We start from the raw sequence: 144,179 nt of genomic DNA, 5'->3' as shown, positions 1-144,179 counted from the left end.
TGAGAGGATGGAAAGAATCTTTTTCTCCGTCCTTGTCCTTGAGGTGGTGAGGATGTGACTTTGGACTGTCAGGGGCCACCTAGTGGACAGAACGTGAAAGAGAGCATAGTGAACACCAGTCAAGGAAAGCTGACTGAAAATGAATGCATAAGAAGGAAGGAGAGAAAAGACCTCATGATATTGTTTGAACGTGGATTAAGCTGTTTCTGAAGACAGCACTACAACTGCACATTCTAGTATAAGTTTTCCCCCCCACTGTCTACTTAGTTTGATGAATCTCTTTGAAATTTATTTCTGCAAATAATAACCAACAGACTGATGATTAATCTTTATCGATACATATTGACATCTATCATCTCTCTATCACTTCCTGAATTAGCCATTGCAACATTAATGCCTGTTAAACTGGGTCACTTTGAAAGAACCCATGCTGCATTTATATCAAAACAAATTTTGTTGTAACTTTTCTCTAAGCTGTAGGAATGTTCATTTTAGTATTCAGTTTAATTTTAGTATTCAGTTTAATTTTAGTATTCATCTGGACTAATGGAGAGGGATAAAACAATACATATGAAACAATATAGGTCTTCTGGGAACTTGCAGTGTCTTTGAGTTAGAGAACACCACAAAATGTCAGAAGAGGACACCTCAGTCCCTACAGCCTCAGCCTCAGTGAACTGTATCACCAGTCAGCCCATTTTTTGAGCATCTGGGATAATGTCAATATACAGTCTCTATCTGATAATAGGGAGTTATTATTAAAACTGTCAGATATAGGAACAGTGTGTCGATTAAGCAGATGATGATCTTGATTCTTAGATGGTGCCTTCTAGAAACAGAGGTGAAATGTCATGAAGTGTGCAAATTATTTTCCATATTTAAATGCTGTTTTGAGAAATTACTCCTCCGCTGTGATCAATGTTTTCTAGCTCCAGGAGAGTTGGAGCCAGGCCTGCCTATGTACCATCATCCTCTTGTTCACAGTTTCAGGATGGGCTTGATCAAGGAGACTATATTCTTTTCTTGTCATACAGTTTGAGTTTATGAGTCAGGAGATGCCAACAGCGGTTTCCTCACTTTACGGTGAGGGCCTCCATGAAAATGAAGTCAAGGCAGAGAAAATGTGATAGAGGCATGAAGAGAAACTGATAACAGATGAAATTGTTTGAATCCCTGGATCCAGCCATGCCTGATATCTGCCCTTTTATACAAGTCGATAAATGCATATTTTTCTTTCATCTAATTTGAGTTGGATTTTGTCATTGCCCCTGGAGAACTTCTTACTAATACACCACATCAATACTCTAGGCCTTGATATTCAGCCTTTAATTTTATAGCCTATTATATTATTCATGAACAACCAATGTGAATTAATCAGTCCTCTGTAATTCAGCCCAAAATGTCCCAGTTCTTTAAGACCATAGACCATCCATGCCTTATACCCCTAAAGTGTCTCCCATTGGACCTTTATATATTATTATATAGCAGACACTAAATAGATAATGGCTGCTGATAAATATGCGTTGATGGATGGGGAGGAACTGTGCATAGTTGCTCTGTGTTAAAGTGCATTTGGTGGACAAACTAGTGATACCAGTGGAGAAAACTGCCCATGGTAGGGGTTTAAATACCTTCTGTCCATACCAGTATTATTCAGAAGGTCAATTTAGCTTCTTTTCTTTTTCCTTTTCTTTTCTTCCTTTCTTGTAGTCAAGAAGCACTCACAATTGCCTAAGAATAATAGTCATTGCTGATAACTCACTGACTGACTAACCTTCAGTGAACACTTTCTCTACGCCAGACATGCTGTGGGCTGCTTCAGCTGCGTCATCTCATTTACTCTTTTAACAACCCTCTGAAGTATATAGCTTATTTATTGCTCTCATTTTACAGATGAGAAACTTGGAGCTGATCATGATAGAAGGCTTGTGCTAATGTCTTACAGTGGTGATACTTCAAACTCAGGTAGATTCCAGAGGCTGTGCTTTGAAGAAAGTCTGTGAGTATCTTCATAAAAGAACAGGAATTCAACCACCAATGGCATACACGTACTTTATCAGGAAGGAAGATGTGCCTTTAACTCAAATAATTTCAAATACTCTTCCACCTTGGGTAAAAATCTACCCAGCACTTTTTGCACAATTTAGTAAATAGATAGATATTTCTAGGGGGAAAAAACATGAAGAAAATGGTATCTTTCAGGATCTGTAATCTGTTTTGGCAGAAATTGGAAAGACGCAGTTTTTCAGAAAGTACTGTCTCAGATAAATTATCCAGAGTGACTCTTCATTTCTTCAAAGCACCGTGTGGGTCTTTCGTCCTTTCTGGAGCACAGACTTGCACAGAGTGAGAGTTCATTAGTTTTCTGATGAATTAGAAACATCTGCAAGGCTGATAGATTGCTCATCTAGAAAGGACAAAATAAAATACTATTAATTCTTTATTAAGAAAAAAGAAGCATCAACATTTCCAGTAAAACGGATATATTTATCCAGACAACTGAAGGTCTATACTCATTAAATGTGTTGAATGTTATTTCTTATGTTGAAATTTAATTCATGCCTCTGTAATTGGTTTTTTTAGAAATAAGTAAACATTTTGTTTCATTTATTAACGTATAAGTATATATTCTTTTAAAAGGGGAGTTTTAAAAGGAAAAATGAACATGTGATAAAATTATACAGAAATCCAAATTACTTTGAAATAACTCAATTGGAAACAGAAAAGAAATGCAAATAAAGCCAGGAAAGTTTATTCTGAGATGTTTTAAGAGTTAAATCTTATTTTCCTTTAAGTTCTTTACAGAACAGTTGGTTCTTGAAACAGATATGTAAAAAGATGGCCTAAAACTTTTGTGAGCCTTAAAAGGTCAGACTTCATTGTACGCAGTTATTTTTAGCTGTGCTTTGTAATATCTTTAGCAATCAAGAAGATAGGAGATTTGTGCTTCTACGCTTATCTCAGACGACACAAAGACCAAAACCTGCTATTAAATTTTTATTATTAATCACAGAGGAATGTGTATTTATAAAATTACTTCTCTAACAAGTATTCATAATTAACGTAATTTTCAAAGCTCAAGTAGGAGTCAAAAGTGATAACCATGTGACGAAAACGATCTATAATCTGTTTAGCTCATTATCATAAATTGACTTTGGTTTTGTAATACCAAAGCAAAGAATTTTTTAACAAAGCTGAGACAGATTATGGATTCTTTAACTACATAATTAAACCTGTTTTATAGTCTAACCTGACTGACAAAGCTAGACTCTGGTACAATGTAAGAGTCAACATTTTAGTAGGGATAAAGGCCATGGAAAATATGATTAAATGATGTTTTCATAACTATAGGGCATGAAGCAAATGCCGAAAGAATATGAGTCTTGTGAGTGCAAACCTTGGATAGAGGATTATGATTTATTTCATCTTTATTTCTGATTTGATAGGTGTTGGTGAATATTAAGAAAAACTATTTTTTATAANCTCCCATTTCCACCCTTCTCAGTTGTTGTCCATGTATCCTTTATATAGGTTCCTCTAAATCCCTCCCTTATTTCCCCTGAAATTCCCTCCCCTCTCCCCTCCGGTCACTGTCAGCCTGTTCTCTATTTCAGTGTCTTTTGGATTCTTTAACTACATAATTAAACCTGTTTTATAGTCTAACCTGACTGACAAAGCTAGACTCTGGTACAATGTAAGAGTCAACATTTTAGTGGGGATAAAGGCCATGGAAAATATGATTAAATGATGTTTTCATAACTATAGGGCATGAAGCAAATGCCGAAAGAACATGAGTCTTGTGAGTGCAAACCTTGGATAGAGGATTATGATTTATTTCATCTTTATTTCTGATTTGATAGGTGTTGGTGAATATTAAGAAAAACTATTTTTTATAAGAAATATGCATTACCAAGAGATCTGTAATCTTTTTCCAAAAAGCCTGTGAGTATCTTGATGAGATAAGTGGGCTCCAGGTCAATATCTCCACTGTGGATATAAGAAAATGTAATTTATACGAAGACTATTGGCAGGAGTGCAGTTCAGATATCCACGCTAAGAATATCTGTATGAGAATAGGCCCAGGAATTGTTCAGAAGTGAAGCAGACACCTCATTGAATCCAACCAGTAGAAATGGTGCCATTTGAATCTTGCAGGGTTCAAATTCTTTAATTCCCTAGATTCACATTCTCTTGTACTTAATAGAGTTGAAACCAAAATAGATTAAAAAAGTGGAAGTGCTTGTTTTAAAGAACTGTTTATTTTTGTTTCATTTAAATAGCTAAATTCTCTAATATTGTATTGGACTCACAAACTCCATTTACACACAAAAAATATACAAATGATCAGAACCAAGTGTATTATTTAATTAATACTGCTAATAGTGAGAAATGCATATGCAAAAGGCTCTATTTCAAGCACATAACATTACATACATTAAGTAATATATTCATTACTATTTGAAGCGGGTATGGCTATTTCTCCAGCTCATCCACGTGAAATTGAGCAACTTGACCAAATGTTCAGCTTGTTAAGGGGCAGAAATGAGCCTTGAACCTGGATTTGTTCCAGAACTTGTGTTTTTAACCAGGATACTGCACTGCCTTGCTCAAAAATGGAGACACTCATTTTTTTTTTAACACTTAATAAGAGAGTTGCCTCTGCCTAGCTGGTGTTTGCTAGGAACAAAAGTATGTCTGAGTGACACTTGTGGAATACAAAGACATTTAGCATCTTCTCAACATGACTGTGAAAGTATCTGCCATTAACAGATTGATTACGAAAACCAAAATTGATTTAGGGAATTCTAGATAGGAGGCAGATGTATACCTAAACTTTCTGGAGAATCTATGATAGATTCTGTGTGTGTGTGTGAGAGTGTGTGTGTGTGTTTTGTAAAACCTTTATTTAGAAACAATATAAGGTGAATTTTCTGCACAGTGTCCGGCTCACAGTGTTCTCTCAGTGACTCCTGCACATACTGTAACTGTTAGTGGTGTAGATTTTGGACAACAATGGGGATTGGGGAAGATGACAGATTTTGAGGACATTTTTTAGAAATGGTGCTCACTTGTGACATTTAGAAGTAAAACATCTTTTGAGAATTTTATTTGAGAAAGAGTTTTATGAACTGGTGAGTAGATGTAGAAATTGGGTTATGTCCAAACTGAGAATACCACTGAGGAAAAAAAGGGTACTGATGAGATATTTAATAATATGGGTGAGTTTCAAAAGCAGGGCATTAAATGAAAGAAGGTATACAGGAAAGACTGCATATTGTATGACTTCATTTATATGAAAGTACAGAAAAGTCAAGGCCATAGTAACAAACGCAGACCAGTGATCGCCAGGTGCCTGAGTTGAGGGGAGAGAACGGATTGTAGACAGGCAGGCAGAGGACTTGAGATTTTCTTGTGTGTGGTACTAGTTATTATGACAGATGATCCATCCATCTATCCATCCATGCACCCATTAATCCATATATCTATGTGTACATAAGTATTACATATACACATACACATATAGATGAATAAAGAATAGATGTATGTATATACATACAATAAACTATTATTCATCCTTTAAAAAGAAGGAATTCCTGACATATATGAAATGGATGGCCCTTGAAGACATCACGCTAGGTAAAATAAGCCAGTCACAGAAAGACAAACACTGCCCAATTCCACTGATAGGCGTGTTATCTAAACTAGTCAAACCCATAGCCATAGAGAGTAAAATGGACAACAAGGGCTAGGGGAGCAGGAAGTGGGCAAAACATTTTAATTATGAAAAATGAAAACTAGAGATTTGCCGTGCAACATTTTGCCTAATACAAACAATATTTTATTGTACACTTAAAAATTTCTTGAGGGTACGTTTCATGTTGAGTATTCTTACTGCAATAAATAAAGTTATAACTAAGATGATAAAGAGATCAATACATAGTCATAACTGAAGATAATTCATTTCTTAGTGACTAGAGAAAAAGAACAAACAGAAAAAATCCAAAATTTAGAGTGCTATAGTAACCTGATGCATAATAAATAGTGTGTTTTAAGATATCAAGAAAATTTACTAAAATATACCATATACTGGGCAATAAAGAATTCTCAAAATACTTTAAAGATTAGTAATTACACAGTGTACATTCTCTACCCACAAATAAATTTAGGTATAAATAAAAATTCATAGTACAGTAAAAGCAATTTACAAAAAATAAAAATTCAAATTTTAACTGAATGAACATCTTTTTCAGGAAATTAGCTGGACTTTAGGGACAAAAATTGGGGGTAATAGCTCAATACTTTAATTTAATAGTGACACTTTTCCATTTCAGCAAATGTTTCACTCCTTACTATCAACATTGACCTTTTAAGATTTAGTAATACACATTTTATTCTTCATGGTCACTCAACTAGTGCATATTAGTAGGAAAGAAACTCCACTCATATAAGAAAAATATATATTTACCTGTTAATCAATTAAATGCTCATTTTGTAAACAAAAAGTCATTGAAAGGCAGAAATCAAATTGTGTATCATAAAAGGCTTCAACGCGCATGGTGAATATAACTAAAGACATTTTTGTACTAAGAACATTGGTTCCTTTGTTTTGTTAAACTTTTAATTATATTTCTTTGGTTATTTGTGTGTCTGTGTGTGTGTGTGTGTGTGAGTAAAGGCAAAAGTCCTTAGAAAATCACAAAGACTTTCCTGGGTTAGAACGACCGGTCTGTATTTTACAAATGTACTATTATTAACTAACATCAAAACCTTGCTCAGACTCTTCCTAAACGTTGTTGTTTAGAATCCCTCTCTTGCTGGAAAATATGCTGTAAGGCTTGATTACGTCACAGTGCCGTCATGGTCAACTGATACAAAGGGAGGAACTTGGCAGTTTTCGGTTTAATAATGCTTAAGAAGTCACTCTGACTTGATTTACCATTAGGAAAGTGATGAAGTTTTAGGCAATATGGATAATAGAGAAAAATATTTTCCCCTTAGAATTGTATTAGCAGGCAGTCATTGCAGCAATTCTTATTTGGAGAATAGCTGTATATCCTAGGAGAAAGAGGTCGTGACATCTTCACGGCGGCCAAAGGAGGCTGGCCTTGCGGGAACCTCAGGTACACACTTCCCAACTGCACTCTGTAGGGTAAACAGCGCACAGAGGGGGCCTCTCTGTGTGTGATGGACCAGAAAAAGCCCCTCTTTACCATCAGCATAATGTCTTTGCAAAATGCATCCATACCATCTCCACTAAGTGAATTCAAACACTTCTGGAAAATTTACCTTAACTTTTTATTTTATTCATGTTATTGGAAAATAGTGAGTGTCTTACAGGCTAAAGACATTTCTCACTGAGGTTAATGTTTATTTATTTGCCGGATTTTGTATTTTTTCCCCTTCAATTAAATCAAGTGATTTCACTCTCGCTTACTTGCTTGGTTCACTTGGACAGGAGTTTTTGATATTCCTAGGCTCAGGAAAGATACCACTTTTTTACACATTTTTCCTGACGTTGCACACGTAGAATCGATGGTTATTTCCCATATGCCCCATAAACGCTTTTCACTCTATTCCACTCTACTTCACTAGGTGCAAAATACCCTCTGTTACAGTCACTTTAGTTGTATTCTCATTGAATCCTCCGACAACCCACATGACAGATTAATTTTCCCAAGGAGGACATGAAGCACATCTGCCTCCTAAATTCCAATATGCAAGAAGTACTATAGAGAAGTGTTCACACCAGGTGGACTGAGTCCAGAACTGATGCTCTTGTCCACCATGTATGCACGATCTACTCATCTGTATGTTATAAAAAAATACAAATGTTTATAGAAATTATATCACAAGGAAAATAAACCAAAATATAAGTGTGTATGTATTATGAAATATATATATGTCCATCTGGAAAAATCCACCCATTGTTAATGTAACAAGAACAGTTTGCATGACATAGATGCAACCTGGCAGCCACGGAGAGTGGACCGGAATGCACATGTGTGAACAATGACAACTTCACTGTACTAGGCACTGGGGATGGTAGATGCCATTGAGTGAGCATGTGTACTGTGTGGTTGTCACATTCAAAATGACTGAGCGAGTAATGAATCTGCATCAAATTTTGCATTAAGCTTGAACATTCCTCCACAGAACCTATCTGGATGATTCAGAAGGCTGCAGCTATGGGCAACGGCTGATTGGCAGCTTCAGCAGGACAATGTGCCTGCTGATGCATCACGTCTCATGCAGAATATTTTGTCTAAACATCAAATCACCCAGCTAACTCAGCCTCCCTACAGCCCAGACTTGGTGCTCTGTGATTTCTGACTTTTCCCCAAACTAAAATCACCATTGAAAGGGGAGAGATTTCAGACTGTCTCTGAGATTCAGGAAAATACAACAGTTGCAGATGATGGTGATTCCAACAAAGGATTTTGCAGATGTTTTGAACTGAGCTGTGGAAGACATTCTGGGAGAACTGTGTGAGGTCCCAAGGTGCCTAGTTTGAAGGAGACTGAGGCGTCATTGTTCTGATTTCTTTGCTTCCAATTATGCTCCCAGGTAATCTATGATACACACGGTAGCAAGAAGGATGCTTTGAAAATGTAAATTAGACTATATCATCCCACCTGTAAAGCTGGCAATGGCTTTCCATGGCACTTTATATAAGTTCCGACTCAGTTTCCTTTTTCCAACATCACCCCATGCCACATCAGCCCTCTTTCAATATTGTCCTGGTTTACTGGCCTCCTTTCTTTGCTCAAGATTCTATGATCTCCGGTCCTCCAACTTCCTGCCATTCTTTCCGTTTAAAACATTATCATATTTAATCACACTCTCCCAAACAATCATATTCAAACCCACCAATGACGACCTTCCTTTACTCTGTCAGATGTAAACTGACATACTATCGCTGCAAAAAGGCCTCCCTCGTTTTTCCCTCCCCCACGGCTATGCTCAATTTCTCAAACACTCTCACTAACCCCGCGGGTGCTTCCTGTGTTCCCCAGGTTCTCAGGGGCCGGCCCACGAGCATCTAACTCTAGCCCGCCCTCCCCACGCAGAGGTTTCCCACGTGAGATTCGCCGGGAGAGGACGTCTTTCCCAAAATGCTTTGCTCCCGTCTCCCTCTGGCTCCGCCGCCGTGGTTGGTCTGCAACCTCCGGCGCCTCCAGGGTGAAACCTGAAACTGGCTCCGTGCTTGGAGGGCAAGGAAAGACCAAACGCAGAAGCAGAGCCCCGTGCACGGTAAGCGGCAGTTGTAACAAGCAAGGGGACTTATGCGTGAGGCTTGTCTTATGCGGTCTAGGCACGCGCCCGCTGGGATCTTAAAGCTTTATATACAGGCCTTAACGGGGTTCAGGCACTTACTCCAACCATATGATCATAAAAACACATTGTGTCTGAAACTAATGCAGAATACTGAATGTAAACTGTAGTTGCAAAAAGAAAAACACGTTGCGGTCTGAAGGCTACGCGCTGGAGACACCCGGGCTCCTAGCGGGAACCGTGAACAGCAGGCTGCTCCAAGGCCTGGCGGGCGGGGAGGAGCCGGCATTTTCCCGGGGCAGATGGTGGGCAGGTGTCTGAGATTATCTCCAGCCCCGTAGCGCTCCTGGGCGTGTATTCCAGACAAGGAAAGCTTAGACGCACTCAGCAACATGTGCGAAATCGTCAGAGTAAAAGTCTGGCAATCACCAGCTCCTTCCAATAGGTGAAAATGGAAACAGACTGTGGTATGGCCAGGACTTGGAATACTACTCATCAGGAAAAATGCGTGCTGAATGAATGCGCGATAGTCTCAAAAGGTCAAATACTCAGATTTCATTTATATAATTTTCTCAAAATTTCAAAATTACAGAGAGGAAAACATATTCGTGGTTACCATAATTTCAGGGTAGTGGAGTAGGAGCCGTACCAGGAATATTTTTGTGGCACTGAAATGGTCCCGTATCTTGATTGCAATGGTGGTTATACAAACTACTCATGTAATAAAATAATACATAACCTAACTGTATACACATCGCAGTAACCAGTAACCAACATTGAAACCAGTCAGATCCTGGTTTCAATGTTGTACTTGAATGAATCCACTAAGAAAAAACTGAATGATAGGTACACAGGACCTTCCTGTGCTGTTTTTCAACTTTATGTGAAACCTATACTTATTGCAAAAATGAAAAGTTAAAAAAATAACAGTTAGGATACATACAGTAAATGCAAAATGCTGAAACATTTAAAATGCAAGTTGACAACACTTAAGAGTACAGGGACATGGTGCTCTGATTCAAGCCATCCTCACAACTATGAAGTCCTCTAATGTTTCCTAGCAGAACTGTCTGGCAAAAGCAACAAAAGATTGCTCTTATCCAAAAAAGAGGTTATGATGGTTTATTTCGATCTAGAGATGTTTGCATGCATTTATCATGTCACATGTACTTCATTTTAATGGGTTCAAAAGGCCTACTTTCCTTTCTGATGTTTAATTTTCTAATACATATCCTAAAGTGAATAATATTTAATTGATGATGTTCAATTACACCACCTCGTTAAATTCAAGTTTAACATCACAAGACAAATTCTTTTTTTAAAATATATTTTATTGATTATACCATTACAGTTGTTCTATTCCCCCCCTTCATTCCCCTCCACCCGCACCCTCCCTCCTCCACCATTCTCCCCCCCTTAGTTTATAACCACGTGTCTCAAGTTCTTTGGATTCTATATTTCCCCCACTATTCTCGCCTTCCCCCCTATCTATTTTCTACCTACCATCTATGCTATTTTCTGTGCCTTCTCCCCCTCCTACCCCCCTGTTTCTAACCCTCCATGTGTTCTTCATTTCTATGGTTCCACTCCTGATCTAGCTGACTTCTTGGTTTGCTTTTGTTTTAGGTGTGGTTGTTAATAACTGTGTGTTTGCTGTCCTTTCACTGTTCATATTTTTCATCTTCTTTTTCTTATATAAGTCCCTTTAGCATTTCATATAATAAGGGCTTGGTGATGATGAACTCCTTGAACTTGACCTTATCTGAGAAGCACTTTATCTGTCCTTCCATTCTAAATGAAAGTTTTGCTGGATAAAGCAATCTTGGCTGTAGGTCTTTGGATTTCATGACTTGGAATACTTCTTTCCAGCCCCTTCTTGCCTGTAAGGTCTCTTTTGAGAAATCCGCTGACAGTCTGATGGGTACTCCTTTGTAGGTGACTGTCCCCTTATCCCTTGCTGCTTCTAGGATTCTCTCCTTCATTTTGGTCTTGGCTAATGTAATTATGATGTGCTTTGGTGTGTTCCTTCTTGGGTCCAACTTCTTTGGGACTCTCTGATCTTCCTGGACTTCCTGGAAGTCTATTTCCTTTGCCAGACTGGGGAAGTTCTCCTTTATTATTTGTTCAAATACATTTTCCACTTGTGGCTGTTCCTCTTCCCCTTCTGGCACTCCTATAATTCAGATGTTGGAACGTTTAAAGATGTCCTGGAGGTTCCTAAGCCTCTCCTCATTTTTTTGAATTCTCATTTCTTCATTCCTTTCTGGTGGGATGTTTTGTTCTTCCTTCTGGTCCAGTCCATTGATTTGAGTCCCAGTTTCCTTTCCATCACTATTGGTTTCCTGTGCATCTCCCTTCATTTCAATTAGTTTAGCCTTCATATGTTCCTCTAATTTGTGACTATAATCTACCAGTTCTGTGAGCATCCTGATAAATAGTGTCTTGAATTGTGCTTCTGAGAGGCTGGCAATTTCTCGGTCGCTTAGAGTTATTGGCTCTGGGACTTTGAGTTCTTCTTGCGCCATCTTTTGGGCTGTTCGTGTCTGTTCCGTAGCACGATCAGAGCCCTAAAGTGTTTACTAGAACAGGGCAACTAAGTCGCTGGGTTGTGACGCTGTATGTGGGGGCGGGGTCAAAGAGGGACTATGGAATCCTGTCCGCCGCCTGCCGCCACGGCCCTCACCGGTGCCGCAGTTGCTGCCCTCACCGGGCCCACGCATTTCGTCGCACTGCACGTGAGTGTGCCACCGTCGTCAGCCCTCGCCCCCTGGGGCCTGCGTGGTCTGTCTCACTGTGCGCGAATATGCGCCCGTGGTCTGCCCCGCACCCCAACTGGTTCCCGTCTGCCTGCGCGCCTGGGTCGGGGGCCCTGTCCTGCCCGACCCTGCTCGCTGCTGGCTCCGCCCCTCTTACCGTCCCCATTGAACGGTTAGATGTAGTCGGACTTCCGTATAATTCAATTTTCTGTCCTTTGGTTGTGTCTTTGTTTCTCCAAACCTTTGTTGTATTCAAACTTGGTTGTGGGAGAAGGCACAGTGTTTCCACCTATGCCTCCATCTTGGCGGAAGACAACAAGACAAATTCTAAGTCACTGAATATGCTGTTATGCTTACCAGGTCGCATGAAATTCTGGTGAAAAAAGATAATAGGACAAATTAACTTATTACCAGACAAGAAAAAAAATCTAATTAAAATATGGTGTACCAGAAAAATAATATTTTTTTAAATACTAACTTAAATAATACTAACTTATCAACTATGTTTTTCACCTCCAAGTAAATTTTCAATGATATGGAACAAATCTGTGTGTGTTTAACTCTATATTCTTTTTTAAAATTATTTTATTCTTGTTCAAGTACAGTTGTTCGTATTTTCTCCTCACCCCTCCCCGCCACCCCCTCCAAATCCACCTCCCTCCCTTGCCTCCCCCCTCCCCCTGGTTTTGCCCGTGTGTCCTTTATAGTAGTTCCTGAAAACCTTTCCCCCAGTGTCCCCTCCCTGCCTCCCTCTGGCTATTGTTAGATTGTTCTTAATTTCAATGGCTCTGGTTATATTTTGTTTGCTTTTTTCTTTTGTTGATTGTGTTCCAATTAAAGTCGAGATCATATAGTATTTGTCCCTCACTGCCTGTCTTATTTCACTTAGCATAATGCTCTCCAGGGAACAAATCTTTTAATACGCTGTTTTTCTATTCCAGTAACTTTTCCATCAGTGTTCAAAGTTATTACATATTTTAACAAGCATCCTCTGGACACTTGAAATTTGGGTTTCCCAGTACTTGATACTCCACAATCTTCAAACTCATATTCATTTACTCACGTAGGCCATTATCAGTTACCTGAAATGGGATTTATGTAGTGCTCCTACTCAGCACAAGGAGCACAGTAGTAAATAAGAAAAACTTGGCCCCCGGGCTGACAGTCTACTAGGAAGGGAGAGAGATCGAAAGGCAGTTATGATGCAGTGTGGTAGGAGGTGTGAGGAGGACACACAGGTACTGCAGGAGCACGCGGAGGGTGGGTCACTTAACAGAGGCGGGCAGTAGCGGAGGAGAGAAAGTGATGACCGGGCTCATATGGAAAGATGAGTAGAGTTTTCCATAGGAAGACATTTGGAGAAAATGTTTCAAGCTGAGAAAAGAGCACCCATGATGTTCCAGAGCCAAAAGCCTGACTGACCCTCAGTGGGGACTTACTGGAGCATTCTTAAAAAAGGGGTGAGGTCTGGCTGACTCTGAGTTTAAAAAGAACAACATCTATGGGGTTTCTCCTGGAGAAACCAAGGCCAGCATTGTGGAGCAGATTTAGAAGGCTCTTGTTGTAACCCAAGTGAGAAATGGTAGCAATGGGAATGGGAAGAATTACGTGGTTTTGTGAGGTTGTTAGGGAAGAATCGACAGATTATACCTGTGTAGAAATGATCAGAGAGACGGAACAAGTTTCAAGGTGATATCCAGGTTTGTGTTACGGCCTGTGGTGCCCACTGGTTCAAGGGTCAAACTAAGATGATTCATGAAAAAAGCCACATTAACCGCAGTTGGAAACAAACAACTTACTAAATGTGTGAGTTTTATTTACACATAACAATAGTCAGAGGGGGCAGTGGAAGAGGTGAAGGGGGCGGAGAGAGAGACAGAAAGAAGGAGGGAATGAGAATGAGTGCATTTTGTTAGTAACCCGGTAGCAAATAGATGGGATGTCTGAAGTGCTAATACAGGCTGTGGAGAGGTGGGTAGAAGAGCAGTTTGTTCTTACTGCTGTTCTCTTTTTGCATGCGCCTGTCTCTCAATCAAACGTAGCATTAAGATACGGTTTCCTTTCTGCGAATGTTCACTAAGGATATTCGTGTGCAGAGTCTGGACACAGGGCAGGCTGGAATCACCAGGAAGGACCCTCCAGCAACGAGGGATGGAGTCGGAGGAAAAATGAAGCAGCTGCCCCCAGGCCTCACCCTGGCAGTTCTAAATTAAGCTGTGCTCCGTCTTCCCAAGGGCGCCCCGTGGAGCTGAGCCCCGTTGCTCACGATAGTGACCGACTCATTAATATTGAGCCCTGTATGTCATTCTTTATATCCTCCCAGCTTTGCCTCATTTTCCCTCTTTTTTTTTTTTTTTGGTCCTCTGCCCTTGAATCGTATCTCTAATAAGTTGCTTGCAACTAAGTCCTTGCATTCTGTTTCCTCTTTAACTTTATATATTTGTTGTCTGATCTTTTCCGTTAATTTTAAAACAATGGATTTTCCTAGATTAGAAGAAAAAGTCAAGCAATGTAGCTTGGATGGAGAGGCTAGAGTAAATCCCTGGGTTTCTTATTTCCGAATGCCCTGACCTGTCAATACCGTGTAGTGACATGCAGTGTGTGTAATAATCGGCATTTCTTTTGGGAGAGAGTATTTAGTCTGTTGTTTAATTTTGTGGTTGGGTTTTGTTCTGTAGGAACCTTGGTTTCCCCCATTGTTTGGTCCCCTTTCCCACTAAGCTTCTAAAACGTGTCTGGAGCTCACTTCAAAATGGTCATTTCTTGTTCTGACCTGTTTCAGGTCCCTAGTGCTGGTTTCCCTGTGCTCAGCGCTCTGATCCCCCAGGGTCTCGGATCTGTTCCTAGGATGTCCTCTCTTAGGTGGGGCTGACTTTCACTGGGGGGAGTGCTTCCCCCTGTTTTCTGCATGGTGCTTGCACTGGAGTGGGCTGCGCAAACCCTGGGCCTTACCTCCCTGCTGACAAGTTGGTCGAAGACACTGAAGTAGGAGCTTCGCATTGTGCTCACGGGGTTTATGTTTTCCTTCTCATACAGAATCTCTTCCTATGGATCCGTCTGCATGGTTATTGAAAAACAGATTTTAATATAATTAGCTGCTATTATCCCATAAACCCTGAAGCCCACTTTTAGGATTTGAAACTGAGCTTTAGGAACCTAAAAATCCACTCATGGCCAACTTGAGATATCAAAGAATGAAACAGTTTCATTGGGAAAAATACATCAGATGCGTCCTTGTATCAGAAATGAAGGTAGTAGTAACAAGCTCAGTGTTCCAGTTTGTCCTTATGTTTTCTCATTTGATTACTGGGGGGAAAAGTGACATGGTAGGAGAGGTCTGAGAATAAATCTTTGTGAACACATTTGAGTAATAAATATCACCCTTTGGTGGCAACCAGATTTCTCCATTTACTACTAGCTATGTGACTTGGGCAACTTACTTCACTTTGTGAGTTTTAGTTACATGACAAATTACTTAGAAATAAAATAGGTGAGTATAGCAGATTCTTAGAATAGTCTCAGTACATGGTAAGAGTCCAAATGATAGTAGTTACTCTTGCTTAATATGAACATCAGATATAGATTATGAAAGTGTATGTGAGTAAGTTGTTCCCTGCTTAATTGGTGTCTCAGGTTTTTCTCACTTCTTTCGTTGTACTGTGATTCAGCCCCTTCCCTAAGTTCTCTAGGTAAACTTAGTTCTTTGTTGGGCCAGTGTACTTACTGGAAGAAGCCCTCTTTGCATGTATCAGCAGAACCAAAGTTGTGTACAGATGCTGAGATGCATATACAAAAATTCACTTGGCTGTGACACAGAACAGAAAATGCATGTGTTCTGGTTTCCAAAGTTCAGTGTGTTTTGTAGCACTGTGAAAGTGACTAGCTAGCTTGCCAACTGAAACCCAATTAGGCCAAATATTGCTAGAGCGCCTCCCAATGGAGACACCTGATAATGGCCGCACCCTCTCAATAGTACATTCTCCTACATCTGGGTAACTAGAAGAACACACCACTTTCTGCTCGCAGTGAGTGGGATGGTTCAGACGAAGACAGACATTGCTTTTGTTTGAGATGACAGTTCCAATTCTCAAGATGAGGAAAACTGTCTGGCTATTCCTCTGTATATAGAACCAGGTGCTTTTAATAGACAGAAAGCTGACATACTTGTATGCTGTCTTAGGGTAGACACAAATATTTTTCTCAACTAAGCCATCTTCTAGCAAGCAAGTCATGCATAAAATATCCCTTTGCAAAGTTAGAAAAAAATCTTTATTCAGAAAGCAAACACATTCAGTTTAAAGTATAAAAGATTGTCCTGTTAAATTTGATGGAAGGCTCATGATAAAATTTCAGGATTTCCTGCAGTACCTCCGGTCAATACAGCATTTACATTCTCTCCGCAGAGGACCAAAGAGTGTGTTACATTGGTGAGCTATTTCTTTTCCAGACAAGCTCTGGGAGTATTATTTACAGTTAGTGAAATGGTGTGTCTAGAATTCCATCTTTGTGGACGATCATTTATCCCCACAATTCGTTCAAATGCTGTTGTGTTTCTCCTTTAGAAAAGACAGAGAGCCATCTCTAAATACTTTCTAAAAAATTGCTTAGAGGAGGAAAAAGGGGTTGATCACAGCCCTACGACATACTCTTAAATGGCTGTTTCTGCTAGATTATTGTGAAAGGAAATACCCCCCCAAAGTGACAGTCATTTACATTGTATGTGAAGGAACACAAACATTTTACACAAAATACCATACTAACTGCTTTTTTGCTTTTTTTGTGTACAAGGCCAAAAAACATTGGTCTCAGGAACACTGTAATTTAGGAGCAAGGACTATATCTGGGGAATTCTATTGAACAGTGTGCAGTGCTGTGGATGTGTTTAGCTGCACTTCACCTTGGAAAGGACTTGTCTGACTCGGGCTAACCAGGAGTAAGATTTTCTTCTTAGGGATAAAACACCTACCTACCCATACAAAAGTGGAGACACTCAGCCCACCTCCTCTTTAACTGAGAGTTATATCAATGGTGGGTAATTGTTCTTGATTCTGGGTCTAAGAAAGGCCAAACTACTGATAGCAAGTTTGTAAATGTCTGCTTGCTAACTTGTTGTCTTCATGAACAAAATGTCAGTAGAATATCTTAATATGTTCCCCTTCCCTTTCAGGGGAAGACAAATACTAGCTAAAAATGGACTTGCCCTGGCTGGTGTAGCTCAGTGGATTGAGCGCAGGCCTGTGAACCATATGATCGCAGTTCGATTCCCAGTCAGGGCACGTGCCTGGGTTGCAGGCCAGTTCCCAGCAGGGGACACACAAGAGGCAACCATACATTGATATTTCTCTCCCTCTCTCCTTCCTTTCTCCTCTAAAGATAAATAAATAAAATATTTTTTTAAAAATGGACTGATAGAAACTAGTAAATACCTTGACTATTATTGATTAAATAGATATCAAGGCCAAGTATTAGCTTAAGTGATGACTCGAATTTTAGGTTCCTTCAGGGCAGGGACCACTTCTTATTGTCCTATGTATGGTTAGTGTCTACCATGCACCTGACACGTTGTGACCTGATGTGGTGCACTCACTTCGTGGAGGAGATTTTTAAAAATGCCTCACAAACAGTAGACGACCAAGAAATAATTTTATAATAAATTAAAAATATGTAAAATAGAAGTTTATGAGATTACAGATTAGCTTAGAGAATACATGGCACTACTATAATGTTATATCATAATGCTATAATGTTATAGTGCTCTAAAGGTGATGTAAAATTCAGCCAAGTGTAATATTTCATTTGCATTGTAAGTAATTCACTTTCTTCCCCATTAAATTTCAGTCAACTTTCCTGTTGCATTTAATTTTTAAGGAGCCATAAAATAAAGAAATCAGTCATAGACATGATATTGTTGAAATCAGCAAATGGCCCATTCACCTTACAGACGATACTATTCTTATTGGGCAAACTGGCTTCTTTCTGAAGGGGCAGCCAGTGTTCTGACAGGGTCAGCAACAGAGGCAAGAAATCTCTTTAGTTTCCCCACTAGTTAAAGCTAATATTTGGACATCCTCAGTCTAAATACCAGTAACAGGCAAAACAAAACATTTAAAATTAATGATTAATTTAATGTTAAAACTACTAATATTCCAGTTGTGCTCTAGAAAGTCACATAATCATTTGCTCCTTTTATTTGGTCAGTTGTGGTTTTATAAAACAAAGTATTTTCCTTTGAACACACATCTATGAACTTCTGTGTGCTCATAATGAATGATTTCAGGGTCTGTTCTTACGAGGAAGCAGTATAAAACAATATAGTAATAGATGACTCTTCCTGGACATTATCCATTGTGCTCTCCTCTGAAATATTTTAGAAGTAGTAACTTCTTTATTCCTAGCAACAACTTTATATGACAGGCATTTTACAACTGACTTTTTTTATAGCTGAAGAAACTAATGCATTAGAAAGCTAAGAAAGTTCTCCAGAGTGACACAGTTAAAAAGCAGTAAATAGGTAGTCGAGTTGTGATATGAGTATCGACAGCCTGACTTCAGAATTTGCAGAGTTGCTCTCCTGCAGGGATAGAACGTAGAAGTTGAGGTATGGTGGAAACACGTTCTGCCCTGGTAATCTCGGACCAGCCTCTGGACTGAGTTCTTCAGTTTCAAATGGAGATGCTCTGTAGTTCCCATGCTGAGAGCATGGATTGTGGAGCTAGACTGGACTTGGAGGCGAGCTCTGCTACTTAGCGGCTCTACCACTTGAGAAAGTTATGTAACACCTGTGTGCGTCAGGTTCCCCACTATACTATGTGGATAATAATACACACACCTCATAGATATGTTGTGGATTAAATTAATTTATCCCCCTCTCTCTTGCTTAGAACAGAGCCTGATAAATGTCCGTGCTTTACAAGTGCTTGTTAAATACAAGAATGAAATTAATTTAACCCAATAATGCCTGTCAGGTGCCAAATAGAAACTAAGTAAGAGGGAGACACTGCTTTTTCAATAATTTAATAGCTCTCTGCTTATGTCTCATCAGGTATATCCTTGGATTCTGTGCTGTATACTAAACTACCTTTCATTTCTGTAAAATTCCATTTTTTTTGTTCTCTCGTTCCCAATATCTGGACAACATTTCTTCTCTGTATCTTTTCCCTTCTTCCTTACAGCTCTGTATTATCATCACAATCATAGTCATTATTATTATCATTGTTACTTTGACTTTAACTTAGTCTTTACTTATCTGTGAGGCCGCCTCTGGCTTGTTCACGATCAGTCCGTAGCCCTCATGCTGTATTTTTGTACCATGTATGCTGACCTTGTTATAACAGTTACCAGCAGTCTGTATTGCAGTTGATTTCCTGGTTGCCTGTGTGTCGTTTCTCCTTGATGAAGCATATCGTATGGAATAGCCTAGCTTCTCTAGCATCTAGCATAGTTCCCAACATACAGTGTTTTTTCCTGTATGTGTATCGAGTAAACAGAAGCTTTCTTTTTTGGTTGACCGCTAACAGGGTTTAGATCAGTGATTTCCAAACATGTGGGAATATTTTCTCAGCCAGTGGGGAAAAAAGACAATGTGATCATTTATCATACAAGTGAAGTTCAATAATTTTTCAAGTTCTGAGATGACATAATTCCCATTTTTAATGATAAAATTATTTTTTTCTTTAAATGAAAGCAATAATAAATTAGTTTGTTTATTTGTATCCTCTTCACTTGGAAAATTAAAAAGCTGGCAATGTGTTAATACTGGGATCTCTATTTTTAAAAATTTAATTCATGAGATCCAAAATTCTGGTGCAAAGAAAATGAAGCATAGAGACAGGAACCTAAGATGATGATGCAGAAAAGAAAGGTGGTGAAGAGGCTCTGAGCAAGATAATGGCATGTGGTGCCATCTTTATTTTTCATCATATTGCTTAGAATTAGTGAACTTTTTTTTTTTTTAAGATTTTACTTATTTATCTTAGAGGGGAAGAGAAGGAGAGAGAGAGAAATATCAATGTATGGTTGCCTCTCGTGAGTCCCCTGCTGGGAACTGGCCCGCAACCCAGGCATGTGCCCTGACTGGGAATCGAACTGCGATCGTGTGGTTCACAGGCCTGCGCTCAATCCACTGAGCTACACCAGCCCGGGCAGAATTAGTGAACTTTTTATTGTTAAGCCATTTGTTGAAGTGAACATTCTATTTGTTGCCCTGTCCCCACGCCTGGGTTTAAAGACTTGAAGTCGTAGTGCTTTTGCATTTATTTTAGGAAGGCATTTGACCGAGTTCCAAGAACTCTTCCTGGACCAGGCATGGAAATATTTCATCACTAATGATGACGAGGGTTAAAATCGCAGCCTGCACTTGGAGGTATGTCAGCATCAGCTTGGGACGTCACGGCACTTTTGTTGGCTCTGGCACATTCGAAGTTGTATTAATGAGACGGGGTGACAGACTTTGAGGTGACAGGTATTACAAAGCAGCTGAAGCGATAATTACACTATCAGATACAGAGATGGCCTTGAGAGTTTGAACTAATTGTTCATTTAAGAAGAAAAAACTTAAGTGACAATACCAATGTATGTGTACTTGCCGAAAGGAAATCCACAAGAACGAAAATTTACTTACTCATTAAAATAAAGGTAGAACAGATGTAGGAATTTTACTTCAAAATAGGCCAATATTAGAAAGTACCTAAATGATAGTTGTGATCTCCTTTTGTATTAATAAATGAAAGACAGGGTCAGCACAAGAGATAAAACAATTCTTTGCTTTTGAGGAGTGGGGAGATACCACATTCCAAGATGGTGTGATAAAGGCAATGAATGTACCTGTAGATGAGCGAGCCACTGTTGAAGGGAATTAACCTGAAAGAAGAGAAGATTTAGGAAAAACTTGGCCTGTATTTTCAAATTTTTATTTTATTTTATTTTTTAAAAGATTTTATTTATTTATTTTTAGAAGTGAAGGAAAGGAGAAAGAGAGAGAGAGAAACATCAATGTGTAGTTGCCTCTTGTGCTCCCCACACTGGGGAACCTGGCCTACAACCCAGGCATGTGCCCTGACTGGGAATCGAACCAGTGACCTGCTTTGCAGTCTGGTGCTCAATCCACTGCGCCACACCAGCCAGGGCCAAATTTTTATTTTATTTAACTTTGCATTCTGGGGACTATGTGCACACATGTATTTTGTCCAAATATAGAGATTATGGAAAGTTATCCATGAAAAAAAATGTTTTTCATTAATTTAAAAAAATATTTCAGATTATGTAACATCAAAGTAAAAGATTATAGAGAGAGTCTATTAAAAACAGAGGAAACTAATAATGAAGTAATTTTCCTACAATTGAAGGTCAGAAAAAAATATACTTTATTTCCTCCTATGAGACTGTTAAGAAATGAAATTACTGTTCAAACTTATGCAAATATTTTGAGCAATAAAATTTATATCTACTGTAATAAACTTGCATTTGATATTTGCAAATAATAAATGTCATAAGTGAAGGCATCAGTCATACTGAGAGATTAGTAAGTCAGAATTGAGTACCTTTTAAACATTTCTACCTCTGAAAAAGGACTTTTATTTATGGTATCTGAAGGGAGCATATAACAGGGAGCTGAAAAAATGGCTCTATAAAATACGTTTGCGTTTGGTTAGCGTTGACTGCAAATTCAGTCTGGAGACAGGGAAGGAAGGAGCCTAAAAATCTGTATGTCACTTCAGACAAGATCGGGCGCGTTCAGGGTGGTCTGGCTGTAGACTGTATGCCACTTAGATGCTTCCTTTACCCCAGATACTCCTCTTCCATCTCATGCCTGCCCATTGTAACAGGTCCGTGGGATGAAACAGATAGACTGGTAAATTTGAAGTTACTATGGTAGATAGAGGAATAATCTTTACGTAGAATGAATGGGCTTTTTTTCTCTCTTTTCTTTCATTATGAATGCCACACCTTATTGGTCTAGCCTACAGGTAATGTGTCCCCATGACGAATGCCACCCACTTCTCTCAGACAATGCGCTCTGGTGAAATGAGGGCTCTGTTACGAGCTGCGGTTCATTTCTGATTCTAACACAGATTGGTTGAGTGACCTTGAGTAAATTGGGTCGTGTCAGCATATTGGAGCTTTTTGGCTGAATCCTTGCCTGCCTTGTATATAATGAATGTACTGCATATGGTAGTGTTTCAAAAGGAATAATCGGATTTATCCATGAGACAGCAGCAACAATATTTTACTCTTTTAAAACTGGCATTCCTAATTTCCCAGCTCCATCTTAATAGCTTGTTTCTTTATCAAGATTCTAGGAATGCTTTTATTTTTATCTGTTATATATCTTTATTTTTTAATTTTAGTTTTCTTTATTGAGGTGGAGTTGACAAATAAAATTCTAAGATATTTAAAGTATATATGATGATTTAATGTACATAGTGACAGAATTCCTCCTACCGAGTTAATTAACATATTCATCAGTCCATCCTAGCACATATTCACTTTGTGCGTGTGTGATGCATTTTTATCAAAAAGTGTTTTATGATGATCCTATTAAGCAAACGTAATTGATCACTATTTCCAATAGGGTGGTTTAAGCAGGCTCGACACCAGGAACAGTTATTTTCTGTTATATTTTACAATGAAGATTGCTTAATTCACCAAAGTTTTGTTTAGGTATTGCGGACTGTAGCGTCTGTGGTTTCGGTAGAGAGAGAGTGCTTTGTATTATATGTTCCAAAATGAAACTGATAGGGAAATAGTCTCATATGGAAACAGTCAACAGAAAGGCCATTTTTTCAAATATGTAAGTTTTGTCAGTAAGAATTACACCCTGGCTGGTGTAGCTCAGTGCATCGAGCATGAATCTACAAACCAAGGGCTCGCTGGTTCGATTCCCAGTCAGGGCACATGCGTGGGTTGTTGGCCAGGTCCCCAATGTGGATGCACAAGAGGCAAGCACACATTGGTGTTTCTCTCCATCTCTCTCTCTTCCCCTTCCCCTCTCTCTAAAGATAAATAAATAAAATCTTTTAAAAATATTTTTTAAACAAAGAATTCTTGTGCCAGTTTTAGGCAGTAAGAATTTTACCAAGTTGTTTTAAACACTGTAAGGTTTGGTCTCCATTGATTATTTCTACAAAGTTAAATTTTTACTGTGTCAGTTAATCTAACTTAAAAATGGTATTGACATTTTTTTTCATTTATATCAAATTTTACTGCCCACAGTGTTAGCTACTTTTAATTTACGTTGGTATTCTTATGTAGTTTTATGGCCTAGGAACTGAATAAAAGATTTATGGTTTTATTTTATATCCTAGCAAATTTGTAAAAATTTCGAGCGAATTAGCTCATGCACTTCAGTATTGAACTATGATTCAAGATGGATAGATGTTATCACAGTAATAGTTTTTCTGTATATTTCCAACCACTTTGTATTCTGTACTTGAAACATCCAGATTGTTTTCAAAACCAAAAGCAAATGAATGATGCGATCAAAATTCCTTCAAAGTAAACTTGTTTTTACAACCAAATTAGTGTAGGTGGAAAGGCAAAGTCAAAACTTGACAGGAAAAATGCATGTTGAAGGGTTCAGAGTGATTTGCCTTGATCTGAGTGGTGCTAATGTAGGTGATTCTATTTTCATCTTTTGATAATCTTTCTATATTTTCTGTAATAAACATGCATTACTTTTAAAATAAGTTGAGGAAATGAAGTAAGAAAGTGAGCACACAAGGAGAGACAGAGAATACATGGCCTTAGAAAAGCCTTTGGTGTGTTTTGTAAGTGGTAGTCAGTATGTCGTAATTGCCGAGTCAGGCTTTGAAAGAATCCGTAGCTAGTGTGCACGCTGTCCCCAGAAATGGAGCATTCGGGAGCATGGGCGCCAGTTAAGGGGCTGTCATGCTGCTGTGGGTGAGGAATGATGACTCTGGACTGAGGAGGGTCCCGGGGTGGAGGAGCATTGGTGACCCACGGACAGCTATGGCAGGAGAGACACTTAACTCAGCAGAGGTACGACACAGTAGCAGTCCAGATGGAATGAGTTCCAGCCCAAGGCTCTGCTGGCTCTCAATGTCGAAAATAAACAAATGAAAGGCATGGAAAACAAAACAAAACAAAACAAAAAAACAAAAACGGTGAAGTAGTAATAATCCTACAGAAAAAAAATGTTTTTAGTGTCTTTAGGTATTTTCCCTGAAGCACTTGAATTCTCTAGAGAAAAGTTTTCTGATCTGCTCCCTGGGGTGGGCTGGAAGTGGGGGTTGAGGGTGCCCCCCAAAAGCATGCCAGCTTTTTGAGAAGGAGGAGGAGGCTGGGGGCAAGGTCAATGTTTTTACTTCTGTGTTATTGTACTACATAATTGTGTTATATACGACCCTGCTGGTAGGTGGATTTCTCTAGACAGGGGGTGAGTTTCCTGGCTTCGGTCCTCACCTCTCACCAATTCCATTAGCCTGACTGGGGAGTGTATCAGAGGTAACCCGGTAGGCTCAGCACCCCGGGTTCTTTGTGCATTACATTCTCCAGTGGAGGAGAGCGGGGGAGCCTGGAAGTGCACAGTTCTGATGTAGACAGAGTAGGTGAGTCCGTGTAGTCCTTGGGAGAAGAATGATCAGGCCTTTGCCGTTGTCGTTTCAGATCTACAGGCAGTCTTACCAAGTTAGTCCAGGCTCATCATAAGGCTTGTAGTTCGCATTTCACCTCTCTGAAGTGCGCCTGTGTCTCGGCTCGTTCCGATCTCAGATAGAGAAGCAGGGTCGGTATTCATTAGGACTTCTCAAATCCCAAAGCCACTGTTGTTAAGATGTTGCCAGTCCTGTTTCTTGGTGCTTTAAGACAGAGCTTTCTGGGTTTGCTTCAGCCAGAGAATGAAACTGCTGCCTGCCACCTGGTTGGATAGGTGACTCGTAGCTGCATACGTATGAATGTGTATGTGAATGAGAGAGAGGAACGATGTAAGTAGTGAGATCTGTGGAGGCCTTTACTTATGTAAGTAGATTTCCAAGCAGTTGTCTTTTTCAGATCCATTCATCAACTCCCACAGTCCTACGTGTCTGATATCCTCATTCATGAAACTCTTATGGCCTTGTGTATGCTGGCCGGATTGCTTCTTGCTGAGAAAAATTGTGGGCACACACACTCATCTTTTTCTGCTTGGTGGTGGCAGTTACTCCCCAATCATCTGTTTTCTATCTGCCGGTGTTCTGTCAACACCTATATTCTGTGGCTGTTTTTTCCCCATTCGTTTTTGTCATTGGAGGTATGACAAAAATGCATTTTGTGATTGCTGACACTTTAGTGGGGGTGTGCAGAGAGTTGATAATCCATGCTGACTCTGCTGTATTTTCGCTGCAGCCCCAAAGTGTCATCGCCAAGTGATTAGCTAGCTAGGATTGAAGAAACCAACATTCTTCTACGAATGATCAGTAATTAATAATAAATCTTAGCAATTATTTGAAATGGTGCTCAAATGAATTATCATGTCTTATTTATCACTCCCAACCACATTCTTAGAGGTGAGTTACAGTCTGTTTTAAAAGGTCTAAAGAGAAATGAGAGAGGTTTTGTGGGGAGAGAGCTGACCCTGGAGTAGGTTCCATCCTGGTCCTCATTACTGACTTGTGTAGCTGTGAAAGGTGGATCCATAATTGTGCTGCAAATTATCAAATGAAAGCTGACTTCTAGTGTTAAATTTCTGTGTTTCCTTCTCCTTTAACAGTTCAGTAAATGTGCATAAATGAAAAATGTGAGTGTAAGTTATATACTCATCAATAACAAAAACCTAATACAAATAACATTTACTACTTTTTTATTTAGTAACTACTTACTGCTTTCTGTGTGTCTTGTCTTCTTGGGCTGCTGTAACAAAATACCACAGGCACCGGGATGGTTTAAAAAACAGACATTTTCCTGGCTGGAGTAGCTCAGTGGATTGAGCTTGGGCCTTCGAACCACACGATTGCAGTTCGATTCCCAGTCAGGGCACATGCCTGAGTTGCAGGCCAGTTCCCAGCAGGGGACCCACAAGACACAACCATACATTGATATTTCTCTCCTCTCCTTTCCTTCCTCTCTAAAGTATAATAAATATTAAAAAAAAACAAGAACCCCCCCACCAGACATTTGGTTTTCAAAGTTTGGGAGACCGGCAGGTCTGGGGTTAGGGTGCCAGTATGGTAGGGGTCTGTCTGCTGCAGACCCAGTTCCTGGTGTCTAAGGCCAGCATTCTCCCGGGTGTCTTTACACTGGGGGGAGAGAGCTCTGCCCCCTTCCTCCCCTTTATGAGAACACTGACCTCATGCAGGGGCATCATCTAAAACATATTACCTCCCAAAGGCCCTACCTCTAAGTGCCATCACAGTGGGGGTTAGGGTTTCAATATGTAAATTTGGGGAGGGCTCAAACATACGACCCATCATACTGTGTCCTTGACCTTTATAGGCATTAATTAATTCTCATATCAAACCTGTGGAGCTAAGAATTTGTAATAGAATATGAGGAAATCGAAACAGCGAAGAGTAGTAATTCATCGTAGATCACACGGCTAGGAAAGCGTGTACTCAGAAATGAAAACTACAGAAACCTGCGTTCAGAACCATTGTGTTGTACACCTGTGACTGATTCTATCTTACAGCTGCTCAGGAAACAAGTCACAACTGTATCTTTGTGACTTGTTTGTAATATGCTGTTTTATTGTTTGTAATAAGCAAACAGTTGTTTGTTTGTAATAGCATATTGCTTATAATATGCTGTTTTATTTACTTCAACAACTGTCTGGTAGTCTCTGGGTCGGGAATGGTCCCGGATGTCGAGTTCGTCATAGCAACACAATCTGATGCTTATTTTAAATGTTGTGCTTTTGGGAGATGTTCCGGTAAATTTTTAAGAAAAAATTCCAAAAGTAATTACGTAATATTTAACAAAAAGCTCAAAAATGATAAATTCCTCCTCTAATAATACTTAACCAGAAAAAAAAATCACTGTAATTGTGTGTGAAAGAAAAAAAATTCTTGAAAGACTTTCCAAACAGCTGAAAACCATTTCATCTGAATTTGCGTTTTAGGAAATATCAACACACATTTTGTTTGAAAACTATTCAGCCAATATTGCCTCTTATTTTTGCTGCCTCCTTTGCACATTTTTTAGTTGCAGAGCAAGCGCTGTGCTCCTCAGCTTGACGAGGGAGCCTGCGCTAGGGGCCACGAGGAAAACCTTTACTTCTGAACGAGTATTTTATTGGTTGTATTCTTTTGTGCTCTCTCTCACTTGCTCTCTAGTGCCGTCTCAGAGAACAATTTTCAATTTGGTTCTATTAATTCCCAGCTCATTCAGTCTGACAACTCAATTCACCTTTAAGGAAAATGTTGAAATGACATGATTGTGTTCATTGATTTCTGGAAAATGCTTCAGAAATGATTTATGATATAATGATAAAACATTTTTTCAAAACATTATGACCAGTAATGGAATCTGGAGACCTAGTATCAGAATGAAAATTTATGGTAACTTGATAATGCAGTGGGTGATTTCAAAATCAACATTTAAAGTTGTATAAAAGAGGCAATTTATCTCCAGATGCTTGAGTTCAGGCTCTCCATTTCAAAATCTGGCTGAAGTATAGAGGAATTAAGCAAAACAAGAAAGTGTACAAAAATAATAAAGGCAGAATTCTAGTAAAATTCATTGATGTTAAATGTGATTAAAGAACTAAACATTTTGTATTAGTATTTAATACTGTAAGTTCAGTTTTAGTATTTATAGCTGATAAAACTACTTGGATGTGTCTGTATGTGTTGTGAGGTGACTCTGTAATAGTGAAATATACTTGAAACCTGCACTAAAAAGAAATCTCATTGTTTTAGAGGTAGTAGGATTATACACATAAGTGCTGATGGGACCAGCAGATTAGATGAGTAAATAAATTCATTTTCTTTCTTTTTATAGAGATATGGTATAAATAATTATCACTGTTAAGGTAAAACTTTAATATATTAAACCATTCAAATGAGTAATTTCTATAAATACCTTTCACTCAACATAACTCAACATATGCTTTACACAATTGAACATTATTCAATTCATGTCGAATGTTTTTCAAGTAAAATAAATGTAAAAATAACTGTTAAGAGAATCGAAATTCCCTGTGTCACCTTCCCACATCCGTCGTGCATCGTTCTAAGACTTTACACATATTGCATATATGAACTGACCTGACGCTCACAGCATTTTCGTGAATTGGCCACAATCATTATCCTCATTTTACAAATAAGAAAAGCAAATGAAAAGTTGGTGATAGTTGGACGAGAAGGATTTAAACCAGGGCTGTCAAACTCATTTTCACCGGGGGCCACGTCATCCTCATAGTTGCCTTCAAAGGGCCGAGTGTCATTTTAGGCCTGTGTCAGTGTAACTTCTCCTTCACAGGTAAGAGGGGGCTGGGTGCTGCTGCTGGGTAGAAACAAGGTGCCCGGACTGATAAAACATAGTAGAGGACCACATTTGGCCCTCGGGCCTTATGTTTGCCACCTGGGCCTTCAACCCTGCATGTGGCACTGTGTACATAACTCAAGGAAGTGAGCGCGTCCAAAACCTGTTGGATGTCGCCCACAGCTGATGTACCTGCTAACAACCCACAGGGTGAGTATGAGTTCGTGATTCCCCACCTTCTTCTTCACAGTGGGAGTCCTCAGACATTTTAACATTGGAAAGTTTGATTACAGTGATTATTGTATTTCCCTAAATCCTAATCAGTACCTGTAAGTGGAATTCATGGGTTGTGTGTTACTTCTCCTTTTGGTTTTTTAAATATATTTTATTGATTATACCATTGAAGTTGTGCTATTCCCCCTTCATTCCCCTCTACCCTGCACACCCTCTCCCCCACCATACTCCCTTTAGTTTATGACCACGAGTCTCAAGTTCTTTAGATTCTATATTTCCCCTACTATTCTCGCCCTCCCCCCTATCTATTTTCTACCTACTGTCTATGCTACTTATTTTCTGTACCTTCTTTCCCCTTCTCCTCCCACTCCCCTGTTGCTAACCCTCTATGTGTTCTTCATTTCTATGGTTCCACTCCTGATCTAGCTATCCTCTTGGTTTGCTTTTGTTTTAGGTGTGGTTGTTAATAACTGTGAGTTTGCTGTCCTTTCACTGTTCATATTTTTCATCTTCTTTTTCTTATATAAGTCCCTTTAGCATTTCATATAATAAGGGCTTGGTGATGATGAACTCCTTGAACTTGATCTTATCTGAGAAGCACTTTATCTGTCCTTCCATTCTAAATGAAAGTTTTGCTGGATAGAGCAATCTTGGCTATAGGTCTTTGGATTTCATGACTTGAAATACTTCTTTCCAGCCCCTTCTTGCCTGTAAGGTCTCTTTTGAGAAATCCACTGACAGTCTGACGGGCACTCCTTTGTAGGTGACTGTCCCCTTATCTCTTGCTGCTTCTAGGATTCTCTCCTTCATTTTAATCTTGGCTAATGTAATTGTGATGTGCCTTGGTGTGTTCCTTCTTGGGTCCAACTTCTTTGGGACTCTCTGAGCTTCCTGGACTTCCTGGAAGTCTATTTCCTTTGCCAGACTGGGGAAGTTCTCCTTTATTATTCATTCAAATAAGTTTTCCACTCATGGCTATTTCTTTTCCCCTTCTGGTACCCCTATAATTTGGATGTTAGAATGTTTAAAGATGTCCAGGAGGTTCCTAAGCCTCTTCTCGTTTTTTTTTGAATTCTTGTCACTTCACATTTATCTGTTTGTTCATTTCTTCCTTCCTTCTGGTCCATTCCATTGATTTGAGTCCCAGTTTCCTTTCCATCACTATTGGTTCCCTGTGCACTTCCCTTCATTTCAATTAGTTTAGCCTTCATATGTTCCTCTAATTTGTGACTAAAATCAACCAGTTCTGTGAGCATCCTGATCACCAGTGTTTTGAACTGTGCATCTGATAGGGTGGCTATTTCTTGGTCACTTAGAGTTATCAGCTCTGGGGCTTTGAGTTCTTCTTGAGCCATGTTTTGGACTGTTCGTGCCTGTTCCATATCAGGAGCGGAGCCCTAGGTGTTCACCAGGGCGGGGCCTCTCAGTTGCTGGGTTGTGACACTGTATGTGGGGGCAGGGTCAAAGGAGAGCAGTGGTGGTCCCCTCTGCTGCTTCCTGCCGCTGGGGCCTGCGTGGTCTGTCTCACTGTGCACTAATGCGTGACCGCAGTCAGCCTGCCACCTTCTGCCCTCACTGGATCCACCAATGCTACCCCAGCTACCTGGGGTCAGGGGATCCTTCCTGCCCAACCCTACTCTGCTGCTGGCTCCGCCCCTCTTACCGTTTCTGGTTGAACCTTTTGTTGTTGTCAGACTTCCGTATAGTTCAATGTTTCTATTCTTCGGCTGTGTCTTTGTTTACTAAGTTGTATTTACTTTGTTTACTTTGTTGTATTCAAACTTGGATGCGGGAGAAGGCACAGTGTTTCCACCTATGCCCCCATCTTGGCGGAAGTCCTCCTTTTGCGTTTTTGAGGCATCCCCGTGCTCTTTTCCACAATGGATGTACCATTTTACATTCCCGCCAACAAGGCACTGCTGCGAGGATTCCCCAGTGCTTCACATCCTCACAGGTGCGAGGTGACATCTCATGTGGTTTTGGTTTGCATTTCCCTGGTAATTAGTGATGCCGGACATCTTTCCATGGGGTTTCAGTATAGCTTTTCCAGTGTTTTGAAGGTAACAGTTTCATGTCCCCTTGTCTTTATTTCCGCTGACATCTTCTTATCGTTCAGATCTTTTTCTTAGGTTTTAAGATGATTTTGCTGACCCCATTGTTCTGTAGACTGACCGAGAGCAGCGAGGAGAACGGTGGTTAGCAGGGGTGACAGGTGGGGAAATGGTCAAGATGCTGAGCAAAGGGTGAAGACTTGCAACAAGAAGATGAGTGTGTTCTGGAGATGAAGTGGGCAGCGTAGTAAGTACAGGCAGGTTATAGTCTTCAAACTTGCTAAGGGGGTGGATATTAAATGTCTCACCCCCCCAAATAAAAGAAACGATAGCTCTGTGCCACCACAGAGGTGTCGACTCTGGTGGTAATCATATTACAATATATAAATGTATCAAATCAACCCTGGTACATCTTAAACTGACCCAATATCACGTCAGTGGTGTCTTAAGAATAAGGGAAAAAAGAGCCAGAGTGGAGAGAAGAGGCAAAGAGAGGAAGGTCAGGTTTCCTGGAAGATTGATTGGTCCTATTCTTTCAAATTTGAAGAGTTTATTTGAATTGTAACACTGCGCCACAACTGCTCTTAGAATCATCTTTCCTTAATCAAGAATCAGCTTCAGTTGTGAAAATAGATATTTTTTTCCCCCTTTGAGGTCAACTTGTTACCGATGGAACAGCACGCCACTGTTTGTACTGAAACGGGTTTTGAGCAGGGCGGGAGCAAAGGAGGTGATACACGGCATGATTACATGCAATTTCTATTTTGTTTCTAACTCTCTTGAGCCCTGGCTCTGTGTTCTCATTCTCCTTTTTTGTGACTTTGGTGCGTAGGGACTATGTGTGAGGACTATAGATTTTCATCCGTAATTCCCAAATACCTGCTTGAATCCGTATGCAAGGCAACCTTCTTTCTAGAATATTTGCCTTTTGTTTTGCTTTAGAAATTTCATGGTTTTCTTTGTCCCTTGCGCATCTGTCTCTGTTCCAGAAACATAAAATTATCTGAAATCTTGGGCTGCCATTATACTACCTGAAGAAGTAAAATTATTTAATCGATTTAAATCAGACTATATTAAAACTTACTAACATCTGTATCTTCTAATTAATTGCTGTCAAATTCCAGAAAAAGATTTATTTTTATTTTCTCAGAAATTGGTACAGAACATTGCGATATTTCCTATAGCTGTGGAACAGACAGAAGCTAAAGTCTGAGCTTTGCAAAAGGGTCCATCATTAACAAAGAGAAATTTTAGGTTATTTACCATAATTCTCTTACATGTCCACTTACTGAGGTTTTCTACCTTCTTGCATGTTAACCAGTGCCTGCAAGTTTGGAACATATTTTTTTTCTCTATGTCCTTTTTTTCTTCTCAAATGAAGATTATTTTTTCTTTTAAATTATAAAATTTACATAGAAGCCCTGGCTGGTGTAGCTCAGTGGATTGAGCACGGGCCTGTGAACCAGATGATCGTGGTTCGATTCCCAGTCAGGGCACATGCCTGGGTTGCAGGCAGGTTCCCTGCAGGCCAACTCCCAGCAGGGGACGCACGAAAGGCAACCATACATTGATGTTTCTCTCCCTCTCCTTCCCCTCTAAAGATAAATAAAATAAATAAAATCTTTTAAAAAAATTTTAAAAAAATGTACATAGAGTGTACTAAACAGTTTGTAAGTGTGCATTATGCCTCTATATTGTGTGTGATCTTATTTATTGACATTTCATTTTATTTTTAAATTTATTGAGGTGACATAGGTTAATAAAGGGATATAGGTTTCATGTGTACAGTTCTATGACACAGTGTGGTGGGGCACTGCCCACAGTGCCCCTACCCCCACCCCCAGCCATCATGGATGAGAATAAGCCTACCAAGACATGATCTGCTTAGGGACCAAGAGCCTTTTCCTCAATGGCTTTTATTGGGTTCAATTTGCACAGGAATACAGGTAAAGCTCATCAATCACTGTCAGGCAGTAAAGATCAAACAACAGATAACATACAAAGAACTACTAGGGCTCATAAGGATNTTTAAATTTATTGAGGTGACATAGGTTAATAAAGGGATATAGGTTTCATGTGTACAGTTCTATGACACAGTGTGGTGGGGCACTGCCCACAGTGCCCCTACCCCCACCCCCAGCCACCATGGATGAGAATAAGCCTACCAAGACATGATCTGCTTCGGGACAAAAGGTGGCCGATCTCTCAAAGGAGAAGGACCAAGAGCCTTTTCCGCAATGGGCTTTTATTGGATTCAATTTGCACAGGAATACAGGTAAAGCTCATCAATCACTGTCAGGCAGTAAAGATCAAACAACAGATAACATACAAAGAACTACTAGGGCTCATAAGGATCCAGGGTCTGTTAGCTAAAGGGCTACAAAACTTTGGGAAATAAACTCATTTCCTGCTTGGATCCTTATCATGTAATTGAGAACATTCTTAGCCAAAGCAGGTGTCGCAGGAGTTTACGTATTCTTTTTTAGGCCTGATCACCTGAGGGACCCGCCCTTTCCAGCACTGGGCTGCACTGCCCTCTGTCATTGTTTCAGGCTTAAGGCAGGAAGGGGAACTAAGGCAGCCAAGAGATTAGGAGACTTCTTGCAGACAGAATGAGGACTCAGGCTTGTCAAAGCCAAGGGGCAAGGGTTAATCACCCCCTTTTGTTATAGCTCTCCCAACTCCTTCCCTGGGACCTCCCCCTGATCATGCCTGTCTTAGGTTGTTCTCCCCTTGTGGAATCTTACTCATCATTGGCTAACTGGTCAAGCATTGGGGGCCAGGCTGAGTGAAGAAAAAAGAACAGAAGCAGTGCCCCTGCCAGGGAGATAAGCTTTGCCTCCTTAGTGGCTTGTGGTCCGAAGGTCACTCACTCAGCCTTAGCCATGGGGGGGTTACAGCTTCTGAAACCAGGCAGGGCAGTTCCCAACAATAAAGGGGTTCAAAGTGTGGTAACAAAAGATTTGACTTGGGGTGGCGGACACACTACAGTGTTCCAATGTATCAAGTTACTCTTTCAAATCAAGTAATTTCATTCTTCCTATGAGCAAATGTGTACTTTTTAATAAGTAGGTAACAAAACTATGAAATTGTGGAATTAAAGGCAAATTCCACATTTATGTACAAATTCTCATTTATGTACAAAATGAGAACAAGTTGAAAACTTTGAAATATGAAGTATGAAATGTATACAAATGCTAAAATGTACTAAGAACTGTCTAAGAAAGTTCTGAATCTAAGTCATATGAACAGATACTTAGTGAGCTCTTGCTTAGTTCTTGGAAATATTTTGGCNATTCTTCCTATGAGCAAATGTGTACTTTTTAATAAGTAGGTAACAAAACTATGAAATTGTGGAATTAAAGGTAAATTCCACATTTATGTACAAATTCTCATTTATGTACAAAATGAGAACAAGTTGAAAACTTTGAAATATGAAGTATGGAATGTATACAAATGTTAAAATGTACTAAGAACTGTCTAAGAAAGTTCTGAATCTAAGTCATATGAACAGATACTTAGTGAGCTCTTGCTTAGTTCTTGGAAATATTTTGGCTGCTATGATTGTGTATGTGTGTGTGTGTGTGTGTGTGTGTATGTAGTATCTCCTTGCATTTTTCATTCTGTAGTCTTGAATTAATATTCTTCTCTCTGTCCCTCCCACTATTTCATTCTCCTGCACTTCCTGTTCAGTTGTGATTCCACTGCTCTCAGTGTAACATTCAAATTTCTAATCATGATATCGTAGGCATCTCTTGAATTTCCTCTTTGTCTCTTATAGCTCCTTTCACCAACAAAGCACCCCCACCATGCATATTTTGGGGGGTGGGGGATTACCCTCCCATTTCATGGTGTTCTGTTAGAGTCATCCACCATGGTGTCTCTCCGAGGAGTGAGCACTGATACGAGTTAGAACTGACTCCAGAATAGAGTGACAAACCAGACCTGAAGTGGGTGGAGTGGAGTCATTGCAATGACTGTGTTCTAAAAAAAATTCCATGAATTCCTGCCCTGAAAAACAAAAAAACAAAAAAAAACAAAACAACCCTGGGAACCTTTCAGTCTGTGTATTTCTTGTCATCTAGCATAGCTTCTGCATTGATTGCATGGTTTAGTCACTTCAATAAGGTCCTTCATTTTTTGAATGTTACCTATAAGTTAGTTTTTGTTACTTTTAAGGACTTTACTAATAGACTCCCTCACAGAACTGCAAACTCACCCCTTACTATTCCCCATTTTGCAGCTGAGACTTAATTCTCTGTGCTTCCTACTTCACCAGCCTTTTTTCCTCACTGTTCTCACAGTTGCGTCCCAGTTGTTTCTCATCTGGCACTGGACATGCGCACCTCAGGAAAATCTCGTTCTGCTTGTCTGTGCATCTCTCATCCCTCATTGTCCTCTGCAATTCAACCTCCACTTTCTCTGGGAGGACTTCCTTTGTATTCCAGATGCTTCTACTACATGCTTCTATAACTCTTTTATCACGCCTTTCAGTTGTTGCTTACTTGCTGTTAAAGAGGAAGTTCCAAAAGTTTAGAACTTGCGACTACCTTATTCGTATTTTATTCATAGTGCCTAGTACATAAACACAATGTAGCAAATATTTGTTGAATTAACAGAAGAGAAACTCATCTAATTCTATGAGACATTGTATAATCATGCTCCAAGTAGAATATAACCATGATCCAGGCAGTGAGTCTGCTGGCTACTTTAAAAAAGCAAAAAGTAGGGAAGGAGGCAGGAAGGACATGGAGTTTGATTTCGTCCATGAAGACAGATAGGATCCAAGAAGGTGCAAAAAAAAAAAGAAGAAATTTTGGCCCCAGCATTGTGAATTTTGTATTGCAGAATGGTGCTCAGGAAATCTGTAAGTTTCTTCTAGGGTGGCATTTCATTATTGTGTAGATGCATTGATAAATAAGTTTTATCTCACATGTCAGTTCCGGTTAGTGGTGAGATAATGAATACTCCTCCAGTACTGACATAAGTGTCTTGGTAATTATTAGCAATCTCTGCCTTGGAAGAGGATGGAAGGAATGGTAGGTATTTTCCACTCATAGACTGATATAATCTATAACCCTCTAGTTACCTTTTTGAAGTAAATGATTGCAAGAATTTCCAAGGGAGATGTAGAAAACGCCAGTTGGGCTAAGAAATCTATTGAGGGCTCATATAAAATTATAGAAACCTAAGATTGTTAATATGTCTCAGACATACTTATTTACTTTATAGATTTGTAGGTCAAGGGCCAGAGTAGAGAGAGGCCTGCCCAAGAATGCCCACCGATCGATGAGCAAAAATATTACCTTTTCTATTTCCTGGTCTGGAGTTTTTCATTACATAACCAAATTTAACTTTTCTTTTTAAATCAAGACTCTGAATTAATCAGCCATGTGTTAGTTGTACCAGATTGTCTAATTTACTTTAGGCCTTCCATTTACCAATAACTTAAAATAGTTAATAATTAGAACACGCCATGCTATATGTACAATTACTAGCCAATACGTGGCACATAGTAATAAATCAGTAAGTGCTAGCTGATATTTCCATTGCGATATTTTAGTTTAAGCAAAATACTTAAGTGACTCAACTTCCAAGTTTTTTGGAAGAACTTTGTGTCAGTTTTTAAGCCTTGATAAAGCCATTTGTGTTTAAGGGAACAGGACCACACATTATAAAGGGTTACTTATTCCATTACGAGTTCTTTCAAAACCTTTTCCTCTAACAGGGGTGTCTAACCCACAGCCCATGGGCCTCATATCGCCCAGGATAGCAATGAATGTGGCCCAACACGAAATCATAAATTTACTTCAAACCTTGTTTTTTACTCATCAGTTGTTGTTAGTGTTTGTGTATGTAATGTGTGGCCCAAGAGAACTCTTCTTTTGATGAGGCCCAGAGACCCCCCGAAGGTTGGACACCCCTCCAAAAGTGCAGGGATGAAGATGGTCTAGAAAGTTGTGGGTAGGACTCGGGTCACGGAAGCAGGTGGGGCAGAGCACTGGGGGACAGACAGCAGGAGGTGGGAAGGAGGAGGAGACAGGGAAGAGAGACAAGTGACCGTGCGTGATATTTCAAGCAAGGCGGCCTCCAATTCCATCTCTTTTGTAATCGTGTTACATTTTTCAAGGTTAAGTTTTCCTTTTTTCAGAATACATTTTATGCATTATCACATTTTATTTGTGCAAGAGAAGTGGTGACAGCAACAGGTGTGGCTTCGGTGCTCTGCCCAGCGTCTGAAGCCAAAATTACTAGCATTAATGAAACAATGAGTGATGAGCAGAGGTGACAAATAGAGTCCTGCTGTAGACCAGGCACTGAGCCGACTGGTCATCCACACTCTCTTAATCACTGTTGTAACCTAAGAGAAAGTTGTTCCCATTTCACTGAAAGGAAAATGAGGTTTGCAGCAGTCAGTTGGTCCACAGTCACATAGGTAACAACCAAGTATCAAAGTACAAAACCTCATTGTGGATGGAGTCCATGCCTTCAACCGCTACAATAGACTGTAAGAAGAACTCACCTCCCTGCTCTCTCTTGTTGTGATTTTGACACGTAGGGTAGCATCCGCCACCATCCTATTCGAATCAGTGCTGAACAAAAGCCAGAACCTTAGGGAGCCCTCCAGCCCCATCTTCTGTCCTGGCTGTCCTGTCCTCCAGGTGCACCGTGTGGCTGGGCCCCTCTCAACCATCTGGGACACCTTTGCACCTGCTGTTCCTTCTGCTGAGAAGGTCCTTCCTCAGTCTTCTCAGCTCATTACTTCTGTGTCTCAGAAACATTACCTGACCTCCAAGGCACGAATCAAACTCCTCATCCCTTCAACCCCTGGGACGGTTCATGCCACTGTGGGGGACCCAGGGCTTCTGTACTTACCTTGGTCACATGATGTGGGACACGGTATTGAAACTGTTGACTAATGTTCCATTTTCTTCAATAGAAAATGACATGAGAATAGGAGGTCAGTTTTATTCTACTTCTGTTTATAGTCCCTACTACAGTAAATTCAACCTAAAGGATACTCCAAAAACATTGTATGAACGAATCATGAATGTTAATAATATAATTTCTGAACAACTCTATGTGTGCTAGGCATTATACTTAGTTTCTTCATGTGTTACCTCATTCAGGTTTTCCAGTCAATCTGGAATCCAAATAATATTATTTCTGCTTTAAATCAGGAAAATAAGACCCAGAAAGGATGTGGGATTTACCCTTGTTTACACGGAGAGTCACTTAATGCCAGAGGAGATCTGAGGTTTGGTCTCTCTAAAGAAGACTTCAGCCCTGGCTGGTGTAGCCCGGTGGATTGAGCACGGGCCTGTGAAACAAAGGGTCACTGGTTCGATTCCCAGTCAGGGCACATGCCTGGGTTACAGGCCAGGTCCCCAGTGGGGGACATATGGCAACCACACATTGATGTTTCTCTCCCACTCTTTCTCCTTCCCTTCCCCTCTCTCTAAAAAAATAAATAAAATATATTTAAAAAAAAGAAGACTTCATACTCATAAGCACTGCTTTCCCTTCATGATAGAAATGATACAGACTTCATGACACGTGGTTTTAGAACCACGATCTTACCATGTAAACTTCGTCTCTTGCTCTCCCATTGAAAAAGAAAAAAGAATGGCTTAAATGGCCCATTTCCCCCTTGTTCTCACACTGCCCCACTTGCTTCTGAATTGGAACCTTTGTCCTTGGGTCGACCTCCCCTGGTGATCATTGCCTCCTGCCTGCTTATTCGGGCCTTACCTGTCCCTTGGGAATAGCTGAAGTAGCATTCTTCCCTGATTTCCTGAGCTCAAATTCACACTGTATTTTATCCCTTCAATTTGCCCTTTTTTCTTGTGTTTTTGGTGACATTATGTTGAAGTTAAGAGTGCAGTTTTGGGAGTTCATCAGAGCTGAGCCTGTAGTTGATTCAACAGTTTACTGCCTTCCCCTTAAGGTTAATTCTGATGGTACACGGCGGATGCCTCCACGGTGAGTTACTTGGCCAGTAAGGGTCTCGGGATGCATGGATGGGTGAGGGACTGAACAGGTTAGGGCCTGAGGCTCTGTGTGCCAGGCAAGGCAAATGAAGGCTGGATTGCTGGTGAAGAGAATAAGAAGAGTAAGAAAGACACACTTGCAATTAAATGGGAGGAAATAAGAATGAGAAATTGATTGAAAACCAAAGTTCTGCCTTAGAGGTTAAAGAAGTCTGCGGAGGTTGAGGTGTGTCCCATAAGGCAAATACTGACAGGGACAGTGAGTTCTGGCCCAGTTGCATGCAGGAGATGGTCCTCTCCGTGGGAATAGGGAACAGGGGCCATTGAAAAGCACCCAGTCTGTGAGATGTGCAGAAATCCTTGGCTTTGTGGTTATCTCTATCCTTTCTGCTTCTGACAAAGAGGAATTTTTTTGCTATTGTTTTATTTTTTCTTAGGTTTGTATTTACTATCTTTATAGCTGGAAAGAAGCTATCTGGCCTCTGAAAAGCAGGCCCCCTTTGCTCCTGGAGACATTTGCCTTGAATGGTGCAGAGCCAAAAGGAACAGGTGGAAAGGGAGTAGTCACTTATTTCTCCCGTGTCACACCAGGATGCTTGGTCTCCGTGCCACCTGCATCATTTAGCGGTCCTGATGACAGAGCACAGGGCCTGGCAGTGTGCGCAGGCCGCTCCCTGGGGCTGCCTGGACTGCTGGGCTGCTAGCTGCGCTCTGGTCTCTAGACAATCTGTCGTTTCTGCTTTAACTTTTGGCAACAACAAAAGCAAAGAGGTATCTGAAAGCCACAGATGCCGATATAGACAATATACCCTTTCTTTATGTTAAAAAACGCAGGTGTCATCAGCACCACAAGAAGTCATTAGGTCTTGAGAACGTTCATTTAGAATCAGGATCACCTATGGGCATGTTACAGTTTTAGACCAAAAAAATACGGCACCATCTTTGTTATGTTTTTCACCCTTTTTTTTTTACCAGGTTCTGTGAATAGGAGGAACTATTTGGGGAGATAATAACTACCTGTGTATGAGTGTGTATGTGTGTGTCTTTGTCTCTCTTCTACTCTATTTATTTATGTATCGAAAGAAAGAGAGGGAGAGGGATACAAACAGACTCACATACTATATCACACACACACACACACACACTCCCCCAAATGTAAGAGAGAGACAGAGTTAAAAACCTACTGTACCAAAAGTCCAACAGCCCAGTTTCCATTGAGATGCTTTAGGATAGGGGCATCAGAATGCCCACAGAGCTGAGAAAGATAATACTGATTACCGAAATAGGCCTGTGGCTGGGTGACGGGAACAGAGCCGTGGAGGGCAACGAGGTTATGAAGACCTGGAAGGCTCCTACCTGGTCTGAAAGGAGAAGCAGCCACTTACCTTCTGTTCCCTGTTGCCTTGCAGAGCGCAAGTCCAGTCAGTGTTGCCAGACTGTTCTATACCAATAAAACTGGAAAGTATACATATACAAACAATGTTACATAAAAACTAAAACTGTGGACATCTAATTCTTTTGTCCCAGCCACAGCTTCATTTATTACCATAATCCCATTGTCCCTTTTCCATTCACTGTTGCCAGTCTTTCTGTATATATGTAGGTTACGCCCTGGGCAGTAGCCTCATTTCGTAGATGAAGTCGCTAGAGCACAGACAAGAGCTGCCAATTTTTAGTTCATGGCCAAGGTGGCGTCTCACCTGTGATCTCAGCTCCCCAGCCAGTGCGGTTTCCGAGACGCCTCACTCATGTTTCTGTCTAAACAGTGAATCAATAGCGATGTTACTAAAACACCTGAACTTTATTGTACACATTAGATTGGGGAGAAGAAGCTAGAGAAGATCCTTTGATTTCATCAACAAATGCATATAATTATATGTCCCATGTTTGCATGTAGGAGCCCAAATTACACTTCCCAGTTGTGGACATTTGGAATTGATTTTGTTGGTTTAAAAATAAGAGGACGTATCAGTAAGAACTATTTTCTAATAGATGGCATTAGGGTATTTCTCACTCCGCACTTCTATCCATTGAAAGCACGTAGAAAGGTTTCCCGTCAAAACCCAGCTCTCATCTTTTCACGTCTGCCCCAGTCTCCTGGGATCAAATTCCTAACTCACAAAAGTGTTTGTTGAATCAAAAATGTTCTGGAGAATACTTCTTTAACCAGTACCACCAAAGGCTTGAATTTTAAAAGAGTTTTTGTAGATTATTTCTTTCAGTTTTTGCCTTGGCCCTGACGGGGAAGAGATGATTGAAGTCACGTGGGTGACTGACGTCCAGTACGTCAGTCCTGGTTTAGTCCCCACATGTCAGTGCCTCAGGTCCCAGTGGCCATCCCTGAAGAAATAGGACTGGGGAGGGTCGCCCATGTTAATAAAAACAATTTTAAATATTTGCCTTTTAGTACTTGAATAATTTTGTTAAAGGAGAGATGCTCTGCAGTAGTTTGAAGACTGCCTATTGGTCCCCGCCGCACTCCGGGATAATTGTGAGCCCAGGAATCCAGCCTATATTCAACAATGTGGCTTCACAACCTTCATGGTTATGCAGATCTGGGCAGTGTTTCCTTATGATGGGCACATTGGTCACCCTCTAAGACTAGATCCTTCCGAGCATAAATTATGCTTCATCTTTCAGGATTGTAGAAAATTTATGATTATAAGATCCAGAGGCATTTCCCTGCGTTTCATCCGTCGAAAACTAGAGCTAATGGGCAAAGTAGAGATAGCTCCAAGGAGCAGGAGCAAATGTGACTGCTTGACCTACAGATAGCTGTTCTACAGTGCAGAGGGCAGATTATAGTCTTATGTGTGATATCTGAAATTGATTTTCCTTTTAAAGGACAAAGCAATTTAATTTTCAAAAATATTTGAGTTTTATTGTGTAAGAAAAGCCTCTGATTTAATGGGTTTATTTCTTCATTTTATATTTAGTCTTTCCTTTGTGGAAGGCATTTATCATAGTTACTGGCCTTATATTAAATAAGATAAAATCTCCAGATTTATTTCAGTAAAAAATTTAATTCCTTGTCATTGTCAGTAAAATGTATATATTTTCCCTAGTAAAATCATACCATATTATTTAAATCTTTAGTCTCCTCCCACCTTCCTCACACCCAGATACTGTTATTTTCGTTTCTGAAATAAAACCAACAAATCAATAAGTGTAAATTGTAGCCCTGGCTGGTGTAGCTCAGTGGATTGAGCGCGGGCCTGCAAACCACACGATCGTGGTTCAATTCCCAGTCAGGGCACATGCCTGGGTTGTGGGCCAGTTCCCGGCAGGGGCCAGTTCCCTGCAGGGGCTGCACAAGAGGCAACCATACACTGATATTTCTCTTCTGCTCTCCTTCCCTTCCCCTCTAAAGATAAATGAATAAAATAAAAAATAAGTGTAAATTGTGGGTAATGTTGATACCATAGGCAAAAAAAATACCTTCTCAAATACGCATTTGAGCTCCTCTAGTAATTTAATCATTTTAATTATTTCCAAGTCCTGATATTCTCTTTAGATTTATTTTTTAAATGATTTTCATCTCCTTATTGAGACTGCCTAGGTAGTGCATCATTGTCGTAATATTTTCCTTCCTTGTTTGACCGTAACTTATTTCATCATTTGAACATACTAATTTTACTGTAGTTCCTCTTCATCCTCAGGGCCCTCATTCTAAGACCCCCCAGTGGTGTCTGAGACCACAGACAGCGTCCAGCCCTAAGTGTGCTATGAGCCTTTCCTGTGCGTACAGACCTGGGACAAAGTTCAATGTGTAAATTAGGCACAGCGAGAGAGCAACAATAATTAGTAATAAAATAGAACAGAAGTTACGTGAATATGGTTTCTCACAGCAAACTAGCAGGAATTTCTTTGTTCACAATTTTGTGGATAAAAGATTTGGTTCATATTATTAAGTTGGAGAGTTCTACTTTTTTTACTTAAAGGTGACAGTTCATGGCTCCTCTTTGGCATCTCCGAATTGCCAGCATCACCGTCCTGTGCTTTGGGGCCACCATGAAGTGAAGTCAGGGCTGCGTGAACATGGGCACGGGCAGCCCTGTGACATCAGTCTAACTCAGACGCCTCCGAAGTGACTAATGGCGGGGAGCTCGCACAGCGGAGGAACCCTGGATGGAGGATGACTCACCTCCCGGGTGGGTCGGAGCAGGACAGCGTGCGGTGTCGTCATGCTGTGCAGGAGGGGACACAATTTAAAACTTAGGAATCGTTTATTTCTGGAGTTTTTCATCACTGTTTTCAGACTGCAGTTGACTGAGGGTGACTGACACCACGTAAAGTAAAACCACAGATAAAAGGAAGCTAGTGTAATTTTTTCACATTAGCCCAGTATGGATGCCGTATTTTCCTCATCTTCCCATTAAATTTCCATTTCTGGATCTTCTGGTTTTTGTTTTTGTTTTCTGGTTTTTGTTTTTTTCCTCTCATCAGGATGGTGGCTTCTGGTTACCTTGGGTATTGGCCTTTCTATTCATTTGCCTGTAAATTGGTTGCTGTTTCCATCAGTTTCCATGGGTATGCAACTTTTTCCTACGTTGCCCCAGATGGAGTAAGGAGTCCTGAGTGATGAAGGTTTTTGCTTACACAGCTCTCCCTTCACTGGTAGCATTATTGCAGAAATGGAGCGGAAGAGGTCGTGAGCACCGTTCCAGGTTAAAACACTGCATACAAACGTTCTTACAGAGGTTGCAGTAGTGTGTTTGAATAAGCCCCTCTTACTTTGTTGAATGGCTTTGGCTGATTTCTATAAACCTGAAATTACTTCTTTAGACCTGTCAAGTTCTATCATTGCTTTTGGGGCATAGATTTGCTCAGGCCCTTATTCTGTCATTCTAGTTGGTCCGCAGTATTATTATTCCTTTTTCCTGCAAGCATAAGGTGCAAAAGGAACTGCTCAGTGGCCCAAGTCAATATATAAAGTGAGATCTCTAATTCCAGTGGCCATGCCCCTTCTGCTACGATAGCAGGACACCAAGAATACCTACGCGCCCATGATGGGCTGCCCTCATCATCTCTAACTTACTTAGGCTGAGTTGTCCTTATGCAGATGGCTCTTCTTATTGTCATGAAATGTCTGTTCTTTTCATACTGAATGTAACATAAGATTATGAATTTTTCAAATAAAACTTACACTGTTAGTCAAGGGATTCAGTATAACTTTTTAAAATGGTGAGTTTTGAAAGTATCAGCTTTATACGGAAGTATATTTTTTAAAAAACTCTCGCCGTATCACTCACTTTCAGTGTTTTGGGAAAAGCAACAGACTTCTACGAATTTCTTCTTTTGTAACCACAGTGGTTATAGTAAGAGTCAGAAATGTAATGTGTGTAACTCGGCTTTGATGGACAGCCAGTGAAGAGATCGTCCTTTGCATAGTAATGTGTACTGCATGCCATAGCTCAGGAGAGACAGGTCAATTATCAAACAAAAACAAAACGAACCTTCGTATTTTACAACCCCATGGAACACTGACCTCCCTTTAGACTGTAAGTGTTTTATCGCTAAACAATGTAATGTATGCAAATGTAGATAATTAGCATTGGTTTCAATCTAATGTTCAAGTTTGCTGATGAGGACAACCACCTTCCCTTTGTGAAATAACCCTAACCTCAAACGTAATATGGCTGCTTTATTAACAATGATCCAATGAATGTGTGAATCGGTATAGACATATTCTGAAAACAGAGATCACTAATTAGTTGATTTAGCTCAATTCAGCCAGTTCATGTATTATGCTTGACAAACAGCATAATTTCAGAATGGAAGCTGTGACTTTCAATATCACGTGTTTTTCTGTGACGTGAGAGTACATAACAATACACGGCTCAGCTCCTGTCTCCGCATGGCACCATCGGCTGGGGCTGAGACCAAAGACGCCAGGCCTGTCCTGTTTCCCACAGTCCCCAGTGCTTTGTTGGTGTCATACTGGGCCTAGTTCACACACACGAGCTAAGTTTGAATGCATTGTTGTCTTTGACGGAGAGGGCTGTCCCTTTTCACCAGCAGCCGTCCCCAACACGAACGTGCCTGGTAACTGGTGCATCCTTGAAAACATAGCCCAGCTGACACTTTCACCTGAAGACTCCCGTGAAGCCGCTTGGCGGGTATAATAAATCCTTATTTATTGGCAGTCATACATCTTGTGCAGTGGGTTGTAATTTTAGGTTCCCTCGGATTCTCTATGAAATCATGAATTTTCCAAGAATATACAGTCGGCCTTATCTCTGTAACTTCGATACCTACCACATTACCTAAAAGATCTGCGGGTCTCAAACGTGAGTGATTGAATGGCTAAAATCTCACTGGGCTGAAACTATACCCCAAGGCCACTGACTGGTTGGTGGTCCAGGACCACCTCACTTGTATTTCATTTTCCCTTAGACATCATCAGTTCCTACAGCTTCAGTCCTACAACTTCGTGAAAAGTGGCAAGGTGCCCCTTTGTAATGTATCTTCTGTTTTTCTCGAAATATTTATATTGTCTTCCTTTCTCATCAGAACTGTGATTTTCTTAATGAAAAAGGCCATGATATGTTTATCTACATTTCTGTCATCTAGCACAGTACTTACCACAGGGATGTTAGCAAAATTTAGTTTAGGTTAAAGTAAAATAACATTTGGAGTTAATTTATTTGACTGAATTATGGCTATAATGTAATCAAGTCAGGGAACTGTTCTTGTTTACAAAAGCTGGAGAGATTTCGGGAAAACTCTCACAGAAGGTCTGAACGAACAGGTATAATGAAATTCAAACAGATGGTCCGCAGCAATGCCAAGTTCGTCCTTATTTTGGTTCTTTAGATAATTATTATGGGTGGCGTTTGATAGCCTAAGTGATCAACATTCACCACGGTTAAGGAGAGCCAAGAAATCAATGAATGTGACATTTTAGTTAGTGTACAAATGGCTGTTTTATTCAGGTTGAATCAGTCATGCGAGTTGGGAGATTTTAAGATGATGAATTTTGCTAAGTCCTGAATAGCTTTTTAGGAAGACACATGTTTTCTCTGTACAAGTGCAGTTTACGTTGCTTTCGCCTGACCACGAGTGACACGTGCAGATTTTGGCCTAGGTGTTTTTTTCTGCGGAAACCAGGTATAGTTTTATGCCTGTCATTTAAATGACTTTTCACTTGTCTTCCGAGTAGTTGTAAGTATTCTGCACTTTAATCTGACTTTGTGATTTTAGACACATTAGGGAGTGTAACAGCTCTGGGGGAGCTTTCAAATGAAACGACGACGCTCAGATTCCTCCTTCAAAGCAGCCAGACCAGCCTCTTCAGAGACCAGAACACAGATTTGCTGCATTAACCAGAGACACGAACACACTGTACTTTTTCATTTAAGCATTTTCATTCTGTTCGGTTTACACTTGATGAAGTGTGAGTTGAAGTGCCACCGGTAACATTAGATACCAGGTGTTTAATAATTCTTTTTTTTAAAGTGAATTATTTTCAATGTTCATCTAGGATCATTTTGCTGATTCTGATACGTCTGGAGAAATCTGTGTAGCTCAAGTTCCCGCTAGTGCTTGGCACTTCCAGGGGCTCTTACCTGAGAATGTTTTAGAACAGGGAAATGGCAGGTCCTATTGATAGTATGAAAAAAAGAGTCAAGCGTTCAGTCTTGTTATTGAATAATGTTAGCTTTATTGTTATAATAGAATACAGTGTGACATAAAATTAAGAGCTTTTGCTAAACTCTGTAAAGCGATACATGCATCTGCCATAAGCAACCCCGGTTCGTATTAGGTTTTATTGCCACTTCACTGCACTAATGTGCAATAAACATTCAGTGTCATCTTTTAAAAAATATTCCTGGGAGTAAGCAGGAACTGTCCTCTATAAGAGTGTAACTTTATTTTCAAGGAAGACTTAACTAGTATTACATGGTTTAGCAAAGCACTGTAGAAAAGCTACATAGAATAATTTGTCTTTGATAAATTATGCAATCAATTAATACAATAGGATACTATCCACATGTACCAACATACTCAGAAATGATAGAAATGCAGTCACTGCATAGCAGAAAGCAGACTAATAAGAAATATTCACATCTAATGAGCAAAGTACAGACCGAATGTTAGCTCTGATGAGTCTGGAAGATAAAATGCTCTCAATAAATACGTTAGATAAACGTCGAAAAATAACAAGATAAACAGCAACACAGAAGGTAGAGCCATATTTTACTTTATTTTCTATACATGATATCTACATAGAATACCAGAGGATGGACATCCCTGGTTCAGCCTTTATTGGCCTAGCTCATGAAATTTAGGCAGGACCAAATCAAACAATAAAGCACATTTAGAAAGAAAACCAGAGTTTGTTCAGGAAAACACAGTGTATTTTCCTGTATCATTGGATAGCAGCTTTTGGAAAAAAAAACATTGCTCCAAACTTGTGCATGGATCCCAACTTCCTCGCTTGGCAATGACAGACAGGTGTGTGTTTTGGTGTTCTAAATGTGTGCTCTAGACCATGACCTGTGGGTTCTGGATGCTAACCTTAAATATCTCTGAAACTCTATCAGACAAAAGGAGACTTCAAAAATACCTTCTGCATAAATATTTATCTCTAAAACATCTGGGAGGGAATGAGACAGACTAGAATTTTCATGGGGGGAGTATCAATGAACTCTTGTACGTTAAAGCCCTTACATAGTACACCTACCAATATATTGCTACAGTATAAATGAAATGTAATGTTACTCAATAAAAGCTATTTCCTATACATTCTTTCATGTACTTTTTATATTTGGTGCTACACGATGGTACACTTATTGGAATAGTTGGTATCGGCAAAGATAGCAGTAATATACAGTCGATTTTCTAGCTCTCATTAAAGCTTTCCCATTTTCTTTCTCTATGAGAGGAGCCAGATTCAGGGAAGTGTGGCGGGTCATGAGCAGAGAGCAACTGATTTACTGCTGAGCACTGGACAACAGAGGGAAGCTACGAGCTTTCTCTGCATATATGAGCTTTATTCCCATGTATCTGAAGTTCCATCTGATTCCTCCAAGCTGTTCTAATCTTAAATGCAGGCTCCGAAAGTATTTCCGTAGCACTTAACATTCTAACAGCTAACAGCGGTGAGTCTTATACAATATTGTAAGAACACAACTTTTAAAAAAAGTAAAAAATGTACAATCTCATGCTGTGTATTTACATATATAATTTAAATATTCTATTTTTGTTCACTAGTCATAAATTGCAATCTAAAGCTTTTAATGTGCTGTTATATAAAAGAATACATTCAACAATTCTAGAGCTTGCAAAATATTTTTGCCCCTCTGAAACATCTTTACAGTGGGAATGAAGTGATTATTGGGCCCATGTGCTACCTAGAAGTAAGCATGATAAGGAAGGGAATCTTTTACCATGATTTTATATTTATTTTTTGGTTTTTAATTGTGTGTATATCTTGGTTAAAATGATTCCTCATCACATCTAGTGCTAAAAGCTCAGGTGATAGTGAAGTCGCGCATTTAGAGCATTTCTCTCCATTGGATGAATGAAAGGTGCTCTACAGCGAGGAGATGCTCCTTTGCTTATGCCATTTCCGCGGATTTTAAAATAGCATTTAGCAACAAAATAGCACGTTGGGCATTTGTAACAGGAGAGAGAACAGGGTCTTTAGCTTTGGAAACAAAAACGTTGAAGCTATACATCAGTTTAAAAAACAAAGCAACAGTGCAAGCACACCATAGTTTGTGCAATGAAGACATAGATTCTCTGAAAATTTTTCTTCATTAAACATCTATAATTTACTCTTTTAAACACCTTCACATAAAAATATTTTTGACATATACAATATCTTCTTTTTTGAGAATATTTGGAAATATATATCTACACATAATCTAGAGTTATATAGTTAAGTCTGACTTTGCTTCTCCTTTTCCTCCTATCTTTGGAACTGCGCCCCCCTTCCTCACTCTCCTGCTCTCTCATTCTGTCTCCTCTGTGGTTACGTGGGCTCCCTCCCTCTCGCTCGCTCTCAGAATCCTGTCTCTCCGCTGCACGCTCCACTCCGCTCTGCTCTGCTCTGGGCTGCCCGACAGGGGCCTGTTGCTCTTGTGTGAGCTGTGGAAATAAGAAAACCTTCAAATTCGTAAGACAGAGGCAATAAAGCAGATGGGAATTACTGCGTTGAGGACAGAAAGCAATTTCCAGTGCAGAGGACTGAACAACAGAATGTGAATAAAAGGACCTATTGATGTGGGGTGGGGGCTTTTAGCTGAGGCTCTCTGTTTAAATACGTAGCCCAGTAGACCAAATTAAAGATTCCAAATAGTAATGGGAAGGCTATTCTTGACAGCCGGTCGATTTTGCTGACACTGTTAAAGGTTTTCTTGGGTTCTGGTGGTTTGGTTTCTGGCTTCACTTCTTTCGGTTCTATGGTGGCACTCTTAGCAATGGTGGCTAAGCCAGGGTCACCCCTGGCCAGATTAGGGGTGTAGCTGGTTGCTGTGGGAGCATACGTGTTGTTTTTCTTAATCAGAGGGTCCTTCACTTTCTTTGGCTGTGGAAAGAAAAAGTAAAAGCGTTTTGTTTAGTAAACTGTGAGAGAAGCAAGTTGATGATTTGCTGAGTAAAGGGACCTTTACTTTGGAACCTAAGTCTTTGCTTTATGTAAAATCTAAGAAATGTAATTTAGGACTGTATTATTGGGGAAAAGTAAAAATGCAGACAACAATATTCAGTTAGGAGATCAACAGTTTGGGAGACCCAATGGGCAGCGTGGAGATTATAGGTAACAATACTGTATCATAGGCTTGAATGTTGCTAGAGAACAGAAGTTAAATGTTTTCACCACAAAAAGAAGTGGTAACAAACTGTGTGATGGGAGGGAGATAGTAGCTAATGCTCTGGTGGTGATCGATTCACAATATATAAGTGTATCAAATCAACCACATTGTACACTTACATACACGTACACAGCGATGTGTCGATTATATCTTGATAACACTGGAAAAAATGCAGGCACAATATTTTCCCAGTTTTCCTATCAAGAGGTGGGGTCCATTTCTCCACACATTGAGTCTAGAAAGGACATGTGACTTTGAACAAGGTGATGCTGTTCCAGTCGGGGAGCATGCCCACAAGAGGCTTTGCAAACTCAGCCTTTACCATCTGCCGTGTGAAGATGCCCGGACTAGACTGCCTCGGGGCAGAGACCATGTCAGACTCCCAGCCAGCATCAGGGCCCCAGGCATGGGAGAGAGGCCACCATGCGTCTGCTCGCCCTGATGGGGTCTGCAGTGAACTCTAGCCACAGGAGCGAGCCCTGGTTGCACTGATAGAAGTAACACCAGGCCGTCCCCGCCAGCCACTCGGTTGGTTTTTTAGGTAACTAAGTTTGGGCATGGTTTGCATTTCAGCAGTAAATTGCTGAGCCAATCACTATTGGCTCCTTCTCCCTGTGTTTCAGGTGGGCAAATGATGAAGCAGAATTATTCACAAGTATCTCTAATTCCATTCTCAGTCAGTGTTAGCTGCGCATCAGTATCGTCTATGCACTAATTGACAACTGCAGTATTTCTGAGGGTTTCTGTCATAGAGACATTTTTTAAGAATGAGTAGATCTTTGTCTGTAGCTGTGTGGCCCAACACTGTTGCTGACAGCTGCCTGGGGCCACTGAGCAGTGGAATGTCCTAGTCTGGTCAGGGATGTGCTGAGAGTGTGAAAGACACAAAGGGCTGTGAAGACCTAGTGTGGGTGAGAAGAAGAACGCAGTCCTTAACATTTTGTATGGTTGGCATCTTGTCAAGATAATATTTTTGATGTATTGGCTAAAGTACATTATGAAACTTAATTACACTGGTGTATACTTTAAAAGTGAAGCTAGTAGAGAATTTCAAATTATATATCTGGCTGATATTTGCAGTTCATTTATATTTCTGCTGGAAAGCAATAGTCTATGAGAATGGTTCTCATCCTTGTGTGTACAGTACATTACCAGTTAAAAGATTTTCAAGTACAGTGTCTCGGGCACAGTCTCACATTTTGATTTGGATTCCATGGGATTTGAACTTGGTTATTGACATTGCAGAAATCTTACCCAGCTAATATTGATGAGCAGCTAAACTTGAATCACCAGATGTGATACTCTCTGGATAATTTGTATTCTTAAATGATCAGATCAGCATAAATTATTACTTCCAGAAGACCTGGTTCTCTTCACAAGGCACAATAGCCAGGGATTATAACCAGTTAACTTATTTATTATCCCTCTCTGCACTCCGTCTGTGGCTTTTTCGCCTCTCCACAACCTTACACATACTTTGGGACTCGGAGAAAGAAACCATATTGTTCTTTTTTCTAGTATTACTTCATTAAAATAAGGCCACTCACACCAAGTATGCACTCATTTTGCAGTGAAAGCAGAATTGTTCAAGTTTTATGAGGAGCAAAAGAAATTCCTGTAATTAAGTAAAAGTGATTCTGTAGTCCAAATGAACAAAATTGATATGATTTATTTCAACACTAAGTTAAATAGCCAAACTTTATATTGAGTTCATTTCTTTAACAATGACAGTTTAATATTAAAGAATACATTAAACAGTGTGTTATGTCCTTTGATAAAATGTACAATGTGTTCTGGTGCTGAGGGAGGCAAAGGGTTCCAGTCTAACAAAATCTGTGAGGGATAGACACTCTACTACATAAACCGAAATGAATAATCGTCCACAGGAAAAGTTTGTGGAGATCTCATCTCTCCCTGTGCCAATTTTTCACAATACTCCAATACTAAAAATTCTCAAGTTACGTTTTTTTCCCCAACATCATGTGGAATACAACAGTTGGAAATACCTGTTTGGCTTACCAGGAAATAATGGTTGTTAGTTTTTTCACTTCTGAAAATGTTGAGCTCCCCTAGGTTCCTTAAGAAGTTGGTGTTTCTTTCAGCAATTAACTAAGTAAGGGTGGATTGTAAGCAGACTACTGTATGCCCACTTGCCGATGTGATGGCCCTATGGGAAATTTCTTTTTGTTTTCAAGTGGCGCCTTGTTAGAGATTGAAAATGTAACTATTCTGAGAACACTAACCTGGTGTCAGAAAAAATGTAATACTCTTCTTCTCGGAACGTCAAAATGAGACCTGTGTTACACTCTCTCATTCATCCGTGGCTGAGAGGTAAATCTCAGAGAGCTTCACCGTGGCCTCGTATTTTCTCTTCAAGTGCCCTTGACCCCTGAACTGCATTTTCAGGGACCAACGCAAGAGACTAGCGTTCTGGGGAGCGGGACCCTGGGGAAGCTGCTGGGGAGCAATCCCTCCGGGGCTACTTCTGGGTGCCTCACGGTCTCCATGTCTTTGACTTTGCCCTTCTCCCTACCACCCTGAGGCTGGCTTGCATTTTAACATATGTATTTTTCCTTCAGTCCTCAAGGGTATCCTCTCCAACTGTGCCTTAAAGTCCACTCTCAAGGCGAACAGTTCTAATCGAGGCGAACAGTGATATTCTTGACTTGACAATTTTCTATAGTGAAGACCTTTTGCTGTGACTTCTCTGTGTCATGTTCCTTAAGGCAAACCTCTGTGTTGACAAGTGACAATGTTTCAGCTGATACATTGCTTCACTGAATATTGGAAGCAATGCATTTTGCGAGCAGAATTCAACTGAGGCCTTGTAGTAATGATATTTATGACCAAAGAGATTAGGTTTAAAAAGTAAGGTAAAGCCTATGATTTTCAAGTTATAAAAATTACAATGGTGCCTGTAAGTTTATTTGCTCCTAATGTCAGGCTTATTAAAACTCCTCTCAGCTCAATAGGGATCACAGAAAAGCATATTGGAGTAGAAATATTAACTTTTGTATCTCTCCTTTCTATTCTGCATCTACTCTGCACATCTCTCCACTCAATACCCTCTGGTGAACAATAACAGAAGTATCGCACCACTTAACCATTGTAACATACCAAAAAAGAATCCTGGTTACCCTCTGTCTGCATTCCTCACCCACTTCCTGTAGTTCAAACATCTCAGCCACTACATTTAAAAAGACGTTAGTGCTGTATCGCAGGGGATGTGAAGGCACTTACCTTTTCGGGAACCACGCTTTTGCCATCCCAGGCATAACCTCTCTTGGTGAAGTAGTTCACAGTGGCAAACTCGATCAGAGCCGAGAACACAAAGGCATAGCACACCGCGATAAACCAATCCATAGCAGTCGCATACGCCACCTTGGGGAGGGAATTTCTGGCGCTGATGCTCAGAGTCGTCATGGTGAGCACAGTCGTTACTCCTGTGAAGAAAGAAATTAAGTGGGTTTGTAGATTCTTACTGCAAAATTTCATCACTGGAGGTCAGCCCACGTGCACAAAGGGAAGCCAGCAGCACCACGGAGGGAGTCCACGTTTTCTTGCTCATCCCGTTTTGGTGTGGATTGGACGAGTTCTCATTGAATCCCGGGGCAGTTTGCGGTTGGTGGGATGGCACCGTTGCGGGGATCTCTTACAGGGATAAACTACTTTCCAACTGCTAGTAACATAGTGAACTTCTTTAAAAGAGGATCTTGAACACTGTGACCTGGTTGGAAAAGGAAATACTATTCCTTCACTGTCTGCAACCCTTTGAAAGAGAAAGCATAGATCTTCACTGTCTCCGACCCAGAGGAAATCTCCTGATCCTCACTTCTGTCGGGGGTGCCTCCTGTGGACCCCAAATGTGTGTGTGTAAACCAAGAAGAAGTTCCGTGATGACTGATAATCAGTACATGACTAAGTTATCTTAGCACACTACTTTGTTACATTATCAACTCTTTGGCTTTTGTATGATTTTTTTTCCTGAATCTTAGGTAGCTACTCTTTTGAAGAAATTTCTGAAATATTTTGCATGGAACTTGCTTGAGGTTACACAGCTCAAAAGTGACACTTGATTTAAACAATTTGTAACTGAAATGTCCACAACCTTTCTTTTTCTGTCAATGCTTCCCCATCTTCCTATTCTGTGAACCCATCCCTAGTGATCAAAATTACCTATATTCAAAGCAGTTTTTAAGTCAGTTATTTTTAGTTTATGTATAAAATTAGATGTATGTAAATGATGATATTCATTAAGGTTCACTTAACAAATTAATAGTATCAGCCTACAGAATGTAATACAGTGTATAGTTTGACTATTGTAAGGCTCCTTTTAAACCACTTGAAATGCATTTAAAAATTCACAGTAATCTGATGTGGATGGCTCAGGCTGCATGATGTAGAAAAAGTCTTGATGTCTTCCAATGACTGCTTGAACATCACCACTCACCACCTTATTTATGCCCTGAGTAAATGAGTTACCTTCCAGGGACCTCAGTCTGTACATCTGGAAAAACATGATTTAGACTCCATTCTCTTGACCAGCAGTTCCCAGAGAGTAAAATTTCTGCGCATTCATGAGATTATTGGAGGACAAAATTATAGGATGTAAAAACATTTTAAAGATGTAAAAAAAATATGGCCATAGTCATCCATTGGGTCTAAAATTAATGTCAATGATTTGATTAATTTTTAGAGAATGAGTAGAATTATACAGCTCGTAGGTGGCTAGTTGTTACAAACTGCTTTAAGCCATCCAGTATCCTAAAGTTCTTAATGAATATCAAGGTAGATGATCTTTGTAACTATCTTAGAAAGTGATAGGCTTAAGAAGGAACATTGAGACTTTTATATTAAATCATAGGTTTGATGTATGGTCAAAATATGTAAAGAATTCACTTTGAACTTCAGAGGTATTTCAGAAGTTCTGGGTCATTATCTAACATTGCATAACCAACAAATGGTTTCAATGACATTGCCTGGAAAATGGCCCCCAAAGGTACCTAAAAATATTCACCTGAGCAAAGAGCAAGGCAATTAAATGTCAGTATTTGGGAAGCACCAACCCAGTTACAAATCACAGTTCTGTAGTTGCTGAGTGAGCTTGGGAAAATTGGCTCACAATTCTAAGCCTCAGTTTCATTGTTTAAATAATTATAGATTATTTAGATTTAGATCATTAATTATTAATGATCTAAATCTAATACTTGTTAATAATTTAGATTATTTCCTTATAAATTAATTTCAATGAGTAATTCAGAGGGGTGCTGTTAGTATTAAATACGATACAGTAGTTAAGTGTTTAGCACTTATCCTGATATTTACTGAGGGCAAAATAATGAGTGTTACTAATGACAACTTTAGTTCTTTGCATAAATTCCTGCTACAGTAAATTCCAGTTTTTTCCCCAAAATTTGGTTTATGTAAGCAGCTGTCAAAAATAATTTGGAAATATATGCTCTTAAATAAAATGCATGCATAAATTAAAGCAGTTAAGAATAGCATAAAGAGAGGGATGTCGTGTGTATGTGTGTGTGTGTGTGTGGTCTTCTAATCCCTGCTCTGGGGAAAGGGGAAGGAAAATTATATTGAGCATCTATTAAGCTCCAAGTGCTGAGCCTGACAATTTATATATTTTCTTTTCATTTTTTAAAACAGCACAATTTTACTTTAATTGCACTCACATTTGATAGGCAAGTGAAGCTTAGAAAGATGAAGATTGACCCTAACACTTGGATGTGTCTGAGACCAAAATCCCATGACCACGTTGTCTCCAAACGTGAGCATCACAGATCAAGAATGTGGTATTTTAAGACATAAAACAAGCTTCAGCTCTGCTGCAGTCTGGATGCCTTTTAGTAAACTGTCATAAAAGAGCAACTTTTTTTTTATTTTTGTATTTCTTTAAATACCCTTGACCCTCTCAGGCATCTTACACAGCTCAAAGGAATATGCTGAGTTCAGACAAAAAAGAATAGAAACCTGTGTACTAAATAAATGTTAAAAGGCTAAAGGTCTTAAAAAGCTGTACTTTTTTATTTTACTGAGCTCCAAACATTAGAAATATGTAACTTGACCGACAGAACTACTTGCCACAGCTGAGTTTACAGATAAATAGCTGTGTTTACCTACAGGGCATGAGTTGCCTGATTGTTTGAAAATGTTCAGAAAACAAGATTTTTGCTTTATAAAACAGTCCAAAATGCTTTAGAAAGTTTCCAAACTGGAAGGATCAGATACATTGGGGTGAGAACGGAGAAAGAGAGCGTTTAGGAAAACCTTTTTCACTGTGGTGCTGAATTCCTTCTACATAAAAGGCAGAGATCTGTAGTCTAACTAAAAGAAATTTGTAGTGAAAAACAGCCCAAGTGGGTGCACACACAGGAGGAAGCATCTTGACAAGAATGCAACCCCCCGTTCTAACAAGTGGTGTCAACTCTAGTTAATATTGACACACGGGCATCAGGAAAACAGTTCTTCGAAGTGACCTACTCTTTTGCTCTGCAGCCGGACCCAGTCTAGACCTTGATTTAGCTGTGTTCTTAGGGTACTGCCAGAGCAAAGATTTGGTGGCTTCCAGCCTGGATGGAAGCACCTTGCTACAGTCGGAAGGAAATAACCTTTTCCGGGCACTTGGTCTTGAGATAACTAATTTTTCGTACCTTGCATAATCTTGAAGAATGATACCATAGGTATCTTTGCATGTGAATAATGATTTAGATTTTAAGCTTCTTAAGGCTTTTATTCCGTAGTAAACAGTCTTAAATACAGCACTGAGCCTAGCTGGTACTTTGGGAATGAACCTTGGTAATTGCACCTTTCACCGATGACTATATGGTATTTATTGACAAATGAACAATGTGGCCCACAGCAGCCCCAGTCCATGCCTCATCAGTGGATAGAGCAGGCAGTGGCTCAGTGTGTCTGGGTCCAAGGGTTTGGGTCCTTTGCTCAGTAGCTTCCAAGCTTGAGCATCTTAGTGGGTCTCTTGTTCCTTAGCTTTCTTGTCTATGACACAAAGGTAATAACAGTACAGAGGCTTTGGAGGATATTAAATAATATAGTGTAGGTTTGTTTTACAGAATGGAGATTCTGTAAAGCGCTCAATAGGTAGTATGCATGATTTTACTGTTATTTGAAGTTTAAGTTCCTGATTGTAACCTTCATGAGGGGAGTGGTGTAGGGAGACCACTGCATTCTGGGCCTAGCTGATGGTAGGCTTCAAATAGAAATGCAGCAAGTGAAGGCGTGAGTGAGCAAGTTTATGGTATTGGACCCTTCTGTTTACATCCGTCTGAAAAGCACAATTAAATTAGTATACAACAATACAGGCAGGAGATACCCTTTATATGAGCACAAATTTCCAAAATAGTAAATTAGGGGGTGGCTTTTCCTATTAGTAAAAGGTTATTACCCCGTAAGCAGTTTTCCACTAGATTGCATTAACTTGAAGCATCTAAGGTATTTAAACCCTTTTAACAGAAAAAAATGCGTATTTGGAACTCTTCAGAAGTACATGCATTCGTACAAAAGTGAAGTATTCCTGTACTGTCTATGATATGACACGGTCATTAGTGATCTCTCCATAAGTAAGGAAACCCTGCTTTCGTGTATGTAAGGAAGTAGTTGCACTGATATTTTCTTAGATTCTCAGAAGTATGCAGATATATGCTTATGTATTCTGAAAGTATGATTTAAATATGAATGTTTCTATGTGTGTGTTTTAATCTAGTATGATATATTTTATGCCTGCTTCATTCCACTTATCTCCCCAAATATCAAACGTTCATTAACCCCACCATTTGCATGCACTGAAGCAGCTTGCTATTTAGGGAAACAATTTTTAAGAATCATACCCTGATGAGAACGTTAAGTCCTTGAGTCTCTCTATCGTATTAACTTCATATTTTAATTCAAGATTGTTTTTCGTCTTATTTGCAGTGTCACCCGTGTGACTTGCCCTCCACACTCTCGCATGCATGTCTTGACGGGCACTTACCGAAGACAGTCCTGGCTGGCACAGACTCTCTGTTGAGCCAGAAGGAGACTTGGGACAGAATGACGGTCATTATGCATGGCAGGTATGTTTGAATAACAAAATAGCCAATCTTTCTTTTCAGGTGGAAATGAGTGGTCATAACAACATACTCTCCTAGAGGGAGAAACAGCAAGGTTGAGCAATTTGACCTTGAATAAAAGTTAATCCCTGAGGTTTATTTTTATCAACAGCAAAGACCTGGAGATTAGACACATCCTTCCTCCAGGTGGTATCTGGTTCCTGAAAAGCTTTTATCCAGAAAAGAAAACAACAACCACCTTTAGAAACACACCAAAATGGCCCTAAGGGTGAGCTGGAGGTGCCAAGGATGTCATGAATATAGTCTTACATCCTAATCCTGGTCCATGATACATTTAAGACGATTCTAAGCATATATTTACAGATTGCCTTTAAGGACCACAAGGGCAGTGAACTAGATCCTGATGACACACACCAGTGGATTAAAGCAGACCAGATCCTCCACGTGGGCACTGCAGGAAAGATCAGGCTGCCTAATGAAGGAGTTTTGGAGGCCAGGTCAGGAGAGCAGAATTCTAGCTCAGATACTTCCTTTCGGGAGCTCTCTGACTTTGGGTAGGTCATTCAGCTTAACCTGATCCTTCAAAATGAAAAGAGTGGGATAGAGTCCAGGGTTGGTCAAAATACATTTTGAATTCACCTGGGAAGGTTTTGAGACATCCGGTTCTTCAAATCCCGCCTAGATACACTAACTGTTCTTTGAGATGGGGCCAGCTTTTGGACTTGACCCAGTTCCTAGCCCGGTCTGGGGAAAAGATGGACTAGCTAGGCTCTCTATGGTCTTCATATACTCTGAAGTCTGAATTTATGTAGAGGTCCAAAGCAGTAGACACACAACCCAAATTGCAGGAGGGATTTTTAGAAATTGATATTATGGTTTCTTTCAATTGCAAGTCTTAGCAGTTTTTAGCTTTATTCACTCTAAATATATGCTTAGCTCATTGTAAGTGGGTAAGAGAGAAATAGGAGGTTTTTTGCTAAGAAAACGTTATTCTCTTTGGTATTCACATTTCTCTACCTTCCCCCTTCCTTTCAACTGCAAACTTTTTCCCGCTCAACCTGACATTTCTGTCTCTGACCGTGGCCATCCAGATTGGACCCTATAATATGGCCTAAACTGCCCGTGACTTCATCCCTAGCTGAAGGCATCAGTCCCAAAAAGATCTCAGTCTTCAAGCTGGCTGGTCGCCTTCTTTGCAGCAGTAAGAACGAAGCCATGCCGACTGCCCCTACCCTTTTGATAGCACTCTCTTGATTTATAGTCTCTTTTTATCTCTCATTTTTATTTTGATAACTCACTGATTATCTCAACCTGACAGTAGTTACTGAGGCTTTTGGGGGTTTTTTCCCTATCAGGTAGTAATCTTCATCTTTCTGCAAGTACATGTAAATATTCCTTACATAGTTCTAGCTTCAGCTTTCTTTCTCCTTTTTTGAGGGGAATCTAATAAGAAATTTTCCCTTTTCCTTCTCCCAATGTCATTTTTATCCAGATAGGTGCCATTTCTACATTAAGTGACACTGCTCTCAAATCACAACCTATATTCCCAAGTTACTTATAAGGAATCTCATAGATGCTGATGTTTCACGAATGCCACTCGCTAAATGTGATAACTGACATTAGTTAACCTTTCTCATAATAAATAATGCCCGGTAACAGTGGTGCCGCTTCTCCAGTTTGTGTCTCTCTCTCAATTAATGGCACTGTCATCTGTCTGTTCACTCAGGCTAAAAACCTGGACTGAATCCTTGAATGTGCATTAGGACTTTGGAACGAGAGCAAGAAATCAGTTGATCATCACCCTTTTAATTTCACCTGGCAGTATCTCTTGGTCTATCTCTTATCTTTTGGCCACTGCTCTTATCTCCTCTGTAGGTTCTTCTAACGGCCTATTAACTGTCCCATCCTAACTCCATTTTGTTTCTAAATTTCGTTGTCAGAGTGATCTTTTCAGAGCATATGTAAATATCTTAAAGTAGGTTTCCCAACCTCAGCTCTATTGATATTTCATACCTGTTATGTGTGTTTCTTTCCATTTTTTATTTTGTGGGGACTGTCCTGTATATTGTAGGATATTTTGCCACACAGCAAACACTCCCCCGAGTGTGACAATCAGCAGTGTCTGCAGTGTTGAACACTAACAAGCAAGCGCCCTAACCTGTGTTCAAGATTCTGCACCTCATGACTCTGCACGTTTCAGCATCATGTCTCATGTCTCAGCACACTTACATCTCAGTATCCTCACCTACAGAACTGTCTATTTGACAACTTCTGTTGGTGACTGTTTTGTTCATTGATGGGTTCCTGGTTTATACTGGCATAGGAAGGAATATACTGTAGAAGAGGGTTTATTAGCTTCAGAGGCAGATGAATTTGTCTCCAAAAGCCAGCTGTGCTCTTTTCTTACTGTATGGCCTTGGGCAACTCCCTTTACTCTCTGGTCCTCTGTTTTCTCATCTATAAAACAGTGAGTAGCGTATTTGGGGAAAGATAAAGAATAAGGGCTCTACTTAAGATCATGCTACATAGGAGTTTTACATAAGGAAGGGGAAAATAGTTTCCTTTGTCCATTTTTTCTTTTTTCTCTCCAATTAGAATCGGTAGAAGTAGTATTGGTAGAAGAAATGCATTTACTCTCTATAGTAGGGAATCATCCATCCATCCATGTAATGCTTTCGTTATTGTTATTAATGGCTCACCTGCCATTTAATGATCAGTATTAAGTAACTGCAAACTTACTGATAGCTCTTCTTTACATTTCGAGTCAAATGTCACACCTTTAATGTTCCCATTCATGTGCTTATAGCCTCAGTGGGCGGAAACCCCGAACAGTGAGGGGGGGCCTGTTCCTTGGCTGCAGTGTGACCTCACAGGCTCGAAGTGTTTAACAGCTGCCCATGGTGCAGAGGGGCTCGCGGAGGCTCACGGGTGCTCACTGAAACAGACGTCCCTAAGCATCTCTCTTTTGAAAGGTCAATCAAATGTTAACTACAGTTGACCCTTAACAAGATGGGTTTGAACTGAGCAGGTCCACTTATATGTGGATGCTTCTCAATAAATACTGTCTATATGTTTATGATTCTTTTCATCACATTTTCTTTCCTCTAGCTTACTTTATTGTAAGAATACAGTATCTAATGTAGAAAACATACACAATATGTGTTTCTTGGCTGCTCAGGTTACCAGTAAAGCTTCTGGTCAACCGTACGTTAATAGTAGTTAGGTTTTGGGGGAGTCAGAAGTTATATGTGGATTTTCCCTATGCACAGTGTCGGTGCCCCTAACCCCTGGGTTGTTCAGTGGTCAATTGTAATTTCATTTCATTGACTGAAGATACCTTGGGTGACATCTCCAAGGTCATCTGAAAAGAAATAAGTGATTTAAGTTGGAGAAAAATGCAGAAAATTCATTTTGTCAGGACGCTGCTAAAATGTTGCCTTGTGGGGACACAGTCACGTTCCACTTCACCCTCCCAGGGGTACCGGTTGTGGCCCCCAGCCCTTCCTTCAGACGGGGCCTGCGAAGTGCCATCGGCTCCTAGAAAAACTCCGTCTCTCATACAAGGTCAGCAGGACGGGGGTCTGCACATGTCCCATTATCAACTTTGTTCACAGTGTGATATTTGGGGACGATTCTTCAAAGAATATGATTTTGGTGGTTTGAAGAGTGATTCTTCGACATTATATTTGTTTTATAAACCACTTCCTCACTAAAAATAGTTAGAGAAAAAATAGGAGAATTTCAAATCTTTTTAAAATCATCTTCCTAAATGAAACAAAATCTAACCTTTGGCAAAAAAAATGTTTGAATGAAGAAAGAAAAAGGCAGCAAAATCAAAATCATGTTGTAATAACTTCAAAATGAAAGGAAAGCACCACAAAAAATTGGTCTCTTAAAGTGAAATAAAAGAATATGCCCAGACATTCATTGCTTATGCAATAAGCGTGTCAAATTCTTTTCCTCTAATCCAACAGTCCAGAAGAATTGAAATTCAAATGCCCTTGCAAATCATGTAACCCTGAGGGAAGCTTCTGAGTTAGATGTGACAATGTTTCTGATACAATACAATACAAAAATAAGGGGAGTAGAAGAAAAGAAGTGGGGATTTAATTTTGTAAAGCAGAATCGAGCATTTGTGTAGACCTGGCTTCGATTCACGGTCTGCCTAAATCTGACGGCAGACTCCAAGAAAGAGATTGGGCCTCTACTGCGTTTTTGCGAGTGAAGTTTTGGGAGTGAAGACCTTGCCAAAAAGTCTGTTTCTTCCCACAAAATCCATCTAGATGGACTTCTGATGAGCGAAATTAGATCCAGAGGAAGTAAAGTTCAGTGTCATATTGTGAAGTTGAATCTGCACACCACACTAAGTTCTCACATTTGAGAATTTGATCATTATTCTCTCCCCCCCACCTCAATGTTTATTATGGAAATGAGAAGAGAAAGCTTTGATTTTGTACAGATAACCTTGCTGGCTCTAGCACAATATGAGGACTTTTAAGCGACCAAGTTTATGAGGTCCAGCCAGTTTGGGGCTGGTGAGTTGGGTCTGTCTCTCACCCATTGCCCCTATTTGTAACTGCGCATCCTTTCTGAGAAACTGGAATGCAGGTAGGCTGAATCCTTTGGAAGCCAGAGTGAAAGAGGTCTCCAAGTTCATCGGACTAAGCTGCTCATTTCATAGACTTGAGAACTGAGACATAAAGAAGGGACACAATGACACCTCAAGGTCACTAGTGCTAGCACTAGAATGAAGGCACTCTCTCCTCTGAGTAACATTTGTGGCTTGTAAATACTTCTGTTGCATGCCTCCTACTGCACTTGAATTACTATTTCCCTGGGAGGTCCAACCTCCATTCTCTGATAATAGATGGGGAATTTCTTGATGAAAAGTTCTATGTCTGTTTTTCTGAATGTCCTGCATCTAAAACAGTGATTACTTGGCTCCCAACAAATGCAGATTAACAAGGGAAAGTCAAATCCTGCAGGGATCCTTCCTTGATTATCCTAGGCTGGACTCATTTACTTATCATTCATTTAGTGCCGCCTCTGTTTCAGCCACCACAGTGAATGATAGGCTTACAAAAAACAGATATGGTTCCTGCCCTCGCAAAAATGTCCACCACAGCACTTACCGCCCATTTGGATAATTATAGTGTATGTGTTTGTCTTCCCTTAGACTTCATGAGAGCAAGATCGCTGCCCTGTCTATCAGCGACTCTCTGGTGCCTGCCATGGTACCCAGCTCTTAAGAGCATTCCATTTTTAAAGAAGTCAACGCTGCTCATTTTAATATCTTTTCCAGCTAACTTGTGAGGAGAAAGGTTTCCAGTATTTTCTTTGTTCTGTGATATTTCCAGGACTATGACTACAAGTACTATATACATTTCGAGCATTTATTATATAACACTGTGATCAGTGTTTTATGTTAGCTCATCTGTAATGGAAAATTATCGAACCCTCATTCTTAGAGGAGGTCAAAGTTTCTAACTGAATAAGTGGCTTTCACAAAGTCACAAGGCTTCTTCAAAGGGACAGGACCAGGAGTGAAGTCCACATCTTTCTCACTGCAAAGCCTGAGGCCTTTTCCTTTGCTGTGTGCATGTTCTTCAAGTTTATTTTTTAAATTTTTAAAGTTTTACCATGACTTCTTTTTAAAAAAATTTTAGTTATTGTTCAAGTACAGTTTTCTGTCTTTTACTCCCATCCCAGCTCACCACCGCCCCCCCCCCCNCCCCTCATCCCAGCCCCCCCACCCCCCCCCCCCGCCCCCGGTGCTCGCCACCTCCCTCCCATTTCCACCCCTGTTAGTTTTTATCCATGTGTCCTTTATACTTGGTTCTGCAAACCCTTCCCCTTTTCCCCTTAAATTCTCTTTCTTCTCCCCTCTGGTCACTGTCAGCCTGTTGTCAGTTTCAGTGTCTTTGGCTATATTTTGCTTGTTTGTTTGTTTTGTTAAAAGGAGGAAGCCTCAGAAAGAAAAAATCAATTACTTCTATGTGGATTTCTAATGTTTGCAAAACTGAGAAACAATCTTCTCCGTGTTGCAAAACAAGAAACATAAGATGCATTAAGGAAGCAAAAGACAGATCCTCTTAAGCAGGGATTATCCAACAATCACACTAAGAGATATTGACCCGTTAAACAGGTTAGAATCATTGGGGTCCCAATAAAGAGTCCAAAACCTAAGAAAGAATGTTTTCTGAGGAAAAAAGCACCTTTGTCCGTATTTATTATTTAATTGCCTCTCTTTAGAAATTATAGATCAAAATGAACTAATTTAAAAATTTAAAGATAGCTATAAAAGTAACTGTCGAATCTTGCTAACACAAGTTAAAAATATTTGGATCAGCGGGGGTTAAGTTTTTCTAATCGTTAGAACCCAAATTTTGTTTGTAGTTATCTGGCCCTATGATCATATTTAAGTTAGTCACACACCATATTTTCATAATTAAGCTCTTACTTCTTGAAGCAACTTCAAAAGTGTAAGATTTTGGATCCAGCTGCTTAATATTATTTTACCCAGTTGTGAGTATTTCACTGGTAAGGTAATTATCACTCTAGGACGGATGGCACTCCGTCTACTTTTAATTCCAAAATGAAGTGATCAGTCATGTGATTATGTTTCTGCAGGATTTAGCTTCGGAGGCTCCTTGGCTAGAAATGCAAATGCTTTGTAGAAGGAGTTGGCTTTTTGGTGACCTGTGGGTAATGACCACGGCTAACAATCCACCAAGATTCATTGAATTATACAGTTAAATGGGGTGTAGGTGATATGAATAGCGAACATTTATTAAGGGCTTCTTATGTGCCAGGAACTGTGATAACTCTTTTTTTATGGCTGCAGTTTTTTTTTTTCTCCCAACAACCTGTGAGGTGACCACAAACGATGGGGAAGGTAGAGGAGTAGGGATTTCGCCCAGACATTCTCCCTCAAGAGTCCACACACCTAAACACTGTGCTACACCGACCACAAACAGCCAGTGATGTATTTTGCAGACGAAGAAACACAGGATAAAGGACATTAAATGACAAGTCCAAGGTCACAGGTTTCCAGAGCTTACACTAGTTTTCAGCTCAACCGTTCCTCAGTTCAGTGCAGTTTTTTCCTCTTAGGCCTTTGAAGGGCTTACTGGATTGTCACATTCTCACAAAAATTCTTTGTGCTCCCTCCTCCATACCTGGAGTTACCAGACGGCACTTACCCGTGCTCGACTGAACAATTCCCGAGTCTACTGTTTGTCCGAGCAGGTCGTACTGGTTCAGACGTGACCCGTCTTCCGCCACCACCACTGAGCGTGCTGGCTCCCTGGTCCACTCGTAAACAACTTCTGCTCTCGTATAAGCATCTGAAAGAAATGGCAAATGGTCCGTGTGTCATGCCACTTTCCTTCTCCTAATTAGCTGGTGTGTGCTATCAGCTTCCTGTTTTCAAGCTCAGGGTTCCAGGGGCAGGCTAGGAAGTGAGAGCCTGTGTTCCTTACATTTTCCCAATTCATTCGTTATCTGTTCCCTCGTATTACAAATAGTTAATTGAGCATCCGCAAACAACAAAGTGCTTTTCTGAGGCTATAAGAGTGAACATTGATAAGGTTCCCTGATCTTAGGGAATATGTGTTGCATTGGTGGGGATGATACCAGATAAGCGAATCAAGGTATGATTTCAAGTTAAATGCAGTACAGCTGTATACAACAGGTCAAGGGGTGGAAAACAAAAGGCGCGGGGCCTGTCTTCGGTATGGGACTGAGAGAGGGTCACTGAAGAAGTGACGTTGATATACATGCTCGAAAGAAAGAAGAGAATGAGCCATCCAAGTCTTGGGGAAGGGTTCCCCGGATAGGCAGACTAACCAGTTTTCTCCTCCAGGGCAGGAAAAAGCTGGACATGCCCAAGGATACACAGGAAGCCCAATGAGGCTGGGGCGAAGTGCGGGAGAGAGGAAAGGAGGTTGGAGGCAGTAGCCTGGGTCCAGACTATGTCGGGCAAGGTGCGGGTCATGATAAATGTGAAAAGTTCACGCTGGAAATTTAATCGAGCATCTATTTTTAAATGAATCTGATTTTACTTTCTTTTAATGACCCTTCTTATAGATATTTACTATGATGAGAAGGATGATTTATGCCATGTATGCAGCTCTTTATACTTCTCCGTCATTGTCGTGTTTGCTGTTTGATAACCTAGCCACCCCCCTACCGGAGGGGTTAGGTCATCTTCCTGATCTGTCATCCAGGTGGGCTGGGGCAGGCTGTGTGTAAAGCGAAACGGAAGGAGAACGAATTCCATAGCCTTTCTGATGTCTCGTCACAGAACACCCAACTTCACATAGGTTATAGTCATGGCACACATTCTACTCTGTTTAGGTGGAGAGTGACAGTAAAATTTAAAAATCATCACATTAGAAAAGCAAACTATTTCTGGGGGTTTTAAGAGAAGGACGTGATAGCAAAAGCCGGCCTTGCACTGAGACCATTACAGACTCTTCTCCTCGTCGGGCTGAGGAGGCACCGTGCCCTGGGCACGCTGTGCCTTTGAGTGGCCGGCCACCAAAATGCTTTACTTTCTTTTAAGATCAGAAGAAAATGCATGGAAATATCAATGTTTAAAATATAAATACTACTTAAAATAAAATCTTAATGTATATATTTGCAGAAACATTCCCATAAAAGTCATAAGGTATCTTGGCTTGACCTGCCCTCTACCCCAAGGTTACCAGGCTTGGGTGTGTTGTCCATTTGTATTTGTCCAAAGTAAAATATAAGAGACGTAAAATGACAGGTGCATTTTTGGACACATATGAAGCTGCCTGAAGAAAGATGTGAATCATGCTCCTCATTTCATGAGCTCCTCGAAGTGACCCCTTGGGTCTGCGGTGAGTGGTGCAAAAGGATGCAGTCGGTGTACCCAAATCATCCGTGGGTATCCTGTCTGCTCCAGCATCATTTCCGGGCCAACCCACAATCAGTTACCTTCTTCAACAAATCCTTCCGGAAGTTTCGGAGAACGTACTTGGTATTCGTTTAGTAGTTACTGCTTCTTTTGTGAACACGTAAGAGGGACAGGCGGATAATTTTGGAGTTTGTTTTCATTGCCTTTCCTTTTAAAATTGTGGTTGTCCTCACTGACTTAATTTTTAATGCACTATGTATGAGACAATTTTTTATATAAGGCAGATGCACTGAATAATTTTCTAAGATTTTATTCAGCATTTATTTAAATGCCGGCCATTTCTTTTTCCTTGTTTGCAAGGCACTGTGCACAATGATCAGCCAGGATCCGATCATTTATTTAGTCAATTTTTCCCAGGTCTAGCACTGGCCTAAAGCTTCTCGTCAGAATATAACCTGAACCTTTTCTTTTAGCATCAAAGCCTTATTTTGTATTTTCCTCAAAAAAAAAAAAAAAGCAGTTACATGATGTCAGCCGCATCACGCATATTGACTTCAGTTTCTGGCCCCAGGAAGAGGGCTTTGTCACTGCGCAGAAAGGGCAGTTCAGCGTGGCAGCCCAAATCTAACAGAAAGTGGGAAGGGAAAACATTGCTTTTCCAAGTTTCCTTCTAATCCACATATGGATGAAATTACTTTAAATCCTTCACAAACATTTATTGTACAGTGTTCTACTAAATGATTGGGCAGTCCTCTTATTCTATTCTCTGATATGTTGGCAAGATGTCTCTTTTGAACCTCGGGCCAGAGGGTGTTTGGCCCACCGCTGCCTCAGTGACTTCATCTCTGAGATGGGCTAGTCCCACCGGGTCAGAGGAAGGGCCCGCACAGGAAGCGCACACCCACTGCTGTGTCCTCCAGGGCCGGTGGCAGGCAGCGCTGCTGAGTCATGCTGCGGAGTCGCGCTGCTCTGTGCCTCTGAGTGTGCACCTGCCACCTGAGCCTGCCTTTTCATGTCAACCTTGCCTATTTAATCACCACAGGTCTGACACCCTCTTTTTCTGAGGCCATCTTTTCTGAGACTCAGACAGTGAAGGTGTCTTTAAAACCTGATTGTCGTGCTCTTTATCCACTCAAGGAACACCTATTGAGGGCCTGCATTTTATTAGGCTCTGTGCTAGAAAATGCCAAACAAAATAGACCCTATTCCCGTGGAGTTCACAGGTCTCCCAACATAAACAAAGTGTTAACCAATTACTAAAGCTAATAATTATTTCACAGATAAGCCGAACACAATAAATATGTGTTCTGATCAAGAAGACTGACGCAAATTTTGGTGAGGTTATCAGGGAAGCTGCTAGGAGGTGATATTTATGCCGAGATATGGAGATATTAAAAAAAAAAAACTCAGCCATGCTGAGAACCAAGGGAAGAGTGACCCAAGCAGAGAGAAAAGAGCACCTCAAAGAAAGGCTCTCGGAGGGAAAACAGATTGCTTATTTTTCTTTAATTTGAATTTTCTTACATGAGACACTGTTTATTTTCTACTCACTGTTCATTCCCTCCTTAAAATACATTCAGTTTTCTTCATGATGTCAGTGTGCCTGGCTAAAAATCTCTCTTCCCAGCCTCCTTTGTGGTTACCCTTGGCAGGGAGACATGGCTCTGATTAATGAGATGTGAGATGTCCGTTAGGATTGTGGGGAGAGCTTTTATCTTTTTGATGCGGGCACCACTCCTTTCTTCTGTGCTCACTGTTCCTCTTTATCTTGAAAGTAAGTGCAATAGCTGGAGTCGTAGCAGCCATTTTGTGATCAAAAAGAACATCCAGGGATGTTCGTGTATCGTCCTTGTGAAGATGCTGAATTAATCAGGAGTCAACCGATAATCACTCACCTCTATGTATCTTATATGAAAGTAAAACCCTGCTTTGTGTCAGCTACACCCCTTGCTTGAAAGCATTCCTCAGTAATGTACTAAACATGTGATTATCTCAAACCATACATTTTTGAAAATAGGGACACTATTCATCGTCATGCCAGGATATTAGGCGTAAATCTGTACTGTTCCAGGCAAACTACGATGCACGATTTCCCTACCCATAAGGTTAAATCGTGGATTAGATGGGCTGATGCATACACAGATGCTCACTGCACGCATAATGCATCAAATCATTGTTAAAAATGAGACTGGTAATCAGGAGCAAACCCAATAACACGTGGCATAGAACATCCATCAACATGGGAAAAGAATGGGGAGGAGGGATTTATCACCGAAGATCTATTTAGCTGACAACTTTTGAAGTAGTATATGGTTGGCTTTCCATATACAATTAGATTTATAAAAAAATCTGTCTATGACTAGTGCTGCTCGAAGCCCAAAGGCCCTCGCTATTTTCTCTGCTTGCTGTCTTCCTACACTACCAGTATTTTTTCCTATGAATCATATACCTTCACCAAAATAGTTAATTAAACTGCCTGTCTAGAGGGAGCAGAAAACTGGTTAGGTAGTCCAGGGGTTGACTCAGTCCTGGTACGTAAGTACCCTGTAGAAAACCAGAAATACATGACTCCTGTGCACATTATGCCTTCACCCAAGTCGGAAGCAGAGGGTGAGGGAAGGCAGAGAACCTGACTCTGCCAGCCACTGTTCTCTCGGCTCTGCTAACGTGTGCCCACGTGTTCAGTAGCCAACAAAAAAGAACGTTATTGTGAAAGGGATTTATCTAAAATACCTTCAAGAGCATTAATGTAAACATGAATTTTATGCAATATGAAAACAGGTCTATGACATCCCTAAGATATCGATTAGGGTAAATTCTTTCCTGGCTGCATCTGTTAGGTATAAGCTTCATTATTATGAAACAGCTAGTTATTGCCCATTGCCAGCTACCAGTATTTCCATCTGGTAAACAAGCTGAATCATTCTTAAGTTAAACAAATGTCAGTAGTGATAGAAAATACACATCATCTCCATGTATTGAAAAGAAAATGTTGTCTATGAGGCGTAAGCATCCATACTCTATCTGTTCTTCTCTGAATCCACCTTCAACAAAAATAGAATTTTCCATCTAAATAGTTAGATACAGGCCATAGGGAATAACCCCTTCCTCAAATACCATTAAAACATGAAGTCAAAGACGGTCACTTATAGGAAACACATGCAACAAATCACTATTTAAACTTTCTTGACAACCTTTATCTTTCTAACAGACATAACTAATTGGAGATCTCTTGCTTTAAGACTCACAAAAATGTTAAAAAGTTATATAAGTTTACTCACAGCTTCCAAATTTCAGTGGGCAGGCGTGGGCATCCATGGGGAAGTCCTCCAAGTGCATTGGACACTCGGCTCTCACTGTCAGCCTTACCGTTTAAGGAAAGCGTGGGACACAAAGAAGAGCCCATAGATTAGGTACTTCCTGAGACCTACTACTGGGATTTCGTTAACTCTAGCAAATGTTCGAGCAAAGCAGGGGAGACAGGCGTAAACTATAGCACTACATTGAGCTGTTAGTAATCAACTATCTAAAAAGAATTCTTTACAATGATGACTGGATTCCTTCCATTTTTGTTTGCTTTGAGAAAGTAAGTGACACTTGGTTCTGTATATGGACAAGTGTTGCTGATGTTTTTCAAAATAAGTATCATCAACTTATCTACCTGGCTACAGCAGATCCTTTGAGGGTGAAGCTGGATGTAAGCAAATATGTACTTGCAAACATACTAATTCATCCTTGGCTGAGAAGACCACATGGGTAGCAAGGAAAAGAAGAGACTTCCCCTTTCCTAAGTGCAGCCCTCCCTACCTCCTGCCCTGAGACGGCTGAAGCAGGACCTGTGTCCTCAGGCTCTGTGTGACAGAGGTTGATGGATGTGTCCTTGAGAGAGTGTGTGGGGTCTCACGATAGCCCAACCATATGGTTTTATTGCAGGTCCACTGCCCTGTTGAAGCCAGGACGTTGCTGTGCTTCCCTTTAGTTCTTATGTTCTGGGACTGTGAATTCTAGTCATGTTTTTAAAAGGGTATCTAAGAAAGGAATTCGCTGAAATACATTCGATCTCCTTAGGTAGAATTACGAGGGAATTGATGCCCCAGTTCCTCACGTGATAACTGGAAAATATATTCACCAATATTACTAGGTAGCTCAAGAAATATGGTAGGATAGATTTCTAGTCAGTAAAATCATGAAATGGTTACAATACTGATACAGGCAATTATGAAGTGTATAAATTAATGATTAAACTTGCATTCTTAAGTCAAGCTGTGAAGGAAAGTGTTAATGCGTCAGCAGAAGTGGTTTGACATTTGGGAGATGGGCATTATAGGCTAGTTTTTGGTGAAGAATATTGCATACATTAGAAACCATTACTTGGTAAACTTTTCATTATATGCAAACCCCTATCCAGAACATTGGCAGCTGTGAGGGGTGAAGACTGGGTTTAGGATATTTTACAAGGCAGAATATTTCAGATTTCAAATATCAATAGATATGGCTTGGATGAGCTGGAAAGGTCTCAACACACCTGTCTCCTGCATTTTCATTCTCTCATTTGGATTGTTCATCTTTGAAGTCCTATTATGCTTTTGCTAGTTGAGTCCAACATCAAATGTGGTTCTTGAAGAAGGTTTTTCTGTCTTTTTCACTTAAATATTTATGTATAAAACTAGGAATTCTGGGAGCTCTCTCCAAAGGCAAACTATCAGTCTATTCCCATACTAAACAGAATCCACCAAGTCTAGGATTTTGCCTTCATTACTTTTCAGGCCAAAGGAATAATTGGATGGTCTAAATTACCAAGTGCTGACCAAATCTATAAAAAACAACATTTTAACAAGTCAAGTGGGTATGAAATAACTGCTTCCCTTAATAATGAGTCCTGAACAATTCTTAATTTCTCATAAATTATAAATATTTTAACTACCTATTGTATGTAAAAATATTTAAAATTTTATTTGAGTGTTTCCTTCATTCAGCCATACATGAATGATAGGTGCTAGGCTTTCTGATAATCTCTAATTGTGGGAATGTTTATAAATCATAAATATAGAATCTTCAATTTAAGCAATATTTTAAAACATCTATATTCTCAACATGTATTTTAAAATATCTCTATGTCATTGTGAATTCAAAAACCTCTTCACAGTGTATACTTCCACATGAAGCTATCGTATTTAAGAATTTTGAAATTGCCCTGGCTGGTGTAATTCAGTGGATTGAGTGCGGGCCCGTGAAGCAGAGGGTCGCTGGTTCGATTCCCGGTCAGGGCACATGCCTGGGTTGCAGGCCAGTTCCCAGCAGGGGACTCATGAAAGGCAACCATACATTGATATTTCTCTCTTTCTCTCCTTCCCTTCCCCTCTAAAGATAAATTAATAAAATATTTTTTAAAAAAAAGAATTTTGAAATTTCCCTTGTGTTTTACCCTTCCTTTTAATTAGAAATATTTTCGGATATACACGGTGGGGTAGCTTTTAGAAATCTAATCTAGACCTTACTGGAAGGCAGGAGTATATGAGGTTCATTGTAGGGAAAGGGAGTCCTCATACTGAATTAGCACAGGTAGGAGAAATACACTGAGTTTCTGGATGTCCATTGTCAACACCTCTTACATTTTGTCTAATCACTTTATTGAACACTTAACACCCGTGGAATATTTAGCTAGCTTATTTTTTCACAGCAGAGTAACTGTTAGTTGAGCAATCGGGAAAACAGAAAACCCAGATGCCCTACCGTGTCCCATCAGCCTGATGGTCACGGGCCCATGGAAGGGACAGGAGGATGGGAAGACTCGCACTTGGCAGCAGCCGTCCTCACCTCATGGTGTACAGCAAGGTGCCGTCCTCCGTGATCCGCAGCAGCTTGTTGGGCATGGTCATGTTGTGCGCCACCGACTTCTTCCCGTTGTGGAAAAAGGTATCTGGGGTCCAAATCTTACTCGCCATCAGATTGTTCAGTCGCAGCACTGTCATGGGTCCTTTAAATTTTAACCTTTCATCCTTCCAGCTTTGACGGAAAAACACATCTATTGTATATTCCTAGGTAATTTCAGAAAATGGCAGAGTTCACTGTGATTTATTTTGCAATGCAAATAGCTGACACAGGCAGTGCACAATCTTTGCAACTTTAGAAGCAAAATATGAGCTAGGTGATGTTTCCAGATGTAAATTTGTGGTAGCCTGGACATGTTGATATCAAGTGAACCACTGGTTTTGGCATCATCATTTTCTGAAATATCGTAAATGCCTGAAATATATCTTGGTCTGAAAAATTCTGTGAGTAGCTCTTTAGATAAATGAAAGAAAAATAAAACCATACTCCCACACACCTTCACTACACCAGCACTAGAACAGATAGAATATTTACAGACATTATGGCACATGGGAAAATGTTTAATGGGACAATTCCAGTGATAAAGACAAAGCCTAGAGTTTGGGAGGCCCTTCGTGGTCTCTGAAAACCTCACACCCAATCCCAAATCATCCATGGTTCCAATGCAGGTAGGACACTCCCATCTCTTCCTCAGCTAAATTAAACATTTTTTTAAAAACCACAGATAATGTATGTAGACTTCCAACTCTACACAATGAAGATGAATTTGAAAAATGAGGGGTCTGTTTCACTGGTAGTTTAGATGTTTTCCAAAAAGAGAATGTAGGACATGCGAGGTGTGTGAGTGAGTGTGTGTTTGTGTGTATATGTGTGTATGGGACACACAAGAAATGTGTGAAGCTCATCATCATTCACAGCCAGGGACTCTTTATCTGAATAAACACAGAATTCTTCACAGCAATACCCAGAGACAAACATCTGCTGATCTGAAAACAAGCAAAGTGACTTACTAGCTCCTAAAATTGAAAGGCTAGTATCCATCTTTCTTGCAGGATTTGCTACACTGGCACTAAAGTTGGAGCTCAGTGGTTTGAAGTGAGATTACTGCATTCTCCATCAATCTTAGCATGCTTGAAACTAGAAGGAAGACTCACTGGAAAACAGCATGCTACATTTTCTTAATCCCCTAAACCCTGATGCATCAGAAAGCTATTTTTTAAAAAAAAGTAGTACACATACCAACTTTTGGACATGCCAAAAAATGTCTGTGTTTATACATTCTATGCATGAATTTAACTATCTGTCTTTTTCTCAGACTTCTACAAGATTGGGTAAAGACTGAATGAAGGTTCATCCTCTGGCTCACTTTTGGCTTTGCTGGCCCCTTACTGACCAAGTAACTAACAATTACCATTGGATAGTTTATAATGTACCAAGCATAGTCTGAAATTCTGATTGAAACGAAAACGTGTAACATGATGCCAATCTACCTTCGTAGGCAAGACAAGGTACCTTGTTTGTTGGTTAGATTTTTCTGTGCCTGGCAGTGTCAGATGAAAGACGCTGGGATAGATGAGACAGGAATTTACTCACTAAGAAACCTTTGTTGAAGTGTCTGTTAAATTTAGCAGAGAGAAATTGTTTAATTTGGATGCTGTAAGAAACACTCACAGCAGAGTGGGATGGGCATAGCATGGTATTTTCCATGAGGAGAGAAATGGGGAGGGAGCCGTGGGCTCCACCAGGAAATGATACAGAGCAGCAGAATTTGCCGGGGGACTTGAGTGGATGGGTTTACTCAGCTGCTGGTACATGTTCCCTTCTCTGCACAACAGGCGAGCTTATGAGATGAGGATATAATAATGCTATTTCCATCACTTAGGAATCGGCCGCATGAGCTCGATTCTCTCCAACTGAATTCCTTCAGCCTGGTCAACAGTGGAGGGAACGGGTGTTTGTAAATCAAAGTTCCAGGGGTTTCTAAACGGACCAAGTTCCCATGGATCTAAAAATTGTGTCTCATCATTTGCTTGTTCCATGGGGATTTTTGAAAATAAATGTTAATGTAGAATAAATTTCAAATACAGTTATTATCAGATCTTTGACGAGATATATACCAAAGTCACTGATTTCAAAAGTGTGTCAAAATGTGAAAAAAATGTGGACATTTACGAGGACAATCATATTTACTGCCAGGTTTACTTATCTGTGCTCCATTGATAGCAGACAGTGACATCCCCAAGTTCACTTAAGACACTCTCTTTCCAAATATTATACTAGTCATCCGAACACCTGGGGGCACATACGCATGAGAAGCAACACTAACTGGGTAAGTTTTGGGAAAATGGAAATGGAAACTGAAACAAAAGGAGTTGGTGATGGTCGGCTCCTGCCTGCTAAAGAGTGTGAATATTCCGTCTCCCGTGTCCTGGCCACTGCCCCTGCGATACGGCCACGGTGGCAGTGGTTGGCTCCCAGCGGCTCCTTGTGGAGTATGACACTGCCCCCGTGGTGACAGTGAGTTGGACCAAGGTGGCCCAGAGCCCCTTGTTGAGGCCAGAGCCGTAACCTAATGGTGATGGACGTAAACTCTAAACCTGCTGACTAGACTAGGAGGTTTTCGCACCTTCTCTAAACTTGGGTTCCCTAATCCGTAAAGGGGGGATGGTAGCAGTACTTACTTCATTTGCCCATTTTGGGGAGTGAGTTCATGTAAGTAGCTTGCTGGAATGTTTGGAACACAGGAAGCTCTCAGTAAGTGTGAGGAGTTCTTGTATGCCTCCTATTTTGTTTTGTTTTAATGAACACACATTTAGAATGGACTTTCATATAGCTGGCTATGAAAAAGCGCTATTTATTTGGAACCATGGTAGGACAGAAAACCTGGGAAAAGGAAGGAGATCGTCATAGCCAGGCAGAGTAGAGACAGAAGGCAGACGACACTACTCCAGAGGAGACCATCTGAACAAATAGGAGGCTGTGGTGAGGGGCCTGTCGAGGTTCCGAGTTCTAGTTCCTGCCACTCAGGTGACAAGTCTGCACAAGTGACCCTGTTCTGTAGACTGTGTCCCTTGAGAAGCTGAGGCTCAGTGTGAAGACTGGGGCGAAAAGTGTTTTGTTGCCGGGTAAATACTGTGCTGAAGTGTTTGCGCGGACACCAATGTATCGCCATCTGCGTGTGTTCTCACCGGCTGCATTCTAAGTTCTGGGGGAACCAAGGCTCTAGGAGTGTGCTGCGGGATATTTCTGTCAGAACCTCACGTCCTGGGAATGTGCTGTTTGATGGCTAATTAATGGTTTTTAAAACAAAGTTGAGGAGTTGTCCTAATTTTGTTTTCTATTCCAGTTGAAGTCAGATGCTTAGGGAGCTGTGGCATCTCCAGGGACAGACGGCCTGAGTCCAAGCCGCTGCCTAGCTGGGTCACTTTCCTCTTCTAGAAAATGTGGATAATAAGAATACTTAGCTAAAATATTGGCATGAGGGTTAGATGAAATACAATCTGTAAAACCCTTAGCATGGTGCATACCATACTGTAAACAAGTCAATGATGGTGAATGTTGTACCACTTTAAAAGCTACCAAGTTTTTCCTGTCTTAAAAAACAGTTTTATCATTCCGCCTTCTAATTTTCATAGCTTCTAAATCATACTGCTCTATCTTATGCATAATTCTATTATAATGTGATTTACACAATCAATCTTCTCCTAGTGGTCAGGCGCGTGTCCACTAGCCACTTAGCAAATCAGTTGCAGAGCTATGATAAGTTTGATTACGGAACAATTCAAATGTTGTCTGGTTCCGGAGTTTGAGCAATAGGGAGTATGAGTGGCATCGACACCCTGCCCCTCCTTCCCGTCTGGTATTCAACCAAAGACCATGTGTGAAGAGTAATTCATGACAATCATAGAGTTAGCAATATATCAAAAATCCTAGCATGTACCTCTAGTCTAAGACAAAAAAAAGATCGTTTCCTTAAATCACAGTTAATCTGGAGCAATAACTCAAAGGCAGGCCAGATATTTTTCAAAAGAAAAGTTTGTGATTACCTAGGACTTTATTTGGCCACTGTTCCTTTATAACTCCTGTCGGGTTCTTTTCCTCTGTGAGCCATCATGCACGGTGCTGGGCAGAGTAGCTATTAGTTTATTATTATTATTATTATTATTAATGTAGTTGTCAGTGTGTGATGTGTGTGATGCTTCCTTGATTGGAAGAGAGCTTCACCAGTGTCAAACATCCGAATGCCCCCGTTCCCTCATACCATGGTACGTGGGGAGAGGAGAAGGGGGAGTGATTTAATATGACGGGTGAATTTAGAAGGAGAAATCAGCCTTGCCTCTCTCAGCCTCTTCCACTTGTCTTTTCCATTTTGGGTGCTAGCTGTTCATAACACTCACAGATTTTCTGTTTCTCCATGCTGAACACTTTGCATGGCCACCTGCGCCCTAGCAGAGGGGGGCCAGTGCTGCCCGTTGACTGGGTGGGTTGATCTTGCTGAGCCTGATGTTCACCCTCTGAAAACCCACTTGTCTGCAGATACAGGCCACCTCCTGCACGGAAGGCGACAATACAACAGTGTCATCGTTGTCAGTAAGAAAGGTGGTACTGTTGTATTCCATATCCCTTACTCTGTTGTCTTATTTCCCCAAAGGTTCAGAACTCAGGTTGGAGAAAGGTTGTCACTTATTGAGTCCTTAAGACCTTAGTTTTTACAGATGATATAGACTCTTAAACCTATCCTAACTCAGTAGTCATTCTGCACTTACTGTTAGCCAGCGCGCACTGATACGGTGAGGGAGGGGAGACAAGTGTGTCTTTAATGCTTTTTGGCATCACTTTAGGAAAATAAGACATTTATATGAGAAAAATAACATTATGAAACAGTGCTTTCTGTAAGGCCAAAAGTTAAATTGTATTTTACAGTCAATAAATGTGATTACAATGCCAGTAGGGGAAAGTGAATTTGATATTGGGTTAATTAAAAAAAAACATTTTCATCAGGCATTTGGGTCTTGATTTGGGCGTTTGTGGAAATACAGGACTCAGAGGGGAAAGAGAATAGAGGAAGCTGCCGTGAAGGGCACATAAGGAGTTCAGAGGCAACAATAATAACTGTGATTTATTGAGCACTGCTAGTAGACACTTTAGTTATATATCTCATTTAAAATTCCTAATAGTCCTGTGAGAGCAGGTAATCAGGATAATATACCCAGCACAGGCTTAAGTGATCTGCCCGAGTCCTGCTGCCAATGGCGTGGGAACTGTGTTCAGCCAGTCTGAAGCCTAGAGCCGGCCCTGCCGACCTCTGAGTGGCGGCTGTCCCACACCAGGTGGTCAAAGTCAATGGTCAGTATTGGGAACAAGTCGGGGCATGGGGTGAGGTCATTCAGGACCTGTATGGCATGCAGGCAGAGGAGCCGAACCTGACTTGGAAGCTGCCTGGGGTCTATGAAGTGTTCTTAATTAGAAAAGGGGCGTGAGAGAGTAGTGTTGTGGGAGGCGGAGTCCCCACGTGGGAGGTGGATGGTCGGTCCTCCGAGAGCGCTCCGTGGAGCCGCAAACACTGTATCACACGTGTTCCGTAAAGTGGCTTCCCGGCTGACCACGGTGATGGAATGTCCTGTCAGAGGAGTAAATCCACTGTGGATTTACTTGGCTAACTTTTAGTGCATTTCTATTTCTTCTAGAGTAATAAGGGCTGGCATCTGTGGTGTACATATGCCCAGAATTTTTAAGTGTTTCTCAAGTATTAATTCACTTCATACTTGTGATCATCCCATGGGGTGTTATTATTACTTTCATCTTGCACATGAAGAAGTTGAGGTGGAAAGACATTAAGTGTCCTACCCAAGGAAACACCCTGACAAGTGGAGGAGCTGGGATCATAAACCTAGACATTCTCATTCCGAAATCCGTATTGTTACCCACTACTTTGCTGTCTCTCAGGTGCTGCGCTGACCCTAATGTGCACAATCAGTACATTTAATAACCTGTTTAAGATTTAAAGTATCTAATTATCATGAACCAGTATTTCCCAACATTTGACTCATTGAGTACTTGTTCTACAGAATGTCAACAAATATTGCATGAAGAAAAAGGGTTTGGAACAAATGCACCCAAATGCAAATGCACCCAAAAGTAATGAAAGGAACTACTCAAGGATATTAAAACCATAAACAGTGTTTGTATCTAAATAGTGGATTTATGAGTGATTCTAAGTTCCTTCTTCATTTGGTTCTGTATATTTGAAATACTATATTATGAGTATGTTCTATTCTTCAAAACAATGCCACATATACTGTAATAAAATTTGGGTTTGCATTTGCTTTCACTTCTTCCTGGAGGATTCAGAGGAAGTTCAAGAGGAGGAGACATAGCTGCATAGCAGTACATTTAATAACCTGTTTTAAGATCTAAAGTGTCTAATTATCCTGAGCCAGTATTCCCAGTGTTCGACTCATAGAGTATGAGTTCTATAGAATGTCAGCAAATGTTGCATCAAGAAAAAGGATTTTGGACAAATGCAACTGGAAAACACTAGATGATATGGAAAACAGGTTTCCTTATGTCAGCACTAGTCAGAGGTTTTACCACGCACTCTAAATTTCACACTTTGGGAAATGCTGGTCTAAGTTGATATTTTCCATAGCTTTTATTCTGAATCACCTGAGCTACTATGAAATCAGAGGACTCTTATGTTAAGATGGTGTCCACAAAATGGCATTTCAAAAGTAATATTCAATTACTATATCTCCGAAATGTTAATAGTGACATGTCTCCTTTGTGATTATTTGCTTATGTAGGAGCTTGGCTGTAATGACTGGAGAAGCACAGAGCCCTGGGGACCCTTCTGAGCCCCAGTTCCCATCGCTGGAAGAGAAGTCCGTGCTGATCCTTCAGGTCGGGGACAGAAAGAACAGGTATGTATACATTTTATTCACACCGTTGGTAGTAATTTACTGAGTGCCTTTTGCAATGAAGATGAGTATTTTCCACCAATATATTTTACCTATTCCTCTGTCTGATTCTGGCCAAGTATTTCTCCAGATTTTATACTCTTTTCCACTTTTTGGCCAAAAACCATTCAGAAATTACAATGGTTATGGCTATTCTGTCATAGTGCTGGCTACCCAGAAACCTAGCATCCTTGAATCAACCTGTCACATGGTAGGTAAGTCACACAGTTTGGTTGACAGAACATAAGCCAAGGCGAAGCAGTCGTGTGAGGGATGGAAGAGAGAAGAGTGCAGTGATTGGTAACCATGAACAGTATTGGCCTGGAAAGTAACCCAGTGTTTTTTTCTTATGTAAACATTATGTAAATATCACGTATTGCATGTCATGCACACAGAGGGGCACAAAAGTTGTTCCCTAAACATTTCGTTTCTATTTTCCTTTCAAAAGTAAATTTAGAAAATACTCCAAGAAAGCCAAAAATGCAGTGTCACTTACCATGTCATGGTCTGAAACGGGCCCGAAACTGGTGACGAAGATGTCGGTCTTCACTTCAGTTACACGCTCTGGTGAAGCAGGAAATTGGGACAGTGACTGTCTGTCAACAGCCCTTACTAGGTCGCAGCGCCACGTACTTACACCCAAATGGGGAATTTATTGGCTTTGATTAGCTATGTCTAAAATTGGCCCTCTGTGCAGTCCTGATAATTTACTGCTTACGCATGAAATTTCACAGTTAATATTTTGTAGTGGAGAACAGAGTCTAAATATGCTACTTTGGGAAGCAGAAACTTTACAAAGAAGTCAGCTACCGCTTAATGAATTCTTCAAGAGTGGACACACTCTCCTGACTTACACCAAAGGCATTTCGCACTGTAATAAAAACGCATTAGCATACAGGCATGGTTTATTCCTTCAGTATTCTCACGTAGCTCACCGTGTCTTCCAGGTGTTTAACCTGCTCTTGGGAAGTATATACTGTATGGTAGCGAGCTTTATTAAGTATTCTGCACACAAGGGTATGTTTTATAAATATTGCTCTCCATCACTAAATCACAACTGAATTGCCCAAATTACTCTCTGGAAAACTCTGACAACCCATATCAGTATCTTCAGTTCTGAGGATAAAAGGAACCTATTATGGTAGAGGAAAGTTCATTTAATCGATTCCATTTCAAGTTCAAGGTGATTTTAATTTATGGATCTCTGAGGTGTATATATCAACCAATAAAATGTATTTATTATAGTTTGCTGACAACTCAATGCAGACATTTTCAAGGAATGATATTCACTCACCAAAAAAATAGAAAAAATGTTTCTTTCATAAGAGGAAACAATTCGTTGAGTGGTGAGAATGAAAAAGATGACGGTGTAATGTTCAACTTCAGCTCTGAGAAATAACAGCCCAGTCTATTTCATTTGTCAGAACATGGTGTCTCTGTCATAGGGCATTAGATTGGTGATCCAGTATATGCGATAATGAAGTCATTTGAATATCAGTTTTGTCCCTCGGCAACCCACTTGTAAACAGTTCATGCTCTTCAGAATGAACTTCTCCCAAGGAGGCCACGTTATACAGTACATATCAAGTGTACCTCAAAGTAGACAAAAATTTGGAGGTGGAGATAGTCCCTTCAATAACCAATACAACATTTTTTGGCTTGTTTTTGCAAACAAGTTTATTGGCTCTTAAAATGCTTAAAGAGCCCTTCGAAATGAGAATTATCTGGGGTTTATTTACCCTTTAAAAACTTCAAAATGGAGAAGAGAGTTGGAGACAGAAAATAAAGTTGCGTGTTTAGGACGCACTGCCAACCTCAGTTTCGACATTCCACAGCAGCCGAGTGGCTTTAGAAGCACAGAGAGCTGCCTGCAGCAGGTTTCCACCGTGTTAACCGTTTGCCTCCTGTGGAGGGGGCTCCACACATACCCCTTCCAGCAGCCATTTGTTCCTTGAGAACTGATTTCCAGTTCTCGCAGATTATAAACTGTAAAACTTACGGCGAACATCTTGAAAATCTGAGTGACATCCATGGAATTAGATTATATCCACTCTTAATTTGTGTGTTGGTAGCAGGGATCTACCATTAAATGGATGCTCATTTGGGAAGTTTATGAAGCCCTGTCTGCACTGGAAGTGTTCGGCCGTGTGGGGCAGCTCTCCCGGGCTCCTTCATCACTGTTACCTACTTCTTGAGTACAGGGAGGGCAAAATGTCTGCACTTTATAAGGTATCTCCCCAAGGGAGCTAACCTTACAAAAATTGGCTTACCAGATGTCTTAGGAGCAAGCAATCCACTTTACCTAGCATGATAAAGTGCCCTGGAGGAGAGAGAGATCCATGTGCCAAATACAAGCGCTGTTTCCCTCTGTCGTTTTTAGATACCTAGTGGATCACTATGCTACATAAGCAACCAATAATAAAGGCCCAAAAGCCTGTTTGTAAAGATTACGGTGCCACTCTAATAAAATGTAGCCATAAAACATGATTAAATTTACATACACTTTTGTGCAGACGTAATTGTTACCGTGCCAGGTAGGGATTAGGTATAAATGGAAAACACATTACATCGATGGCTATAACCACATTTTCAAAATTTGTTGCTTTATTCTTTGGTCTCTCCTTGCCCCTAAGCGCATTCACCACACCCGATCATCATCTTCCAGTGATTCGTCTTATTTTCTACTAACCACCTCCCTCTGAGATTTCCCCAAACTCACCATTGTAATATTCCGAGGCACATCCCTGACCAACAGCCCTCCCCTCAGGAGTCTCTCACATAACCTTCTCACCGTGCACTGTAATCACCCCCAAATCCTTCAGAGACTGTGATGTTTGCTGTTTCTCCTCCTCCAACTCCCAACATACTCACAAACCCTAAAGCTTAAGGGAGCAAAATGGCCAGGTTCCCAGACGGAAGGCTGCCTGTGAGGACTGTAGTGACTGTTCAGCTGCGGAATGAAGGAGGCCCACACAGTACAGTGAGACCCGGGGCACCGTCTAGAACCAGGGGTACGAGAATGAGAGGGGAACAATGGCTTTCTGCACCCTCCTCTCTACTGTGTGTCCCTGGCCACACACCCAGGGTCTTTTCGTTTGGTATCAGCTGTTACTGAGTGTCCAGTGGAACCGAAGGTTTCCAGTCCCAGAAAACTCTGCTTATTACGTAAGCCCCAGGAAGATTAGCCATACATGTTATCATGCATATGTCCCTAAGCGATCATATTTTAAGTAAATGTGGTCAACTTTTTGACCCAAATGTTTACCCAAATTGCTTTGGTAATGCTCCTCTAAAAAGTTACAAGGGCTTTAGGGTAAGCATGAGGTCAGTATGATACACTATATTGTTTATTAAAAAATTAAAATATATCTTCATAATCTAAATTTGGGAATTTCAGAAAAATATGAAAAAAATTATATTCCATGGAATACCACTATCCACATAAATCCACTGTTAATGTCTTGATGTATTCCATTTCTTTTTTCTGGTCCAATCTATCCTTAATGATTATCCTCAAATCATATTCTCACTCGGTTGAGTCCCGTGTCAGTGACCAAAACCATGCCCTTTACTGTAGCTCCCCAGGAATTCCCTGAGTGGCACGTGAATTGGAGTTTTAAAGTAGCCAGAGGATTGTTGTAAATGGACTTCAGCCACATTATAAACAGTGGTTAACTTGCTTTGGGGCAAAGGGTGGTCTGAAGTCAAGACTCCTTCAGGTCCAAGATCAGGCCGCAATGGAAGGTGTGCTCATATGCAGGCTCTCTGACTGAGACCTGGGAGAATGGTTGGAGAATGCTCTTTTTCCCAGTTCTCGGAGAATTTAGTCATCTCTTCCCATCTCCTTCAGATAGCAATCCCCATGGGGTGGGAGGAGGGAAGGCATTTATGTAAATTATTTAAGGAATACTAGAACATTAGAATCCCAATCATCTGCTTTAATGCTAGGCTTTACTGACAGCACTAGACTCTGAAGTGTTATTAGAAATACCTAGAAAGTACTCAGGTGCTTTCTATGGATCACGCGAGGAAAAGACGAGATATTTTTACGCTTCAGAATACTCCATTTAAGAGCATACAACGTGAGTCAGGAACGTCTAATGAAGTTCAGCTGGAATGATTATACACCCAGCCGAAGTTACACTTGAATGAACTCCTTAGGTAACAAGGAAATGGTCTGAAGATGAAAATCACTTAAAATAATGTGGTTGGAAGATGTGTTGAAAGAACAGATTAATCAGCAAGTGTTTTTCCATCAAATACTATCTTCACAATAATCTTTCCCTGTCCGATGTAAGAAGAAAATCAGCAGATTCTTTAAATATATAACCATGTTTAAGCTTTCCGGAGGTAAACGCGGGGCAGAGTTATGTAGAACGGGGCCATGGTGATGATGGATGTTTGAACAGTGACTGGGTCGTGTCTTCCAGTAGGTCATCAGTGTAAATGGAGTGTTCGATGATAAAGAAAAGAACTAAAATCCATCTCTGAACAAACACAGCCTTCAAAGACATGTTTTGTCTGTCCCTACATAACATAGAGACACACACATGCATACACATGTGTAACTACTATCTCTGTACTCAGTAACTACAGTAGAACTCTTCTTATTGGGGATTTCTTACCCTGTTGATAACCTGCTGATAAGTGTTGAAATAACAGATGTTTCGCAGTGATAATTCAGAAAGATGATTAGTGCTCGAGGCAGCAATGAGAAGAGCAGGAGTATAGTAAGCAGTAAGCACATCGGATTAAGAGTCAAAAAGCTCAGAATGTGACTGTGATTTTCCTGAAGAACAAGCTGCATGGTGTTAGGTCAAATCCTTTAATCTCTGTGAGCCTGTTTTCTCCCTTTTCAGAGTAGAAATAATCCTCGCACAGTTGTCTATACTGCATTGGAGTGAGAGTCAAATAAGATTGTGAGGCCAGAAACACTTGCTTTGAGATGCGCGTGTTGGGTACAGGCAGCTGTTCTAGGTAATCGTCATGCATTGGTGAATAAAAGTGCAAAGGCTCTTGTCCTTCTCTAGCACATTATAGTTTGGGGGAAAATGTATTTTGGATTTAAAGACACAGATCAGGTCAATAGATAGACGTTAGATATATTAGTATGTACAAAGCATGCAAATTATACTAATACATTTCAGATTGTTGGGAATTCTCTGGGACAATGTCTTTTGAAGAGATGGCTTTCTTACCGATCCCTGAAAGACGGGGAACTTCAGGGATCAGCATATCCAGGGAAGAATGTTTTAAGAAGAACAAAGAACGAGATTCACAGGAAGTGTGTTGTGCTTAAGAAACAGAAAGCTTAATGTGTCTGGAGCCCAGTGTCACCCGACGATCAAGATACAAGATGAAAACCCCAATCCCAAAGAACCTATGCACCCCAATGTTCATAGCAGCACAATTTACAATAGCCAAGAGTTGGAAGCACCCTAGGTGCCCGTCAGTAAATGAATGGATCAAAAAACTATGGTACATTTACACAATGGAATTCTATGCTGCAGAAAGAAAGAAGGAGCTCCTACCTTTTGCAACAACATGGATGGAACTGGAAAGCATTATGCTGAGTGAAATAAGCCAGGTGTTGAAGGACAAATACCATATGATCTCACCTCTAACAGGAAGCTAAACAACAAAACAAACAAGCAAGCAAAATATAACCAAAGACACTGAAATAGAGAACAGGCTGACAGTGACCAGAGGGGAGAGGGGAGGGAATTTCAGGGGAAATATGGGAGGGATTTAGAGGAACCTATATAAAGGATACATGGACAACAACTGAGAAGGGTGGAAATGGGAGGGAGGGGGGAGGATGGGGGGTGGGCTGGGATGGGAGTAATAGAAAACTGTACTTGAAAAATGATTAAATAAAAAAAATTGGAAAAAAAAAGATACAAGATGACGCCCTCGCAGCAAGTAGGGCTGCAGCTGAAAACCTTTGTACATTTCACGAAGCCACTGACCTTTCTTTTAATGCAAAAAGAAGCCTTTGGGTAATGAAGTGAAATTGTGTCACTTGCAGTTTAAGAAGAAGCTAGCTAACGCTGTGTGAATAATGGATTGTAAGAGTGTTTAAAAATGGGGAGGGGGGTGGAGAGAATAAGCACTGAAGAATCATAGGTGGTGTTTTATTAGAAATGCCTACCACAACAGCTTATTTCCTCTGTCACTGGCCATTATTTTCACTGGAAATGCCGTCTACTGAGGAGCGGGGAGTAATACTCGCCATGTCTAGTTCCTCGGACTTGTAACTTAGGAAGGAGGTTTACTGCCTGCTTTAAGCTATTTAGTCTATACTTCACAGAGGCATTCACTGGATGGAGACTAAATGGACTAGCGTTAGTCACCGTAATAAAGTATATCTTCAGATTTCATTTTGAAATGCTTCTGTTTGGAAATTGAAAATACCCTGGGCTTCCTACATAAGTATCAGTGTATGCCCCTGGCCTGGGACAATGTTTCAGCTCCCTGTCCATCTTTCTTTGAGGAAGTTTTGGCTCCGTCCTTTCTTTCCATCCCTTCATTCTTTAGAAGAGTTGGCAACTTTCCCGAACTGGTATGTAGTGCTACATGATTTTGTTCGTGTTTAGCTACTAAAGATGCAGAGAAGGTAGAGACTCACACTTAAAGGTGTCTAAATAGTTCCCAATCCTTCCTTGGCTTTGCATTTTAAGAACTCAGATGATACATGGAACAGCCGGGGGAAAAAGTGCATTTTATTGAGGAAGACATTTATCTCAATTCCACTGAGAAATTGCCTCCTTCCCTCCTTCCCTTCTTCCATTTCTGGCAGTTTCTCCTGAGAAGGGGCTAGCCTTTAGAGAAGAGCATGATTGCTGTGTTGGACACATGAGTTTCTTTCCTCTCTGTAAGTCTTGATCAATATGTATAACCTGCTGGCGCTTTGAAGTGGGAAACTTCCTGTTCCCATTTTATTTACATGAGAACAATAATGCCAAGTGACAGTCTTGGAGGCAGATGGCGTCCACTTAGGACTTTGTCCTCTCTTACATTTTCCAAAGTGGCAACATCTACAACAATTAAAAATAAGATTCTCACCTCAAAAACACTACAATGTTATTTTTCAAATAAAGAATTCACATTTGACCTGAACAAGGAATCGTGTACAGGAAATATTTTTTAAAAAAATACTCAACATTGTTTCTAGAAAAAAGATGGGAAATGGAAGCTATATGAAAGGTCAGAAGTAACTGCACAGAAAAAAAAATCAGCGGCAGCCATCGACTAATCAATCATTTGGCCTTTGTAAGGGGAGCACAGTCTCAGTGGCTGCATTTTATCTCAGGAAATTCTTGGCACTGGACTGGTAGATGATTTATATACACCAGGAAAAGATGAAAGGAGAAAGTTTCTACACGTGCTAGTACGTTCCTTTGGGTGTTTGGTTGGATCCGTTAGACACGCTGACTTCACGCGCCGACTGGCGCTGTCAGCGGGTGAAGGTTGAGAGGTGCTCTCTGTCCATTTTCACGGTTCCTCCTGGGTTTTCGGTAACTGCTTTTCCACTGAAATTCAACTGAATCATAGAATGTCTAGAGATACTATTTCTGTGGAAATAGATTGCATTATGCCCAAGTCTGAGCATCTGCTACACACTTTGCATTAAAAGCTCCAGGTGAAACTATAGCAAATTCAAAAAGAAGGCTTCCAGAGTATGATTTCAAAAGATAACACTAAAAACCTTTATCTGGGAAGGTAAATACAACAAAACCAACAACAACAAATGTTAGATAAACTGAACTTTTTAAAATTTGATTTTTATATTATCAGTATTTTAGAATCTTTTTATTTTATCAAAAACTATTGTACTATGATGAAAGTGTCTTATCCTCTAAAGTTTTGAAATTCTAGCTTTTTAATATAACTACAAAATAGGTGTTTTAACTTAGCTGGACATAAATAAAGTGTCAATCTCAACACCACACAGGTCACAGAAAATAACAAAAGATCACATGAATTCTGATTTTCTGGGATAGAACAAAACTGAATTTAAAAAAGTATTAAGCTACACCATTTTCTCTCTCCCTCAGTAATCTAAACTTTAGAGGGTTACATGCAATTTCACAAAGATGCGTCCAACTTTTTCCCAGAATGCCTAGTGTTCCACCTTCACATATTTTGACACAGAGACACAGAAGCCAAGAGCCCAGGCTAATTCCCCAGGGAGCCAACCCCACCTGACCGGCCGCACGCATCTTCCACCAGCCAAATCACTTAGGCGGAGACATTTAAATCTTAAAGCTGAGATCTCTTGTGATAATTGGGCTCAGAGTTCTTACACGGGCATAAAAAATTCCAAAATTAGGAAAATTATAAATATAAGAAGAAAGTCTGCGTTGAGGCAGAAATTGTTTGTTACATAACATGCTAGTGCTAAAATACCTTGAGAGAAAACTCCAGTTACACTCAGGTTTCAAATAATTAATTGAACTGATACCTCCAATTAAGTAAAATCTAAAACAAAACAAACCCCCCCCAAAAGCCCCAAATCTCTAACACTTACAGGAGAAAGAAAAACATTTTTAACTAAATATCTGTTAAGCAGGGGTAAATACAGTCCATTCTTCTATGTCGTGCTACTTAATTTTGAATAATGCCTGTATTCCTACCTACGTGTTCACTTATATCTATTCCTTTCATTCATCCAGGCTTGTCACACAATGGTGAACATTCATTTCTTTTCTTTGCCTTCTTGATCTCTGGTTTTATAAAAACTTTGAGAGGTATCCATCATCCTGAACATTATTTATCGAAATTCCATTTAAGGGCAGAATGTAGAAATTATAACAATATTTTTAGGAGAACCATTAGCAAGGAGGGTGAAAATTCTGTAATTCCTTTAAAATGTGACTCAACTGAAATCTCACTTCTTTGGCACTGCCCTGGTTGAGTTCCATTTTAAAATGGTTTTTGCCCTAATCTGTTTTCCAGGGAGTGAAATAAATTGTTTATACAAGAAAAAGTCTTCTGTGAACTAAATGTGAAAAAGAACCTGCGGATAGGAGGAAGGTAATTCCTTAGCTGGGTGGCTTCTCCCAGACACTAAACTGTGTGTCGTTAACCTGGTTCACTCTGGAATTTTGTCATATGATCAATAAAGTGTAGCCTGGTATATAGAGAGGGGGAAAGGGGGGTGGTAAATATGTCCGTGGGAGCGCATTACTTTCCTTAAAAACCCAAAATCTTCCTTCAGAATTAAATTTTGGATCAAGGTTTGTGGGTTGTTTCTGCCTGCCTCCCAGACAGGGAGGCCACTGAACTACAGCCTGGTAGGTGCAGCTCAAGGGGAGCACCATTTAATGTTCCAGAAAGTTGGAGAAAACTCAGGTTTCTTCAGTTGATTGTAATCACAGCCAGTAGGGAGAAACTTTGGAAAACTGCATCTCAGATACGTGTTTACTTTGGCCTTGATGTAAAACGAAAAGAGGAATTCTGATTCGTGAACGAGTACCTCGTTAACACAGATCCTCCCCCACCCCCACCATTTCCCTGTGTTCCTCTCCTTCACCTTCTCTGCCCCTCTCCCTTCTCTCTCTTCTCTCTCTTTTCTTCTCTAACCTTTGCTTTCTTGTTTTGCCCTTCTTTCTGGCTTTTACCTTCACCCTTTCCCCAGCCATTGTATTTTTCTTTATTGACTATGCTTTAGTGTCTTTCAAAACCATTCTTTCGCTCCTTGCTGCAAGAAAGAAGCCGACCTCCACATCTTCCCCTTGAAGGAAGAGATTTTAAATGAGAACAAAATCCACAATCACTGACAATTTTTATCTGCATTTTCTGGCTACTAATTATGTCAGTTCATGTAAAGGTTTATTTACTGACTTTGTACTTAAGAACAAAATCAACTTATTTTTCTCTTTATGGTTCAGAATAGAGTATATTAAATGATTAGAATTCCAAACATTCTATTCCTTTTTATCTCTTCTATCTCAAACAAAATGTCCCTTCCAGGATATCTCTTTTATATGCTATACTTTTATTTCCATTTTCTCACCATGGTTCCTGGCCCTGTAAAAGTAGCCTTTTTAAATAGTGTTATAATATCTGCAGATTGATTTCGATCATCTGGATACACTGAGTTATACATTTTGTTATCGGGCCCTGGCTGTGTATCTCCGAAGAGCAATGCTGAACCTTTTGATGCAGAGTGTGTCTAAAAAACAGGTCATGACGAATGTGCACATACAAGAGTTGCTTACACTAGTCTGAAATCTCAGCTTATCATGTTTTCATATTTTCTGAGGGCATTCGGAACAAAATATCCCTGCCTTCTGCACAGTGTTGTTATTTTTATAAAATCAGACTTTTGCCATAATAAATATAGTGGGCCCCCTTTCTCTTGCAAGAGTAGATTACCCCAGCTGTGGTTATAGAGCCACTGAGGAGACTTTTGCACCCTCACAAGCTAATGTCAGTTTTTCAAGTATTTCTTCTATGGAGTCTTTTCATCTGAAAGCAAATGTATGCTATTTTTTTTAAAGGCCCATTTTTGGAATGGAGATCTACTGGAATGCTTGTCATATTTAACCAACCAGAAATCTATGGTAAAGAAATTAAATAATTCTACAGAGAAATATATAGTAGATCATTTCAGTTTATAGCATCCAGAAATAATGGTGTAAACATTTTTTCTCTAATTCTTTAACTATGTTTTTTCAAAATCTACAGTGCATATTTAATATTTTTAGGGTGTTTTTCAAAGGACAGTCTCAAAATGTACTTAAAAATTTTAATGACTGGAAATACATATAATAAGCATATACCATTACATTCCTCAAGGCTGAAAAACGTACTCCAAAAAATTACAGATTAAGTTAGTCATTATTAAAGTTTTTTTCCAAAATCTCGTGCCCATCAGATTGAATTGCAATAAAGTACAGGATGATATATAAAATGGAGAGAGAGGAAAATATTTGACCTACTTTTTAAGTTTTTAAGGTTTATTATATCCTTAAAATCACTATTTATATCAATCATAAATATCAGAAAAAGCATCTTTAGCAAAGATGAGAATGAATTTATTTTTTTCAATATTCCCAAGTCTTTGAATTTGCCATTACTATAGCATATTTTATTCATTTCAATTAAAGACAATATACCTTGTGGCTATATGTGGCCAACTACCTATTTCTCCTCTTTAATACATGTTTATTTTTTGTTATCTTGGGGGCTTAAATATATAATAAAAGTAAATTCTACCAAAATAGTAATGTTGCACTATGAAAATTAGTTATCTGTGCTAATAGAAGGGGTGTGAGTGTGTGTGTGTATGTGTGTAAAATAACTTAAAAATTTCTTTAAAAAAAAACTAAATAACTTGCACAGAGCTCAGAATACTCATAGTCACACGTAAAAGTATTAAATGGGATTTCTTAAACTAGAATAAGGGTAAAGTTTTTTTAGATGTGTTGTAAAATTCTGCAGGTTTTGGAAGGCTGTACCACAGAGCAGGAGGGAGAGCAAGCAATCAGATGCTTGCCCATCAGCACGCTAGCAAGTCCGGCTTTCCAATAGTTACGTCACTGTCCTGATTATCCCCCCTTTTTGGTACATTCCTCCCCTGTCTGCAGTCTTTCTAGTTTATTTCAGGTTTTATGAAACAGGAACCATCTTCCTGGAACTAGTTCAGATGCTTAGATACACACAGGTATCATATTAATACATTGCCTGCACCATTCTGTACACCATTTTGTGATCCATACATTTTTGTTTTTTAAGATTTTTTTTCCCAAGACTGTAGTAATGGAACACTAGGTGGAATATAAAACCCCAGGGGATTTGTATAGCATGTCCTAGAAAGAATGTTGGGAAGTGGTAAGAAAAGACACCTGGTAAGACCGTAGACACATATTTGACCTGTGTCTGTGACAAAGCAGTTTCCCTTCAACCTTGAGACCCTGAGGGCATTTGACAGCCTCAGAACTGACCTGTGATCCACACCCAGGTGGTCACACGACCTTGAGTATTTAAAAAAGCTAACTCTGAATCCACACTACCATTGAATGTTTTAAAATCAAATTGTGAATGCTTATTCTTTGCCTATCTTTGCTATCTAAGTGGAGAAGAGATGACTTTCTTAATACTGCCATTTAATTGTAATTTAAATATTGTTATGAAATAGTTTCTATAAATTCCTCAGAGAATATGCAGCATCAGTTGTAATGGGGAATCCTGGATTCTCACTTTGGTTTCCTGTGTGACTTTGAACGTTGATTTATTTCCTTGCTTCATTTGTTTTACTCTGAGATCAATATTTTGTTTTGGCTTCATTAGTCTTCATTTAAATAAATAAGATAGGCTGATCATCTTATTAAAGAGTTATTCAAGTGTAATGTCTAACACTATTTACTTTTATTGTTATAAATATCGGATTATGAAGTGCTATTTTCTTTTTTTATCAGTACAAGCAATTAATTATAATTGACCATAATTAAAATGTATTAGTAAACCAATTACCCATTCCAATACAAAGAAAAATACAGTTTTACTTCAGAAAATGAGTTTAAGTTTGAATGCATGCTTTATAAAAAAGACACTACCATCTATCTTATTCACCTTTTATCTCAGAGGTGGTGATAATCTGATGCAAAATAGTGGATCAATAAGTAATATTCCAAAATGAATGTTTAGAGCAACAGACCCAGAGGCACTCTGCCTGAATTCAGTATTCCAAATGAAGTAGGTGGACTCTTCAGGCTAGAAGAAAGATTATTACCCCCATTTCTCCCTGTCAGGTAAAAGCAACATATCTTTCCATTTATTATAATTTTGTATGTGCCTTTTACGGCATAAGGGTATGTACATGGAACTTCCATGTAAATTCAGTGAATATTGATCAACCTATTAAAAATAGGACTAGTCATTTAACTACATGCTGCCATTTTCATGACTTCACCACTTAGACTCGAAGCCACGTTCTCAGGGGAAGGGTTTGACATCATTCTCTAAAGTGACAGCGGTGACCTACCTCCTAGTCCTGGTCTCAGGCGATTGTCATAACCGTCTAGGAGTCGGTCCAAAATCCTGGTGAAGACGGTGGTGTTGTCTTTAAGTTCATCTTGTAACGAGGGTTGTCCGTTACAACTGAAAAAAGCACAAGGGGAGGTGATGTCTAAATTATACGTTTCTACGAAAGCCTTTTTTCCAGATAAAACTTTCCCCAGATTCTTCTACCGTCCTCCTATTGAATCTTAATTTGAAATTTCCTTCTGGTAAAGCAAAAAAAAAAAAAAAAAAAAAAGCCATATCTTAATTCCTACTATTTTCTCACACTTCTCATGGGTGATAAGTTCTTTATTATAGCATTTCCAGCTATGGAAGGAAAATTACCAGGAAATGCATTCTGCCTCTTTCCATTCAGAATTCTCAGCGTGTACACAGTGCTCTAATGCATTTTTTCTGGGCAAGCGAGAAAGTGTATGTGTGCTGGAATGCAAACCTGGGAGACTTCTTTCCAAATAAAAAAAAATGTATATATTAATGAGCTACCCAAATAATTAAGCTTTATTTTCAATTAATTTAATGTAGCATAAGGCTAAGATTTCACCCCCTAACATCCCATTCTTTATCTGCTTCTTATTTCTGTACATGTGTGTTACACATTTTTTGATGTTCTTTCAAGATATTAAGATGAGAAAAACAGATAAAACTTGTTTCTTAGTATAATTATATTTTCCATGAGTGTGACATTTCCACTCCCCTTCAGATTTGTGAACCTATTTTGAAAGTTTTATAATCGGTTTATTCAGACCTCTAGTTAATTGAATTTTTGCCATTTCATATCTTAGAAGTAAAAAAATCCCTTGAAAAAAGATATGGTCCAATGTTCTTCATTTATGGTTTATTGAACTGGAATGCCGGGTGAGTGTTTGAGGATACACGATCATTTGCGAGCAGAGCCTGAGCTAGAACCCAGTTTTCTTCAAATTTTAGTCTAAAACTTTATTTCCATTCCTTTATATTGAAGTAATTATTTTCACTTAAATATTTATAGTTGGAGGTGTAGTTATTATTCTTGCCTATTACTAATCTTTGAGTTTCAACAACACAAGTGACTACCATTCAAATATCAGGTATTTCTTGCATCGATCACAGTGTCACCTGTGCTTCTTGAACCCTGTTTTATGTAATGATTAGGGTGACACCTCCACAATCCTATGAGAGAGGGGGACTTCTATTTTAGGATGGATCACACTCACTGTTATATTTCAGTGATAGCTCTGACCTTGAGTAAAAGAATGTGAAATAAAGTATAGACTAAGAAACTGCCACAAAAACATCACTTTCATACTTGCTATTTAATATGCTTTGATTCCACTCCCGTGTGTTTATATTACTGGTCCATTTAAGAAAAACTAGTAACATATGAAACCAGGATTCGCTGATTTTACAGGAGCAAGATATGTAACCAAAGTATCATTTTAAAGCCAAACACTATTATTTAGGTAATTAATTTTGTAGTAGCAAAATGTAGTGACCCTTTTTTTTCTGATAAATTCGATAAAGTTTTTATAACTAAAAGCTATTAATGATATTAAATATACAAACAGTACCTCCATTAAACAACGTATTGTTCTCCTAAATTCAACATCAATATCATGCAAATTGGGGGTTTACTCTGCTTTGGCAACATTAAGCATCTCACTAGTTTTTGAAATCAAATTTCCAGTGAGCTCTGTGTCTTCCAGAATGTCTCATTAGTAGATGGCAGCAGCAAAGCAAAAAAAAAAAAATAGTTTTCTGAGTGCAATTATTTACAAAAGCTCTGTCAGAAGACCAGCTGCCATGCATGCATCTTTCAAGGATATTGGAAGGTCATCTTGATAAAGAGAGAAAAAACTGCCAGCATGCACACCTTAAGTTGTGAGCAGGGCCAGATCAGGTAGTTTATGGAAGAAAGCAATAAAATAAAAAGAGGGAAGGTAAGACAGGTGACATGCCAGAGCACAGCCAGATTATTAATATGACTCTCAGACTATGGAATTCTCTGCTACTTTTATCTCTATTCCCTTAGTTTTTACAGCTTATTCCAATTCAGGAAGTGCTTCTCCCCCACCCCGCCCCCCGCAGTTTTATCCTGTGTTGTTTTCATCATTTTTTTGGCATTGGAATACAAATGCCAAAAGATAGATATCCCCCCACTCCCAGAAAACCAGTTCTGCTATCCCGTTTGGAATGGTAATTCTTTTTAAAAACGTGATTTTATAATCAGGTATTCTTTATCTTTACTTCTAATTTATTATGCCCAATTGTAATTGTCAGAGAATGGCCTTAGGATAAAGATTATTTCTTTGCTATTAAACACGGGTGGCAATGTAATGTTTCTTAAACTAAATACATAATTTGAAGGGAAACGTCAGTTACAGTACCTGATTTTTAGTCTGTGTGAAGCACCATATAATAAAACACTGTGCACTGACTCCATCTACAGGTCATTGTGGTAGTAACACTTCATATAATTTTTCCCAAAGCAGCGAAGAGCATTGACCTCCCCAGATTAAGAGTTTAAGGCAATAAAACATTTCCCGTTCATCTGGCCATCATTATTTACCACACACAGGGGCAAAAAAATAAAAACAGCTTCTCCATTTAAAGAGTCCTCCTAAATTCATATTTCCCCAGACTATTCTATCTCTCTGCCTTACTCATAAGGGTTCACTTTCCATTACATTTTGAAGAATCTTAGGTTTTTTGTAATATGTCCAAGACTCTCTTATGGGCCATAGGAGTAGAGTACACAAGAATTATAAAAGCAAATAAAGAACAATCTGAAGTATTTGGTCATTTCTATCATTGCTATGATAATATATGCTTGAGTGGGTCATTAGCAAATATTTTGAATATAGATAAGCATATTATTAAATATTTCTGATAACTTCTCTCCACAGTAGTTGTGCTTAATTTAAGATGTTCACTTTCATCTAATATTGTTAAATATATTTTGTTATACCTTACCTCAACTGGTTATATAAATAATGTTTTCAAACATAATATGTACATGCTTTTAATAGAGACGACTTTTCAGATTACAAATACTACTTTAAACTTCACTTCCATATACTCACAAGTTTCTCTATGATTTTTGTAGTTGGCTAAACATTTTTTGGTTGAAAAATCAACTCACATAGTATGTAGACATTAATTGGAGGAACTTTTCTATATAAATTGGAAAACTGCAGGTTCTGTTCAGTTACAGCTGAACAGTGAAAAAAAAAGTTCAGTTTAAGACTTAAATGTTGAATTAATACATTCCCAAGTAACACACATTAAGGGTATTCAAACTAACATACAAATAAGATGGTTATTTTGTCACATTGCTCTTTTTTGCTCTTAGCTGGGATTTTATAGCAGTTAAGTTTTTTAAATTCCCTTAGTCATGAATTCGTCCAAGGGCAATTTCCTTCCCCCTGAAAGAGTAAATGAAAAGTTACAGAAATTCTCATGCAGATTTAAAATAAAGTTTCCCCACCTTCTTCCAGGCAGTGTGCTCAGAAGGAGGGTCCAGGCCCAGAGACAGTCAGAGAGACCCAGGCTTTTCTTCTTCATCGCGGGCTTGTGCAGCTGCAAAGTAGAACAAGTAGAGATCAATGTCTCTTATAGGAAACATCAGGTTATAACCACTAGGGCTGACTGAGGCAGTTCAGATGAATGCTTTGAAGTCAGGAAATGACCTCACTGGGATATGACACCTCATTGGAAGCAATGGAAACCTGGACCATCCATTCTCCACTATCCCTTCCACATCTCCATTCAGAAATATAGCAGTATCTTAATTTCTCCTGTAAAAGAATACACGTTGAAATGCTTTCAGGTGACAATATTATTCAACATAAAAACTGTGAGTTTTTTTTTTCTCTAGGTTTTACATTTCCAATATAGTTTGCACTCCTCTCTTCTTGTTTTTTCTTTTTATCATTTGAAAAATTTGACCTTTCTGATTCAAGTTCCCGCGACTAAACTGTGCACTGAAATTTTTAAGCTGGTGTCGGTCACGGGGACGGCATGTTTCAGGGCTGGGATGAGGTAGGTTAACAGGCTTTGGTGACTGAATTCATCTCAGCATGCTGAATGCATCTTGATTTCAGAAGCCACTGTACTTATCTTTTTTAAAAAAACCATAGCAAACACACTGTTGAATGTCAAAGTCGTGCTTACATTTTCTGCCTGTGATTGCCTTGTGAAATATGTTCACTAATGCTTCTGTGAGGATAAAGGACACCGTTTATAGTCCAGCCATGTGCTGATCTCTCTTGGACACACATACCGCACTCACATCAGTGCACACAAACATGCCCACACATATCTTTCAAGCCCTCTCAAATTTTGTGAGGTTGCTGCTAGAAAATGTTCCATCTCAAACAGATGGAAGATGAGTGCTTTGCTTTGCATAAATAAGGGACTCTTTTTTTTTCCCCCCTCGTAGGTAAAGTGTAATCAATCACCATCTGATTGTTGAATTTAGACTTGGTAGTGGGATGCTTGAGAAATGGAGTGTGGAAAGCGTAGAGAATTTTTGAAAATTAGAATCTATTTGTAGAGTCAGTTTTTAAAAACCTGTGCACTACCTGCTTAAAGAGCAGATATGGTAGCACTTTATTTAATGTGCTGTGATTTATTCTGTTCCTAGCATTTGAAATGTGCAAGGCATTTGTTAGCACTTTCCTAAATCTATAGCAGGTCTTTTAAAGCATATTTTTTAAATTAAACACTCCATAGTTCAATGCAGTATGTCTTTCAATACATCTACCCAAATGCTTTCCACACTCTCTGGGATCATTTATATCAGTGAAAACCATTACAAACAGGCATGTAAGCGATGAAACACAATGTGTGTGGAGTGAAATGATCTAGAGAGAACCGTGAGCTTCTTAGTTTTTACTTAATTTAGCGTCTGCCTCTGACAGCGATGAGTTGCATATGACTGGAAGTATTAGATAAATAACATTATGTGAAAATATTGCATTTAGATTGCATGATTATAATTCACCCTTTTATTAATCTTCGACATCGGCTATGAAGGAAAAACAACTCACCTCACCCTATTAATATTTGTTGGTTTTTGTCTTAAAAAGATAACTCCTGAAAGGGTATATGAAACAAAATAAGAAACACAACCCCAAAGCAAGGTACCATAGCTTTCTGTCCTCCTCTGACATTTTAAAAAGAGAAAAACAAGCCCATCATGGCACTTGAGTTGTTGAGTGAGAAAGTTTCTTGCAAATACAAACATAATAGTTTAAAAGAAACGCTAAGCTTCCTCCTCGCCCCTTTGCACCTTCAACCTCCCCCCACCAAACGCGCACTCCAAGAGCCCGTATCCCCTGCCACCCATAGCAAACGATAAGTTGAGTTTTTGGTGTTCAGAATATGAAAGCCCCTACACCAGAGGGCATTTCAACAGCGTCCACTGAAAAGGAGGAAAGAGGCATTTTTTGCAGCCAGGATGAGAGCGTGCCTTCCCTAGGATGACACCCGGGGACAGGTTTTCTGTCCCAGTGTTCTTAACTTTAGACTGTGCCCACCAACGCCCCTCCCCACCGCATCCCAGCTCCCTCTTGGAAAAAAAAAAGAAAAAGAAAATAAAACATAGACCAGAACAACAGGTCACCACCCACCCCGTGGAATAAATTCAAATCTGCTTAAGAAAGGGGGGGAAGAAAAGAGGCGAGACAGAGTAGGAAAATAATGCTCCTCTCTCGTTGCGGTTCCCAGCCTGCAAGAAAAACATTCGTTGTTTCTACCTGCTGTGGGATTGGGCTCTTGTCCTGTTCCCCTCTTTCTCCTGAGCATTCCAGTCCCTCGGGCGAGGAGAAGCCACCCCCAGAGATCAGTGTGTCGCCGTCCGAAGCCGCGCTTACCTCGGGCCCCCTCTGGGCACAGGATCGCTCCAGACCCGGGAAAAGTCTGCGAGAGAAAATCGTGGCGAGCCTGGAGCCAGCGCGAGTCCGCGAGTCCGGGCGCGCCGAGCGAGGGGCGTCCTCGCCCTGCCTCTCACTCACTCGATCTGAGCCATCATGGACTCTGCGTGCTTCTCTGCTGAGGGTTTCACACCCAGATTTGCTCCCCAATATCCAATCTGCAGCTATACAACAAAAGATTTCTCTTTACCAAGACAGTAGTAATACGTCCCAGGGCAAACCGGATGTGAAATAGGCGGTGACTTCATGCCAGAGAGATTTTATTTTAGAAAGGAAGGTGGTACCAGCCTCTGGATCTGGAGACCAATCCGCCCATTTTTTATATGCAGCACAATTTAACTTGCACCGCTCGGGCCCTAATCCCCTTCTCTCGCGCTGCAGACCCAAAGCCTCCCACAATCTGCTGCAAGCTGTCCCTTTTGGAAGGGAGTGCAAATGGGGGGGAGGAAAGGGGGACGAGACCTAGGACCAACACTCATGATTTGTTCACACGTTCGATTTAGGAGCACGCTATTTTAAGGTGTGCCCGTTAAAAATAAGGCCGATCAGTGTCTCTATGCCGCCTTTTATCAAATATTTAACCACCGCATGCATATGAATGAACGCAAGCTCCGGAACAGGGAGGTTACACATGTGGAGAGCGCGCTCGCCTCTCGTCCATCTCCCTCGCTTGCACTCCCACACGCATGTCTGAGTCCCCGTGCCTTGCACAGTCACGAATGACGAGGAATGGCATGGGAGCGTTCTGGCCGGCAGGGAATTAGAGTCTTTTGCACTTGCACAGGTTGTGAACGCATTCTACCCCACTTCGTCTGTAGCTTAGAGACCAGAAGAAATGCGCTCCCGACCCGGTTTTTAACCTTTGGATGCAAGTGTTTCTCTATTTACGTGGTGACGGGGAAACCACGGGCTCCTGAAATGTGAGCTGTGCTGGGCTCCTAGGGCACAGTTCGTTTTTAACTTTGAATAAGTCGCCTTTATTGAGAGTCGTGTCTCCATTTCCGGAATCATTCCTCTGGATCGTACTCCATCATTCTCCGAATTAGGAAAATGGGAGACGGGGAGGAGAGATGAGCAAAAAGATTTTTAGAAGTGGGACCAAATCCTCTTCTGCTTTTTACCTCTGAGCCCTCTTCTGTCACCTGCTGGCTGTCCACCCACGGACCGTTACACGTTTAGGGAAGGAGGGTGTGTTTCAATACCACGCTCACTAAATTTCCAGAGAATCAGGGTCGGCTGCAGTTGTCTCCTTGGGTTTTGTGAATGGGTGTTTGCAGCAGAGAGAGGGGATGGGTGCTGTGTGTTCCTGGGACCGCTTGCTGGGATGACCTCAAGTCCTGGGAGCTGTTCCTTCAGCACTTTCGCCTGGACTAGGTCGGAGTAGCTGATCAGATGGGATGTCTCCAAGTAGCGCCTCTGGTAAATAAGGTCCGAACTTCTAACTTTGGTGAGAGCTCCCTGGCCATTTTTTCGCAAGGGGACTTAGAGCAGAGGAGGTATTTCTGATAGGGCGGAGCTTGGCTAAGCAAAGGAAAAGCCTCAATGGCCAGCCCATTCCACTTACAGGCTTTGATCCTACAAGTGTCCCTTAACCTTGTGCCAAAATGCAATCCTCTTACATGACAGGTAATAGAAATAATAAGGAATATAACACTGAAGACCACATTCACAGTTGGGTTGGGTTATCTTCTGAGTTTTGAAAGGGAACTGTTATTGGGAAATTATTTCAGAAATCCGTCTTCAAGGAAGGGAAGTTTGAAGACCAGCTTATGATACCCCTCCCTGTTTCTGGGCAGGAGATGCCTACTTTGTTCAGACTCAACAAATGTGAATGTATTCTTAAAGCTATCTGTTGGAGGAACATCTGAGCTTCCCTTTGTGATGTGACCCACTTTTTATTTATTCATATGCTTACCCAGTAATTCAATTATTTATTGAGTAGTTCTCAGAATAAAACTCATTTTAGTAAGGTTTCAAAACCCTAGGTTAGCAATTAGAAAACATTATTTTCTTACATGAAAATACGTCTAATGCAATTCCATCGTTTTGTTTCGATTCCATGAAGACTGATAGTCCTAAAATGTGATCTTTCAGGATCACATCTCTTTCAGTAAGAAAGATTTCAGGACCGTTTAGTAAGCTTCTCTTACTCTCCTGTCCAAACTGAGCGTAACGGCATTGGCTGCATCCGATGAATACAACCAAGTCACCCTACGGCTTGCTTTCTGAGCAGAGCTCTAGCATCTGCACCGTGATCTCTGAGAGCCAACCCAGTCATATCTTGCTTCGGCCTTAAGAAGTCATCTGACTCTCCAGCAGCAACCAGTTGCAAAGTATGTCCACACGTTTTCAAGCAAATATTTGTAACGATTGGGTATCTTAAAGCTATAGCACACATATAGAAATGGAAATAGCCATACTTAGATTTTTCTATTTCAAATATGCTCACAGGCTAATTTTTACTAGACGATGTATATCTGATTTGTTTGGGGGGTATGTATGTTTTTAGCAAATAAATTTAACAACTCATGGGCATTTAAAGTATTGATAAACTGATCACTCCACACACAGCAGTTACAACTCTAAATTGTATGGTGTTATTTAAGGTATTAACATATGCTCATAACACCAAAGAATAATATAAAAAATTAATGTCAAGGAAATAATTTATATTGTCTTGTTAACTAAATCTTTTAGATAATTGCTGTCATTCTCTCCCCTACCCCCAGGGCAATAAATGTTTTCAAAGTGTGTGTGAATCTGATTGAAGTTTTGAAATAATAAGAATAACCATCATTTTAAATATTCTTAAAGTGTTTACTTGGTGCCAAGTAATGTGCTGATCAATCTGCATGAAACATGCAATTTAATTCTCAAAACATGAATGTGAGAGATAGTCTTAATATCCCCATTTTGCAAATCAGTCAGTAAATTATGAATCAGAGAGCGTGAGAGGCGTTCCCAAGTGTGCACGGCTCTGGAGTGTGGGCGTTGGAATGCAAACCCGGATCTTCTGACTTCAACGCTTGTTCTCTCAGCTGCATTTCTATGTTACTTTATTTCCTTACTGCGTGGTGGTGAGTTCAGGTTAAAATCTGTCTTGTTCATCTTCTATCTATGCTTGACCATCTTCGTGTCAGTCACATGAAATCTTCCTCTGAACATTTTCAGAGTATTCTCAGTGAGGTTCTTTATTACAATGGTCTAGTACCTCCAACTGGGATGCTGTGTCGAGCCCCCGTTCGGATTGCAGAGGGAGCTATTATTTTCCTTCTGTCTTACGAGGCCGGTCGCAAAGGCCTTCCGGTCACTAGCTCTGGGCACAAGGGATTGGAGGCCAGACCTAGGGCCAGGGATCCTGGGGAGGCCTAGTAGCTCTATATCTAGCGTTGCAGGCTGGCACCTTTTGCTTTTGCTGTCAATTTTAAATGGCACGAAGCCCTGACCTCATTGAAAGTGTACTGATTCTTTTCAACAGAAATGTTTTTACTTTTCCCAACTAAATGTGAACCAAATGAGAAACATATAGTAAGAGTGTTCTCGGCAATTCAGTGTGGTTTTTATCATTTCCAAAATAAAATGGGGTGAGTAAAAATTGTAAAATATCAAACCAGCTTCAGCTGAAATCTAGAAGAAAGCAGTCTTTTTCGGTGGATTTGCATGGCTCAGATATATACACTGAAGGTATATTTTAAAGTTAACATATCATGAAACACACCTGTCAGTTCATAAGAATAAACATGCAGGTTATAATTAAACATGTTACATGCATTTGTACATGTATACTTACATATGTCTATAGAAGATTTATACTCACTAAACCAGTCCTTTATTTTTCATTGTCCTGTGTAAAATGTAGACCATCTTGTTACTGAACTATGCTAACACATCCAGAGAGCTAGCCCTTCTTTCGTATTTAAGGTATTGAAATAATAGCTTAGTTTGGAGAAAGGAGAGAACTGTGAGGTAAATGGTAGAGGAACTGTTGTGCCTCAACCAAGACGCGTTTCTCATCTGGATGGCGGAGACAGTCCTCTGCCCAGGCTGACAGGCTAGTGTGACATCTTGGTGTGGTGAGAGGCGTGACAAGTACAGTAAAGCAAAATCAAATTTCCCCCAGAATATTTAAGTCAGAAACGTGTGGCATTCTGAAGGGACGTAGAGGTTGTTTGCGTGAACCACTCTGCCAGATCACACGTGTTACGTAATCTTTCCTGTGCTCTTTGCAGAAGTAGAAGCAGGAGCCGAGCCCAGGTTAGCGTGGCGCGGTGAGCACTTGTGCGCATGTCTGAAACCCCTGACGCTCGACAGCTGTAAGATCGTTGGCATGTCACTGAACTCTTCCTAAGGTCACTGTCTCAAGTTTTAAAATTATTTTAATAAGAGTAAAATACAATACAATAAAAAGAGGTAATGGTACCTCATTAGCTGGTGAGGCGTAATAGGAAAAACATGGGCCTCTTGCATAACATCTGAGCTATCCAGTGAATGTCCTTTCCTACTGTCTCTTTTATCTGAACACAGATTCATTATTTTTGAGCACGATAGTGCTTTTACAGCATATTCATGTAATTCATAATACTGATTATATTATGCGCACTTTGCCTGAGATTTAACAAAAACACCAGATTTTCAGTTAGACTGGGCACTACGATAGGCCGGCTCCCATACTACCTTAAATCCTAGGCCTGTATTTTTGTTTGTAAGGTATTCAGAGAAAAAGAATAGCTTCCCTTACTCCTGCCTTAGGCGTAGAAGATTTTGCATATATCCCAAACCAGGCCCCTTTGAAAAGAGTATTCCTCAAGGTAGATGCGACCACAGCAGGCGTTCACACCACAACGGCTGCCGCCAGCCACAGACGCTCCCAGAGCTGCACTCTGCATCATTTCCCCATGAGACCTAAGAAGGACCCAACCAGTGCCCCACAGGAATGAAATGTCCTGGTGAGAAGCAGACTCTGTGTAATAGTCGGGTAAGTAGGATGCGATCTAATTTTCTTCGGGGGCACTTTTCATGTATCAGCAACCCATGGGTCGCCCAGATTCACCCATTTTTCTTCAAAGTCTTTTCAGATTTGTCAAACCCATTGACCCAGACAGGAAAATGCAGATTGGTTCTTAGTTAAAGGGGCTGATAATATGCTGAGAGTTGAAAGAAATGTTAGTTTTAGTATAAAATAAAGTACCAATAATTTCCGAAACTTGGAAGAACGGTTTTGTACTGTAACTAGCATTGGTGACTTGAAGACTATAATGTAAATTAGGAGGGGAAATAAAAAATGACACTGTTTATCAAAATGTCACAATTCTTTGTTAAATACTTTGAAATGGTAAATCCTATATGAGTTGACTGAGGAACCATGTATTCTCTATTTCTATGGGGAAATTAAGACATTCAGGATATAAATGTCTTTCCTTTGGCAAACTAAGTGTGTGTGTGTGTGTGCGCGCGCGCACGCGCGCGCATGTGGACATGGTCTTTCTGTGTGTACACATAGTCTCTGTGTACACTCCTTTAAACCATTAAAATCCTTATTTACCACTGTTTTTTCTTCATTATGGTGAACATAATAGATATTTAATCAGTATCATTTATTGTTTAGCATAAAGAATGAAAAATAAAGATCTGAGTTGGGGAATCAATTTAGAAAGATTACTTACTGGAAATAATTAAACAGTAATAGGCATGTTGGTACCAGGAAATGGCATTTAGTTCATGCAGAGTCTTCGGGCATGATGAGGGTATTCCCTGTTTAAAAAATATTTTATTTATTTATTTTTAGAGAGAGGGGACAGGAAGGAGAAAGAGTGGGAGAGAAACATCAATGTGTGGTTGCCTCTCATGGGTCCCCCACTGGCAACCTGGCCTGCAACCCAGGCATGTGCCCTGACTGGGAATCGAACCGGCCACCCTCTGCTTCACGCCCGCACTCAATCCACTGAGCTATACCAGCCAGGGCCGGTATTCCCTGTTTAGAATATTTGAGGGTTTTAGTGTGGCTTAACATCCTGTTGGACAGCTGTGTTTCCATGTTTGTTTGAAATTGTAAAACAGAAAAAGTAACACAAACATCAAAGGGCCATTTAAAAAATCATTCACCCTGCCCTGATGGCTGTCATATCTGTGGGAAGGATGCGAGCAGGAAGGATTTACTAGAACAAAGATCAAGAATTAAGACATTAATGCCCCATCTGTTCAGTGGCTCCCAGTTTCGATGTGTGCACTAATTGTGCTTTGTGGAGTGAAATGGAAATGATAGAAATGGGTTTGTGTACGTGAACATATTTTTATTATGATTGTTCTTAAGTATAGTCAAACATAACTAATGTCCTTGTGTTAAATAGAACTAATTTAACCATTTTATTTCTGATTTTATTATAATAATATTCACCAAGATTTTCATTAGAGAAAATTTTACAGTTTCCATTCTAATTACATCTATAAGCTTGGTCAGAGGTAGGGAATCTTAAAGATGACTAATGATCACTTTTGAAGAATTCTATTTATGCCACTCGAAGCCCATACAAATCTCCAAAATGTAGACTTTCTGCCATGAGAACTCAAGGTTCAGCCCAGAAAGCATTGCTTCAGATTAGCAAAAAGAGACAACAGAAACGATATGGTCCCAAACCAGTGTAATATAAAGAATCAAGATGACAAAGATATATTTACTGACCCAACACTTCAACTGCGCAGAGAGACAATGGTGCATAATTGCCTTTGAAAGATGTAAAGCGTGATTCTGAAAGCACTCTAGTGGGCTTGCGCTTTGTCACCACTCACATTCAGTGTGAGAATTTAAACATCAAGTAGACCATTTTTATATTGCATCTAAGGAGATGAGAGAATGAACTCCAAAATACTGCTGCCTCCCCCTACAGAAGAGGTTACCCCTTATTTAGCACCTGTAATGTATCAGACACCATAGCAGTGTCCTCCAGATAATCGGTACAGTTGTGGTCTCATGACTATGCTCTTTCAGAGAGAGAACCTGAGTTCAAAATGAATAAGAGATTTTCTCAGAGAAACGGGGCTTATAAATCAGTCTTGATTTGGACCCATACATAGATTTTGTGGCTTCGAAAAACTTGTGGTCCTAAGGCAGTGACTGTAAATCCTTCCCACAAAGCCTGAGAAAGGAACTGTCTTAAAAGACTGATGAAAATATTTCCAATCCCAAATACTTCCACAATGAAATGTAGTTCTTTAATTCAAAGGAAATTAATTAAAAATTTTAAAATGTTTGGAGTACAGAATTAGAATAATGTACTTAAGAGAGTGGGGTTGCGAGTCAGATGTTTTCTTTTGTTGACAATTATTTACTGTTTGGGCACCTAACTCTCCTGAACTTCAGTTTCATTATTTGTAATAGGGGATTAAGCATTTATTTTTACACAGAGTATTAAGGAGATAATACTTGCAAAGTAGATAATGCATTAAAATATATTTATCAATTGATAACTGGTAATAATATAGTCTTTACAATGTAACAGCCTGTGAAAGCATATAACTTTTTCTAGGACATTTCTTGGCTTTTCAAATTTTAAAATAAAGTGTTTTTGTACATGACAACCAGTGAAATTGAGGCTTTGCAGTAGAACCAGCTCAGCCAAAATTTATCAAGTACCAGTTGACCATTTTTTTTATATCATATAGCAATAGCTTGAAGCAAGAAGGCTTTGGCCTTTGTACAGAAAGTGAACTTACTATTTCAGAGAAATTCTGCTCAGCAGGTGGTAGGACATTAGACATAACGTCCTTAAGGCTGAAGCTATTGCAAGACTCAACCATAATCCCACAACAGGAGAAAAAAATTCTGTCTCTGTCCAACATCTGCTCAGCTATTCTGCCAATAAGATGAAGTGTGTTTAGTGAAAATATAGGGCAGCTTAATTCTGAAAGCAGACAAAATGGAATATAAAATAACTGGGATGAAATTAATGAATAAAGGCAAGTTACCTACTCTTGCCACGTCTTACTCTTTTCTGGCAACTGGAGTAGATATTGCTGAAGGAGGAAGAAGTTCAAAAACTCTAGAAGAAACCATTGAAAGACAAGCCACTTATTATGGTTTGGGAAAATTCTGAAATCAAAAAGCAACTTTTACTGGACAAAGAAAAGGTCGGGGAAAACTTCTGCAGATCCGCTCTTAGACCCTGCTTTTCTCTTATTTGCCTGTGTGGGCGTATTTTAGCAGGGAAGTTCACTCCACAGTGAACTAAATGAATCATCAATGTTCAGAAATTCAAATTAAACCCAAATTTCAACACTGAAAGTCATACAAAATATTTTGTTTTGTTTTATGATTCTTTAGTAGACCAATCTGAGTGTGCTTATATTTCTTCTAAACTGTCGAAGTGGAATAAAGCCAGAATGTAGAAACAGTGTCAGAGAGCAGCTTAACTAGGCTAATGTTCTGTCCTTATCCTTCATTTTTAGCTCCGTGAGCCATGTTAAAATACTGTAGTTCCTCTTCGGGTGACCTTGAGACTTCATACCTCTAGGAAAACTAGCTATTTCAGGAACTGAACTGGCATAAGTTAGTCTGACAGCCATATGTTTAAATCATGATTTCAGTGCCTAAAGAAATTTTTGTCAGGCTCCCAAGCAAGTCAGCGAATTCAGAACTGCCCCGTGGCTTTGGAAGAATGTGTTTGGGGAAGGTCAGTCAAGGTTCAGAAAGCCTTTGTCAAAGGCTTGGGGAGGGCACACATACAAGCCCTGTTCTTAGACGGAATAGCATCTGTCTTCCAGTTATATATATGTTTATGGAAGGCCCCATAAATTATGAAAAAAAGTCCATTACAGAATGTGACCTCCTCACATTTCCTAAAATCAATGTGTAATTTGGCTCTGAGCAACATAGAAAAACAAAAGAAAATAAAAATCAAAATAGAAGATGGGCAAAAACCTTTCTTGGTAAGAGCTTATGAGGCACCAAGAAAATGTTAGAAGAAAAAAAAACATTTTTAGCACTCAATTTGTTTCAACTTTACTGGAGCTTCTGAACTACAATGCATGGGAGAGGTAGGAGAAAGTATAAAATTTGAAATTGTAGTCCTCAGCTTTTTTAAATTATTCTTCACTTGGAAATATCATTCTTAGGCGAACACGCTAAAACCCCTTGTTCTGAAGCACACTGGCGAAGGCACATAGAGCAGCATAGGCTTCAGAGCTCAGCACATCAAATGTCATGGGGACATGAAAAGGAAACTATGAAATCTAAAAAAAAAAAGACTCAGACAACATTAAGTCGTTTATTTGAAGAAGCCTCAGTAACCAGCCTCGGTTCAGATCGTTATTTCTGCCTAGTTTCCAAGTCGCGATCCAGACTCGTGGTGGCCTCCTGCAGGGGGGACACAGCGTCCTCAAGCCTCTGGGCTCCTCTGCCCACCTGCAGGGTTCGCTTCTGCACCTGGCACTGCCCTGGCGCCTTCAGAATGTATTTCATACAAAATCTTTACCGACGTGGTGAATAACCTGCTCAGATTATTTTTGGAACTGGTGAAGTCAATTCAAAAGTCCCTCTGATGGAGTAAACCGGAACAGAAACATTTAAAAAAAGTTGGGGGGGGCGGGAGGTGAATCTAGGCATAGGTATCATTCTACCAGATGTAAAAATATATATGAAGAAACTGTAATAAAGAAACTCAGTGGTTCTCGCCTAGAAACACCTGTACAGATACGGAAACACAGAGAACTAAAAACCAGATCCATGCGTATATAAGAAGTTTTATATGAAAAGGTAGTATTCCAAATCATTGTGAAGTAACTTATTATTTAATACATGGAACAGGATTATGAATCATACATTAAAAGAGAGCAAAACAAACAAAAACCCTTAAAATTAGATTTGAGCCTCCAACTGTGAATAAAAAAGGATTACTGGTAAAGAAAAAAATCCTATATATCAACTACAGTGATCCTAAAAGACAACTCACAGGAAGATGATGCATTGATAAGGAGATTCTGCTAAGAGAAATGTAAGAGCAAATAGCCGCCTGTAATTGTGAGCAAGTAAACGCTAACGGAAACAATGTAGTATCATGGTATCAGCTTGAATTTTTTTTAAAGAATATAATGTTCTTATTTAGTACTCATCGGAGCTGCTGGTAATGAAACTGATAGCGATCTGTTAGTATAATGTCAAATGATGACTATATACAAAATTTCAATTCATAATTCTGTTTCCAGGAATCCATTCTATAGATACTTTAATGCAAGTAGGAAAAGGTGTATGTGGGTAGAGTTTTAATGTAGGATCATCTATCCGTACAATGTCTACAAAATTAAAGGCACCTTCAATGTTCAAACATTGAGGAATAACTGAACAAATTTTAGTATACTCATGCTATGTAATTATATGCAGTGTTTTTAAAACATGAAGTAAACCTTTAGCCATTGACACAAAAAGGTACTTGCAATGCATTGTTGAATCAAAAGGCAAACATCTTAAATAGTATGATCCCGCTGGTAACCACCAAATGTCTATGTCTTTGAGTTTTCTTTTGTTTTTCTTGTTTGTTCATTTGGGGGTGGGAGACGTAGTAAAGGGTAAAGGGGGCCATATATATGGTGACGGATAAAGATTTGACTTTGGGTGGTGGGCCCACAGGGCACGATACAGTTGCTACATCAGAGAAAGGTACCCTTGAAACCTGTGTAATTTTATTAACCAATGTCACCCCAATAAATTTAATTTTTAAAAAAAGTAAAATAAATACCATTATTCCTGTTTTGCAAAGGCGTGTAAGGTGAGCTATAAATCTGAAGTGGTACACGTTTTAGATGCAACTGTCAACAGAGAGCGCACCTTTTTATTTTATCCTTTCCGTATAGTATGATTTTTTTTAGGGAGTATGCACCTCTTCTATAAAAAATTTTATAGAACAGTAACAAAAAGAAAAAAAGTGATTTAGATGACTAGATACAGAAGAAATGAATCAGTGACACTGGAGTTCATTTAAAATCCCAGAAGTCTGACTCCAGATTTGCAGAGACAGGTTTGCTATTATAATTATCACCCAGGAAGAGTTGGATTCTCAGCATTGCTGAGATTTCACTCACTTTTCTCAGAACTTGAGGAGGAAGTGGAGCATAGTGCTAGAAGCTGATACTCACTCTCCCATCTTCTTTCCTAATTACATAGTCCTCCAGGAGTAACACTTCTCTTCAGAAACAAGACACTCTCTTCGGAAACCTAGGCACTGCTCCAAATAGTGGCCTTACAGGTTTACTGTAAACTCAATACCAAATGATTGAAAAATAGAGGCTGTCAATCACCTGAACAGACGAGGTTGAGTGTGAAAGACTCCCTGGTGCATTGTGCTATAAATACCGGATTGTTTTTTTACAGTATTATTCAGTGTGGAGACTTGCAGACTTTTTTTTTTTTTTTTTGGTTTCAAGCAGAATTCATTTCGTGCCTGCTAAAAACCCTGGGGAGGGTATGTTTAAGTGTGTGAGCGTTGCATGATGGGAGCCAGAGTACTTTGCCTGGCTGCCCAACTATAGACTCGGGAACTCTTCACCTATCATGTGGTTCTCATAGCCTTTTGTTGAGTGAATCACCTCTCATCCTTTCTTTTGTAGGATGTTTAAGTTGTGCTTTTGCAGTTTTGCACAGCAGTTACATAAGTGAACAGTTCCAGGTCCTTGTCATGCATAATCTGTACTCTCATTTGGAACCTGGTGGTTGTCTGTGTGTGCGTATCCCCACCCCCCCCACCCCGTGCTCCCCACGTAGCCTCCGCAAAAAGATTTTTAAAACAAGGAGTAAATTTAAGTATCTCAAGTTTCTCTGTTTTCACCTGTAAAAAAAAATTACCATCATGTATTTACTGTTTATGGAGGCATGAAAAAAAAACCACTTAACCTCTTAGTCAAGAGAAAAGTATAATTTGCTTCTTTTTACAAAGAAAGACAACAGTTCTTCTACAGATGAACATATGTTGCAACCTGGTGTCTGTTCTCCATGGTTGAGAACACAGCTTTCTGTGTAAAGGATGAAAAGGTAGGCTCCATCTTTGATAAACCTAGCTGCAGGATTTGATGGAAACACTTTTTAAGTTGAAAACTCAGACCATGCATTTTCCTACTGAGTCGTGGTGGGTGAGGTTAGCATTCTTACTTCTCACCTACCTCAAATAGTTTGCATTTCAGGAGAGCAGGTCAGTGAAGATTAGCTGGATAGTCATGGGAAGTAGGGCGTGCATGGGTCTCTGGACTGATTCTAAAGAAGAGGATTTATTTCCCTTCTGCTCTTGAGATCAAGTGAGAGGAGAGGTTAAAGGGAGAGGCTGCGTGTCCCGCTTGGGGTGGCTCTAAAGATGGCACAGCTGAGGTTTTGTTCAAAACAAACTCGACAAGATAGATGTCCGAGGGGAGGTGTAGCAGAGATGTGTCAGGCAAGGGTGGGTCATGTCCCAGCTCTGCTAATTACCGAGCTGAGACAAGTTACTTGACATCTTTGTATCTCTGATTATTCACCTGAAAATCAGGAATGAAAGCCACTTCAATTTTTTTCTTATGAAACCTAAATGAGAGAAAGTGCTTAGCACAGTGCCTAGCACATGGTAAAAGCTCAATGAACATGTGAAAAATGTTATCGGTATTATTTCCGTTCATAATAATATTATCATCAGTATTCTGAGGCCCACTTTCTCACTATAGATTGAAATTAGTATTTCTTACCATGAGTTTCGAAATCCATAATACGAGGGACATTTCGCTGTAGGTTCCATTACTTAAGACGGTGATTTTAAGACATTTTTATTTAAGGATCACCACTTGAGAATTTACAAAATAGCCACGGAAATGTCACACGTCCAGTGTATGATTTAGGATTTCATGGGTGAATTCCGGTTCCCTGGAAGAAGTGAGGCCAGTACATGAGAAGTCATTATGGACTTTAGATAATCCCATCTTAATGGCCGCCTGCGATGGCCGTAAAGGGTTAGAGAGATCTGGGTCATCGCAACACTGACGGTAGCTCAGTCAGAATGCACAGCTACATCTCTGTGGCTTCACGACTCCATACATACCTAGGTAAAAATGTTCATGTTGCATTTTGCCAAACATGTATGTCCCTATCCCCTTCTCTGTTCCTTTCGAATACTCAAAGCTTTGTCCTTTATTGCAGTAATTAAATAAGAAAATTATTTCTCCATATATCAGCCCCCATGTCGCTGCTGTATCAGGCAAAAGTATTACTGAACATTTTCAACAACTTAACAGCTCATGTATTGGTGCCTAGGCTTCTACTCGATTAAAAACTTTTCTACCCTGATCTTGACCTTACAAATAAAGACATTGCATTTCAAACCATGACAGGCATATTTCCATTTCCAAAGTATTGGAGCCATGCTGATTAGGGATATTCTGATTATTACCAATACCAATAATCGTGATTCACATGAGGGAATTTTCTCTGCGCAATTATGCTTTAACTTCTCCTGCTGAGTTTAATATTTCTAAGTGCTTCAGAGGATACCCAGGCCCCTAGTCTCATTGGAAAGCCTCCTTAACTACTTCCTCTCTGCCGGCTTAGGGAGATAGCCCCAAGGGAGAGTGGCAGGCCCTGCAAGCTACAGAGAAGGCTGTGCTCAAGGAGTGGACGAGGTAGGGCACACTGGCTTCTGGAGCTGGAAAACCTGGATTGCCTTACTCACTAAGGGTAGACTGTAAGCTCCCTGAGATCCAGGAGCATGCAGAACGAGCACAGGGGTTGACCAAGGCTTACAGAGGGTAGCATCTAGAAGAACAAAATAGGCATTGGGGCGAAGCGGAGGAGTTAGAAGAACTTATTTATTGGGAGATGGTTCACTGTTGTTTTCTAGCGTCCCTGCCCGTTTTAGGAGCACAAACAGTAGGTGCTTTATTCTGGATTTTTTTTCAAGGATGTTTCTGTAGTAAACAGCCTTAAAAGATGGAGAGAGCCTCTCTCGTCAGACAAAGAGCAGGTGTTCTTATAGCTTTGGAAGGTCAAGGTAGCGCTTCCCTCTGGAGCCAAGTAGGAGCATGCGTCTCATGATACGGGATGTGGGCTCCCTAAGTTCAAGCTTCCTCTCTGATGCACCCCCCTGCATATGCAGGTGTCGTCTGGCCTCCCAAACATTGCCCTGTGGAAATTGGGGTGCACAGCACTGATGCAAATGATGCTTATATCGCTTGCTATGCCCTGAATAACAGAGTCCGTTGTCTTTGACCCAGGAGTCTCATGTCTGCCAGTATCCATGAAACCGCAACAGAATAAAGTGTTAGCTTGCATGTAGGGTAAAGTATTAGGTACTTCAAAGATTTTGGCAGAACATTGAGGAACAAAGAGTTATAGCATATAAAAGAACTCTAGAGGGGTAAAAGAGTAAATAACACCCTGTGATCCCCTTTCTTCACGTTTAATAAAGGTTTACGTAGCATTATTCTCTTTATTCATATGTTGAGCCCCTTCCGCGTGGGCAGGTAGTATTCTAGGTACCAGGAGTCCAGTGCTGACTGTGACTGACAACTTCCCTCCTAGCTGCATGCCCACTCCTGAGCAGAGGCAAATATAAATAGGTGAATAACTACATTTTTTAATTCTTAGATGGTTATAAATGTTATGAAATGAAGTGAAAAGGATGTTATGAGGGACCGCTTCTTTAATTAGAGTGATCAGGAAAGGCCTTCCTAAAGCGATAACCCATGGTTTGGGGTTTGCCGTATAGAGTTTGGGGCAAGAACATTTTAGGATCAGGGAGGACAGAAAGGGAGAGAGAAAGAGTAGAGATGCTGAGGCTTGAGCAAGAGAAATGAAAGCAGTGTCGCTGGAATGTGATGAGTGAGAGGAAACACGGTACCGGATAAATTTAGCAGTTCGGGCAGGAGCCAGATCACACCGGAAACTACAGGCTACAGTAGATGGGATAAATGCTGTCTCTTTTCCTTTATAGACTTAAATGGGCTCACTTGTCTCACTTTTTAAAAAGACATAAAGTTTATTGATGTTATGAATACTCTGAAAATAAGAAATACATATGTATTGTGGAATCAGGTGTGTGGATTTCTAGAAAAAATGAGAAAAATGTCTTAGGGACTTCTGGAGAACAGAAGGAATGACATTGGCCATTAACTACCACTATTACTACTAAGACACTAACATTAAACATAACAATGAAAGGATGAGAATGGAAGGAAGGAGATGAAGACAAGAAGGAAATCAAATTATGGAGAGAGTCATGTCTCAAGAACTATGTTCAGTACCTTACATACTTTTTCTAAACTTCAGAATTATTCTGCAAAACCTGTTGGTGCTCCTTTCAGAGATGGAAACTCGGGCCCAGAAAGTGAGAGTTCTGCACCTGAGGTTTTCCACCTCGCCCGTGCCTGAGCCAGGGTCCGAACCTTGGAGCGAGGTGGCTCCAGACCCAGGATTTCTGTAGCACGTGCAGTCTGTATCGCAGTGCAGTGTCTTCACGTTGCAGATGCTTTTCTCCTTATAAAGCAGGCAGCTCTGTCATTCGTCGATAGAGAGTTGTCGTATCCTAACAGAGATTGTTAGGTTCTGTTAGCAGAGATTGTCTGCTTCTGCAGTCTGCATCGTGTGCGAAGCCTGGGTCTGTCCAGCAGCTGAATTATAGCACATGCCATTGGTTCTTCCAGTGGATGCCACAGCAGACAACAGGTGCCCGGCATCTGTGCAAGAAGACGGGCAGCAGCGCCTAAGTCGATCATCACGACCACAGCAATGACCTATGTTTTATTGCACGTGCTTCTGGGCATGGTCTTTCAAAATAAAAGATGAATTTCTGGCAAATGTCTCTAATGAGAAGAGATTATTATCATCTGGAGGAAATGCTTCATAAATGCACAAAGTCGAAGGAACACAAAAAATTAAACTAAAAGGGGCACATTTTAACCTACTAGAAAAATAGAATATCAACCCCCAAAGGATCTGAAATTCAGTCCTTGGGTAATTGGTAGCCAATGGCATGTTATCCTGGTGGGGAGAGGGAATGTCTGAAAGAGATTGTCTAGACCAGTGTTTTCCAAGCTATGGTACAAAGAATGCATGTTTCTAGAAATGCTAATGTTTTATGAGATTACTATTTTATAGTTTGAAAAATCTCTAGCAGAATTTATTCATACCATTTTTCTTAGTAACAGAACCTTATTTAGTTTTATTTGGGAAGGGAATATAACCACATTTACATGTATATTATTACCAGGACATAAATAAATATATATATTTTCCAGCCTGCATTTCATTGAGGAAGGCAATGGCATGTAGGTCAAATTTCCGACTATGGAGTGGCCCAGAGCACACATAAGTGTGCAAGTGACAATAGTGACATGTCCCTTCTTATAGTGACTTCTTATAGTGACATGTAAGAAGTCACTATACTAGTAACTTCTTTAGCTGACTAGTAAAAGACCACTAATATCTTTTCAGGGAACCATGTCAATTATGTGAACCTAACTAACATCCGTACAAGATAAAGGAAAGCTGACTCCTATACCAACAGAAAGCCCACGTTTGAGGAAATTGATTCAATGAGTTAAAATTAAAAATAAAATAATCCCCATAATCCATTGTTTAAAGCACAGAAATTCCAACCATCTTCAGATGGCACCCTGCTGTAGATGGCTATGGTTTGACTGCCACTGTGCAGACCCCTCACCCGGCCAGGGGACGAGCACAGAGCCCACTCATGTCTTAGTATTGGTATTTGAGGAGGCTTCTGTTCCCCCAGGGTGCACTGTTCCATCCCTGGCAGGGAGAAGATGCTGTGGCCTTCAGCACTGTGCCCACGTGGAGCACTGTGACGGAAGCCAGCGTCATTTTCACTGAACGTAGTACCATTTACACCAGCGAACAAATGGCTACAGCATCAATGACAGCACGCAGAGTCTCTATTTCAGAAGAAGTCATCATTTCCTCGGGAAATAATGGCACCTGTTGGCTCCCCTATCACTTCTGACATTAAAGCAAAAGTCCATCCAGCCTCCCGAGTTCTCGTACCCAGCTCCTACAACACCAGATTAGGAGGAGATCCTGAGTTTTCCTGCAACCCCACCTCTGAAGAATAGAGTGTTTACTTTGCAGGCTTTTGGAAAGAGCTGTGAGAGATTGCTGAATGAGATTTCTAATTCAGGAGTTACCATTTTTGTCCAGGGCTTCCCCTTGAAGAGATAAACTAACGTTTTTATTGTGATGGTGATTTTTGCTATCAATTGTATCTCGACCACAATGCTCTTCGCCTCCACCGCACCAAGGAGGTTCCTGGGAGAACTCAGGCAGCGTGTGGAAAACTAGAACTCAGGCTGTCCATGCCGCTGTGGCCCACCACCTTTATTTCCTTCACAAACACTCCTGCCTGATTTAGAAAAAAAAAAAAAAGCCTGAAAGTTCCCTCCATTTAGAAACTAAATGTCATAATGTGACACAATCAAATCAAATAACTAGATAGAACACTGAATGTAATTACTTCTCTTGAAGAAGAGAAATGTGAAAACAAATCATTCCAAATAATAAAAAAGGCCTTTATATTTAGTTGAGAATCCTCAAGTTAAAAGATTAAAGAATCTTCCTTAGGTTTCTAGAAATACTTAGTAACCCAGTTTCATAAGGCCTTGTGATATCACAGCAGGGATCATGTCTGGAAGCTCTTAAATATAAAATTTTAGCTTTAAGGAAGAAGGAGAGCCTGTCTACCGAGGGAAAGTGTTCTCTGGGAATTTCACCTTTAGTAATTAAATTAATCAAATAGCTATTTTTCACTTTCCTTCCATAGAATACATATTTAGAGGCCATTCAAATATAAATGGCTCTCAGAATCAGGCTAATTAGTTCTCTGGTAATTCAAGAGCTAACTTCTTGATGAAGATAATGATAAGCTCTCAAGGATCTATAAGGAAATTCGATTTTTAAGAGCCGTTTCATTCCTATTTTTTTCAAGTCGTAAATAAGAAGAAACACTTTAGAGTGGAAGCAAGAGAAGGGTTCCTTAAAGGGATAGTGGTGCTGATATCCATCGTCTCTAATCCACAGGGTGAATTGGGGGAAGACCTTCAAATGATTAGCTCATAAAGAGCGTAAGAACCACAAACTCTCAGGTGATAGGATGAAACCGTGTATTCCACTTAGCTCCCCAGTTACGGTTTTACCAAAGTGGAAAGACTTTCTAATTGCTCATGTGCCATTATTCCACGTGGAAGAGAAAGACCATTTTCTACCTCTGTCCTGCCACAGAAGTGTTTAACAATTCATACAGCAAGAGAAATAGAAATGCCCTTAGAGTCCATGAGCTTGGCGGTCTCTATTGGTTGCCCCTTCTTTCTGAATCTTGGCTGCAGGATAGCTGCTGGTTTGGGTGGTCACAGTCACGTGCCTCATAAAAACAAAAACGAGGAGAATTGGCACAGGTCCCATACCCTGGGCAGTCATTGGTTAGGCATGAACATGTCCAAGCAAAGGAACAAATGAATCATGACCCAACAAATGAACAGGCAGGTAGATGTGTCCATCACCAATAAAAGAGATGCACAAGGAGAAACATCCTTCTTTTTTGCTGGAAATTGCCATACGGCAATATGGTACTAGAAAACTGCAAACGTTTTAGCCACTTAAATTTAAGCTGAGTATTCAATGTATCACTCATGGGTCCAGAAAATATTGAGACACTACCACATTTTCTCCCAGTGTTTTAGGGGCAGAAACAAAGATCCTGCCCCTACATAGCTGGACACTGAGAGTCCATTACCATGTGAGGTCTGTGAGTCTTTGTTCTGAAGTAATTAATTCATTTGAATACCGTTTTCACTTATGTTCTTTTTTAGACATCCCAGTGGCCTTGTTAAAACAGGGGAGGAAATCTGAGGAAGAAATGGTAACATTCAACCAAATAATAAATATATCCACGGAAGCCTCTTCTTTACGGCAAACCTAGCATCTTCAGCCTAGGAGGTGTTTTATATTACATTATTATCACCAAGTTTATGAATAGAGTTGGTTCGTTTGAAAAATGTTCCAAGTGCCTTCACAAGGGTGATCTCACTGGTCAGAGCTCAAGGTGGCCCGAGAGTACACCGCCTCCTCAGACGACGAATACTGTGTTCCCTCACTTCCAGCGCCTGGTGCCTTGGATTTCAAAGGCCAGCACCATTCTGAATAAAAAAATAAAGGCCAAACATCCCTTAAAAATTGCAGCAGAGGCTCTCCATGGGAATGTTATTTTTGAAGTGCTTAAATCGAAACAATAAAGAAGGTGGGAAACACACTATACTGACACATTTCTTCCAAGTTCAATTTTTTGAACAACAAAATGTTCTATTAGCTTTAATGTATTCTTGATTTTGTAGTATATCTGTCATAAATATAGAATGTTAACGCCACAGAAAAAAAATATTAAAATTCTTAAGAATATTTGCAATCTCATTAAGGATCTATGTTTCATTTCCTTTTGTTTTGTCAAGTTGCAATACTTTTTGTAGTTGGGATTTGACAAATGACTAATCATGAGTTATCCTGATTTCACTCTTACTGCATAGTATGAATTTATTTTATTTCCACAGGCAAAGTAGCTTTTCAGAATATCTTCATATATGAGAAGTAGAATTCAACCTAAAACATATTTGTTGAATGGTTAAACTCTCTCAAGGCCAGGCTCTTACACACAAGAAACGTAAAATGAGAAGTAAACCCTCAGTAGGAGCTTCACTTTGGTAACAAATAGTAACAATTTAATACAAAATTAATTCATATCTTCATTATTAAGAGATAGAGAAAATTTAGAGAAAAATCTGACTGCCTCCAATTAAGGAAATACCAGGGATGGCTTTGGGGGAAGATGGCAAAAACTGAGGTTTTAAGATTGACTAGAAGTTTGTCGGACCAAAAAAATGAAAGTCTCAAAAGATATAAAAGCATGGAAAAACCATAGAATGTGATGAAAATATTCATCACTGCCTCCACACAAAATGTGTGTGTGTGCACACTTATGTGCATGTGTGGATGAGTGGAGATTGTTTGTAAAGGTTAGAGTGGAGAGGGGTATAGGGACCAGATCATGAGGCAGTTAGAATTTTATCTTACAAAATAAGGAAAAGGTAGAGGGTCAAAATATTGGATGGGAGAATCACATGGCCATGGAGAAATATTCAAGCAAACCATGCTTAGCAATCAAATAGTGTATAGGAATAAAATGCATTTTACAATAAAAAAATATAGAAATCGTCATTACCTACTGAATATTTTGCTTATGAAACTGTATCTCATCTAGCGGACCATTCCGATTGAGTTACCATCTGTAGAACAGAACCCCATTCGGTGCGCGATCACTCATGCTACTGCGGAGGGCGGTTGACTGGGCGGAAAGGGAGGGAGACGATGGTCTGGTTTGTTGAGACTTGGGATGCCATCATAAATTTTTTGTCACCATGTGCCCAGTGCCTTGCAAAACAGTGTCTCCCCTCATCCTACGCACCCCTCCGAAGGGGGCAGCCTGTGGGGTGTGAAGGTGTATGTGCGTGTGTATATCTTTCCCATTCCTGGTTCATTCTCCACACCATTCGAAAGCTCACATCAGGTCACGCCACTCTTCTAACTTAAAACCTTCGGTGACTTCCTCCTGCGCTTAGAAGAAAACCTGGGTCCCTTTACCCAATGAACAGGACCATGTGTGATCTAGAGCCCGCCTACTGGTCCAGTCTCATTTCAGACACACTGTCAGTCACTCACTGATGTCCAACCACACGGGCCTTCGGTCAGTTTCTAGAATACTCCACACTCTTCTGTGAATATGGGCCTTTGAACTTACTGATTCTTCTGAATAAGACGTCCTTTCTATTAGCAGAGTGGCTCCTTTATGTATTTCATGTTCAAGATTAAATGCCACTAAGCCCAGAAAGGTAATTCCATGTGGTTCAAAGGACTGTTACATTATGCTGCTCTCCTGCTGTGGTGGTGTCAACTGTTAGAAGCTACATAGAAACAGGGGACACAATGGGATGCCCGCAGGTTTGGGCCTGAAAACTGTAGTTAAAATTCCAGTTGTAAAACATACAAGCTGTGAATGTTTGGATAAGTTCCTCAAAAATCTTTTAGCCAACCCTGGCTGGTGTAGCTCAGTGGATTGAGCGTGGGCCTGCAAACCACATGATCGCGGTTCGATTCCCAGTCAGGGCACATGCCTGGGTTGCAGGCCAGTTCCCAGCAGGGGACTCACGAAAGGCGACCATACATTGATATTTCTCTCCTTCTCTCCTTCCATTCCCCTCTAAAGATAAATAAGTAAAATCTTAAAAAAAACTTTTAGCCTTATTCATTTTATTATGCATTTACAGATTCATTCCTCCATTCAGGCACTGGTCCAGACACTGAGGATTAAGCAGTGACCAAGGAAATACCTTTGCCATTTGCAAGGCTTCCACTGGTTATGGGGCACAGCGGTTATAGATGTTACAGCGTCAAGGAGTGCTGACTTGGGCGGGGCCTCCTTTCCACAGTTGGATCCAGAAAAGTCTTTCTTGAGAAATGGCATTGTATTTAATGGTAACGTAGTGAGAGACAGCATGTCCGTACCAAATCAGAAACAATACTGGAGTGCTTCTGAATCAGAGTTTATAGGTCCTGGAACTGTTTTACTGGGCTGCTGTTCTGGGTATTAAGCGACGTATAAAGTATGCAGCGTAGTGCACAAAACCTAATCAGTATTCAGGAAATGCTAGTTTCTTTTCCTACCGTTTCCATCTTCCATTGTGCTCCCCGAGATTAGGGAGGACTGGGGAAGAGATAAAAGTGCACCGATGTTGGTCAGCTCTGTTATTTCTTGCAGACTCATATTCTTTCATACTCTGTCTGCATCCCAATGTGGCAACTTACAAGTCTCACTAAAATACAATATGCTAAGGAAAAAAGTTATTTCTTTTCAAATTCTTGACCCCATCTAATAGCACCTTTGTTGGTATTTCTACAGTTTGAATTTCCCAGTACATGTCATTTGAAAAAGGGGGTGAGGGGATTTAATTCAAACCAATGTTCGTATGAGTCTGTGATCCATTATTTGCTAGCTGTGGGACCTTTGTTTAAATCACCTTATCTTTTTGAGACTTAATTTTTTGTCTATCAGATAACAATAGAATTATCATCATAAAACTAACATTTACTGTGCCACCAATGTCATAATCACTACGTTAAGCATGTTACATGTGCTCATACATATTCTTCACAGTCACCTCCAAGTACATTTGTATTATCATTATTTCCATTTTACAGATGAAGTACAGAAAGTTACTTGCCCAAAGTGACATCATTGGTGACTGTTGAAAACAGTGTTTGAAGCTTGTTTACATATGAGTGAAATATTAAAATTCGTTGTTATAAGCTATTGAGATTTTGTGGTCCATCACCATCCACAATAGTTGGGTTGTCGGAGCTGTTAGGTACTCATGCACTGTGACACTAATTAGGGAGCTATTGTATGAGCATTTCTGAAATGCACTTTATTTAACATATTTAATGCAACACATACTATGTATAGGCAGTGTTGGAAGACCTTTATAATTGTTCATTTAATGTTTGCATCAAAACGACAAGTGCCACTGGGCTATGGTGCTTACACATTGCGGTGCCGTGAAGTAGCATTTACACTCAACAGCTCAGGGAACGGAGGCACAGAGAGGAGTATCAACCTGCCCAAGGTTACAGAGCTCTTACGTGATGGACCAGGCTTTTGAACTAAGGAACTTGAGCATGCGCTCCTGAGACAATGCTATGATGTCTTTGATGTAGTTGATACTATGGACTAAGAGTATCAACTCTTAGTAAGAGTATCAACTCTTAGACCTTGGACTCATTCCTTGACCTTGGACTAATTCCTTGCGGAATTCATGTGGCCAATTCCTGGAAGGTGTAAATATGGTTTTCTTCAGTCGAGAAGGACATCAGACAAACCCGCCGACTCTGGAGGATGGCCATGAGCTATCTAGGCTTACTCTCTACTATTTATGTCTTTCCTTGAGAAAGGCATTATTCACTATTTCCCTTACTCTTGAACCCCGATCTCTACTATGTTTTTTTTGTCATAATACAAACACAGTTCTCCACTCCTGTTCTTGGGAAACATACCTGGTTGTTCCCTTCATGGGAAGCTGTGCGCACAGATCTGAGATCAGAAATGGGAGCTTTCTTGCCTGGAGTCGATGATAATCTCTGAAGAAGAACCATTCCAATCTTGTGGCTCTGTACTCCACACTATATCTCTGTGAGAAAAAAAAGAGAGACAACAAAAACATCTTTGCAATATGGACACTGGTTATGATTAAGGAGTGAGCTGAAACTATGGTAGGTTTAGAGACAAGCGGATGAAAAAGAAGGAAGGCTGCAAGGTACGTGTGGTAAAGAACACCCGGCACGTACCCCATGGCACGTTCTATATGCAGGCGCTCAAAAATGTTTGTTTAAGGAGTCGGTGAGTCAGGGTTGTCGTTTATGTGATGGCTAGAAAGGAAAACTGGCAGGATCAGTGGAAAGTACTTGTCCTGGGCGGGCGAAATTGCACCCTGACGTCCCTGTGCTTGCAGACCAGGAGTGCTGTCCACTCCCACAGACAGAGCTACACGGAAATATGATTCAGGGGCTTCAGAACACGGGCCTTCTTTAAAGTTTAATTGTAAGGACAGTTTCGATGGCATTTAATTTTGTAAGTGTTCTTATTTCATTTTAAGTAAATAGTATTTATAGAATTTATTTTTTTTCCAAGAGAGCCACCAAGTGGGGAGGAAAGCGGGAGGAAAGTCGGAAATGGAACCCAATCAAGAACACACTTTCTAATGTATGTTCACCTGAGAAAAGTTTTTCCAACCTTTTCCCAATTTTTTATGTCACCGCAGACTTAAAGGATATAAAGAAGTTCCTAGTTTGGGTCTATTTCCTGCTTTAGATAGTTTTAAGTTAACTTTTGAAATTAGGTAAACTCTATTTTGATTTCTTTTGTGCCTTTTAAAAGGTAAGGAAAAATTTTTCTCTTTTGTTACTGGGGAAATATTTTGAAAGCAATATTCTCTAAGCTAAAATATACTTCAAAAACTGAAATTTTGAAAGATTTTAGAAATCAATGCCCAACTTAATAATAAAATGTTTCCTTTAAAATTAATGTAGCATACTTAATGTTTAAACAATTGTCTAACTATGAAATTATAGTAGTATAAGAATTTAGACAAGTGTTCCTGGTTATTGCTTCACATCCCTGATTCTATATAGTTTACTAAAATAAATCTTAAGTTGTATGTAGCTATATTCATCTACTGTTAAATTTTTCTAGCATTAATAGCATTCACTCAACATATTTGTATATTTCTATTACGTGTAAGACGGTGCTCTAGGAGCTGGTTATGAAGAGTAAAAAAAAACAGCCGAAAATCTCTGCCAATGTAGAACGTCCATCCTAGTGGAAGGAGAGCTAGTCAATGATATAAAAATTATGTGCTTTGTTTTAAGGGGTTCAGTGCTAGAGAGAAAACTAAAGTCAGGAAGGGGGTCACCTCTGCATCGGAAGCACATATGTACAGGTGACATTTTAAATAGAGTGACCACAGAAACCTCGCTGAGCAAACATCTGAGCAACATCTGAAGGTGGTTGGAGGAAGTGTTCCAGGTGGGAGAAACAGCAGGGGCAGAGTTCCATCCAGTGCCTGAGGCCTCGTGTGTTCAAAGGTGCCAGGCTGGCTTGTGGGAAATAAGTAACTTGAAACAAAACTTTAAAGGTATTTACATAGAAAACATCTTTATCTTAAAATTCTCACACAGTGCATACGTATAAAATCAACAAGGCATATGCTTATCACAAATTTTAAATCTGACTATGACAGGAACAGAGAATAGTTACTTTCTCATTATAACCACTAATACAGAAGCAGAGCTGGAATTAAGCCACAGAACCTGTGTTCGAGACAAAGACTTATAAGTGAGATCAAAGACCAACAAGTTTCTTTGCTTCAATTCTTCTCTCCCTCCATCTGTACTGCAGAAAAAAATAATGTGTCTTCATATTAAACTACCTAGAAACCAGCCACAGAAGCCATATTTGATCCCATATTTCTTCTTGATACTGCTCCAAAGGTAACATCCCTGCTTGAAAAATAAAGCAGACCATTAAGATGCTATCCATATGGTACAACAAGCAAAAACCCCTTCGTCTGAGTTGCCCAGATAACAGCCAGCTCATTGCCTCAGTGTTTTTTTCGCCCACCATGAAACTCAACAAAGCTAGATCTTTCTGTCTTCTCTCTGCTTCTTCTCCTTATGATGACCGTATCAACAAGGAACCACCTTGTATAAGCCACGTTACCAAACACTCCTAGAGAGATCACCAGATCACCTGCTCCATTCAGACCAAAGCTCAAGCTCCCTGGCATCCCCTCCGTGGGACCCCCTTCTGTTGACTCTGGACTGCCCACCCCTCCAACTTTTCCTATTCCCTTCCAGCTTGGATTTCAGGCAGGCATCTGAACCAGTTACCTGCAAATTCATTCACAGTGAAATGTTGAAGAAGAACTTCAAGTAATGTCTCTCCCAAGGATCTACATTTTAACAAGAGGTCCGGAGCTCAAGGTAGTAAGATCCAAAATTCTTTGGTTGTTAAAGAACAGCTTGGAAAAATGTTGGCAGGGTAGAAACTGCTTCTTAGTCAGATGTGAAGCAGACTGCCTTATCCAGCTGGCTGTTATTTTCTGTCACCTGGGCATACTCTAAAATAAGCCTGGTTTTTGGATAAAAGGAGCAAAACTTATTAACTCAATCCCGCGCTCGTCCGTATGCCTCACATCACAGACACCTGTAACCGTGTGTCTGCATCTCCTAGGGGAGAATATATTTATCTATAAATAGGTACTTGAATCTATCATATGAACATAGAGGGAAAACGTTCAAAATTAGATATTTGCAAGTGATATATCCAATAAGGGTTAATATACAAAATATATAAAAAATTCAATAGAACTAAACATCAAAGAATGATCTTACTAAAAAACAGACAGAAGACCTCAAAAGACATTTCTTCAAAAGCATTCAGATGGCAAGAGACAGATGAGAAGATGCTCAATATCATTAACCATCAGGAAAATGCAAGTCAAAACCTATTAGGATGTTCACTATCCAAAAAAAAAAAAAGTGAGGGGACAAGAATGGGTAAGGATATGGAGAAAAGCTAACCCTCATACACTCCTGGTAGAAACGTAAATTGGCTCAACCATTATGGAAAAGAGTATGGAGGGTCCTCAAAAAATTAAAAATAGAATTACCCTGTGATCCAGCAATTCCACTTCTGGCGTATCTTCAGATAAATTAAAATCAGGACCTTAAAGACATACCAGGAACCCCATGCTCATTGGGGCACTGTTCACTATAGTGAGATATGGAAACAACCTAAATGTGCATCGGCGGAGAAATGAGTAAAAATCTGGTATATACACGTAATGAACTGTTATTCAGCCTTTAACAAAAGGAAGAAATCCTGCCATTTGACGCAACATGGATGGACCTGGATAGCATTATGCTAAATGAAGTAAGCCAGAAAAGGGACAAATCCTGCATGATCTCACTGATATCTGCATGGAATCTAAAATAGTCAAACACACAGAAGCAGAGAACAGAATGGTGTTTGCCCCTACCGGGAGGAAGAGAGAAAAAGAAAGGCGCTGGTCCCAGAGTACATTTTCAGGGATGCGAAATAAGTAAGTGCCGGAGGCCCAATGCACAACGTGGGGCCTGCTGTCCACAATACGCTGAGGTGTTCCTGCAAGGGCAGGTCTTGGGTTCATTGGCCTCAGCACACACACACACACACACACACACACACACAAATATGCAAAAATACCCAGAGGTGTGGCCAAGGGAAATTTTGGGAAGTAATGGATAAGTTTACAGCACTGATAGTGATGATGGTTTCACGGGTGTGTACTGATCTTCAAACACATCAGCTTGTGTGAATTAAACATCTACAGGTTTGTGTGTGTTGATCACACCTCAATGAAGGTAAAGTTATATCATTTACAGTTTAAAATCACAGTTATGGAACACGATCTGTTTAAATATGTTGTATTATCCACGTTATTGTTTTGCTTTTGCCCTCATTTGAGAACAACGTGTGTGCATTGCATAAGAGCGTTTCTTAAAGGTATAAACACCTCGAAAGGAGAATAACGTTACCATCAAAGTTTCTCTCCAGCCTCTATGGCAACACCTAGAGAGACACATAGTTGCTACAGGCGTGAAGCATGTGTGTGCTACTGCGTGTGGACTTGTCCCCCGAAGGGTGATTCAGAGGCCACTCGGCCTGGTGGACATGGCACACACAAGTGTGTTTCCTCAGGCTGTTGCAACACGTAACTGTTTGGCAGTCTGAGCACATCGTTTCTTTCTGAAGGAGGTTTTCTGCTGAAGGTTATGCTGCGCTTCCCACTAAAGCACAAGTCCATTGGCTCTTTGTTAAGCATCCTGTACAATCAAATCAAAGCAGTTGTCAATGGGTAAGGTTTGCTGGAAAATGTAAATTGGCTTCTCCACCCCAAGTGAAATGGATTAAGCAACGTGCGAGGTTTTGCACACCCTCTCTACACACAACATCTCACTTTGTAGGGGAAATTTTTACTGCAACATTTCTTGTTGCACCTGCCAACTTTCTCTTCTCCTGAAAACACAAATTCCCATTCCATGCTGAAGAATGAGTAATGCCTCTAAGTGCCCAGAAGATGTTTATAATAATTGATATTTCATCCTCCAGTGCCAGGGCTGCACGAATGGAGTGCTTTATGTGGAAGGCTCAGGAATGCGCTCTGGTCCCTTTGGTACCCTGCCCAGATTTCGTATGCCCGTAGTCAGCACAGCACAAATGCAGTCCAAGCGCAGAGAGACAACTTCTCAGAAAAACAGAGAAGTGCCAGAGGCTTGCATAATGTACCAAAGATATCAAAGCTTTCTTTGGGGAGATAAAAATATGATCCAGAAAATACCTGGTGGGAAAAATCACCTTGGTTTTTCTAAGGAGTGAGATGTGTATTACCAGGGATAATGGGGCATGGATTTAGACTCCAAAGCTTCTCATACCTTTAAAATCCCTTTGCTGAAGTCAAGTATGGTTATTTATTCTGTGAACTGTTTTTGCTCTTTGTCCAAGCTGTGCCTACCTCTATACCTTATGTGGGAATAGTGTGTGTTACTAATATTTTAATAAAATGCTTCACATGCGCTTTCTGTGAACCCCATCTATTATTTTATAAATGTACCTTTATTAATTTGAATATTTTTATCAATTATTTAAACTTGGATATTCTTGACTACAAAATATAAATTATGAGCATATCAGGAGAGAAACTAATATCTACATCTGGCTAATGCCAAAAAGTGCACATTTGATGCTCCATGAACTGTTGTGCATTACTGATTGGTTGAAAAATTGTTAGTATTTTTCTACTCCTTGTGCTTTTTTACCTTACTGCCTCTTTCCATCTGCACATGTCCACCATGTAATAGTTTTGCTAAATCAGGGAAAGAATAACCTACAGAAGCCTTACCCTCAAACGCCGTCAATTGAAAATCAAAGTGCCCAGCTCTCATCCCTCGTAGTCACTGCTGGTTGCCATCCCTGGAGAGTCAGGAAACACCCACTGGCAAAGGGAGAGGACAAACAAGGGAGCGACAACAGACATGACCTGGTGGATTAGGGTCATGTGTGCCGCATGTGTGTGCCACATGTGTGTGCCGCAGTGAAACACGTGCATGTTCTTATCCGACCACAACTGGGACTCTTCCAAGCTTCCCGAGTTACAGGGCTGACATCTTCACCGGGACTCACTTTTCAAATGGAGCCTCTTAAAAATAACGCCATGTGGCCATAGGGGTGACTTAACTTTAAAAACACATTAGAAGACTAACAATGAAATATCTGGAAAAGGTAATCCCATGTATCATGACATCAAAACATAAAGTAAAATAATCAGAATGAATTTAACCAAAAAGATGAAAGATTTGTTCACTGAAAACTCTGAGACTTTGATGAAATTAAAGAAGACACTTGTGGAAAGATAACCCATGATTATTGATTAGAATAATTAATGTAAAAATGTCCATAATGCATTAAACCATCCATTGACTCAATGCAACCCTTTTAAAGTTTCAACTGCATTTTTCACAGAAAGAGCAGAAAAACAATTCAAAAATTCATGTGGAACTACAGAAGTCCCCTAGGAGCCAAAGCAATCCTAAGAACAACAACAAAGCTGGAGGCGTTACATCCTCTCATTTCAAACTTTATTGCAAAGTCATCGTAATCAGAACAACATGAAAATACACAGACCGATGGAGCAGAATAGAGAGCCCCAGAACCAAACTTATATACAGTCAACTAACACTTGACAAGGGAGCCAAAAACTGTACTGTGGAAAGGAGAGCCTCTTTATAAGTAATATTGAGAAAACTAGATGAGTACATGTAAGAGAGTGAAATTAGACCCCTGACTTACACCACCCACAACAATTAACTTGAAATGGATTAAAGACTTCAGTGTAAGACCTGAAATTGTACATCTCCTAGAACGAAACTGGAAAGAGCTCCTTGATATTAGTCTTGGCAGTGACTTTCTGAATGTGCCGCAAAAAGCACAAGGGCAAAAACAGAAAGGAGTGAGTGAGCCTCCATCAAATTAAAAGGCTTCTGCACAACAAAAGAAACAATTCAACATAATGAAAAGGCAGCGGACAGTACGGGAGAAAAACATTTGCAAGCTGTCTATCAGATAACTGATCAATATCCAAAAACATATCAGGAACACATACAACTCAAAAGCAAAATAACCAATAAATGAAAAGAGGGCAGAGGACCTAAGTACACATTTTTCTGAAGAAGTCATACCTGTGGCCGATAGGTGTATCAGAAGGTGCTCCACACCAGTAGTAACCAGACATGGAAATCAAAACCGTCGTGAGACGTTACCTAGCATCTAGCAGAATGACGCTTATCAAAAAATGAAGACACAAGTGCTGACAAGGGTGTGGAGAAAGGGCGTACACTTTTGCTAGGAATGCAAGCTGGGACAGCCACTATGGAAAACAGTATGGGGGTTCTTCGGAAACTTAAAAATAAGATTTCTATGTGATCTAGCCATCTGACTTCTGGATATGCGTCCAAAGGAAACGACATCAGTTTCTCAAGGAGCCATCTCCCCCGCCCGTGTTCACTGTGGCAGCATCCACAATACCACAGATAGGAAATAGCCTCGGTGACCACCTACAGGTGATGGATGGAGGGTTGCAGTTCGTCCCAGTGATAGGAGTCCTTCTGCATTCCCCTCGTATCCTTCCCACGAGCAAAAAAGGGACCTGTCTGTCACATGGCAAGACCTCGCTGAGGCCCCTTTGCCCTTTGGAGTGAAAAGTGCAGCCTGGCGGGGGACGGGCGGCAGTGTAAAATAGAGAATCTGTGCAAATTACTCCTAAATAGAGCATTCAGTTTGGAAAGGATGCAGCCTGTGCTTCAGATGTTTTCTGCAGAAATAAATGCCACTGCCTCATCGTCATGGCAACCGTTTTGGCATTCCCATGTGAACTGGGGTCTGCCTAAGGCATTCTACGGAGTTTTGTGTCATCTCCAAAAGGTTTGTGCCAGTGTGCCTATCTTCCTGCCCCTGGCAATTTAGGGCCATTGAATGTCTCTTCAGCTGCTAACATCAACTTCCCAATGCTGGTCAATTAAGAGGCGACCAAACAAAAGAAAAAGCACCCACAATGGGTTTCACTAGTTCAATACCTGGAAGAGGCTATTAGTCAATGTTTTTATTTGCTACCGAGAGCACATTGTATAGGTTGGGGTAATAGCAGGTTGTATAACTGAAGCATCAACATTCCAAATTTCCCCCCACATTAAGTAATCTTAAGAGCTCCACAGTGTTCGTTCACCTTCCAAGCCACCATTCAGAACGCTGTCATCCTTCTATTTTGCAAAACTACTCTCCTCTCTGGCCTTGACGTCCTCTCGTTCAACCACTAGATGAGGAAAAAGCACAGAGGAACTCTCGGTAGAAGTCTTTTTCGGAGCAAGTGTGGAAGGGGAGCGTCTGCTCGCGCTCCAAGTTCGAGGAGTTCCAACCCAGCCATATGGCCCCGCAGCGCTGATGGAGCAGCTGGGAACTAAAGTACAGCTGTAAGTACAGGGAACAGAAGCAGATCTGGAGAATGGCTGAGTAGCCTCTGCCATACTCTTAAAAGTTAGGGACAAAATGGTTCCTTTTATGTAATGCATATTTTAACACAATGCCCACAAAATATTAGGGGAATAGGATCTCCAGGTACAGCGAATCTCTGATTTATTGAAATTTACTAAAAATATTTCTGATGGTCCCACTCTCGTTGTTGAAACCGACATCCAGTGCATTGATTTTCCTGTCTTATTTAGCATAACATGGTTTGTAACTTCTGAAATTCAGATTGAGGTTTCAGAGGCTGATGAAAACTTTAGTCACAAAACAAAAAGCAACCATTATCCAATATTGAAATGGTAAAGTAAAACATTTGATTTGGGGAACTTACAATAGATTATATAATGCTACATGAACAAAATCTGCAATTGTGTTGCATTAAGTAAAGACGGATGCCAATATTTTTTTTAAGTTAAACTTAGTTCCTTAATTAATATTGAACACTAAAAGATCATTAACTTGGACACATTGAGAACTTAAGGTAGTTAGGATACAGGTCATCAAAATTTCACTTTTATACCACGGTACTGAACATCAGACTTACATGTGGGGGAAAAGGGGAAAATTGAGAAAGAATTGGATTTTCTTCTCTGCAATACAACCGCAGATACTTTTCCTTCAACATCAGTTAAAGTTATACTAATTATAAACGGTTCTTTTTTTATTTAATTCTTGTTCGAGTACAGTTTTCTGTCTTATATTCCCAGCCCCGCCCCCCACAGTGCTCCCCACCTCCCTCCCATTTCCGCCCCCCACCTTAGTTGTTGTCCATGTGTCCTTTATACTTGTGCATGTGACAGGGATGGACTCACATATAAATGGTTCCTATATGACTCTTCTCAATACCTATCATTCCACTTATTTCTCCAACCAATATTTATCGAGTGCCTATTATATTCAGGCACTCTCTCAGACAATGGGAACACAGAGATAAACAAATAGATGAATCCCTGACCTTGTGGAGTTTATATTCTATGCAGGCAGAATAATATTAAACCAGGGGGAAAACAGTTTATTAACAGCCACGTAATATTGATTGCAAAGGACACAGCCTGTCGTGAACCACCCCGTTCTTGAGACAGCAGGTCTCTATTTCCACTACTTCTCCCCGCCCATCCCTTAGTTTGCCTTGCACAGGGTGGTTTACACATTTCAGTTGCACTAAAACGTCTCAGGCCAACAGTGACCCCCATTTCAAAGTATACTGGGCAATATTAACCCGTATTGTAGTGATTTTTTTTTTTTTTTTGCTGTACTTGACAAGTGTGAGCACACCCTCTTCTTTGAGCTTCTGAAACATTTATTCTCTTTTTCAGTGGCACTGGGACTTCAGCAACACTGACTTGCAGTGTGCTGTGGTAGCTCCTCTCTCCAGTGCAATTCTTCAAATATCCATCACTCTGAGGATTCCGTTCTGTACCCTATGTTCTTCTGATCCTTTTCACTCTCTCCATCCTATATTTTCAGATACAATTTATGATCTACTCATGTTTTGTTGACTCTCAACTTTTTATCATCAGTTTTCACATCTCTACTAAGTCCTGAATGTGTGCTCACAAATTCATACCCTTCACTCACTTTAAACTTACTTAAGCCCCAACTCACCTAAGTGATCCTGCCTTATATGCACAGTTCCACCATTTACTAATAAACTCACTAAAAAAAGCAGCACCCATTTTCCAAAATCCACATCTTATTTGCTGATAAACATCACTGATTTTCTGTCTTAAATATCACCAAGACTCTTCCCTGCTTTTCAGGATCCCAGGAGTATCACTGTCCCTCCATCTCTCCGAGATCATTCCAACAACCTCTTGATTGCCCTAGCCCTCAGGGGTTTTTGCTTTCAAGATAAATTCCAAACTCTCTGAAACAGTAGACACACTTGAAAATTTGGCCAAAACTTGTCTTGTTTTCCCCCCAGGTACAAGCTGAACCAGTTTGTGTTTGCTTTGTGATTAGAACGTCAGTATTAACATTAGAGCGAAGCTCTTTCCACCATGAAGGCTTCCTTGCTCGTCTCTTGTAGCAGAGCTGGTCCTCTCTTGCTCTTGGGACCATGGCTTTGTGTGCGTTCTCGTTTCGTATCACTTGAGGCATTGCAATGTGATAGGTTTGTCCATGTGTCTCTGCCACCTTGCGATTTGGGGGCGTGGAAACATATTTCATTCATATTTCTGTCCTGGGTACCCAGTACAGCCTAGGCTTACAATAGGTGTCTAATATTTAATGAGAATGAGAAAGCGTAGGTGAACAAATAAATTATTAAAGATGTGGGCAGTTGTCTTAATGATCTGTGGTCTAATGAACAAAATAAGCTAACAAACAAAATAGAAATAGGGTCATTGATACAGAGAACAGACCGATAGCTGTTGAAGGGAGGGAGTTTGGGTGACTCGGTGAAAAAGGTGAAGGGATTAAGCAAAACAAAACAAAAGCCTCATGGACACAGACAACAGCATGGTGATTACCACAGGGGTGGGGGGGAAGGGTTCGGGAAAGTAGAGCAGGCAAAAAGCAGATGGATGCTAGTGGGAGGAGACTTGACTTGGGCTGCTGAACACGCATGCAATACACAGGTGATGTGTTATACAATTGTACACCTGTCACCTGTATGTTTTAATTGACCAATGTCACCCCAATACATCCAATAGATATATTTTAATTTAAAATAATTTTGACTCCATAGTTGATCTAGACTTAAACTTGAAAGCAACTCCAAAATGCAGAATATGTTTTCAATTCTTTCTAGATTTTAATATTTCAAAACTTACAAAACCACTCTTCTATTATTTAGAAATCCCGTCTCAGTACATTATAGAAATATTCTGCTAGATAAAGTCATAAGCCGCATGCTAGGGACAATTAATGAGAATAAAATGATAGCTTATCATATCATTGCTGAGAGTCAAAGCAACCACCAACTTTTGTAAAAAGCAATATGTCAATATAGCTCAGCAGCCTTTTAAAAGTTCATGCCAATTTATCCAATAATTTTGTATCAGGGAATCTATACCCTAAGGAACCTCAGACTGCATAGAGATACTTCGGTAAAAGAATATTTGCCACAGTATAACTGTGTCTGCAGGTCTGATGACAGACAATTGGGGCACAAATAAATAAAGATGAATTTCTAACAGATAATATTGTGTGCTCATTTAAATTAATATTTTAAGGGGAGTAAGTAATATAAATAAATAACAAGAAATGCAATATCATTAAAAATACACAGAGTGAGACCCCATGTCTGTTTTTAAAAATGTAGAGAGCACATTGCATTGAAAATATATGCATGGAAATAGGCTACAGGAATATATACCAGAATACATGGGACTGGGCAAAAGGAAGTTAACAGTTGTGAGTACGTGAAACACAGTTTATTCTTGTCTTATTGTGTATTAATTATTGTATTATTTTCCATATGAACTACTGTAAACCTACTTTTGTCTACCCCATATATAATGATTCAGTGTTCTTAGATAATCGTGTGTTATCTTCAACATTATGTTGATTTTATAATCTGAAAAAAATAGCCCATAAGTAAACGTTTGTACCCTGAGCCACAATTTGCCCTAGATGTAGCCTGTGTATTAGGAGGCTAGTTACTTATTGTCTGAACAGAAACCAGGAGCTTGGCAAACAAGACACCTCACTCAGTATTTTAAAAATAGGAGATCGAAGGTGTTAATTAGTCAGTATTTGGAACCAGAGTACAAGTGTTAAAATAAAGAGAGGTAATGGAACCCAAGGAGATATAAAGAAACTAGAGCTGTAATGTATTAAGAGCACAAAGAAACAAAAACTACGATTTGACATTGAGAGAGAACTTGACTGGGCAAGACTAACAAGACTGAATGACCCACAGTTCAGCTCCCAGGGAAGACAGAGAGAGCTTGGTCTGTTTCTCATAGTTTCTCTGATTCCCACGGCATAGTGATCTCTGGCACTTCAATCCCCATGACGTTGTATATCTCATTATAATAAATTCCTTCTCCCTTCTTTCTGGAGATCATGAGTGTCCCTATTGCAACCAAAATAATCCTAAATAAAATGAAGCTCTTCCCGTTCATATAGGCAGGATCTAGGCCTACTGGTTGTTACAGGATGTAACAATTCCTTACCTTTGTTGATTTCACCCATTGCTATTAATTTCACTTGTCACATAGGACCCATTATCTTTATAGCAAATGGGATGTTTGACCGAGCAGTACAACTGTTTCTGTATCATCATCCTTGACAAAGGGCATGACCTATGTATGCCACTCTCCACTGGTCTCTATTTCATTCATGTGCTTATTCATCCAGCAAGCTCTTACCCAGTGCCTATTCTCCCAGTGCTAAGCTAGGCTCTAGGGATGCAGTGATCAATGGAACAAGCCTTGTTTCTGCTCTTGCAGGACTTAGAGTCCATTGCAGGGAAGTACATTCGAGGAGTCACACTGAGTGAAGGCTGTGTTAAACCTCACTCAGTCCGTTGGAGAAGTTAGATATTCTTTGAATGTTTCAAAAACAATTTACTGTTATATTTTTCACCATAAGTGAATTAGTGGGAAGCATTTCCAGTCTCAACTGGGTTTTTATGACTTTTGAATACAGTGTTTGGCCGCTCTTAGTGTTCTTAAGTCACTGCTGAAGAATTTCCATCTTGTTGTTCGTGAGAATCAGAGAAACATGGTACATAAACTTGAACTGGCATTGGGATGCTGCACGGAGAGCTCACGGGGCCAGGTTCAGGGTGGTGCTTCCTACGGTAGCGCCATGTGAATGTTTTCAAATGGAGATGAGTCTGGGATTGTGGTTTTGTTGTTTGTTTGTTTGTTAGGTTGGTTGGTTGATTTTAGGTTTTGTGCTAAAGATTATTTAAAAATTTCTCATCAGGTCTCATCCAAATTTTGGAAACAGAGTCAATTTAAAAAGTGATTTATATCACTAGGGTGCTGGTTAACTATTGTGGTACATTTGTAGTATGGCCTATTGTGAGGCAATGAAACAACTAAGAATAAGGGAGCTGTATGATGGCGTGAAAAATGTTCAAGGTATGTAGTGAGCATTGTCAATTGTCTACTTAGCACCTGTACCTTCCTTTCATCTCCTTAGCAGGATCCACAGGAATCCTCAGGAATTCATGCTTCTTCCATGAATCCCACGTGTCTCCGTGGATGGTGCCCCCACTCAAGACCCTCCAAACTCTCTTTCCTCGTCAGTGGTTGGCTCAGGAATGTGACCCCATCCAGCCCTCTGTGCTGTGGGAAGTCTGCTAGGGAGCCTTCCTTTTCCCTTCTGATATAGTTTCTGCAAACAGCTCTGACTTCCTTAGGATGTTGTTGTATCTGGATGTAAGACCCACAACTGCTGAAGCCATCACACTAAAAGCTCAATGCACAGAGGGGGCGAAGGTCAACATGGAATCACAGGAGACATAGCCAGAGTCTCTGGATTAAGTCAGCCTCTAGGCCTGTGTTTGTCTGGTCTTTCAGTAAGGTAAGCTGAAAAGTGGCCTTGGTGCTCAAGCTAGCACCTTTTTAAATACAGTAGGCCTCATGCTTCCTGTGGTTTCAGTTACCCGCTGCCGACTGTGGGCTGAACATATTAAACGGAAAATGCCAGAAATAAACAATTCATAAGTTTTAAATTGCATGCCATTCTGAGTGGTGTGATGAAATCTTTGTCATCCAGTTCCATCCTGCCCGGAACAGGAAGCATCCCTCTGTCCAGTGGACTCATACTGTACACTCTCCCTGCCCGGGGGTCACTTAGTAGCTGTCTTGGTTATCAGACTGGCTGTCGAGGTATCACAGTTCAAGTCACCCCAAAGCACAAGAGGAGTGATGCTGGCAATTCAGATATGCCAAAGAGGAGTGATGGCGTGCTTCCTTTAAGTGAAATCATACATATGTTCAGGTTTTTAAGAAAAGGTGTATATAGGGCTTGGTATTATCCGCTGGGAGTCTTGGAATGAATTCCCTATGGACAAGAAGAGACTGTATAGCTCGTTACATCCAAAGTCATCCTAAGACTTTGCGTGTTTATGTAGACGTTAAGGAGTGCATCATTTCAGTGGCAAAAGATTAAAAGAACACACATCAGTATAGAATAATAAAAAAAGCGGGTTTGAGAGAAGAGAAAGGAGTCACTTTTTATTCTACATACTTCTTTATGGATACATAATGGATATTTAACACTAATGCATTTAAAACATAAAATGGAAATACTAAAAATATTTCCAATAGTATGCTCTTTTGTTGTTCCCTAATTTCTGATGATTTCCAGTAAAACCACTACTGGATTTATCATAGTGATTCGATAGAGAAGTCATAGAGGAATATTTCAAATTTTAAACGCGGGCAGGAAGGTGTATTGCAAAGAAGACAAGAGCTATTGTCGGGAGTTGGGGGTTTCTCTCCTGCTTCTGGTACTCGTTTGGGTACCTGGCCGCAGGGAAAGAACCAGGGAATAGAACCATTCTGGGCCTGGTGTCCCTGGTCAGTATAGAGAGAAGAGAAATCCAGACATCTATGTTAAAGACTTTATACCCTTCTCTGGTCTTTTATTCCTAACTTATATCCACAAATAAACTTGGTTAGGTTGGATACTAGCTAAAGGCAAGGAAAGGGGCCAGAGGAGTCGGCAATGTCTATTTTCAGTGATTCCAGAATTGCTGCTATATCTGGTGGCAGGTAAGGGATGGGGAGAGAGAAAAGGCACAGGGAAACGTCATTTATTTCATCCATTCACTTATTCGCAGGCTAATGTTTAGCCATAGTCACTCAAATAAAAACTTCAAAAGAACTGAATGTTTATTACTTTATTTTTCTGGTCTGTAGTTTTATAATTGCACCTTCATGGTGCTTCCTTTCACTGAATCAAAAGTGCATTCACTTTATTCTTTAAGTATTAACCCACTTTTTCCTTTTATTTGGCTTTTTTTCTCTTTTATTCCAGGTTTTGAGTCAAAAAGAGAGAGTGGGTCTTGGGAATATCCATCAATCTTTTGGCAATCAACAGAGTTTTTTAGTTACTTATCATGGTCTTGCTCAGGAAAAGTTTAGCTTTTCTTATATAAATATATATATTTATATTTTATTAATTATCCAAATAATCCAAATCCAAATAATCCAAATAATCATTTACTATGATGTAATTGCCTTCTTTGCTGGCTATTTATTCTTTAAAAAATAATTGGTGCTAAAGATTTCTTACAAACTATTTTATAATCATTGAATGTGGCTCAATATAAATTCTCTTAGGAACCAACAATTCCTGAGAAATAGTTACAGGGAATAAAGTCCTCCATGAACAGATGATACGTGAGTCTAAGACACTAATTATTCTTCCTAATTAGTTAGCTAATTATATGGCCGGTCAGCCCAGATTTCATCAAAAAAATAAGACTCACTCTATCCTTTCCCCTCCCCCTTTCTGGCCTTTTCAGCATCATTCAATTTATTTCCTGGCAGAAAAATGTTGAAGTTAAAACACAGCCACATAATTGCAAGCAGTATTAATATGTGTTTCAGGTGAGACAATCTAACTATTGCAGTTTACAACATTTCTGTTTTTTTTCCATCTTCACTGGAGGACATTTTTTCATTGCTTTTAGAAAGAGAGGAAGAGAGAGAGAGAGAGAGATACCATTGATGTGAGAGAGAAACATCGATTGGTTGTCTTCTTGTATGCACCCCAATCGGTGATCATACCTACAATCTGGGTATGTGCCCTGACTGGCAATCAAACCTACCTCGGCCTTTCTGTTTGTGGGACGGCAGTCCAACCAATTGATCCACACTAGCCAGGGGTACAATACTTCTGTCTTCACAGTGAGCACTTGTCTCCTCTAGTAGTGGGGCTGCCGGGCTGGGGAGATGGTAGGAATCCACTCTATCATCTGGACTCCCACAGAGTTGCCAGATAATGTAGTGTGGTCATATGAACTGGTGAAAGTGATTGACGGAAACACACCGTAAATAGGGAAATGCTCTGATGTCCTTTTACAGCCTGCCCCACACAGAGCACATACAGGGCAGGGGAGCGCTGTACCCTAAAAAAGGGCAAATTGGACCACATCCTCAGGTGTCCATCACGGTGCCCTGCCAATCATACCACGAGAGTACTGTCGATAACCCTGTTGAGAAGCTTGGTCTTACTGTTATCAAGGTAACAGGCATGGGGTGAAGAAGGATTACATGATTCTGGGTATTCCCAATTGATTTTTAAAATACTTATAAGAAGGCTCATTGGGTCATATAATAGAGAATCACAAATATTACTGTGAATCCTGAGTATCTGTAGCATTTCATCCTCAGCAAGCTGAGGCTCTGTATCTGTGGTCCTTCTTATGCGAATTAGCCAGATTGACATCTCTTGACTCTCCTTGCTACTAGAAGCAATTAGGAATGCAAGCAGGACTCACGAAGTAGTTGTGGAACGTAAGGACCATTTTGTACGCTACTTTATTTTCTAAGCCATAAAAAAATAGTCATCTGACTTTTGTGACAATTAACAAAAGGTTTGCCCTAGACTCGGTTAAATGGAAACTTCATTGAACCAGATGCCAGTTCTTAGCACTGTTCAGGCGTGTGTGTCTGTGCCGGCACCAAACTGGGGTCATTCAGCAGGACTCCTCAAAACACACATTTTCAGCCTTTGTTTGCTTTCTTTTGATGACTCTCAGTGAGGACTGGCTTTTAACCACCATGTTCTGTGTGAAGGAAATTCTTAAATAGTAATGCTATGTGCAATGCTAATTCTTTTGGAAGGTTAAAAAAACCTCAATGTGCCTTATATAACATGATCTATTTATACTCTGTCACTAAGGAGAGTCAGCTGCATTTATGTTTGGGTGAACAGAGCAATTTATTGTACCTTTTCATGCGGTTGATCAGTACCGGTTTACCCAGCTCATTGAAAGTGCTGGGTTAGGTCATGAGAATTGTCCAGATGCATTCAGATGTTTGGAATGGAACCATTTAACCTAAAAATACTGAACATAAGAATTCCATGAACAGAGAAATTTAAGCATCAGCGTTTCTGTACCTGCCTCTGTTATCAATTATAATACTAAGTTCCATCGGAGGATATTATACATGACAACAGTTACTAAGAGACTGTTGCAGTTTCAGTCCCAAATTGGATGCTGTCAAGCCTCCGTCAGTATTTGCAGCACCTGGTAGTGACTAGTAACACGATGTAAGTTTTTTAACCAATGAGGGGCTCTTTAGCTGACTATAAACTCTCAAATTGTTACCATAATACAAAGTTCAGGCTGGTAGAGGAGGCATACCCTGGATTGCATGGCTTCTGAAAAATCTGGCTATGATTTCACGAAACTGTTGTCTCCTTCATTTATGCGTGGATATCCCTGTGATAAAACAAATGCTCAGACCTCACATATTTGCCATCCCTTCTCTTGGCCTCTTTTAATTCTTGTATCTGCACTTATTACTTGTGTGATGTTGAGCATATATTTTCTTCTGCTTTAATTTTCCTCTGAATAGAGAGCTCACGGAGTGCTGTGCTGCATGGAACACATTACATGCCGTATTTTAGTGAATCACTATAGCGACCTAGTATATAGCAGGGACCATTGTGATATGCATCCGCGGATGCGGACAGCGCGGTTTGGGAAGTTAAGCGACCGGCCTAAAGTGATGCAGCATGTAAGTGATGGAGGGATGACTTGGGTCCTGACTTCAGCTTCCAGGTGGTTACTGCCCATCCTCCTGTCCTGATTTTTGGTCTCTCCCTCCCCTATTTGACAGAACAACCCAGGTGTTGGGAGTTCAAAGTGAGAATAAAGAGAAGTTAGTGTCTAATAGAAGTAACTGACAGGAATTAAAATTATTTTAGAATTAGACTTGATTTAACACTTCCTGATTTTTGTCTCTCCTACATCCATGTAGACAGAAGGGAGCCACTATTAAATACATATGAAAACCATGTTTCTCCACCATCTAGCCGCAAAGACAGGAAACCAGGCACACTGGAGAAGATTCCCACCTTAGTCAAACATTTCTAACAAACAGGAACGTTCTTTGAAGATTTGTTATTAATTCTTTTGAGTCCCTTTTTATATTGTTTCATATCTCACTAATGGGCTTACTTTAATTCAGTTTTATTTGTTCTTTGCTTATTTTATTGCAGCAAAAAGATGCCATTCGTAACCCCACAAATTACATCCCCTTTTATGTTTGTGGCATGTGGGAGTTTTTTTTATTTTTATTTTTGTAAACCTTTCAAAGCAAGGTGTAATAAAAAACAGCCTGTAATTCAAGAAACTAATACAGAGAAAAAAGTGCTTTGAAGAATGGCAACACAAACAAATGCAGAATAAATCAGCAAAATGCACTGTCATAAGCACACACTTTAAAGCTGTTAAAATATACATTTTGTTAAATCTTCACATTAGTATCTTGGGAGTGACAGATGATTTTAAATTTACTATATTTTCCAAGGTAGAATGACATTCAGGTTTATGTTTTTCTTCTTTTTTCCTTTTTGCATTTTTCTCCAGATATGATAATATTTCTGTCTTTTGTAATAGTACTTTGATCTCTATCAGTCAAACTAAGGAATAAAATCAATTTGACATGAGCTAAATACTGAGAAATTATTTAAATCATACAACTTAAGTATAATTCAGAGATTCAGTCAGACTAAAATAATAGATTTGCTAAAATAACTATATTCATCTTTTCCAAACAATCTGAAAAAAATGACAGATTTATAAGTTGGAAAGACAAAAAACCTGGCTCTAAACTTTCTTACCATTTCAAAGTTCATGCATTCATAAGACTTTCTCTGTAGTATAAACATTATTTTTTGCAGGGAGCCCAGTATGGAAATTATACAAAAAGGGGTGTGAAGAGTCAGGATATAAAGCGTCTGCATATATTTGCATCACTTACACATCCAAAAGAATTTCACTCACCGGCCAAATTTAGCTTAACAGAGGAAAGCATTTTGGTTCACCCTCCAAATTCTAACGGCTACATGTGCCTGGCTGGGAGAGCCTGTCTCATCCACTCCCGTCAGCGCTTTTGCTTCTTCTGTGCACATACTGCCATGCGTTGCACAAATTTGGGGGAGGTATTTGCTTAGTGCCTATTTTCTTCCACTCGTCTGGTGAATTTCACAAGGGCAAAACCACTGTCACCCCCCGCCCCCCCTCCCCGTGTCTCCCAGTGCCTCGTTCAGTGCTGTACCTTTTGTGGGTATCCAATACATAGTTTTAAATAATGAAATGAATACCTTGACTGTCTCCTTAAACTTATTAAGAGAAACCAAAAGCCTAATTTAATGCTTTTATTCCGATGTTCTTCTGGTTCCGTGAGTCTGGCCCATTTTGATCACTGGGAATATAAATAACATGGTTCAAAGTCGCCTGAACTGAGCCAGGGTGTTGGAGCTCCTGACTCATGGTGGACAGGAGTTTGGGTTTGGAATAGATTCCGAGACTGTTTAGAGATCGTTTTTGTTTTGGCAAATGAATATTGGATTAGCATTTTTGAATGGTCCTATAAAAATGTTTTGAACTCTGATATGATTTGGGATTCGGTTTTAAGGATGCTCTAGTTCAGTTTTTAGTTAATTTACATTAAGTTCCATAGTAATAATAACTTACATTTCACCATGCTTATAGAACAAACTTACATGTGTATGTATATAAGAATAGATGAAGAGATAGATTTAAAAAAACAGATGTATATCTCCTGTGTCTTATATAAGGATATGTGTTCTAATGCACTATTCTAGGGCTTTATGCCTTTCTCTTTTGATGTGTGATATTGTCAAAGTAATGTAGGAGGCAAAACTAGGAGAATTCTCTGTACACATGGATTTATTGCTACCTGTGAAGATATTTAACTCAATGAGATGCAGGTTTCTGTTAAGCTTTAAGATCCTGAAAGGAGTTTGTGCAGTCTATAATTCACATTTTTGAAAAGTATACATCTACATAAAGGTCTGCAAAATTATGTCTACATACATTAATTTCTAGATATAAACAACATAGCAAATTCTGCACATTTAGAAAATACTTCGTAGATCTTGGAACTAGCTTTATAATTCTCTGCAAGGTATTTTGTTCACTAAATTAACTTCTGACTTGTAGAACCAGAGAAATATTTCTGTATTCATTTCTTTTTTTTAAAGATTTTATTTATTTATCTTTAGAGGGGGAGGGGAGGAGAGAGGGAGAGAAATATCAATGTATGGTTGCCTCTCCTGCGTCCCCTGCCAGGAACTGGCCTGCAGCCCAGGCATGTGCCCTGACTGGGAATCGAACTGCGGTTGTTTGGTTCGTAGGCTTGCACTCAATCCACTGAGCTACACCAGCCAGGTGTATTCTTTTCTGATGTCTTATTTCATTTGGAATCCCTAAGCCAAAACTTAGAATTGGTTAATTTCTGCTTAATTTCTACTTCTTATCCCAACCTTCAGCCCCATCTAAATGCAAACATATTTGTGTGTCTTTTTCTTTAGAAATGAGCAAAAATAATGAACAATAATTAAATGATGTGTTCAGTTAGTTCATGCAAGCATTTTAGTCCCTCATTCTATTTGCTTCACCGTTTTCCTCCAAAGTCCATTTCTTGAAGCTCTACAGTGGCCTTTTTTCTCACTTCTTTTTTTCTTCCTTTCTTGCCAGCTAGGGTCTTTTCTAATTTAAAAATGCAAATGTGCTATTGTGCTTGCTTGCTTTTAAGCATTCTGCCATTTTTCAAACTGTGCCTTGACTCAGCGGTAAATATCTGCTCCAGCATAGGTGAATCTTGAATCCCACCACCACCTCAGGTCGCTACTAGCTGTGACTCGACTCTTTCTGAATGCACAGCATGTGACCTACCTGTGACTCTCACTCAGTAATTAATCAAGTCTGCCTCATGACATTTTTGGTGATGTATATTTAACATCTCGTAATTACATAATTTTTGTGCCTCTGTGCCCAGCCACCTCAATTGAATTGCAAACTCTTTGAGGCAGATTCAAAGTCTTTCCTACAGAATGCATTGTAAACAAGGAAATGTATGCTGATTGATTATTTAATTGATTAGCTATATCCATTTAGCTATGAAGGAAGTCAAGCAGCATGATTAATAGAAAGTTAAAAATATCTTCCCCAATCAGATTTTCTTGAATATATTAGAGCCTGGGAAGCAATTGTGAGAGTTCTTAATAAAGTGTTCACAGCCGTTTTTGCCTTTGTCTGAAAATTCAAGAACAAGAATAAGGTGTGAGGTGACATAGGGTGAACGTTATATTCTATTTCTTTAATTGACTCATTACACTTGCAGTCCTAATCTTTACACTCAAGAAGATGCCATTTCTGAAGACAGTGCCCACCAAAGTTTACAGTGTGACTTGGCCCCAAGGGTCAATAAATTTAAGAATAATTAGCACAAACAACATTAAACAGATTTCTTCCTTGTAGAAAATCCACGGAGCCTTTTAATATTCTCATACTTCCAAAGTGGTGGGAGGGAGAACACAGTACACTACTTTACCCAAATTTGCATAAGCATGATTTTTTTAAAGCACCTTACAGGTCTTTGTGGCCTAGTGGTCTCTTTTGGAAACCCTGAGGTAGAAATTTCAGGGACATCTTTCATAATTCATGATGTTCAGAAAAGGATTATCAGTTGCAGAGGGTCATTGCTTGTTTTTTGGACAGAAGTCCACTATTAACTTAATGTGTCTTCGTCTGTTTAGGGCGTTGTTTAACCGTGTATAGCAAGACCTTCAACCTTTCCCTTCCTGCAGGGCCAGGCCCTCCCATTATGTTAATGAGGTTTACAGATTATGGTGCTATGTCGCTGCTTTTCTCAAATATGTCTGGTTTAATCAGTGGCTTTTAAGAATCTGTATCGTTTTCGTTGTCTTCTCCCACTGCACAGTGAGGTCCCCTGTGGGTTATCTAAGCAAGTCTGTCTGTGTCTTGGAGGGTGTTCTTAAAGAAAGACGGGAGGTCTGTACCTTCAGTTCCCCCTCAGGCATTGGCTGTGTGATCTCACTTGTCACTTTCTAAGTCTCACTCTCATTTCCTGTACAAGCTTACATAGAGATAAAAAAAAAAGTATATAAAAGTCATTCGTACTTAAAGTATTTTTGTCACCTTATAATTAATTTCTTGTAGTTTTTTCATATTTTGGCTAATAGGGAGCTATTGATAGTTAGGTCTGGGGAGTGAAACAGGTTACGAAAAACACAAGGAAAACTTGAACATTATACTTCTCTGTGCTTTTAGAAATTTTACTCTTCTAAACACATGTTCCAAAATAAGTAACAAAGTAATATAATCTCAAGCCACTCATAATGACAATATCTGTGTCTTTCAAGTGACACAAGCCTAAGAAATACTTTAAACAAACATGCAACTCGCAAGGGCACGACAAAATATTGATTAAAATGTTGGTGGCCTATTCAGTTGTTCATAACTCAAGACTAGAATGAGCGAGCGAGGGCCCTGCCTGAAGGGAGGACACACGTGTCCTGCCAAGGTGCAGTTCTCGTCCTTGTCCATCTCTGATGGGCACAGGTAGTTCCTCTCCATTTTCTTTTATGGGTTTGACAGAAACATTAATCATGGCTTTTGTTCGTGCTACTGAGCATCATTTTTTAAAGGAACCTCTCTAGCGTTTCCTACATCCAGATGCTAATCAATTATGTTCTTTTTTGCCTTTGGCTTAAATTCAAACAAACCATCCATTAACAAATTATCTTCAT

General features: G+C 40.0%; 1 protein-coding gene across 2 annotated transcripts; it reads right to left on the bottom strand.

The window, feature by feature from the left end:
- Window positions 1-46,358: 46,358 nt before the first annotated feature.
- On the bottom strand, window positions 46,359-98,590 carry GABRA1 (gamma-aminobutyric acid type A receptor subunit alpha1). 2 transcript variants are annotated; one of them, XM_037035998.1, is made up of 10 exons: window positions 98,053-98,149; window positions 95,781-95,872; window positions 92,280-92,395; window positions 79,785-79,852; window positions 72,318-72,538; window positions 69,782-69,864; window positions 64,819-64,962; window positions 57,538-57,690; window positions 52,779-52,981; window positions 46,359-49,252 (listed from the first exon to the last, which is right to left on the bottom strand). In XM_037035998.1, exons 2-10 carry the CDS (start codon window positions 95,855-95,857, stop codon window positions 48,941-48,943), a joined length of 1,377 nt encoding a protein of 458 aa, XP_036891893.1. In that variant the 5' UTR covers window positions 95,858-95,872; window positions 98,053-98,149; the 3' UTR covers window positions 46,359-48,940. The 2 variants fall into 2 exon arrangements, with proteins under 2 accessions (XP_036891893.1, XP_036891188.1); XM_037035293.1 differs by lacking the exon at window positions 98,053-98,149 and adding an exon at window positions 98,170-98,590 and having other exon boundaries at window positions 47,935-49,252.
- Window positions 98,591-144,179: the final 45,589 nt, after the last annotated feature.

Source organism: Sturnira hondurensis, unplaced genomic scaffold, assembly GCF_014824575.4.
Source record: "Sturnira hondurensis isolate 20B ecotype Veracruz unplaced genomic scaffold, ASM1482457v3 Scaffold0000022, whole genome shotgun sequence".
Classification (NCBI taxonomy): Eukaryota; Metazoa; Chordata; class Mammalia; order Chiroptera; family Phyllostomidae; genus Sturnira; species Sturnira hondurensis.
Note: the sequence above shows the minus strand (reverse complement) of the source record. Positions and strands in the feature narration are given on the sequence as shown.

What these genes read in the sequence shown, in the direction of transcription:
- GABRA1 (XM_037035293.1), bottom strand. Translation starts at nt 95,857, where the DNA reads ATGAAGAAGAAAAGCCTGGGTCTCTCTGACTGTCTCTGGGCCTGGACC. An exon ending in CCGTTTCAGACCATGACATG is followed by an intron (nt 72,539 to 79,784) that starts GTAAGTGACACT and finishes GAAATTACCTAG; the next exon opens with GAATATACAATAGATGTGTT. An exon ending in CCCACTGAAATTTGGAAGCT is followed by an intron (nt 64,963 to 69,781) that starts GTGAGTAAACTT and finishes CATTTCTTTCAG; the next exon opens with ATGCTTATACGAGAGCAGAA.